Consider the following 115,307-nt stretch of genomic DNA (forward strand, 5'->3'; position numbering starts at 1 on the left):
GAGTGAACATAGGCTAGCATTCCCGTGGAACACTTTCCACACCTTGTAGAGTCCATGCCCCGAGGAATATTGGGAATACTCAGTATATGTTGAAAATGTGTGAAATTGTTTGAGTAATAATTTTTACATTTTATTGTATCTCCATTGTGAATTCATGCAACATATATGCTATATAATTTGACCACATCAGTGCATTTGTTACGATAACAATCCATATAAAGTATAGGTAATTTATTAAATTTGAGGTAGGCCTAAGTGTGAAGGTGAAACCATTGTTGAAATGCTATAAAAGCCTGAGATAATGGGAATTTTAATGAGAGATGGCTGATGTTGCTCTGTCGGAAGATTTGGCATGCGCTGCATTATACAGAGAGTGAGATTTTCGAGAAAGGTGGGACATTGTCTGCAGAAAGTACAGATTGGCTCATCAGATAACGTTTCCCAAAACCAATCATATACTATTTTTGTGAGGATTGAAGACCTAGTTTAAAAAGGCAAATGCATGCCATTACAGTGCACGTCTTAGTGCTATCCTCTCTCAGGTTTCTGTCAATGGACACTTTTCAGCAGGAGCTTGCCGATCTGCATCTCATAGCACTTGATTATCCAATATTTTGGATGCAGTCATCAGCAAAATGAACAGTAACACAATTTCCATACACCATCACGCAACAGGTTGAACTTGAGGGGTTTTTCCTTTGCCATGATGCCATCAATTTGTTCCCAAATACGAACGGAGCAATAGACAGCACCAACCACATTGCCATAAAATAACCATCCCAAAACGATTTCAACTATGTGAACAGAAAAGGCTTCCACTCCTTATGTGCAGGTGATACTGTAGTTTGTGATGCTTAAAATACGCTGCTGAATGTGGTTTCAAGGTGGCCTGGTGGAATGCACAACTTGTTCACTTTGCAGAACAGCAATGTTGGCCTATACAGGCCGGAGCTGTTGAGGATGAATGGCTTATTGGTCAGTGTTGCCTACTCATCTGTAGTATATTTTCCATTGCTAAAGCAATTTGAATTGTCCTAATGGTCCTCTTTGTAGCTATGTTTATTTAATTTTTTTTACTGGGCAAGCCAAAACAGAGCGAGCCAGATAAAATGTTTTGGTTCTACTCAATCTCTGACACTAGCACCTTTTTCAGTCTCGGGAAAGTATTTTTTTCTTAGCTTTTTTTGGTTGATCCGTTGTATTTTATGGTACGGCGTTATATATTCCCCACAGGTTAAAGGGATAATATATACCATATATGGTTAATTAGGGGTGTTTTGAAATGCAAACAGAAAAGGTTGAGCACGAGCTCTGAGGCTGAGCACAATTGGTTGGATATTTATCAGTGGTTGTCTCCCAACGGGCACACAATGTCATTTTGACGTCTTATTAAGCAATAAGGCCAGAGGAGGTGCGCAGAGTGCCTGGACACAGCCCTTAGCTGTGGTATATTGGCCATATATCACAAACCCCTGAGGAGCCTTATTGCTATTATAAACTGGTTACCAACAGGCCGGAGACTGCATGTATTGTAGCTGGGGATTTTAACAAAGCTAACCTGAGAACAAGACTTTCTAAATTCTATCAGCATATCTAATGCGCGACATGAGCTGGTAGTATTCTGGATCATTGCTACTCTAACTTCCGCAATGCATAAAAAGCCCTCCCCCGCCCTGCCTTTGGCAAATATGACCATGACTTCATTTTGTTGCTTATAGACAGAAACTAAAACAGGAAACGCTCGTGCTCAGGTCTATCCAACGCTGGTCTGACCAATCGGATTCCACGCTTCAAGGTTGCTTCGATCACGTGGACTGGGATATGTTCGTTGAGCGAGTTCATTAGCAAGTGCATCGGAGATGTCATACCTGTAACTATTAAAACCTTTCCTAACCAAAAACCGTGGATTGATGGCAGCATTCGCGCAAAACTGAAAGTGCGAACCACCGCTTTTAATCATGGCAAGGCGACTGGAAACATTACAGATTACAAACCGTGCAGCTATTCCCTCCACAAGGCAATCAAACAAGCAAAGCGTAAAAAGTAAAAGCCTGTTTTCGCTTTGTCATTATGGGGTATTGTGTGTAGATTGCTGAGGATTATTGTTATGTAATCCATTTTAAAATAAGACTAAAGTAACAAAATGTGACCCGATTCAGGAAAAATCTAGGCATATGTTGCAAGGCATGACTTCACAGGAGAGCCATTTGAACGTTAACGCATTTAGAATTTTTTTATTTTGTTTTCTTTTTGGCAGAAATGCCTTCTCGAACATGTGAACTTTCATGTGCCTTTTAATATCAAACTTGTATGTCATCTGTAAATACGAATAAAATTGTTAAATTATGAGCCTAGTTGGTTTAGCCAGAGAAAAGGACAGCAACCTTATCGCTAGCCATGATTGGCTAAGACTATGAGTGGGCTGGACATGCCTAGAAAAGAGTTTGGATTGGTGTGCCATATAGCACGCATCTGTCTTTTGGAGCTGGTCAGTATGTCGAATGCAGCTTTTTTTAATGTATCGTGTAGTCAAACTGCCATAAACCTAATGTCAAGTTAAAGTGTACTGTTAGCTAGCTAACGTTATATGTATGCTCTCCACTTTCTGGAGAACCGAGTTTTGAAGTCAGTGGAATTCGAGTATGATAGCTAAGGAGATGGAGAAAACACCTGTCTGGATTACATCTTCAAACTAAGGGCAACCATGCATGGCTTCAGACAGGAGACGTGTCCAAACATATATATGGGTAAGAGTCTAGCTAGCTACATTTTCAGACATTACACGTTTCTAATTTTGACAGAAAGTGGTTTCATTTCAAGTGTACTGTTAGCTAGCTAACGTTAGCTGGCTGGGTTGATAGCTAACGTAATGTGTATGATCTTAATCTTCACATTACATTTACATTTACATTTAAGTCATTTAGCAGACGCTCTTATCCAGAGCGACTTACAAATTGGTGCATTCACCTTATGATATCCAGTGGAACAACCACTTTACAATAGTGCATCTAACTCTTTTAAGGGGGGGGGGGGGGGTAGAAGGATTACTTTATCCTATCCTAGGTATTCCTTAAAGAGGTGGGGTTTCAGGTGTCTCCGGAAGGTGGTGATTGACTCCGCTGACCTGGCGTCGTGAGGGAGTTTGTTCCACCATTGGAGTGCTAGAGCAGCGAACAGTTTTGACTGGGCTGAGCGGGAACTGTACTTCCTCAGAGGTAGGGAGGCGAGCAGGCCAGAGGTGGATGAACGCAGTGCCCTTGTTTGGGTGTAGGGCCTGATCAGAGCCTGAAGGTACGGAGGTGCCGTTCCCCTCACAGCTCCGTAGGCAAGCACCATGGTCTTGTAGCGGATGCGAGCTTCAACTGGAAGCCAGTGGAGAGAGCGGAGGAGCGGGGTGACGTGAGAGAACTTGGGAAAGTTGAACACCAGACGGGCTGCGGCGTTCTGGATGAGTTGTAGGGGTTTAATGGCACAGGCAGGGAGCCCAGCCAACAGCGAGTTGCAGTAATCCAGACGGGAGATGACAAGTGCCTGGATTAGGACCTGCGCCGCTTCCTGCGTGAGGCAGGGTCGTACTCTGCGAATGTTGTAGAGCATGAACCTACAGGAACGGGTCACCGCCTTGATGTTAGTTGAGAACGACAGGGTGTTGTCCAGGATCACGCCAAGGTTCTTAGCACTCTGGGAGGAGGACACAATGGAGTTGTCAACCATGATGGCGAGATCATGGAACGGGCAGTCCTTCCCCGGGAGGAAGAGCAGCTCCGTCTTGCCGAGGTTCAGCTTGAGGTGGTGATCCGTCATCCACACTGATATGTCTGCCAGACATGCAGAGATGCGATTCACCACCTGGTTATCAGAGGGGGGAAAGGAGAAGATTAATTGTGTGTCGTCTGCATAGCAATGATAGGAGAGACCATGTGAGGATATGACAGAGCCAAGTGACTTGGTGTATAGCGAGAATAGGAGAGGGCCTAGAACAGAGCCCTGGGGGACACCAGTGGTGAGAGCACGTGGTGCGGAGACAGATTCTCGCCACGCCACCTGGTAGGAGCGACCTGTCAGGTAGGACGCAATCCAAGCGTGGGCCGCGCCGGAGATGCCCAGCTCGGAGAGGGTGGAGAGGAGGATCTGATGGTTCACAGTATCAAAGACAGCCGATAGGTCTAGAAGGATGAGAGCAGAGGAGAGTGAGTTAGCTTTAGCAGTGCGGAGCGCCTCCGTGACACAGAGAAGAGCAGTCTCAGTTGAATGACTAGTCTTGAAACCTGACTGATTTGGATCAAGAAGGTCATTCTGAGAGAGATAGCAGGAGAGCTGGCCAAGGACGGCACGTTCAAGAGTTTTGGAGAGAAAAGAAAGAAGGGATACTGGTCTGTAGTTGTTGACATCGGAGGGATCGAGTGTAGGTTTTTTCAGAAGGGGTGCAACTCTCGCTCTCTTGAAGACGGAAGGGACGTAGCCAGCGGTCAAGGATGAGTTGATGAGCGAGATGAGGTAAGGGAGAAGGTCTCTGGAAATGGTCTGGAGAAGAGAGGAGGGGATAGGGTCAAGCGGGCAGGTTGTTGGGCGGCCGGCCGTCACAAGACGCGAGATTTCATCTGGAGAGAGAGGGGAGAAAGAGGTCAAAGCACAGGGTAGGGCAGTGTGAGCAGAACCAGCGGTGTCGTTTGACTTCGCAAACGAGGATCGGATGTCGTCGACCTTCTTTTCAAAATGGTTGACGAAGTCATCAGCAGAGAGGGAGGAGGGGGGAGGAGGATTCAGGAGGGAGGAGAAGGTGGCAAAGAGCTTCCTAGGGTTAGAGGCAGATGCTTGGAATTTAGAGTGGTAGAAATTGGCTTTAGCAGCAGAGACAGAAGAGGAGAATGTAGAGAGGAGGGAGTGAAAGGATGCCAGGTCCGCAGGGAGGCGAGTTTTCCTCCATTTCCGCTCGGCTGCCCGGAGCCCTGTTCTGTGAGCTCGCAATGAGTCATCGAGCCACGGAGCAGGAGGGGAGGACCGAGCCGGCCTGGAGGATAGGGGACATAGAGAGTCAAATGATGCAGAAAGGGAGGAGAGGAGGGTTGAGGAGGCAGAATCAGGAGATAGGTTGGAGAAGGTTTGAGCAGAGGGAAGAGATGATAGGATGGAAGAGGAGAGAGTAGCGGGGGAGAGAGAGCGAAGGTTGGGACGGCGCGATACCATCCGAGTAGGGGCAGTGTGGGAAGTGTTGGATGAGAGCGAGAGGGAAAAGGATACAAGGTAGTGGTCGGAGACTTGGAGGGGAGTTGCAATGAGATTAGTGGAAGAACAGCATCTAGTAAAGATGAGGTCAAGCGTATTGCCTGCCTTGTGAGTAGGGGGGGAAGGTGAGAGGGTGAGGTCAAAAGAGGAGAGGAGTGGAAAGAAGGAGGCAAAGAGGAATGAGTCAAAGGTAGACATGGGGAGGTTAAAGTCACCCAGAACTGTGAGAGGTGAGCCATCCTCAGGAAAGGAACTTATCAGGGCGTCAAGCTCATTGATGAACTCTCCAAGGGAACCTGGAGGGCGATAAATGATAAGGATGTTAAGCTTGAAAGGGCTGGTAACTGTGACAGCATGGAATTCAAAGGAGGCGATAGACAGATGGGTCAGGGGAGAAAGAGAGAATGTCCACTTGGGAGAGATGAGGATCCCAGTGCCACCACCCCGCTGACCAGAAGCTCTCGGGGTGTGCGAGAACACGTGGGCAGACGAGGAGAGAGCAGTAGGAGTAGCAGTGTTATCAGTGGTAATCCATGTTTCCGTCAGTGCCAAGAAGTCGAGGGACTGGAGGGAAGCATAGGCTGAGATGAACTCTGCCTTGTTGGCCGCAGATCGGCAGTTCCAGAGGCTGCCTGAGACCTGGAACTCCACGTGGGTCGTGCGCGCTGGGACCACCAGGTTAGAGTAGCAGCGGCCACGCGGTGTGAAGCGTTTGTATGGTCTGTGCAGAGAGGAGAGAACAGGGATAGACAGACACATAGTTGACAGGCTACAGAAGAGGCTACGCTAATGCAAAGGAGATTGGAATGACAAGTGGACTACACGTCTCGAATGTTCAGGAAGTTAAGCTTACGTTGCAAAAAATCTTATTGACTAAAATGATATAGTACTGCTGGCTGGTGAAATAGGCTAGCTAGCAGTGGCTGCGTTGTTGACTTTGTTTGAAAGTGTAGCTGGCTAGGTAACCTCTAACTGGCTAGGTAACCTCGACAATTACTCTAGACTACACAATTATCTTGGATACAAAGACGGCTATGTAGCCAGCTAAGATCAAACAAATCAAACTGTTGTACTGTAATGAAATGAAATGTTATACTACCTGTGGAGCAAAGCGGAATGCAACTACTCGTATCTCATAAACATTTGTTTGACTAGTTATAGCCATTGAATCTGGTTGGCTAGCTACCTGCAGATTCTTGCAGGGTAGTAACGTCATGAGTTGGGATTATGGTCCATTGTTTAGCTAGCTAGATAGCTACATGTCTTAACAAAAGAGTCCACTATGCAAGTGTAACCGATATGAAATGGCTAGCTAGTTAGCAGGGTGTGCGCTAATAGCATTTCAATCGATGACGTCACTCGCTCTGAGACCTTGAAGTAGTTGTTCCCCTTGCAAAGGGCCGCGATGGGTAACGATGCTTCGTGGGTGTCAGTTGTTGATGTGTGCAGAGGGTCCCTGGTTCAAGCCCAGGTAGGGGCGAGGAGAGGGACGGAAGCTATACTGTTACATTTCAATAGAATGTCACTGCAACTGTTGAGACGTACTAGCTGGTTATGGCTATCTAACGTGTAGTGTGCCAGATCGCAGAATAATTGTTGCATTTTTAAACGCTCAACACCTGTTGAATATGTCCGGTGTCAGTAAATGTCAGTTACAAAGCGTAATTAAATTGTTGCCAGCAGCACAGTTAGTTACCAACATGAACACAGCCTGAACCAGCTCTGCTAGGGTGAGTAAAATGGTCAGAGTGGGGTGTTCCCTCATTTGTCTGGAAGTAGCTAGCCAATGTTAGCCAGTTAAGTTGGGTGCCTGACTGTCGTTGTGAGGTCAGAGCTTTCGGATCAACCCTTCTTATTGGCCAGAGCGTTCAGGGTGCGGACAATCAGACAGCAAAGTTGCAGTCACCAACGCTCTGGATAACATTACAGCCTAACCAGCTCTGCTAGGGCGAGTAATGTTCAGTGAGCTGTTCTGTCTCTCAGATGTCTGGAAGTAGCTGGCATGTTAGTACAGAACGCTCGGATCAACCCTTAAAGAGATGGGTGGGGCTAAGGCTTAAGAGGGTGTGAACAATGTTGAATGGGTGTGGACTGTGAGAGCAAAATTGCAAGATTGTTATAATACTTTTATTGCGTCAAATGGTTGTTTTATGCAACATAGGGTGTGAACAATGTTGAATGGGTGTGGACTGTGAGAGCAAAATTGCAAGATTGTTATAATACTTTTATTGCGTCAAATGGTTGTTTTATGCAACAAAAAAGCAAACTCATTGATATATATGCTGCAATAACTATTCTGTGTGGTTGCCAGTACAAGCAATATTACTCTCAGTACATGTCGCAAGTGTACCTCAGTTTATTTTTTGTTTTTATTGCTACTATGGTGTGTTTCGTGTGTATGCTTTGAAAGTAAATGTGTATATCTACATGTTACATCTTGGTGGGTTGGGGAGAAAAGATAAGCCATTCTAGTTAAATTTGTCTTTTGTTTCTGTTAGTCTTTAGTGACACGGATAGAAGTACAGTCTGCTGTCATTCTGATCTAAGAATATTACTCCTGCTTATTATGAAGAAAAAATACATCTGTTTAACTTTGTAAACTAGAGGTGTGTTTAGAATTATTTTTGTTGTATTAATGCTATTTAATCTCTCCTCAGACTAATATTATTCTGTTTGTCCTGTGGGTACCTTTGCCACTGTTCCACCCCTTGTGTATTGCGCTGTCATGGTGTATTTGTTTGTTCTTATAACTCTATTGTGTCTGTGTGAACTGAAAGTGGGCCTCTGTGAGAACACTGACAGGAGATTTACAATGTCTTTGGGGATATCGCATTCCAGAGCATGAGTTAATGTTTCTGTTCTATATGGTACCAGGGAGAGATGACTCCAGGGTCAGACTCTGGTCTTTACACAATGAGATACTGTCTGCTGTGAATTATAAGTATATTTCATACAAATCTTAACCTTGTGACCCATTCCATACATCTGTTGGTTGTCATGAACATCCAGGAGGATGTACTTTGCTATAAAGGGCTGTGGCTCAAATCCGCTCGTTGAGTTCTCAGTGATCACCTCCAGGGGTGATTACCGACCAGCTCCATTACTGCAGTAATTAAATAATAAAGTTTGATTGTTTTGAAGAAATCTAAAAAGTCTCTCCTTTTTGATTACAATAATTCCACCACAAGACAAAGGGCTCTCCAAAAGTTGTACCAACAACTATTGTTCAACTTTCAAAGCATAATTACTTTCCCATTGTTCCCTCAAATGCAGTGTATGATATACCATTTTGTAGCTCTGAGTCTCTATTTTTATCCAATGTAAAAAAATAAAAAATAAATCACATTTTGCTACAAATCCAGGTTGGGAGTCACAAATGTGGAAAAAGTAAAGGGGTCTGGCTTTCTGTAAATAAAAAAAAATACAAGAAAATGGTTCCATCTGGTTTCCTTAATATAAGAAATGTGAAATGATTTATGCTTTTACTTTTGATATATTTTAAACCAAATACTTTTAGACTTTTTCTCAAGTAGAATTTTACTGGGTGTCTTTTACTTGAGTAATTTTCTATTAAGGTATCTTTACTTTTACTCAAGTATGACAGTTGGGTACTTTTTCCACCACTGACACTGTGGCATCCAAACCCGGACCAGTCTAGGCCTTCAGGACAATTTGGTGAACACGTTGTGGAGCGCCAATGTTGAATGTGGTGTGGCATTTCTGTACCTGGTTTGAGAGCCATTTGTGCAAACAGTTTTACGGTTTTCAGTCAGTGCTCGATGCAGGCCGAGTGGCATCCACATTGATAGTGTATTTAGCCACCATCTTGGAATGCCATGACCAAGGCCAAGAGGGACCCAAGGGTGGCCATTCATTGCTCTCCAAATTTATGGAGTTCGACGTCTGTGTCCAGCGATGGCCTGCTCGGTGCCGAACTGAAACGGTAACGTGGTGCTGTCAGCGCTTGCTTAGCCCCTAGAGTCAATGAAGTTAAAGTACCTATCCATGAAGGGGGCATTCCTGTTGGCTGTTACCTACACTAAGAGGGTGAGTGAACTCCATGCTTTTTCAGTGAGCACCTTATGTTTTTCCGAATTGGTCCAGACAAGAGGAGTGTCACCCTCGTCTTAACTAGAGGTCGACCGATTATGATTTTTCAACACCGATACAGATTATTGGAGGACAAAAAAAGTCGATACCGATTAATTGGCCGATTTATATAAAAAAATGTTTATATATATATATATATATATATATATATATATATATATATATATATATCATACACACACACACATTTTTGTAATAATGACAATTGCAACAATACTGAATGAACAATGAACACTTTTATTTTAACTTAATATAATACATAAATACACACACACACAGCTCTGAAGTGACAATGATACTGAAGAGTCTGCTTAGGAGACAAATACTCTCAACTGTTTGAATAAAAATAGAGTTTAAGTTACCTGTGATGAATGTTGAAAACAAAAACTGTTTCTATATGCAGGAAATCCTATAATGGGCATGGGAAGAATTGACGACCAAAGTGCGAGTCATAATTGCCATGACACCTTCTAGCAAAATCTGAAAAGCGGGTTCCTTCATTTATTCCATAGGATATTTTTAGATTCACTTAAAATAAGGTCTGTGTTTCGTGTAGGCTTACACCACCTTGCCAATTTTATAACTGTGTAGATATCCATAGGACAAGGTAACTGATCAATATTGGCTAAATATAAGCGAAGATCATTTTTTTTGTAGAGTGGATTTATGAAAATATGTTGACAAACGTTACCTTATCCTAGTGAGATTTACACGGGTATCAAAACATCGAGGCGGTTTAAGCCTGCACGAAACACAGACCTTATTTGAAGTAGATCAAGACATTCTCTATGGAAGACATGCACTGTAAAATAACAAAGAAACCCCTTTCAAGTTCAGCCGCAAGTTATTACAGGAATTATAACGCGTTGACTATTTCTCTCTAAACCATATACCTTTGACTAATCCGGAAACTATCACCTCGAAAACAAAACGTTTATTCCGTTCCGTATTTTATCTAACGGGTGGCATCCATGAGTCTAAATATTCCTGTTACATTGCACAACCTTCAATGTTATGTATAATTACGTCAAATTCGGACAAATTAGTTCGCAAAGAGCCATGGGGCCCAAACTGTTGCATATGCCCTGACTCTGCGTGCAATTGACGCAAGAGAAATGACACAATTTCACCTGGTTAATATTGCCTGCTAACCTGAATTTCTTTTAGCTAAATATGCAGGTTTAAAAATATATACTTGTGTATTGATTTTAAGAAAGGCATTGATGTTTATGGTTAAGTACACATTGGAGCAATGACAGTCATTGATTGATTGTTTTTTATAAGATAAGTTTAACGCTAGCTAGCAATTTACCTTAGCTTACTGCATTCGCGGCACAGGCAGGCTCCTCGTGGAGTGCAATGTAATCAGTGTTAGAGCATTGGACTAGTTAACTGTAAGGTTGCAAGATTGGATCCCCCGAGCTGACAAGGCTAAAAATCTGTCCTAGGCCGTCATTGAAAATAAGAATGTGTTCTTAACTGACTTGCCTAGATAAATAAAGATTAAATAAAGGTGTAAACATTTCTTTTTGAAATCGGCCATTCCGATTAATTGGTCGACCTCTAGTCTTAACCCCTCATTCTTGCCGAAGGTCCTTTTTGACAGACATGTGAACCGGCCCTTACATTTGTCTGTATATGCTCCTCCCATGGCTGCGGGTGAGCTGGGTGTTTTTTCCCCAAGTGTGCTCTGCCCGGGTCAGGGCCTTGGACACTTACATTACTCAGACACAGGCAATACGACAGTCTGATCGGCTATTTGTTTGCTATGGTGAGAGACTTCTGGGCCAGAGCCTATTGATAAAAAAGACTCTCACATTGGATTGTGGACACTATTACTATAGCATATCGGCTGGCCAGCCGGCCTCTGCCGTCTGATGTAGTGACGCATTCTACTAGAGGAGTAGCCTCAGCCAGTTGGGCATCGTCTATCACCTTTTTCTATGTACTATCGAGTTATTGTTGCCCGAACTAATGAGGTCAGAATTGCTGTGCTGGGTGTTGCCTCCGTCTCCCTGAGTGGGGACGGAGGGACATAGCAACTATGACTGCCCTGAGCTCAGCCCTACTGCATTATGCTTTCCTTCAGGAAGTATTTAGACCCCACTTTTCCAAAATGTTGTTACGTTACAACCTTTATACTAAAATTGATTAGAATAAATATGTTCCTCAGCAATCTACACACAATATCCCATAATGACGAAGCGAAAACAAGTTTTTAGAACAGAAATATCGTATTTACAGAAGTATTCAGACCCTTTGCTATGAGACTCAAAATTGAGGTCAGTCTAAAAGACTGACCCTATAGAGGGGATTTAAAATTTTAATCAAACACTTACCGAGAGGAACAAGGGTTGTCTCCTCAAAGTTTTCTACGACAGGAACATTGTGCTCGAGGGTTGTATCTTCAAAGTTGCAGAGCCTGTCCTGGAAACTGCTGTGGAACAGGTTGCTTCTCTGGGTAAGTGTGTTATGTTTTGTAATGAAATGTGTTCATATTTTATCTACACATCTAGCAATTTCCCATGCAGGTAAAGGGAACAAAATATTATATGAAAGTAATAGTTAAATACCTGCACACTGTTGTAATATTGTCACGCCTACTCCCACTCCCATCCTACTAACCACTGTCCTGGCAAACCACACTAAGCACACCTGGGAACCATCATTGCGCACACCTGTCCCCATTGTTACGCACACCTGGACTTCATCAACACCCTGATTACTCTCTCTTTATTTAGCCCTCAGTAGCCTCAGTCTTCAGTCAGTATTGGTTTTGTTTACGTTCAGTACGCTACTCCTGTTTTGATTATCTTCATGTTTCTTATTATTAAACTCACCTTCTGCACCTGCTTCCTGACTCCATATACGTTACAGAATACTGCCTCACAAGATATGGAAGCAGCAGAAGGATTTCTCCCAGATGGTCGACGAACAGGAACACCTACTCCGTCAACACCACGACCAGCTGCCTCAACTTGGTACGGTAATGGATAAGGTCCACCGCGTTCTCCACCACCTCTCCAACTAGTGGAGGATCCTCTACCACGAGCCGTCCCAGCGAGCCAGTCCCCCATGCCCTATTGTCCTGCCTGGACAAATATGATGGGACTCCATCGAAATTCCGTGGCTTCCTACTCCAGTGCACTCTCTATTTCGCCCATCAGACAGGAGTCCCCACCACGAGAGAGGTCCAAGGTTGCCACGGTCATTTCCCGACTGACCGGACGGGATTTGGAGTGGGCTACGGCTATCTGGGAGAGGAGGAGCTGGGTTCCTATGAGAGGTTCATGGCTCTGTTCAGGGCGGTCTTCTTTGAGAGCGCCGGCACCCCCTCTTTCGCCTTCCTCCTTTGGCTGTCCTGAAACAGAGCCTGAACCCATGGAGGTAGGGGCCACACACCTCCCTGCGGCAGAGCGTCGTCGTCGGAGACAGCTGGGGTTCTGTTCCTATTGTGGTCAGGAGGGGCACATGCTTCAGCGAAGTCCGGTGCATTCCAACCCGGAGTCCACGAGGGCAGAGGGGTGGCCCCGTGATCATCCGTCTCCCGGGTTATGTATGAGTATTCCATCATCACTTTCCGCCAAACCCTTTTTGGTTTCCATTTCACTGGCTGGCTGTCCCTCGTGTTGTCTCTACAGCTCTAGTGGACTCTGGCGCCACAGGAATTTAATCGACAAGGCCCTCAACTCCTTCCATCGCCTCTCCTCAAGGGTGGTCCCCGTAAGTTTGTGTGGGGTCCTGCAGGTGACAAGGCCTTCCGTAAACTAAAGGGCCGTTTCACCTCCGCCCCGTTGCTGAAACACCCAGATTCTACACTGCCCTTCGTGGATGAGGTGGACGCTTCAGAAGTGGGTGTGGGGGCTGTCCCAACGTCAAGGTAACCCACAGAAATTTTACCCATGTGCATACTACTGTCGTGTAAAGTCATACACAGGGACACTCAAAGTCAATCTTGTATTAATCATTGTTTGTCATCACGCTGGAGCGGTTCCAACCAACTTAATGCACCATATGTACACATGTCGATCAGAAACTCTAACGGGGCAGTCCCGTTAGTTCCCTTATATACTAACAAGTTATATTTGCATGATCTAGCTTATTCATCATTCATAATTAAAGTTTGCTTCACTCATGTGACGACCAATACTGGGTCATGTATGTGACAGACCAGTACCTCACAAGGTTTCTTCTCTCTAAACTGTGTCGTGGAATTACAACATTATGTTAATTAATCACATTACTTTTATATTAGAATGTATCCCTATATTAGTACATTCACACTGTCTGTTATATCTAATAGGCAACAGAATAGTGTTCATAGAACTCTGTGTCTGTGTGAATTGAAAGGAGCCGCTGAGATTTTAACACTGACAGTAGATTTACGATGCTTGGTGATAAGACACCATTCCATTCCATGATTGGTGTCTGTGTGCCTGTCTGTCGGTGCCAGGGAGACCTAATCTCCTTTTCCTCTCCCATATGGCAGATGAACACTGAACTTAATCATTTGAGGGAATGACCTAGTGTCTGTTATATTAGTATTTCTGTGTAAATGACCAAGAGACAGAAACCTGTTGCGATGTAATGTTGATGTCTGTTTCATGAGAGCACAATATACCTTTGTATAAATTCTCTCATCTGTGATTTGTCATGAACATCCAGGAGGATGGACTTTGCAATAAAATGCCGCTAATCAAGAGAATTTATGTGTGCACCCAAAACTCTGACAATAGAAACTTAATTTGTGTACAGCCTCCTAAAACCAAAATAAAAAGACCCCACACAATGAATGAGTATTAACCAATAACAAATATTATTTAACAGGTGGGTTGTGTGTGGCTGCTGGCGTGTATATAGTGAAAATTGTAAGGTAAAAACAAACAAAATGACCATGCCTTACTTAATTTTGGAGCTCCCTTAACAGCTGGATCCGGGTACCTTTAGCTGCTCTCCCAAGGCACTTGGCTTAAAAATCCTTTCAAAGGGAGAGATACATAATCATTGATAAACATGAAAAAAAAACTTGGTAGCGGACATTCCATCAGTCGTATATAGAAATATACTTCAGACACATCAGATGATAGTGTTGCGTCAAGCTGAATAGGCACCTTCTAAAGTAAACAATCCCAGAGACCCTCTCTTGTAATCATTGTCATTTTGACCTGTTGCATTGACATACAATTCTGTTCAAACTGTCCGAGGGACATAAACTTAGTCAAAATATAAAACCTGTTGAGCAAATCTACTAGGACCTTCAAAGTCAGTGCTGACTTATCAGCTCAATATTCGGTATTAAAAACATTTACTTGGATCTACTTAAATTCTGGACACAGTTCCAAATAATGGAAACAGATTATTGTTTTCGATGACATTACCTCCTTACTTAAATCCTTGGTGCTATCCAAACTATGGAATTGAGTAATACATTTAAAAAAAAGTCTTATTGAATTATTCATACCTCTGTCCCAAATTTCCCCACTGATTGAGTTCAGTGTGTACTGGTGGTTATCTATTGTTCCACAGGAAGCTTTTCTAACCCAAACAACAGATGACAAACACGAGAGCAGTGGACCAAGCTTTGAAGAGTGAGCGGCCTCTAATTTAATATCAATCTTCTTCTAATTACTAAGATATTGCATTATTCGAATGCTATGTGAAAACCAATTACTATTCACTTTGTTAATTTCACTCGTCTCCATATCTGTTTCCTTCAACCAGGATTCCCTTCTTTACAACCTTCTCAATCTACTACTACTAATACACATGGATCACTCTCAAACAGCATTCTGCTTTTCCCCCATTGCAAGGTTTAAAACAAAACAAACATGATAACTTTCTCCATATTGGAAGGCATTGTTTTCATTTTAGTATACCTTCAAAAAGTTACTCTATATTCTTATTAACAATCTCTGTTGGATTCTCACTTTCTACTTCAATACTCATTAAATGTCTATTATCCTGCTTTGGAGGGATCAATATGTATTCACTGTAGATGTCATGGTGCTCTGTCCATAGTAAGTCTACCTAGCAAGTTAAACGGTTGAGTAGATGAATAAAGAAAATCATTGGTTCTATTTAGCAGGGTATGGGGGTTATTTAAAAATGTATTAACATGGTGGAAGAAATCTCATAAGTGTTTATAGTTTTATTGGTTAGGGGTAAGTCAAGTCCAATACAATGCTTTAACCTTATCTTTCTCAAATGATCCATAAAGGTGACAACTCTGACCATTCCTCAGAATACTTTTTACACCATTTACATACATCTACGTGTGGGTGTGCAAGTTGTATATTATAATTTTTTAAATTGTTACTTCATCAGATCATCATAATAACCCATTATACTCAATATTATGTTATTTTATCTCTAGTAACCCATTACACATGTGTGTTACATCACACATTTTTCCTTTAGACTAGTGTTCTTTTCATACAGGGGTTTAGATATTTACACTAGTTCTTTTTAACAGCATATTCAGGAATAATACTTCTTTCATGTCTTCATACAGAATCCCTGTATAACGTTATAAATCTTTCGGTTTTCACATCTACACCGCAGCAACAATCACAACGTAGCTGCACGAGAGGTACACATATCATGTTCTCAAGGAAATATCAGTGTCCGGGGGCATCAATGAACTTCATTGTTCAGCCCTTTCCCATCTCAGCTGTTACCCTCAATGGCTTCTCCTGTCAGTGCTCACTACCTGTGGATCGATGGGCGGTGGTGGACAGAAACCCTAGATAACGTTATAGATCTAAAAACTAAGCTCATAGAACTGTCTGGGGTATCCATTCTTTCACCCACTCAGTAATCCTCTTTCACACCGGAGCTAGTCTCCTGACAGCTCTCATTCACTCAGTAATTTATAGCTAAATTTCAATCTTATTATCAAATTTTCAATAAGCCATATTTCAATGTTATCCAAATTTCAATCAGTTTAATATCCAAATTTCAATCCTAATAGTACTAATTTCAAAAAATGTATTGTCCACATTTCAATCAGATTATTATCCATATTTCCATCTTGTTATCCAAATTTCAATCAGCTTAATATGTCATATCACACAACTTTCACATCCACATTCACTTAGTACTATTCCCAAACACACTTGGTAATCTAACTTATTACCCATATGCATCTTCAACGATTCTCTTGTTACTTGCTATGCTCCATATGTATCTCCTGTACATATTTAATAACACCACATATTCAAAAACACTGTTATTTGTAGTGGCTGCAGACCACGTAGACATTTCTTATGAATGCCTACAGACAGTGGTCAGCGGGGCTTTCCATGGTACCGTTACGCCCTCGCTCTAGTCTTCTCATAAAATTTGTGAATAGCCTTCTCTCTATAAGATTATGGGTACATTTTTAGGTGTTACTCGCCTTGATTTTATTTTTTATCATTTTTGATAATTTTTTTTTAATACAGATTCAAACAAAATTGACTTACTGACATCAGTTGCCGTCTCTCAATTGTTCGCAGATTATGTGTCTCCTTCTGGGCAGCTCACAGTAAGGGTCTGGTCTGGGTGGGTCTCGTCGTCTTTTGGTCAGACAGAAATTTCCCTCACGCTTCATAAAATGCGCCACCAGTTTTTCTCGCAGACCTCCACTGGAAAGCTCCGCAGGCATAATCAATCATCCTGTTCGTTGACACCAAATTGTTGTGGAAATTCTTCCACAGGGACACTCAAAGTCAATCTTGTATGAATCATTGATTATTATCAGTGCACTGTAGAGGTTCTAACCAACTCAGTGCACCATATGTACACATGTTGATCAGAAGCTCTAACGGGGCAGTCCCGTTAGTCCCCTTATATACTAACAAGTTATATTTGCATGATTCATATTATTCTTAATTCATAATTAATGTTTGCTTCATGCATGTGACAGACCAATATCTCACAAGGATTCTCTCTAAGCTGAGACCTTGAAACTGAGATATCCCTTTCTCTAAACAAGGTTTTGGGCGTACTGCCAAATTGCAGATACTGATAATGAGGATTCGTTAAATCAGTCACTTGCATAAACAGAGAAATGGGTTTTTAGAAAAGCACAAACATAGAACACAGAAATGTATTAATAGAAAAGCACCAACATAACATTTTCCATCACACTACTCAAACTGTCTCCTGCAGAGAGGAACTATGACGTCTGCAACTGGGAGCTCTTGGCTGTGAAGTTGGCATTAGAGGAGTGGAGACACTGACTGGAGGGTGCCAAGGACTCATTTCTCATCCTCACCAACCATCGGAACCTGCAGTACATACGGACAGCGAGGCGGCTGAACCCGCTTCAAGCAAGGTGGGCCCTTTTCTTCATTAAATTTGAGTTCACCTTGTAATATCACCCAGGTTCAAAGAACATCAAAGCTGATACCCTGTCACGTCTCTATGATTCAGGAGAGGTTCCTGTTCTGAGTGCACCCATCATTCCACCCTCCCGAGTTGTTGCCACCATGCTTTGGGACATATATGTGGACATACGCCAGGCTCTGGAGAGAGAACCCACACCTGCTACCTGTCCTCTAGAGCGCACCTACATTCCCACGGGGATAAGGGATCAGCTGTTGACCTGGGCGCACACATCTCTCGACGCTGGACACCCAGGTATCACCTGCACTATTCAATCTGGTACTGGTGGCCCGACTTGGCACAGGACATCACTCGCTATGTCAACTCCTGCTCCGTATGGGCCCAAACTAAATCTCCCTGGCACGCTCCAGCAGGGAAACTCCTTCCCCTCCCCGTGCCTCAGCGTCCTTGGCCTGTCCATTCATTTCGTCACTGATTTCCCCTCTTCTGATGCTTTCACTACTATTATGGTTGTTGTGGACAGATTCTCTAAATCCTGCTGTTTTTATCCTTCTCTCTGGTCTTCCTATCGCTCTCCGGGTCACTGAGGCACTGTTCCAGCAGGTCTTCCGGAGGAAGGTCATAGTGTCCCCAAATTCACGTCACGGGTATGAAAAGCCTTCAAGGAGAAGCTGGGGGTCACGGTCAGCCTCACTTCCGTGTACCGGCGTCAGTCCAACGGGCAGGTGGATAGGATGAACCAGGAGCCGGGGAGGTTCCTTAGGTCCTGGCAGTGACTCTTGCAGGGGGAGTTGGCCCGGTTCCTTCCCTGGGCGGAGTACGACCAGAATTCACTGCGTCACTCCTCCACCGGGCTGACCCTCTTACAGCCTGCCCTGGCTCTGTGGACCCAGAGCCAGACCGACGCTCCTGCTGTGGACGAGTGATTCAGGCGTGCAGAGGAGGTTTGGAACTATGCCCATGTGAGGCTCCAGCGCGCCGTCAGAAGGAAGCTGAGCCCCCGGTTTGTGGGGCCCTTCAAGGTCCTTCTGAGAGTCAGCGAGGTAACCTATAGATTACAACTCCCCACTAAGTACCGAATCTTACCCTCTTTTCATGTTTCCCTTCTCAGGCCGGTGGTTCCTGGTCCCCTGGCTGGGGCCGTCCCCTGAACACCCCTCCACCTGCCCTGGACATTGATGGGAGCCCCGCCTATGCTGTCAGGTCCCTTCTGGACTCCCAACGTCGTGGGGGTCGGCTCCAGTACCTGGTGGACTGGGAGGGGTACGGTCCAGAGGAGCACTGTTGGGTCCCGGTGGACGAGATACTGGATCCCATCATCATCCAGGATGTCTTCCGGACCGGCCCACTCCGAGCCGCACGTCAGGAGGGGGGTACTGTCATGCCTACTCCTGCTCTGGCGCTCAGCGGTCTACTAACCACCGGTCCTGGCAACCCACATTGCGCGCACACCTGCTCCACATTGTTATGCATACCTGGACTTCATCATAACCCTGATTACTCTCCCTTATTTTCCTCCCCTATTGGTAGTTACAGTCAGGACTCGTGAGAGGTGACGGTCGAGAGCCATGCTTCATCCGAAACACGACGCTGCCAAGCCGCACTGCTTCTTGACACGCTGCTCGCTTAACCTGGAAGCCAGCCGCACCAATGTTTCGGAGGAAACACCGTACAACTAGCGACCGTGTCAGCGTGCATGCGCCCAGGTCTGTAGTGGCACCACTAGCACTGTGATGCAGTGCCTTAGACCGCTGCGCCACTCAGGAGGCCCCAGTCTTCAGGCAGTATTGGTTTTGTTAACGTTCAGTACGCTACTCCTGTTTTGATTATCTTCATGTTTCTTATTATTAAACTCACCTTCTGCACCTGCTTCCTGACTCCCTGCGTATACGTTACAAATATCCTCTTCGATATCTCTCTTGTAGTGGAGATAAATGACGATAAAAACTTTGAGCAAGCCCTCCCTCTTGGTGAGTATTTAATTTATAACCCTTAAAGCAGGGCTTCCCAAATGTTTTTACTCATGGTCCCACTTCCAGCATTGGGGAACATCCCGCACAGACAAGATTTGCTTAGAATTCTGTGGCACTATTTTATAGTATGAAGAATACAATTGAACATAGCTGAATAAAATAAAGTATATTTTCTCCAAATGAATACCGAAGGAGTGCGCACATGCGGCTATGAGAAACAGTTATTTATGCAACTTTAGTTGTGATACAAACATTGAGCTATATATTAATACATTCTAAGGCTGCATGATGTACCTCTAATGATGATTTTTTTTTAAATATGCATGAAAGGCATGAGCTCTGCATTGTTTCTTGTGCAGGCTGCACACACTTCATCAGTCTCTCATTCACAATTTGACAAGCACTTGATAATATTCTCAACAGGCCTTGAATTCCCTGGCGGCTTCCCCCTTGTGTGGCCATAATGCCCCCTAAAAAACCCATGGCTTTTGCAGCCAAAGTGGCTGTTGTGCCCATGGGCTGAATATAATAATTAGAATTCCCTTCTCACAGCAGCCTTGCTCCGAAGCACCTCTCACTCACATGGCTCTCTCAGATGTCTCAATTCTTATTAGCCAATGCCCTTCATGTGATCAGGTCCTTCTCACAGGCATCTCATCTCGACTGCAGTAGGCTACAAGTGAATACAGACACATTGGGGATGCAACAGCGTGCGTCCTTCATCGAATTCCGAGGAGCATTTTGAAGATGTTAGGCCTACTCATCTTATGTGGACAGTTCTAACAAACAGCAAAAGCACTAGCCTATGTCAATCTAATATCCCCCATAGTACAAAAGTTGACCTATTCTATTGATCAACTTGTCCTTCTGTGCAAGAACATATTCTGGGACAGTTGCGGGATGTGATAGATCCCAAATTAATACCACTCGCATCAAACCTAAAAGCAATTAGGCTGATGCAACAGATCAGAACGTTTAGCTTAAAATGTTGATAAACTATTAGGCTATTTCTTCACATAAGCGCAGCAATGCGCACACGGCAGTAGGCTATAAGAGCGAATGTTCCAAAATGCAATCAATTAGCTGTTCTCAAAAGTGACCGCAAATGTGACTATAATAAAGCATTACATGCATAAAGGTGCTTTTTTTTTTTCATCCCCAAACTTGAAACTCATGTGCCGCCTATGTATGCCAGTTAAGCTCTACATCGATTGTAAAGCGGCTTAATTTAAGTTATTTGGGACACTTTTTAGTTGTGATCCAAACCTTATCAGAACATATAGGCCTATGGGCTAGATGACGTGAGGTGTGCAACTATGATTTCAAAAAGTTGCAAAAAAGGCGTGTGCTGTTTCTTGCGTTACTGCACATCATTCACAAGTGATAGGCTAATATTCTCACCCATCATTTAATCTTGTCTTTACATATAATAAATAATATATGAGTGAAATTAGTTTTGATTTAGAATGGCCCATTATCATGCACATGTCTCGGGGCAGTGAAAAGAATACATGTCATCTATGCACTTGATTAGCTAATGGAGGACGTTTTTCAGGTCGCCCAAAAAGTTATATATTGCAGCTTTAATGTAAAATAGAACTTCTAGAAATGTTACATGGTTACATTGCAAGAACATTCTGAGAAAATTGCTGGACTGAGTCCCATCCTATGCTCCAGAAAATGTTTACATTTCTTGTTGGATTTTTTGATCACAATGTTCACTCCAATTGTTCTGTATTAATGTACATTGAAATTCTCAGTCAGCATGTGTTACATTGTATTAGGCTTCTGTACACGTTTTCACCCTGTCCTGTTTATAATTGTATTGTGCTTGTATACCCGAGGTCACAAATAAATATCCTTTGAGAGAAATAAGGTTATTAGAAACAATCCCTGAATGCAATACCTTTTTGTTAACCTAAAAGTCTATACTATATCTGCACCATTGACAGATTTGTTCAAAAACAATAACCATCACCTAATACAGTATTCCATAATGAAGAACTCACAGATGACAGAGCAACTGAGGTTTCTAACAGGTCTATGAGCTAAGCCAGTAATGGTGGTATAGCTCAGGGGCACACAGCGGCATCAAATTGATCATCTGTATTTTTGTTTAATTCACAAATGATCATGAACACAAACTCCAAAGCTAATCATTTCAACAAATGAAATGTACTCAATGTTCAGGTTGCTATGAAATTTTATTACACATCAATATCATAACTGTTAATGTGATCTACCCTGAACACTTCGCAAGATGTTAACCTTGAAGTTGAAACAGCAGTTTGTAAGATTTCCAGTTATTTCATCTAATGAAACACTACACATCACACATTGTGGCTTTAAAACAAAACAACTTTTCCATTTGCAAGTTAGTGTGCATTAATCAATTTATCCATTCCCATAGTTTTGCCCCATTTCCTCTCCCTCCAACTTCTCACTCATCTTTGGATTTCTGCTCCTTGCGGGCCCGAGAGGCCATGACTTTGAAGAAGAGGGCGGGCCACAGGGTGCGAATGTAGATGGCCAGAGTGGGCAGGGGCCCAGCCAAAAGGACCTCTTTACTCCTGTGATGGACAGCCTTCAGGACCACTTGGGCCACATCTTTCGGTTCCTGCCCCAAAGCTGTCGTCTTATCCAGGACTTCACCAGAGTAGAAAGGAGAGAAATAAATAGATGACTAATGTAATTACAGAGGGGAGGGGAAAGGCAGAGAATGAGAGAGAAAGAGAGTGGCCAGTTAATTCCTCTCCATTACCTCCATATTTGGAGCCATCCCCCGTGACAGCGTTAAGAGACAGGTTGGTTCTGATGTAGCCAGGGCTGACCACTGTCACCTGGATATTGTAGCGCTCCATCTCAGCCCTCAGACAGTCAAAGTAAGCCTGGGTGGCGTGTTTGGATGCCGCATCTGCTCAAAACACATTGTTTTGATTCCTTTACTAGTACAGATATCACTGATACCCGTTTCACCTTCACTGATACCCGTTTCACCTTCCTTTGGAAATGTGCTGTATTATAGTTTGTAGATTTGTTGTGATATACATTTTCCAAAAGATGTTATATATGTTATTTCATGGATAATTATTTAACCTGTTATAGGGTTGGCATCACTATCACTACATTACTCACAAGCTGATCTGTAGGGGATAGCAATCTTCCCCTGGACACTGCTAATGACCACTACGTGTCCACTGTGCCGGCGAACCATGGAGGGCAGGAGGGCTACAGTTGGAGAGAGAGAGGGATGGAGAGAAAGGGAGAAAACAAAAAAAGTTGAGAGAAAAATCAAGAGACTACATGAGCTCAAGACATGAATGTCATTTGACCACAGAGAGAGTACATTTGGAAATCGGGTGATCATAACCTTTACCTTGAGTTAGAGCTATGGGCCCAAAGTAGTTGGTGTCCATGACGTCCCTCTGTACGGAGATGTGTGTCTCCAGGATGTTGCCGCGGTGACTGATGCCGGCGTTGTTGATGAGGACGTCCACGTGGCCGTAGCAACTCAGGATCTCCTTTGCAGCCATGGCAACCATCTCCGCTGTGTCGGACAGGTCAAAGATCACCATACAGGGGGTGTACGTCTGCCGGTGATGTCATAAGAATTCAAGACATGTCATAAGAATTCAAGGGGTGCATCTCAATAGTCAAATTTGACTCTCCCCCGTCTCCTTTCCTTCATCTGACATGATGTAAAAAAGCTGAACTGGTGAAGGCAAATTTCTAGTATCCAACTAATCGCTCTCCCTTATCTTATGTTTTCAGATCAGCCCAGTGGAGGAAGAGGAGATGAGAAGTGAGTAAGTGTGTGTCTCTATACCTGCTGCTGACTGTCTGCTGCGGTGGCTATGAGCTCCTGAACTACGTCCTGTAGCCTGGCTCCGTCCCGGCCACACAGAACCAGCCTTGCTTTGGCAGCATGGAACACCCGAGCACACTCTGCAACACAACACACACACACTATTTTAAAGGTATAGTTCACTTTGAACTAGTACCTAGAACCTTTGAGTATGTTTTTTATTTTATTTTTGTGATTCTGTCTCTGTCTATATTGTGTATGCTGCGAAATTGCCTCATTGAGGACATAAAGTTTTCTAATCCAAAATAACACTCACCTCTCCCCAGGCCAGAGCTGGCTCCAGTGATGACCACTACAGTGTCCTGGATGGTAGCCCCCTGTTGGAGCCTCTGGAGCAGCCGGTAGAGCAGCACCAGCCCCAGCCCCAGCCCACCCAGGACCAGCGGCACCACTCCGCCCATTACACGCTCCATGGCTGGGATGATAGTGTCGGGTGGTCCGGTCCAAATCAGTTTACCCTGCCTGGACAACACACAACCACTTCTCTTCAGGATTTCCAAGCTGCTTCCCAAATAGCACCCTATTTTCTATATAGTGCACTACTTTTGATAGGAATCTGGTCAAAAGTAGTGAACCGTGTAGAAAATAGCATCATTTCAGAGGCAAGTTAGAGGCTGCCAACTTGTGAGGATCAGCAGAAATCATTGCCCACCAAATGATAATACCGTAAAACTTTTCTTTAATAGCGCAGGCGTTTATTTGCTTAAATCACTGAACACAACAGGCGCTAAGTAGAGACCGACTTCTATTTGAGCCAGGCGTCTATTTCCTTAATGAACACATCTTTTGCATTGTTTAACTCCAGCATTCACTTTCAGCATTTTAATCAATTTCTAAATGTCCTGCACTAATGTGTTATGTACACACTGTGTCATTTCTTTTGTTTTCGTACACTTTAGTAAAAAATACAAAAAAAAAAACTTTCCTTGACAGAATAAGGCCAATAATAGTACATTATGAAACGCTGTGATAAGGCCGTGACCTCAGATTTCCCTTCAAAATAAAAGTCCCACAATGAAGGTGGTAAAGAATTATACAAATGGTCGAAATTCTTACCATTTTATGAGGAAATGTAAGCGGACTTAGGATTTTGTTTAACAATATGAAAAAAGAAATGAAGTTAATCGCCTTTGTAGCGCAAATAATAATATAGCATTGACATTGTTAACAGCATTAAAAGTAATGATTACTAGATAGTTATGGTAACAGTAATAAATGTTATTTTTTATAATACTTCTATTAATAATAATAGTAATAACAATATTAATAATAATATTATAATAATCAAATTTAGAAAACACTTGTTAATTAGCCCATTGGTATTGCACGATGTTCAGCACATTTTTCATATTGGACATACATATTGTGTCACAGTAAAGGGGGGGAGGTCCATTGTACTCAGGAGCACCTCTATTTACTAAGAGAGTTTTCATCTGTATTTTTCATAGTGTTTTTACCATCACAAACCAATGCTGGCACTAATACCACTCAACAAGCTGTATAGGGCCATAAGCAAACAAGATAATGCTCATCCAGGGGTGGTGCTCCTAGTGACCGGTGATTTTAATTCAGGAAAATTGAAATTCGTTTAACCTCATTTCTACCAGCATGTCACCTGTGCAACTAGAGGGATAAAAACTCTAGATCATCTTTACTACACACACAGAGACTCATACAATGCCCTCCATTTGGCAAATCAGACCATAACTCTATCCTCCTGATTCCTGCTTACAAGCAAAAACTCAAAACAAGAAATATCAGTAACGCGCTCAATATGGAAGTGGTCCGATGAAGCGTTTTGCGAATGAAGCGATTGAATCCCGGAACATATTCCAGTCTGTGCTCACAAAATGTTTTGTGAGCACAGACTGGAATATGTTCCGGGATTCATTCGATTGCATTAAGGAGTTTACCACATCAGTCACCGGCTTCATTGATAAATGCATCGACAACGTTGTCCCCACAGTGACCATACGTACATATCCCAACCAAAATCCACGGATTACAGACAACATCCATACTGAGCTAAAGGCTAGAATTGCTGCTTTCAAGGGGCAGGACAGTAATCCGGACGCTTAAAAAAAAATCCCGATACGCCCTCGGACGAACCACCAAACAGGCATAGCATTAATATAGGACTAAGATGTGGCAGGGAGTGCAAACTATCATAGATTACAAAGGGAAACCCAGCCGAGAGCTAAATGCCTTCTATGTTCGCTTCGAGGCAAGCAACACTGAACCACACGTGAGAGCACCAGCTGTTCCAGACGACTGTATTATCACGCTCTCCGTAGCCGATGTGAGTATGACCTTAACATTCACAAGGCCGCAAGGCCAGATGTATTACCAGGACGCGCATTCAGAGCATGGGCTGATCAGCTGGCAAGTGTCTTCACTTACATTTTTAACCTCTCTCTCTGACCCAGTCTGTAATACATACATTACCAGTCAAAAGTTTGGACACACCTACTCATTCCAGGTTTTTTCTTTATTTTTACATTGTAGAATAACAGTGAAGACAACTATGAAATAACACACATGGAATCACGTAATAACCAAAAAAGTATTTAATATTTGAAATTCTTCAAAACAATGCAATGGTGGAATTGCTGCAAATAAACCACTACTGAAGGACACCAATAATAATAAGAGACTAGCTTGAGCCAAGAAACACGAGCAATAGACATTAGACTGGTGGAAAACTGTCCTTTGAGATTTTTGGTTCAAACCACTGTGTCTTTGTGAGACACAGAGTAGGTGAACAGATGATCTCTGCATGTGTGGTTCTCACCGTGAAGCATGGAGGAGGTGGTGTAGGGGTGCTTTGCTGGTGATGCTGTCATTGATTTATTTAAAATTCTAGGCACACTTAACAGGCATAGCTACCACAGCATTCTGCAGCGATATGCCATCCCATCTGGTTTGCGCTTAGTGGGACTATCATTTGTTTTTCAACAGGATAATGACCCAACACACCTCCAGGCTGTGTAAGGGCTATTTGACGAAAGAGAGTGATGGATGGCTGTATTAGATGACCTGGCCTCCACAATCCCTCAACCTCAAACCAATTGAGATGGTTTGGAATGAGTTGGACCGCAGAGTGAATAAAAAACAGCCAACAAGTGCTCAGCATAGGTGGGAACTCCTTCAAGAATGTTGGAAAAGTATTCCAGGTGAAGCTGGTTGAGAGAATGCCAATAGTGTGCAAAGCTGTCATCAAGGCAAAGGGTGGATACTTTGAAGAATTAAAATAACACTTTTTTGTTACATTATTCCATGTGTCATTTCATAGTTTTGATGTCTTCACTATTATTCTACAATGTAGAAAATAGTAAAAATAAAGAAAAACCCTTGAATGAGTAGTTGTGTCCAAACTTTTGACTGGTACTGTACATGTGTAAAGCAAACCACCATAGTCCCTAAGAATGCCGTATTCATCGACCTGGCTAAGGCTTTCAACTCTGTCAATCACAACATTCTTATTGGCAGACTCAACAGCCTTGGTTTCTCAAATGATTGCCTCACTTGGTTCACCAACTACTTCTCCGATAGAGTTCAGTATGTCAAATCGGAGGGCCTGTTGTCCAGACCTCTGGCAGTCTTTATGGGGGTGCCACAGGGTTCAATTCTCGGGCCGACTCTCTTCTCTGTATACATCAATGATGTCGCTCTCGCTGCTGGTGATTCTTTGATCCACCTCTATGCAGACGACACCATTCTGTATACCTCTGGCCCTTTGTTGGACACTGTGTAAACTAACCTCCAGATGAGCTTCAATGCCATAAAACTCTCCTTCCGTGGCCTCCAACTGCTCTTAAATGCAAGTAAAACTAAATGCATGCTCTTCAACCGATCGCTGCCCGCACCTGCCTGCCCGTCCAGCATCACTACTCTGGGGGGTTCTGACTTAGAATATGTGGACAACTACAAATACCTAGGTGTCTGGTTAGACTGTAAACTCTCCTTCCAGACTCACATTAAACATCTCCAATCCAAAATTAAATCTAGAATCAGCTTCCTATTTCGCAACAAAGCATCCTTCACTCATGCTGCCAAACATACCCTCGTAAAACTGACCATCCTACCGATCCTCGACTTCGGCGATGTCATTTACAAAATAGCCCCAACACTCTACTCAACAAATTGGATGCAGTCTATCACAGTGCCATCTGTTTTGTCACCAAAGCCCCATATACTACCCACCACTGCGACCTGTATGATCTCGTTGGCTGAACCTCGCTTCATTCTCGTCGCCAAACCCACTGGCTCCAGGTCTTCTATAAATCTCTGCTAGGTAAAGCCTTCCATGACTGGAACGAACTGCAAAAATCTCTGAAGCTGGAGACTCTTACCTCCCTTACTAGCTTTAAGCACTAGCTGTCAGAGCAGCTCACAGATCACTGCACCTGTACATAGCTCATCTGTAAATAGCCCATCCAATCTACCTCATCCCCATACTGTATTTATTTATTTAATCTTGCTCCTTTGCACCCCAGTATCTCAACTTGCACATTATTTTTCTGCACATCCTACCATTCCAGTGTTTAATTGCTATATTGTAATTACTTTGCCACCATGTCCTATTTATTGCCTTAGCTCTCTTATCCTACCTCATTTGCACATGCTGCATATAGATTTTTCTACTGTATTATTGATTGTATGTTTGTTTATTCCATGTGTAGCTCTGTGTTGTTGTATGTGTCAAACTGCTTTGCTTTATCTTGGCCAGGTCGCAGTTGCAAATGAGAACTTGTTCTCAACTAGCCTACCTGGTTAAATAAAGGTGAAATAAAAATAAAATGCCAAGGTAACCTGTTTAAATTACTTCCACCCTATAGCACTCACATCTGTAGCCATGAAACACTTTGAAAGGCTGGTCATGGCTCACATTAAAACCATCACCCCAAAAACCCTGGACCCACTCTAATTCACATACTGCCCCAACAGATCCACAGATGACGCAATCTCCATTGCACTCCACACTACCCTTTTCCACCTAGACAAAAGGAACACCTACGTGAGAATGCCGTTCATTGACTACCGCTCAGCGTTCAACACCATAGTGCCATCCAAGCTTATCACTAAGCTAAAGACCCAGGGACTGAACACCTCCCAATGTAATTGAATCCTAGACTTCCTGATGTGGCACCCCCAGGTGGTGAGGGTAGGCAACAACACATCTGCCACGCTGACCCTCAAACGGTTTTATATTTTATTGAACCTTTATTTAACTAGGCAAGCCAGTTAAGAACAAATTCTTATTTACAATGACGGCCTACCCCGGCCAAACCCTAACCCGGGCAATGCTGAGCCAATTGTCCGCCACTCTATGGGACTCAATCACGGCCGGTTGTGATACAGCCTGGAATCGAACCAGGGTCTGTAATGATGCCTCTAGCACTGAGATGCAGTGGCTTAGACCGCTGCGCCACTTGGGTGCATGCTCAGTCCCCTCCTGCACTCCCTGTTAACCCATGAGTTTGTGACGCGACGGTGGTAGGTCTGATCACCGAAGACGATGAAACAGCCTATAGGGGGAGGTCAGAGACTTGCCATTGTGGTGCCAGGACAACAACCTCAACGTGGGCAAGACAAAGGAGATTGAGGACTACAGGAAATGGAGGGCCGAACACACCCCCATTCACATTGACGGGGCTGTAGTAGAGCGGGTCGAGAGCGTCAAGTTCCTTGATGTCCACATCACTCAGGAACAATCATGGTCCACACACACCAACAGTCATGAAGAGAGCACAACAATGCCTCTTCCCCTCAGCAGGCTGAAAAGATTTGGCATTGACCCTTATAATTAAAATGTTATTCAACTGCACCATTGAGAGCATCTTGACAGGCTCCATCACCGTCTGGTATGGCAACTGCTCGGCGTCCATATGCAAGGTGCTACAGAGGGTAGTGCGTACAGCCCAGTACATCACTGGGGCCGAACTTACTGCCATCCAGGACCTCTATACCAGGCGGTGTCAGAGGAAGGCCCTGATAATTGTCAGACTCCAGCCACCAGACTTTTTTCTCTGCTACTGCACGGCAAGCGGTACCGGAGCACCAAGTCTGTGACCAAAAGGCACCTGAACAGCTTCTACCCCCAAGCCATAAAACTGCTGAAAAGTTAATCAAATGGCTACCCGGACAATTTACACTGACCCCCTTTATTATTTATTTTAATTGTTTTGGATTGACTCCCTTGCACTGGCTCTATTCACACTCACTAGACTCTACCCTCACACAGACACATTTTACATACGCTGCTGCTACCCTCTTTGTTATCCTGATTGCCTTGTCACTTTTACCCCTACTCACATGTACATACCTCAACTACCCCGTGCTCCTGCACATTGACTCGGTACTGGTACTCCTTGCATGTAGCCTTGTTATGGTTTTTATTGTGTTACCATTTCCTTTTTATTTAGAAAATATTTGTCCTACTTTTTAACTCTGCACTGTTGGGAATGCGCTTGTAAATAAGCATTTCACTGTAAAGTCTACACCTTTTGTATTTGGCACATGTGACCAATACAAATTTGATTGATTTCCAAATACACAGAGTTTACACCCCAAGGAGTGTCATTGCTCATCTGCAGCCCTTAAAGAGGGGCCAATCAGCTTAAATCCAATAGTTTTTTAAATATTGGGGACACACAATTTTCTGTAAATTGTGTCATGGTAAAAAGGGGGTCCATTCTATTCAGATGGGCTAATGGGACAATTTGGAGCAGTGGCAGTCGGTGCAGTTTAAGATGAGTTTGAGTTTATTTTTACAGAGACAGTGCACATTAATCAACGTTTCAGTAAAAGTGCCGGTTTTAGCCAGCCGGCAAATTTTCAACCGCAGTCCCTGGGCAGGTTATTAAAAACAATAACAATACAGACAATTAATGAGCAGTGAGCACATGCAGAGCAACATAGGACAAGCAAGACGTTGCATGCAGACAGAGCAACGTAGCACAAAAAGCAACAAGACAAAACCCATAAAAGCAATAAAGTGTCTTCATGTTTTTTTGTGAAAGTGTGATAGGTGGTGCAGTTGTGTGTTTCTGATGGCAGGGTATTCCAAACATGGGAAGCTCTCACAGAGAAAGCAGATTGACTAAAGGTGCTTTTCCTTAAGGGAACTACAGTCACCTCTCATGGCAGACCTTGTGGATCTGCTGCCATATGTTTCGGTTTCCTGTTTAACAAAAGTACTGAAGTGGAGGGGGAGCCAGGCCATTTAGGATCTTGAATACAAGACATGCGTCGGTGTATTGCACAAGATTTTTCCAACTCAGGAGCTCATGCTTTCTGAGGATGTAACAGTGATGATGGCTATTGGGCTTCCTATCAAGCCTTTGAGAGCTTGTTTGCAGACAGACTGAATGTGTTTTAATGTTGTACAGCAAGCTTAGGCCCAACTAGTCAAGCAGTATGTTAAGTATCATAGATTTGAAGTACATTTTTGCTACTTCTGTAGTCAAACAATTTCGTATAAATCGGAAATTAGCTAGGTTGAATTTGGTTAGTTGAGGGAGGACACTTTTTTAACGAGCATGGCCTTATTTCTATTACAGTATATTGGATGACTGTCATTCATTTTCCATCCCCTCAGCTCAATGTAACATCGATAGGTTTAGGCTACTACATGATTGTAAAATTTTCCCTATACCCATCATGAGGTTGCTACAACCTAGCCTATGAATGAAAGTTTATAACATAGCATGGCCTTGTTATGGGTTGAGAGAAATTTAAGTAATCAAGGTGACAGACAGTGACACATTCAATACCGCCTTGCAAACTCTTGCCTGCAATACCGCCTTGCACACTCTTGCCTGCATCTAGCTGATCTAGGGTGTAATCATTAGTCCCAACATTTGCAAACAAAAGTTTATTGGACAAATTCAGGTATGTTTATCCCCGTTTAAGAAACATTTCAACAACAGAATCGTTGGAATAAAAACCCCCGATCACATGCTAACACAGTTCACTTTCATAGCAGCCACATGCAAACAGCATGATCACATCTACGCGCTCTCATAACACCTTTTCCCTTCGCCTGTGGACTTCAGTGCACAATACATCAGCTGTCTGTGACCATGCAAAAAAAAAAACTTTCCAAGCCAAACGTTCATAAGCACTACACAGCCTACATCATTGTCACCATATTAGCGAACGTCATAGTCAACATAGCTACTAGAACTAACGTGTTAGTAAACCCGCTACAATCATACAGTGTACAGTCAGCAAGCAGTTACACCAGTGGGCCTCCTGTGGCAATAAATTAATAAAACCAAAAGATTACCTTGACATTGAAGAGTTCCAGTGTTGGATAGCCATAGCCAGCTAGCTAACATAGCATCCCTCTCTGTTTGAGTTAGCTAAACTAGGTAGCTGCACAAGTGAAAGTGCAAAAAATACAACAAATAGCTAGTTCTCTCTTCATTTTTAAGAATTTAATTTGTTCAAAACTGTTCAACTATTGTCTTTCGCTCTCTTTGAGTCAACTACTCACCACATTGTATGCACTGTAGTGCTAGCTAGCTGTAGCTTATGCGTTCAGTACTAGATTAATCATCTCAACCTTTGATTGGGTGGACAACATGCCAGTTATACTGCAAGAGCTCTGACAGTTTGGAGGACATCCTCCAGAGGTTGTCTTAATTCCTGTGTATGTCCATGGAAGGGGGTGAGAACCATTAGCCTCCTAGGTTTTGCATTTAAGTCAATGTACCCAGAGGAGGACAGAAACGAGCTGTCCTCCGGCTACACCATGGTGCTACACTAACTAGAGTGCTGTTGAGGCTACTGTAGAACTTCATTGCAAACAGTGGGTTTTAATCAATTATTTGGTTAAATATATTTATTATAGTTTTATCCGAAGAGGATAACTTTATTGTTTCACTATTTTTATGACATTCACTGAGGAAATCCACTGATTCGGAGTACAATGCATTTCTCATCCCAGGGTTGAGGTTCTCTTTCAGCCGGCTCCGCAATGTTTTAGGGCGTTTTCACATATTACATTTTTTACCCTGGTTCGGTTTCCTGGAGTATTTATTTGAATTCTACACAAAACGTTTTGATTTCACAACATCTAAAAAGTTTCTGGGTGTGATTAGTAAAACACACACACTATCATGTTAGGGAGCTAGCTTGTTTACACGGGCAAAAAAGTTCCACGCGACTCACGCTGCCGTGTCACAATACCTGATAATCTGAATATTTTTTTCTCCATTTTACCAGGTAAATTGACTGAGAATACATTCTCATTTACAGCAACGACCTGTGGAATAGTTACCGGGAATGGATGAGCCAATTGTACATTGGGGATCTTGCACCCGCTACTCACGCAGGTCCAAGATTCTTTCCAGCCTGTGTTCGTATGCGTTACGCACATGCTTTATAGCGCGGATCGACACTAATGCAGCTAGCTGTAAGTAAGCGGATCTGCTGGCTAAATACAAAGAAACACACAACAGTAACAGCTGCTGCTATGTTCCGACCGTATACAATGACACACAGTTTGGTCTTCTAGTTAGTTTACTTTGCTACAAGGCAGAACCCTCACATTAAATACAGAATAATCAGTCACTAGCTACACCAGGTGCTAAATCATAAAAAATATTCCACAACCAAGTCTTCTTACTAAAATATGAGCCTAGCTAGTACTGCAGCTACTGACAGATGGCTAATAAACTCAACATGACTAACCAAAGTGCCGCAAATATCTTATGTAGCTATGCCGAATGACTTTACACACCTGACACCTGTCCGTCTGAATCGTCGTCAACATAAAGGTTTGATCATAATATTTGATAGTAATCTTTGTTTAAATCTGAACACCGACAATAGAAAGTAACCCGGAAGCAGCTAGGAAAGTTTAATTCCAGCCAATCAGTTGTATGTGACGTTGGAAGGATTTCTGCCAATCACGTGTAGGCTGTCAATCAGTGCGCATTATTGCTAACCCGGGGTATTCCGTTTTTTAACCAGTGGAAACAGGTTGTATTCCTTTAGTTTACAATAGTTTCAACTCAACACATTATATTTATATGTCACAGCCACGCCAACGCGTCACCAAAGATTATGGATATACTGACAAGATACATGTCTCTCCGCCTTAACAATGGTATTCGTTGTCCACGATGCAGATCAGCTAAACACAGCGGGCTGTCTAGCAACCTTCTATCCTCTCTTTGGATTGGTGGACACATCTCATTATTGTAATCCTGTTTTGAATATCCGATTAGGGTTGTTGACGTCAACTGACTGTATGCTATAGCCTCATGTCATGAATATGCGTAGTCATCTCAGACAACTCTTGAGAAAAAACACTTTATATCGGAGTTGCCGGGAAGTCACGTTTCCTACTTATATTAGTACACTCGTAACAACTTAAGCATTACGAAACTTCTGTTTCATCAAATAAACGTCACGTAGGAAATAAGCCATTGTTTTGTTGACCAAATTCGACACTCATTGACCTCCATAGAAAAACTCATTGCTTGGTGTGCAAAACGACGAAAATACGCCACCTGGTGGAGGCAGATAGATTTTCCACCGACTTGGGACTTTTCTCTGGTATCAACATTCTCAACTGATGTCGACTCTCAAATGCATATCAAGATGATCCAAAGATAGAGCTGGAGGTAATAAGCTAGCACAATTACTAGAAAAAAACATTGTACATTTTCTAAGTATGCACATTGTACAGTTTCTAAGTATGCACATTTGTGGCCTGCTGGAGGTCATTTTGCAGGGCGCTGGCAGTGCACCTCCTTGCACAAAGGCGGAGGTAGCGGTCCTGCTGCTGGGTTGTTGCCCTCCTATGGCCTCCTCCACGTCTCCTGATGTACTGGCCTGTCTCCTGGTAGCGCCTCCATGCTCTGGACACTACGCTGACAGACACAGCAAACCTTTTTGCCACAGCTCGCATTGATGTGCCATCCTGGACGAACTGCACTACCTGAGCCACTTGTGTGGGTTGTAGACGCCGTCTCATGCTACCACTAGAGTGAGAGCACCGCCAGCATTAAAAGTGACAAAAACATCAGCCAGGAAACATAGGAACTGAGAAGTGGTCTGTGATCACCACCTGCAGAATCACTCCTTTTTTGGGGGTGTCTTGCTAATTGCCTATAATTTCCACCTTTTGTCTATTCCATTTGCACAACAGCATGTGAAATTTATTGTCAATCAGTGTTGCTTCCTAAGTGGACAGTTTGATTTCACAGAAGTGTGATTGACTTGGAGTTACATTGTGTTGTTTAAGTGTTCCCTTTATTTTTTTGAGCAGTGTATAAACAAAAATGTAACTATGAATGATCATTTTCTTGTAACCTGACTAAGTCATGTGTACATGAGGTTGTCATATTCTATTTTACATAGCAAACAACCTGATTTAAAATTTAAAAAACACCACAAGAAGACTACTGGCAACATTTGGGACTTAGGAACATCTTCCGAATACATGCTGACTCCAATGCTTCCCACAGTTGGCTGGATGTCCTTTAGGTGGTGGATCATTCTTGATACACGTGGGAAACCCCACCAGCATTGCAGTTCTTGACACAAACAGGTGTGCCAGGATCCTACTACCATAACCCGTTCAAAGGCACTTAAATATTCTGTCTTGCCCATTCAGCAATCAATGGCTCACAATCCATGTCTCAATTGTCACAAGGCTTAAACAACATCCTTTAACCTGTCTCCTCCGCTTCATCTACACTGATTGAAGTGGATTTAACATATGACAACAATAAGGGATTATAGCTTTCACCTGGTTAGTCTGTCATGGAACGAGCAGGAGTTCTTAATATTTGGTACACTCAGTGTATTTTTCCCTTACATACACAACCCACTCCTACACTCAGAAAGTCCCCATTAAGTGTCTAACAATCCCACAAAGCGCTCCACCTGGACAGTCTTTTTGCCCATAACTGCATGTGTGTAAAGGATAAGACAGACCAACACAATGTTGGCGGTTCAACATGTAGAATAGTTGGGAAATGAACAGAAAGGAAATAGGACTTGCTGCGCATGGCCGATGTTCGTGTTGGTCTGTTTTGTCCTTAACTTTGACTGGTGAAGGATGACCAAACAAGTATGTTTAAAGGTCTTGACTTTGGAACAAAAACTGCGTAAACCTAGAAAGACAAATCTGAAAACAAAGGTAATGCTATTGCCTTTGTGATTCAAGACATGGTGTAACATTTGTTTAATGAAAAAGAAAATACAGAAAGAGGTTTGAAATATCCTAATGTTTAATGAAAGGGTGACATACTGATCAGCAAGAAAGGGGTACAGTAAAACTACAAGGAATAGACATGTTGGTAATACTTAAGCCTGTCCGTTTCAACTGCAACACAATTCAGTCTATTTATTTTTACTTAGCTACCCTTGTGCCCTAACTTAGTGTATTGAGAGGGGTACTGGGATGGGGAAGAGGCGCAAGGGTACCCATATGGATAAGTGCACTGGTGATGTCACTTACAAGTAAAGAAAATAAGGGAAAAATAATTCCTTCTAGTTTGAACTATATCCCTCTGATCCATCAAACAGCCCAAAAGTAAGCGCCCGCGCAGGTGGGGGGGGGGGGGTGGTTAGGGGCAAACCCTCGATTCAGCACATGGCTTCCACTTGGCGGATTCTTTCTTTTCCCGTTATTTTTTTTCTTTTCTTTTATTTTTTTAACCCTCTTCAGAGTATGCTCATACCACGTAGAGTTCGTAGATCTTCTTGGCGCAGTAGGCCAGGGCGGCCAGCGCTATCGTGTTGTGGAGTCTCTTTCTGTGGATGTCGTCCCTGCGCACCAGCACCACTGGCGTGGAGGAGGTGAGTGTGTGCAGGGGCAGCCGCGAGAGTTTTTGGCTGTCGTACTCCACCTGGTACTTGCAGCAGGGATCGAACTGCCAGGAGATTCCGTAGAGGGCGGAGCAGGCCACGCTGAGGGCACCAGCGGGCAGTGCCACGTAGCGCGAGTACTCAGGTGGCAGCGAGAGCGGCGTCAGGAGGCAGGCGGTGCCCGACAGGACGGCCGTCTTGTGCAGGCAGTTGCCCACAGCGATCCAGCGGGCCGTCTCGTCGCCAATGCGCGTGGGCTCGATCACAATGTACTTGTACTGGGCCTCCAGTGCCTGCTCCAGCTCGTACTCAAACTGGTCCTGCGCATTCTCCCCGTTGTAGATCTCGTGAACGATGTAGCAGTCCGTTGCCGCCATTACTCCCCTGTGTACAGAGAGATGAGATAATGAGGGAGAGAGAGGGGATTAGAAATAGTAAGTAGATGGAAAAGGAAGAGAATCACAATTTTAAATTCCCAATTATTTTCCAAGCTTCATAGCAATTGTGCAGCTTCGGGGCCTAAGGCAAGTGGTTGCACCAGTTTTTAATGATGATGTACAGATGAATACCACTTGTTATTTTTTTACATATAGTCCATGTCCTTGATATCAGATTAGTGCATAACACCTGTTTTTTCAGCCCACTGTATGGTAAAAACAAGACACTTTTGTGGAACTTTGACATGTGTTGCCTGTGCATGTTTGACATAAATAAGAGCTGTTGAAACAAAGGGAAAGTAGGGTATTTTCTCATGTTTAGAATTATCAGAGTTCACTGTCAAGTTGCCTGTTAGTAATAAGCTATGGTCGACAAGTCAGTTAAGAACAAATTCTTATTTACAATGATGGCCTACCCTGGCCAATTGTGCGCCGCCCTATGGGACTCTCAATCACGGCCGGATGTGATACAGCCTGGATACGAACCAGGGACTGTTGTGAAACCAGGGAACGTTAACGTAGCTATGGACAATATAAACAATATGCAGGAGAAAACCAAATGTAGCTATATCAAGTGGAAATAACTTACGTGTAAAACTCGAATCTCTCACTTTGTAAACATTATTCCACGCGTAAGAGCGCTAGCTAGCTCCCCAACAAGATTAACACGACATGCTAAATAAGGCTGCGTTCGTAAATTCACCCTGGCTGAACTCACTCTGAGTCAGACACTCCAGAGCGAATTTACGAACGCACCCGTCAAGTAGCTAACTGTTAGCTAGCTAACGTAAATAAAACTCTAGGTTAGCAAGCATGTTGATCATTCACAACTGTTTCAACAATTCCAGTAACATCTATATTAGCTACGTATAACATGGGAGCTGCTGCTGAATTGGACGCAGCTTTGCATAACGTCAGGTCATAACGTTCCATTTGTCAACTCCACCGCTATTTGGAAGCTAGCTGCTCTGAAAACTAGCTAGTACATAAATTACAAGCGGCGAGTAAAACGTTAGTTTTGTGTTATACGACCGATATGTTTGATATGTGCAAGTATATCTACTTTATAACGTTACGGCATGTTTTCACACTATTTTAGTTGGGATGGCTAACCTATCCAGAACTTGACTTTGAAGCTTTGATGAACAGGCTAGCGAAGTTAGCGACGATAGCAAACATGCTAATCAAAACATCACATGAGCAATTATGGAGGAAGGAATTCAGGAGTGACAGCTGCATTTAGCTTTTAAAGGCCATATGTTGGAATAGTGAGCGTATAGGTATCATAAATTAGACCTTGTACACAAAAATAGTCGTGATACGGCAATGATTGAGTCTAACTGACCTCTCCCTGTTGACTGGGACACCGCGCCTCCTTCCCAACGACGCCATCTTGGAGAACCAATACAAGACTGCTGTCGACGCAGTGCAAGCTAGGAGGTGTAGTGCATGTTATACTTGTAATACACTGCGAGGACGACTTAATGTACTTTGTCGTACTACATTTCCCATAATTAATTGAATGCATGTAGGACGTACCACTTTTTATTTTGTAAATGTAGAGGTCAGTTTAATTTACTACTAGTACATTTTGACGTAATCTGTAATCCAAAATGTGCTCAAAACAAATGCGGAAAATGCTGCCTACACAAATCATGTTTGTTTTGTAACAGTTGAGAAATGACCAATCACAAGCAAGGACAACACTATGGGACTCAAGAGTAGGACAAACCATTCTATAGCCAGGTTGCGCAGCAGGTAAATTGTTCCACTTGCTATTATGGGCTACACTAACGCTTCAATGCAACGGACTGTCACACTGAAGTGGGGGTGATATTTTCCTGCCCCAGGTTGCTATACTTACTCATATTGTGTCCTGTCCTATCCAAGTTTCTCTAGTGAGTTGATATCAACACTACACTGGGAAGTGTGTTGTAAACCTGTACCAAGCCAGTGCAAACCACGGTAACATGTGCAATCCATTAGCCTGCTCCCTGCCTCCCTCGCCAATAGATTAATTGCATACAGTGCACCTTTAAAATGTTATCACCTTGGTATTCTGCAGCTCAGAGGTGAAGTATACTAGGAAACTACTTTAAAATGTATAAGGCACTTCTAAATGATTGTAAATCAATGTTTCAATGGTTAGTCAAATAAGGTATTATTTAATTTAAAACAAGAGACATGGAAAATAATCAGACTGTCTGCAGACTTTATACCCATCTCTGTCAGACAGTAGGCATACAGAGCCATCCTCTGAAGACTGTGTCATCAGTTGTACTGCCTTTCTGACCAGTATGCATCCAGTCACCTAGCAACTAGTACATCTCACCTAGGTCAAAGCCAGAGAGAATCCCTACTGTAGTTTAAGATACTCAGCAAATAAAAAATACAACCTGTTACTTGATATTGGAATTTTGTTTTGTTTTCTTAAGCCATGCTTGTAAACTGTATAGAGAAACTGTCACAAGATTTAAACTGTAGTAGAACAGCCCTGAATTAGTGCTTTTACAGACAGTAGAAGATTACCCCCACTGTCAATGAAGGTTCTATGGCAATGTCTCATGTCAGAGAGCACAGCAGCGTTCTGTACAGTAACATTAAAGGTGAAGGGTAGGCCTACTGAAGAGTGGTTGTCCTGATGAACATGGGGGCAGCATAGCAGGAATAGAGGGAAGCGCCTCACTAGCCCATGACAGGATGACTGCATGTAGGGGATATAGCCCACAAGTTGATGGTCTAAAGTAAACCAGGTGTGGTCCACCCTCCTGGAGAGCTATTGGATGTGCACACTATTGTGCCAACCCTGCTCTAACACACCTGATTCAGGTAATCAAGGTCCTGATGAACAACTGTTTGTCTTGATGGTTTCGACGAGAGGACAAACATCCTGAATGATCAAGATTGCATTCCACTCCAGAAAGCTGTTCCTTTCCTCTTGCCGTTGTTCACTCCTCTTCAAAGTACCAGCCAAGACAAGATAGGTGAAAGCAATACGGCCAAAGCGTGATGAGACATTGCTTCTTACAGTACAAAAACAGGAATCCTGCATACAGTCTTGCCACTGTATATACAATAAGACAGCAAGACTCTACAACATTCCTTTTTTTTTTTTTTTTACACACAAACACACTGATGTCCATGCCCATTGGAGGACAGGCCACGAGTAATGTCAATGGCACTCGGACAGTTCCTCTACCACCCCTCTCCAACAGGGAGTCTTTATGTCCGTAGAGATAGGGATAGCTATAGTATGGTTTCCCTCTCCCTTACCAGCCCAAAAAACAGAGCACAAAGTCCTCCAAACTGAAAGCATGAGGCCATGCTTTCTACCTCAGTCTCTCTCCCTCTCCACTCCTCTCTGTCATGGGGTCACATGGGGTGGATGTGCTCCAGGTATTGAGGTTGGGGATTCTCTTTGACATATTTCTGGATGTACCAGCAGGTCAGGTGAGCCTTCAGATCCTCTTCCACCACAAAATCCATGGCCGCCTGCAATCAACAGAACATTTCCATTTAATTTAGGAGTTGTTTTGTAGCTTGAGTTTACAAAGTAATTGTCTTTGTCACTCTGGTTTTATTTTAATACATGCAGTAATCAGAGACTGCAGATGAAAGGTGAGACACTTGCTCTATTATATTTTATTTGATATAAAGATTTAAAAATAGTAACATTCCAGTCTACACAGATCTTCAAACAAACCATGTTTTAATTTCCTTCTTCCTCTTATCTCTACCATAACTGTTCCCTTGATATTACCCACCAGCGCTCTGAGCTGAGCTCATCTGGCAAAGCACTGCCTAGACTAAATAAACAGGACAATGCTTGGATTTCCTGAATTACAAGCAACATTCATATTGTCATGCAGCTGTTATAAAGAGAACTAGATGGGAAAGAGAGTCCAAACTGTCCATTGAAAGCAGTTTCAACTGCCAGTTTAGGAAACTATATTTACTATCTCTTACTGGGTTAAAGAGGTACAAAGACTTCTCTTCATACACAGTGAGCTGCACAGGTCCAGATTGCAAGAAGGTCCTCCTGCAGAATTGTTGTGATATAGCAAATGATGGGTAACATTATGAGTTGTTTCTGGACAAGGCCATGGGCTCAAATGCCTAACTACTAATACTGAGACCTATGGACTCCCATTGCTTATCTGAAAGGCACAGATTAATGTTAAAAAGATCTAGGGACATAATAGAAGTGAGGGTGTAGTGTCTTTTGGCATTGGGCCATGGTTCCATTCCATATTGTCAGACAGTCGAACCTTGGCCAGGTGCTTGGCAATGCCTCTCCCTCTGTAGGCGTCTGGAACCTCCGTATGTTGCAGGTCCACAGTCTTCTTCCCGACATACTCGTACAAGAGGACCGCACGGTCATGAGAGCCTGGAAACAAAGAGAAAGGGGTTTAAATGTAACCTAGTTTATAGTTTAAATGTAACCTTTATTTAACTAGGCAAGTCAGTTAAGAACAAATTCTTATTCACAATGACGCCCTACCAGGGAACAGTGGGTTCATAACTGCCTTGTTCAGGGGAAGAACGACAGCTTGGGGATTCGATCCAGCAACCTTTTGGTTACTGGCCCAACGCACTAGGCTACCTGCCGCTCCGAATTTAAAAGGGTGCAATTATATGCTAAATAACTAGAGCTACACCCTGGGCGACGATTAAAACACAGTATGATTCTCCATCAGACCTCAATTAAAGATCTATCAAAGATGGGGATGCGGGCAGATAAATGAGGAATTGGGTTTTTAGAGAAAGTCAAGCAGATTCTCTCAAATAAGTATTTTTTTGAGCGAATGTGCATGCGCAAACTAACTGAGAAGAACAACATGTTAGTTGCGTGACAGCAAGAGCATTCAATTCAACCGCTCAATGCCAGGAAGTTAACAATTATCCCAGTTGGCTAACGCTACAAATCCTTGGCTATGCCAGTTGAGTTCTAGCTAGTAGCTTTTTGTCCGTTTGTTTACAACAACGACCATTAGGAAAAAGTACGTTCCTTATCTAAATTACAGTTCGACTGCAATGAGGTAAGACTCTTTTGCGCTATGAAAAAGTTGGTTAGCTAACTAGCTTAACCACACTCTTTGGTAAATAGTTGATAAAAGGGAAACCACGTACGATTTCGCGTAGCTAACGTTACATTACCATTTAGTCGTATGGTAAACTGTCGCTTCTTTTTATCGTGTTCTACTGTTATCGGAGTGTTGATTTCGGGGACATTCATCTGTGTAGCCTGGGCCATGGTCTTTCGTCGTCCTTTCGCCAAAACGTATTTGATTGAGGTGAAATGGATCTCAAAGCGATTAAATCATAGCAACCTCAAACTCAGAAGAATCAATATCCAGCAAAACACTCCATCCTCCTCCTAGGAAGTCTACTGTAGATCACATGGTCGGAGCGGACCAATGATTGCTGCGATTCTTGATTTGAGAATGGCCGTGTTCCAGACCGCCTACATTGTAGTTGAGTTGCGCATTATCAGTTTATCTTGTCATCAATTATCAATTAATGTATCACATATTCATGGGGTTCATTCGATCAAGGTTAAACACTTGGCTTACTTCAACATTTGCAGAGATCTGACAAACACACACATGAGAAGTGCTTACCAAGAAAAACTTCAGTAAGGACTAATTCGAGGCTGAAAGGAAATGGAGCAGATATGAAACAGACAATCATAATATGTCATAAATATCAAATTCCCTTTTTGTTTCAAAACCAACTTTATAAGAGTTTTTATAAATAGGTTATATTTGACTCAAAATTCCATGATGTACAGTAAGGCATTGTTGGCAGAATAGATGGATGCAGTTCAATGCATTACTTGCTAGGCCCAAAATATTGCTATCAGGTTGTAAATCGCAGCTCGTACATTGTTTGCTGCCACCACCCATTCGGGATGCAGTGTTTCAGTTTCAATGAATAAATATTTTGAACAAAAACGGACAACTCTAACTAAGGCTGGGAGTATCAGTACAATCAAAAAAGCAAGGGCAATGATCACAAGTCAGTCATAATGTGGCTAATAGGCTAGCATACGTGTCAAACACAAGGCCCGCCGTCCGAATTAGACACACATAAGTGAGTATAAATGAGTCAACAGTTGAGTCTTCTACTTTATGAAATTACAGCCTGATGCACTTGTATAGTTAATTCAACTTCAACTGCGCTGCTTTCGTGTGTCCTGTTTACAGCGCTGCAGTGGAGGGAAAGTGTACAGACACATGCCACAGTCCTAGCTAGGCTACTAAAATGTTGCAGCCTGCCATCGGTTTTTAAAGCTCGACAATGAATAACAAAAAACAAAACCTGCAACAAAACACCATTCAAAAGAGAAACATGTAGGCATGTTACAGCAACATTTGAGCAGTAGCCTAGGTTGGCTACTCAACTACAATACATTTTGAGTGCACCATACAGCAACGATGCATTCAACCGCACCAATGATCCATGCAGTGCAAAAAAATGAAAAACATGTTTTAAGTTGAAATGTTACAACAACCTATAGCTACTTTTTAGTTATTTGGAGTTATTAAATAGTTTTTAATTTGGGTCACAGCATATCATGCACATCTGCAAGCATAGCAGCAAATGCTGGGCAAATATTTTTTTAGCTATTTCGTTTTAATATGTTAAATTGCTATATACAGCATCCTACATACAAGTGGACATTATAAAGGGTCATATTTTTTCTAATAAAACAATGGCCAGTGGGTCGCAGTTGCACTCCCTGCTGGGAGGAATGGATGAGTGACCGACTTTTCCCCCTCATATAGTTTTTTTGTTGGGTGACAGTTAGAGATGCTGCAGGTGTTATTTGGTTAGCTAGCAAGAAATGTGAATCGCAGTTAACATATCTTTTAGTTGTCAATCAAATGTGTTTATAATTCTAACCTAAAGGAGAGACTGTATTCTTCAAAACAACTTTATTATAAGATTTGCAAAAATGAAGCAATCAACCGTCACTAAGAATAGTCAGAGTTCAAAAGCTCAATGAACAGAGCTAACTTTCGCCTTTTATAGAAAGTACATATTTTTATCTGACAATTAGCAGATGTGCAGAAACAGGCCCTGGGAACAGAGTTGTAAAAAGTAATTTAGCTCATCTGTGTAGACCAAGAAAGCTGATATCGCCACCACTCTCTGTTCCTCCCTGCACTTCCCACTGAGCTAAATTCCTGCCGATCGAAAACACAGGACTGTGGTCGCGCCCAAGCAGGTCATAAATCCTAACGCTCAGATTTATGACTAAGTCTTACAAGACAAGCCTGTGTACAATTATACAGTATAGAATTGTCAAGACTTTCCCTCTCGGGTGAGGATCATAGGCACCAGATCAGCCCCCCCCCCCCTCCCACCAGAGTTTAGAAATGTAAGTTAAAAATCCCTTTGTTACCACAGAGACTTTGCAGTACTGTGACATAAAAACGTTGGACATTTCTAACGTATATAATGTGGTAAATGGTTCGTGGGGCTCAAAACAATAATCATGTCAAATAAGTTGTTGTTGTGCGATATCATTAAGGATGGTATAACCAAATAACGGTAACTCTACAAATGTAGACGTTCCAGTTATCAGATTTACATCGAAATGTTGTGGAACTGATCTGATTAAATATGAAACTATTTGTGAGAAAATTAAATGTGACCGTAGCCTTCTAAATGAGAGAATTGTCTTTCATGTAAAGTTTTACCCAGTCAGTAACCACGCACACGTGAGCACAGACATTATGACAAAAGGAGGGAATGCTCTTTTTCCCCAAGTGTTTAAAATGACTCGCTGAAGAATTTACATTAGACCAAATAGGCAGACGGTAAGCCGGACGTCACGAATCGTTAGACAATAGAGATCAGAAAAACGTGGAGCGGTGGCTGCACGTTGAAATGGTAGGAATTTAAATCTCTAGAGACCAGACAGCATGAAGCGTTGGCTACACGGCTGAGAAATGATTTAAAACTAAAGACCAGTATGATGCAAATATTTCAGAATTTAAAAAATTGGTGGATCAAATCCAGTTTTCCTGCATTATATTAATAGAATAGACAATCACTGAAGAAAATAAAGATCAATATGTTTATTTTAAAACAATAGTATTTAATGAGACAATTATTTCAGATTATCGACCCAACCACGTAAGGGTTCTAGCTACATAAATTATGATGAATGCTTTTTGCAGGTGATCAGATATTTAGGTAGGGCCTGGTGACCATTGAAAATGACAAAGGTGGCTAGACCTTCTTCAACGCTGTCATACAGGGTGAGAGGGTCTCTGCCAAAGGGAGGTGGCACAATAAGATCTGGAGAGACAGCCGTTGAATTCCCAGTCAGCACCTTTGCCTCAATGAAGTACATGTACTCTCTTCATCAGCGAAGCTCTTCAGCCACAACTTCTCTGCTCCAGACACACTGCTACTGAAGTAGATGCCCTTTCCAAGCTTTTGTTCTATAGATGAAAGTAACATTTTATTACAGCATGTAAGAGAAAATGGACTCCATTACAATACAAAACCCTTTTGTAACGGTTGTGTTATGTATCTTTTACACACCAGGGATAGGCATGTGCTTTGACTCAAAAGGCCTAATTGAAAGTTTAAAACCTGCATATTATGATTTCTGAAGTAATTATTACTTGACAACTATCTTGGAGCTATTCTTTAGTGTCTACAGATGGGTGAATACATATAATTCATAGAATGAATGTCATTAGAACTAATAGAATGTTATTCAATGTATTTTTCTGGCTTCTGCCTTACCATCAGGTGGTGCGAACTCCTTCTGGAAACCCACTCTGCTGAGCAGGTCACAGAATTATGCTGGCAGGTGCTGGTATATCCGCTGAGGAGAGGTAGACACCTGCAACTTCTTAAGGTTATCAAAGATTATATATTTTAATGTTAAATCTGTTGTTTCTTGTGTTGACACTCACCCTGACAATTAGAAACCCAGAAAAATGGAATTGTATTTCTCTATGTTCCAAACTGTTGTTGTTTACAGGCTTCTTTGGGGAACTGGTGGGATATTTCAGGCCCATTAAATTCTCCAGTTCTTTTGCAAAACCCTATTGGACTTTGCAGCACATGGCTTCCACCTCTAACACAACAGCTCATACAACTCTAGAAGCCCCCTGGATGGTGATGCTGGCACAGCCATCTTTTAAGGTCTCCTTGATGGAAACCTTCCACTTGGTCTGAAAGGACAGCAACTCATCAAACTCTGTCTGGCCAAAGCACTGGATGAAATTGTTGTGAATGGTGAAGCTATCAGAGGACATTATAAAAGTGAGCCAAAATGTGGCCTTCCTCAACGTGTCACAGTGGGCACTGCTGAGCTCGATATGCGGTGTTGCGCCTCCCCTTGGAGACTCATACTGATCAGTTGCATGGCCAAATCCTTGCAGACGAGACATGAAAGCATAAGTCTGTTAAAAATCTAAAATGCTGCATGAGCTGGTTTACTAACTGTAGATAAAAAAAAATACTGTATGTTGTATCAATATAATGTTGTATCACATGAAAGAACATTGTACCATACTGTATGTTGTATAATGTGTTGTATCAACCACTTAGCCTACTTCTTTTGACTGGGAGCTCACCATGAGAGGGGGCACTGTTGGAGGAGCTAGGATATTTCATTGCGTCTTGGTGAGATTTTAGTTGATCTTCAAAAGCCTGTGGAAAAGAGCATAATCATGAATTGTAGCATAATGTTAGTCTCAAAGTGTGACGACATGATTGCAAAGAGCAGAACTTTTGTAGTTTGTTACATCACCTGAAATGTATCATTGTCAGATGGATAAACGACAACATAGATATCCATCCTCATCTCTTGGAGGTTCTGGGCAGCCGCCACCACAGCACCGGCAATGATCTTGGCAACCTCCTGTTTATGGAATCCTAGCTGCCCTGTACCAATAGCAGGGAGAGACTGACCTTCGTCCACTTGTCGCTGCCATTCTTAAACATCCTAACACCACATTGTAGAGGATCTGGAAAACACAAAACGGGAGAGAGCAGTTCAGTAGTTATCTGACAAAAAAAATGAAATATGCCTACATATAAACTTTATCATACCTTATCAGCTGAATATTCATTTCTTTCTGCACACACATTGTGGTACACAGAGGAACAGTTTAGTTTACATCCTTTCGTTTCAATAATATCTCCATTTAAAACATGTGAATAATGTGCTTTTACTATTTCCTTTTGCATTTCGCTGCCTGCCTTCTGTGATATAGCTTTTGAGATTTCCCCGACGGCTAACTTGAGATCTTGTTGTGTTGTATTCACAATGACGTCGACCTGTATAGTGAAAGAATGAGTAAATTAGTAATAGTGCCCTCTCTTCACAGCAGTTGACACATTTAATAATTTTATGAATAAACATTACTGTATAGAATTCTTAGAAGTTAAATATTTTGTGTCGTCATACATTTATTTCAGGAGAGGACATAATTTCGAATGTCTTTCCTTCTCTTCTTCAATGTGCCCCTTTTTAATGTTCAGACTTACATTCCCAAACTGAACCGTGGGTGTTAAGGGTTTGGTGGAGCCTTTCCCATAGTTTGTAACATCTTGTCTGTATGGAGCCTGTCTCTGAGCCACCGCTGCTTGACTGTGTGAACCCGAGAACCACAGAATCTGACTGTATGCTCTCTCCATCTCCCTGACTGTTAGTTCATCGTGATTGACCAGGCGAACCTCTAAAGGAGCTCCGGCGTAATATTGATCATGGTACATTTTCAGGGTTTGAACAATGACATCTGCACAGATAGGCAAGGGAAAGTTGAACAGGCCAGAACTTATGGCCGGAATGGCGACAGACTGCAGCTTCTCTTGCTCTACCATCTTTAGAACGCTTTTAACAGTCTTTGAGAGTTCTGGCATGGCATCAGCAACTTGATATTGCATTGGTTTGTATGGAAGGCATGGACCCAAAGCATGAATGATCTTCTTGCATGGTAAGCGTCCAGGTCTGACAACAATGGCATTTCCCGTTAACAACTTTCCGTAAAGCTTTCTGTACTCCCCCATGACTGAGGTTCACATTGGCTGCGTTGACCACAGCATCAACTTTATGAGTGGTGAGGTCATCTTTTCATACCGATACTTTGAGGCCCTTTGACAGCTGGGTAGAAAACCTTTCCTCACCTGGCTTCTTGAATTTCCCTGCACCGATACCCACATCATGGAGCACGGCAGTGCATCCAAACTTGCTATGCAGAACATTAGTCAGAGCTGGTCCACATTGGCTCAGGATGCTCACCAACTCCTCCTCCAGAAGGATATTCTCTATCTTGGCCAGGACTCACACAGCGCAGGGAATCCAATGTTGATCTGAGGAATAAGGAGAACTTTTGAGTGTAAGATAATGTTACATGACGTAACAATACTCTCGCGCTAGCTTGCAACTCAACGTCTTATAGGAACGAGCTCACCGGCCAAGCACACGCACTGTCGTGGTTGCAAGGTCTGATCCAGTGTTGCCAACTTAGCGACATTGTTGCTATATTTAGCGAGTACTTAGACCCCTTTAGCGACACATATTTAAAAAATCGACTAGCGACAAATCTAGTGTCTTTTTCTGGTGTTATTGGAGACTTTTGGAGACTCTGACGTGAAAGCACGTATCGTTCTTACTCTTCTCAATGAGCAGCGGGTGCTGCCGTGGGCCCCGTCCCAAAGCACTCACAGGCGGCCCAGTCCTCGCGCAGCAGTCCCTCCCAGCTGCAGTCAGAGCAGGAGATGTTCACCCCTCCACGTCCAGACTGCAAATGAATCGCGCATGCGGGAAGCCGGCGCTGGCTGATCCCACCCTGGCTAACATTCAGGGCGGGATATAAATGTAAAATGTTCTTTGTCTAAAATAAATCACTGCACAAAAATAAATCACTGCTTTTGACTCACACAGCCTCAGGCACTTACTCACCTTGTCCACTGTGTGTGTGCCTCTCTGTGACATAAGCTAAACATCTAGCTGGCTTGCTCATCATGTCTCAGTCTAAACTGTACACTCAAAAATACAGAAAGGAGTGGGAATCAAACCCTGAATTCAAAGGCTGGTTGAAGCCGTTTATTGGAGATGATACATGGGCATACTGCCGGTATTGTAAGGCTGATTTCTACGCCAAACTTAGCGATGTAAAAAAACACATGACAACTCAAAAACATCCTCAAAAGGCAAAGCCTATAACAGTTCCACCCAAAACAAGCTGAAAAATTGACTCTGTAAAAAAGGCTGAGACCAGTCACCATGGCATTAGCTATCGCTGAACACTGTTCCATGATGGCATGTGATCACATTGGAGAAGCATGTAGAGCTGCTTTCTCAGACTCCACTGGTGCTACCCACTTCAAAATGCACAGGACAAAGTGCACAGAAATGATTAATGGTTTTCTAGCACCATACTTTCTGAAAAAGATGGTCGCAGATGTGGGTGACCAGAGTTTCAGCTTCCTCCTCGATGAGTCCACAGATGTAAGTGTTTCTAAGTACCTGGGGGTTGTGATAAGGTACTTTAGTGACACCAAGCAGACAATTGTATCAACATTTCTGGGGCTTGTTGAGTTGGAGGGAGGAGATGCCAAATCTATATTGCGTGCTGTTGTGGCTTTCCTCGAGAAGTGTTGTCTTAAAAAGAGAAAATTCTGGAGATAGGGACTGACAATGCCTCTGTTATGACGGGGATTAACAATGGGGTCCATAAAGTGCTGAAGGAGGAGTATGGCCTCAAATATCTGGTTCTTATTCGCTGTGTGTGCCACTCTCATGCTTCCAATGACACCATCCCCCGTAGTATGGAGTACTTGGTACGAGAAACATATAACTGGTTTTCAGTGTCTCTAAAGCGCAGGGAGGCCTATAAGGCCATATATGAGACCATCAACTGTGGGGAGAAACCTTTACAGATAACCAAGGTGCGCCATGTGCCACACGCTGGCTCTCCATTGAACCTGCGGTTTCACGCATTTTGGACCAGTGGGAGGAGCTTAGGTTGCATTTCGCAATCACCAAGTCCAGTGAACACTGCTACATGGCTGAGGTTTTATACTCCATGTACAGTGATCCTCAAAACATTGTATCACGAGCGTGCTCGTGCGGCAGAGTCGATACCCGCGCTTATAAACCCAGGGTCGTTACAATATTTTATCAATTACATTTACTTTTGATAGATGTCAGGTTTGCAGATCTAGCTGTTTTCGCTGGAACAACATTGTGACCTTGATACTAGGTTATAATCAAAACTGAAAGTAAACTGACATGACTTACCTGGTTAAACAAAGTTACAGTAGTCAATAATATCGCTCACAAGTTCACAATAATATTACATTTGGATCAGATCCTTGTACCGCTCGTTCAATCGATAGCTGAATTTAAACAACTAAAAATGATAATAATTTCGACTGCATTAATAGTTTTTTCTTATGTCGTCCACAAGATTGAATTCATGAACTGAGACCGTGTGGGGGTTTATATACGTCATTGGCTGCAACAGGATATGTTTGATAGCTGTTTTCAAAGTAACAGCTGTGTGACTATCTGACCATCGCTACAGCGAGCTAGCTTTCGCCAGGTTCTTTATAAATAAGGGCCACCAACAAGTAACGTTAGTTAGCTGCCTTCGATGCTTGGTGGCTTTACTGACAGACAAGACAGGAAGCTTATATTAAAAGCCACCAAGCATCGAACCAAAGCTAACGTTAGCTAGTTATCATACCAATCCAAACAGGTGTGTGTGTGTTGTGCCTACAGTACTGTACAAGGATCGTTCAAGACTATCTAGCCCCAGTGTCACGTTCCTGACCTATTTATGTTAGTTTTTGTGTGTTAGTTGGTCAGGACGTGAGGTTGGGTGGGCATTCTATGTTATCTGTTTCTATGTTGGTTTTGGTTTGCCTGGTATGGCTCTTGATTAGAGGCAGGTGGTTTGCGTTTGCCTCTGATTAAGAGTCATATTTAGGTAGGGCATTCTCACTGTTTGTTTGTGGGTGATTGTCTCCTATGTCTGTATGTATGTTCGTACCACATGGGACTGTAGCGTTTGTTTGTTTCGTTTCGTTTCGATGTCGTCCGTTTCCTGTACGTAAGTTTATGTTTAGTTATGTAAGTTTATGTTCAGGTTTCGTTCAACGTCGTTTTCTTGTTTTGTAGTTTGAAAGTGTTTTGTTTCGTTTCGTGTTGCCATCATCGTTGTTAAATAAAGATGGCTTATTTCCTAAAGCCTGCGTTTTGGTCTGAGGATCCTTCTCTCCTCACCTCATCCGAGGATGAGGAGAGCGTCATCCGTTACAGAATCACCCACCAAGCTAAGACCAAGCGGCAAAGGGAAACTAAACGGAGTAAAGGACAGGAGAGAAACAAGGATTTCTGGACTTGGGAGGAAATATTGGACGGGAGAGGTCCATGGGCACAGCAGGGAGAATATCGCCGTCCCAAAGCTGAGCTGGAGGCACGGAGGAGAGCAGAGGCTACCGGGGAGAGGAACCGGAGCTATGAGGGAACGCGTCTGGCACGGAAGCCGAAAAAGCCCGTAAGTAATTCCCAAAAATTTCTTGGGGGGGGGGCTAGGAGATAGTGGGCCAAGGGCAGGTAGGAGACCTGCGCCCACTTCCCAGGCTTACCGTGGAGAGCGGGAGTACGGGCAGGCGCCGTGTTACGCAGTAGAGCGCACGGTGTCTCCTGTACGAGTGCATAGCCCAGTGCGGGTTATTCCACCTCCCCGCACTGGGAGGGCTAGATTGGGTATTGAGCCAGGTGTCATGAGGCCGGCTCAACGCGTCTGGTCTCCAGTGCGTCTCCTCGGGCCGGCATACATGGCACCGGCCTTACGCATGGTTTCTCCGGTTCGCCTACATAGGCCGGTGCGGGTTATTCCACCTCCCCGCACTGGTCGGGCAACCGGGAGCATTCAACCAGGTAAGGTCGGGCAGGCTCAATGCTCAAGAGAGCCAGTACGCCTCCACGGTCCGGTATTTCCGGCACCACCTCCCCGCCCCAGCCTAGTACCTACAGTGTATACACTACGCACTAGGCTACCAGTGCGTATCCTGAGCCCTGTTCCTCCTCCACGCACTCTCCCTGTAGTGCGTGTATCTAGGCCGGTGCCTCCAGTTCCGGCCCCACGCACTAAGCTACCAGTGCGTCTCCAGAGCCCTGTACACACTGTATATTCTCCCCCTACTAATCCTGATGTGCTTGTCCTCAGCCCGGCGTCACCAGTGCCGGTACCACGCATCAGGGATAGAGTAGGCTTTGAGAATACAGTGTGCCCTGTCCCTGCTCCCCGCACTAGTAGGAAGGTGCTTGTCATTAGCACGGTGCCTCCAGTTCTGGCACCACGCACCAGGTCTACAGTGCGCCATATCCGGCCAGAGCCATCCGTCTCCCCAGCGCCATCTGAGCCATCCGTCTCCCCAGCGCCATCTGAGCCATCCGTCTCCCCAGCGCCATCTGAGCCATCCGTCTCCCCAGCGCCATCTGAGCCATCCGTCTCCCCAGCGCCGTCTGAGCCATCCGTCTGCCAGGAGCCTGCAAAGCCGCCCGTCTGCCATGAGCCTGCAAAGCCGCCCGTCTGCCATGAGCCTACAGAGCCGTCAGCCAGACAGGAGCCGCTAGAGCCATCAGCCAGACAGGAGCCGCTAGAGCCGTCAGCCAGACAGGATCTGCCAGAGCCGCCAACCAGACAGGATCTGCCAGAGCCGCCAACCAGACAGGATCTGCCAGAGCCGCCAACCAGACAGGATCTGCCAGAGCCGCCAACCAGACAGGATCTGCCAGAGCCGCCAACCAGACAGGATCTGCCAGAGCCGCCAGCGAGCCATGAGCAGCCAGAGCCGTCAGAGCGCCATGAGCAGCCAGAGCCTCCAGAGCGCCATGAGCAGCCAGAGCCGTCAGAGCGCCATGAGCAGCCAGAGCCGTCAGAGCGCCATGAGCGTCGAGAGCCGTCAGCCTGCCATGAGCGTCGAGAGCCGTCAGCCTGCCATGAGCGTCGAGAGACGTCAGCCTGCCATGAGCGTCGAGAGCCGTCAGCCTGCCATGAGCGTCGAGAGCCGTCAACCAGCCATGAGCATCGAGATTCGTCAGTCAGCCATGAGCTGTCCTTCAGCCTGAAAAGGCTGGATACCCAGAACTGCCCATCAGTCCAGAGCTGTCTCTCTGTCCGGAGCTGCCTTTCAGTCCGGAGTTGCCCCTCTATCCTAATCTCCCTCTCTATCTTCATCTATCTCTATACTCTTATCTATCCCTCTTTCTTGATTTATCTCTCTGTCCCGGTGTTGTCCCTATTAGATATGTTGTTAAGGGAATTTTGTGGGGGTCAAAAGAGGGTGGACATTCTTGGAGGGAGGAAGTTAGGATGGATTATGGTGGGGTGGGAACCGCGCCCCGAGCCTGAACCACCACCGTGGTTAGATGCCCACCCAGACCCTCCCCTAGACTTTGTGCTGGTGCGTCCGGAGTTCGCACCTTGTGGGGGGGGTACTGTCACGTTCCTGACCTATTTATGTTAGTTTTTGTGTGTTAGTTGGTCAGGACGTGAGGTTGGGTGGGCATTCTATGTTATCTGTTTCTATGTTGGTTTTGGTTTGCCTGGTATGGCTCTTGATTAGAGGCAGGTGGTTTGCGTTTGCCTCTGATTAAGAGTCATATTTAGGTAGGGCATTCTCACTGTTTGTTTGTGGGTGATTGTCTCCTATGTCTGTATGTATGTTCGTACCACATGGGACTGTAGCGTTTGTTTGTTTCGTTTCGTTTCGATGTCGTCCGTTTCCTGTACGTAAGTTTATGTTTAGTTATGTAAGTTTATGTTCAGGTTTCGTTCAACGTCGTTTTCTTGTTTTGTAGTTTGAAAGTGTTTTGTTTCGTTTCGTGTTGCCATCATCGTTGTTAAATAAAGATGGCTTATTTCCTAAAGCCTGCGTTTTGGTCTGAGGATCCTTCTCTCCTCACCTCATCCGAGGATGAGGAGAGCGTCATCCGTTACACCCAGCTAACACAGCTTGACATACCAACTTTTGACCATCAGGTGAGTACAGTATGAATTAATTATCAACAATTATCTATATGGTGTCGGTAGCTAGCTATAGGTCAAGGGTGTCAAACTCCTTCCATGGAGTGCCTGTTCCATGTATCATGAGCTGAAATAAAATATCCCAGAAATGTTCCATATGCACAACAAGCTAATTTATCTAAAATGTTGTGCACAAATTTGTTTACATCCCTCTTAGTCAGCATTTCTCCTTCGCCAAGATAATTCATCCACCTGACAGGTGTGGTTTATCAAGAAGCTGATTAAACAGCATGGTCATTACACAGGTGCACCTTGTGCTAAGGACAATAAAAGGCCACTCTAAAATGTGCAGTTTTGTTACACAACACAATGCCACAGATGTTTCAAGTTTTGAGGGAGCATGCAATTGGCATGCTGAATGCAGGAATGTCTACCAGAGCTGTTGCCAGAAAATGTAATGTTAATTCCTCTACCATAAGCCGCCTCCAATGTTGTTTTAGAGAATTTGGCAGTATGTTCAACTGGCCACACATCCGCAGACCATGTGTAACCACGCCAGCCCAGGACCTCCACATCCGGACTTCTTCACCTGCGGTATTGTCTCAGACCAGCCACCTGAACAGCTGATGAAACTGTGGGTTTGCATAACTGAAGAATTTCTGCACAAACTGTCAGTAACTGTCTCAGAGAAGCTCATCTATGTGCTCGTCGTCCTCACCAGGGTCTTGACCTGACTGCAGTTCGGCGACCTGACTTCAGTGAGCAACTGCTCTCCTTCGATGGCCACTGACATGCTGGAGAAGTGTGCCCTTCACAGATGAATCCCGGTTTCAACTGTACCGGGCAGATGGCAGAGTGTGTGTATGGCGTTGTGTGGGCGAGTGGTTTGCTGATGCCAACGTTGTGAACAGAGTGCCCATGGTGGCGGTAGGGATATGGTATGGGCAGGCATAAGCTACGGACAACGAACACAATTGCATTTTATCGATGGCAATTTGAATGCACAGAGATACCGTGACGAGATCCTGAGGCCCATTGGCGTGCCATTCATTCGCCGCCATCACCTCATGTGCATGATAATGTACACAGTTCCTGGAAGCTGAAAATGTCCCAGTTCTTCCATGGCCTGCATACTCACCAGCCATGTCATCCATTGAGCATGTTTGGGATGCTCTGGATCGACGTGTACGACAGCGTGTTCCAGTTCCCGCCAATATCCAGCAACTTTGCACAGCCATCGAAGAGGAGTGGGACAACAGGCCACAATCAACAGCCTGATCAACTCAATGCGAAGGTGATGTGCTGCATGAGGTAAATGGTGGTCTCACCAGATACTGAATGGTTTTCTGATCCTCGTCCTTACTTTTTTCTGTGACCAACAGATGCATACCTGTATTCCCAGTCATGTGGAATCCATAGATTAGGGCCTAATGAATTTATTTCAATTGACTGATTTCCTTGTATGAACTGTAACTCAGTAAAATCTTTTAAATTGTTGCATATTGCGTTTTTTAATCTTTGTTCAGTGTACAATACATTTTGAGGGAGCCGTACAGCAATGCTGCATTCAACCGCACAGGTGATCCATGCAGTGCAGAAAAATGAAAAACACGTTTTAAGTTTAAATGTTACAACAACCTATAGCTACGTTTTTGTTATTTGGAGTTAGTAATAGGGTTGCAAAGGGTCGTAAAATTTCCAGAATTTTCCAGAAATTTTTCCATCAGAAGTTAAGCCCTGGAATTTGGGGAATTCTGCTTAAATTCATCAGAAAAGTTAGCTTATAACAGTTATAACACAACTTTTTTTGTGGGATACACAAGGCAATTCTAGGTCTTGTGGCATATTTTGGTTAAACTATCCCCAATTCAATGGAATTGCAACCAGGTTAGTTTTTGCTACAAAGTGGGTTTTAGCTTGCTTGAGCCTGCTAACTGAGGAGTGTTAAGTCACCTGTTTCCATACATGTTTCATTTTAAAACATTTACCTTACAAAGGAGTTGTTTAATCTAACTGCTTAACTATTTATCTGTACATGGAATTGTATTTGTTTTTTTTGCTCATTTATTTCTAATCTTTACAGGAAAATGCCACGGGCACTATCTGATGTGTGGAGACATTTCACTGTAGCTAATGTGGAAGGAAAAGCTGTGCACATGTGCAAATACTGTGCCAAATCATATGTGAAGAATGCAACAAAGATGCAGATTCATCTGGCCAAGTGCATATAGTTCCCCCAGCACCCACAACAAGCAACCTCTGACAAAAGTCCCTCTACTTCTATTCAAGGTGAAAATGATGAATCAGACACCTTATCGATAGCAACAGCTCGTGGTTCTCCAGCAATCAGAAGTTTTTTGGACTCAATGGAGGAACGTAGTCAGAGAAATACTGATGAATGTCTTGCTCGAGCTGTGTATGCAACTGGTTCACCTCTGATGCTCACAGGCAATGTGTATTGGAAGAGATTTCTGAATGTTCTTTGCCCAGCATACACCCCTTCAACCAGACATGCTTTATCTACTCATTTGCTGGATGCAGAGTTCAACAGAGTTCAAGTGAAGGTCAAGCAAATTACAGAGAAAGCAGACTGTACTGCAATCATCTCTGATGGGTGGTCGAATGTTCGTGGGCAAGGAATAATTAACTGCATCATCTCCACCCCTCAACCAGTATTCTACAAGAGCACAGACACAAGGGTCAACAGACACACCGGTCTCTACATTGCAGATGAGCTGAAGGCAGTCATCAATGACCTTGGACCACAGAAGGTATTTGCACTGGTGACAGACAGTGCTGCGAAAAGGAAGGATGCTTGGTCTAAAGTGGAGGAGTCTTACCCTCACATCACACCCATTGTCTGTGCTGCTCATGCATTGAATCTGCTCCTCAAGGACATCATGGCACTGAAAACAATGGATACACTCTACAAGAGAGCCAAGCGTTAGGTATGTGAAGGGTCATCAAGTTATAACTGCAATCTATCTCACCAAGCAAAGTGAGAAGAATAACAGCACCACATTGAAGCTGCCCAGCAACAACCGTTGGGGTGGTGTTGTCATCATGTTTGACATTCTCCTGGAGGGGAAGGAGTCTCTGTGATACGGCCATTTCTTGGAGTCTGCCGATATGGACAGCCCCATCAAGAGGATCCTCCTGGATTATGTATTTTGGGAGAGAGTGGTAAGCAGCTTGAAACTCCTGAAACCTATAGCAGTAGCCATTGCACGGATTGAGGTAGACAATGCCATCCTGTCTGATGTTCAGACTCTGCTCGCAGATGTAAGAGATGAAATCCGTACTGGCCTGCCCACTTCACTGTTGCTCTAAGCAGAGGAAACTGCAGTTCTGAAATACATCAAAAAGCGTAAAGACTTCTGCCTGAAGTCCATACATGCCGCAGCGTACATTTTAGACCTCAAGTATGCTGGCAAGAGCATTCTGTCTGGTGCAGAGATCAACAAGGTCCATGGTGTCATCACTACCGTGTCTTGCCACCTTGGCCTGGATGAGGGCAAGGTCATTGGCAGTCTGGCGAAGTACACTTCCAAGCAAGGGCTTTGGGATGGAGATGCAATATGGCAGTCATGCCAACACATCTCATCAGCCACCTGGTGGAAGGAACTTTGTGGATCTGAGGCTCTTTCCCCTGTTGCCTCCATCCTCCAAATCCCACCAACATCAGCCACCTCAGAGCGCAACTGGTCCTTGTTTGGGAACACACACACCAAAGCACGCAACAGGCTGACCAATACAATGGTTGAAAAATTGGTGGCCATCCAGGCAAATTTGAGGCTTTTTGAGCCTGACAAAGAGCCATCCTCAACAAGGTTGTAAAGTGACAGTGAAGATGAGGCCTCAGAGTCTAATGTTCAAGAGGTGGACATAGGTCCAGGGAGAAGGCATGTAAGCCTGAGAGGAAGACAACCAAATCTTTCCTTTCTAGACTATCATTTTACAGATGCATGTTGAAACCGTTTTGGGGAGATGTGATGGATCTTTAGGGATCATTCAATATTCCCTTTTGTTGTTCAGTGAAATCATCCCATGTGAAGAGTCAACTCATTTAATTAATGTTCAATTCGTAACAAATTGTATTTATTTTTTTACACTGGAAGGATTTAATCATTTGCAATTATGTCTACTTATTATAAGGTAAAAGGTTTATGTTTCTGTCTCCATATGATATGGTAAATATATCCAATGCAAAAAACATCTACATTTATAAATGGTATTAATATTCATTTGCATATATTTCCTATATATTCCCACGGGAAGTTTCCACCTCTGAATATTCCCCAAAATGTACAACCCTAGTTATTAAATACTTGTCACGTTCTGACCTTAGTTCCTTTTTTATGTTTTTATTTTAGTTGGTCAGGGCATGAGTTGGGGTGGGCATTCTATGTTGTTTTTCTATGTTTTGTTCTGTTGTTATATTTCTATGTGTTTGGCCTAGTATGGTTCTCAATCAGAGGCAGGTGTCAGTCGTTGTCTCTGATTGGGAGCCATATTTAGGTAGCCTGTTTTCTATTGTGTTTTGTGGGTGGTTGTTTCCTGTGTTAGTACCATACGGGACTGTTTCGGTTGTTTGTTTGTACTTTTGTTATTTTGTTCAGTGTTCTGTTGATTTATTAAATATCTCATTATGGACACTTACCACGCTGCACATTGGTCCGATCCTTGCTACTCCTCCTCAGACGAAGAGGAAATCTGTTACATTACTTTTTGATTACTGTCCCAGCATATTATGCACATCTGCAGGCATAGCAGCAAAGGCTGGACAAATATGATTTATCTATTGTTGGCGCCCCCCCTTGGGTTGTGCCGTGGCGGAGATCTTTGTGGGCTATACTCGGCCTTGTCTCAGGATGGTAAGTTGGTGGTTGAAGATATCCCTCTATTGGTGTGGGGGCTGTGCTTTGGCAAAGTGGGTGGGGTTATAGCATTCCTGTTTGGCCCTGTCCGGGGGTATCATTGGATGGGGCCACAGTGTCTCCTGACCCCTCCTGTCTCAGCCTCCAGTATTTATGCTGCAGTAGTTTATGTGTCGGGGGGCTAGGGTCAGTTTGTTATATCTGGAGTACTGTCTTATTCGGTGTCCTGTGTGAATTTAAGTATGCTCTCTCTAATTCTCTCTTTCTCTCTCTCGGAGGACCTGAGGCCTAGGACCATGCCCCAGGACTACCTGGCATGATGACTCCTTGCTGTCCCCAGTCCAACTGGCCGTGCTGCTGCTCCAGTTTCAACTGTTCTGCCTGCGGCTATGGAACCCTGACCTGTTCACCGGACGTGCTACCTGTCCCAGACCTGCTGTTTTCAACTCTCTAGAGACAGCAGGAGCGGTAGAGATACTCTTAATGATCGGCTATGAAAAGCCAACTGACATTTACTCCGGAGGTGCTGACTTGCTGCACCCTCGACAACTACTGTGATTATTATTATTTGACCATGCTGGTCATTTATGAACATTTGAACATCTTGGCCATGTTCTGTTATCTCCACCCGGCACAGCCAGAAGAGGACTGACTACCCCTCATAGCCTGGTTCCTCTCTAGGTTTCTTCCTAGGTTTTGTCCTTTCTAGGGAGTTTTTCCTAGCCACCGTGCTTCTACACCTGTATTGCTTGCTGTTTGGGGTTTTAGGCTGGGTTTCTGTACAGCACTTTGAGATATCAGCTGATGTAAGAAGGGTTATATAAATACATTTGATTTGTTTTGATATGTTAAAATGCTATATACAGCATCCAATGTACATAAGTGGGCATTATAAAGGGGTCTATTTATCAAGTAAAACAATGGCCAGTTTAGATCGGAGTTGCAATTTGTTTGGTAAAAAGAAATAGGCTATGTCTGGCCTGCAAATTTGTTGTTTTTTGTAATATGGCCCGTGCATTGATTGAGTTTGACACCCCTGGGCTAGCGTTGTAGCTTGCTATTTATTTAACAAGCTAAAAACATGGAGCCTAACTTTAGCTAGCTAAACATCTGGGAGGATGTCATGTCATTTTTCGGTGGCTACAGCAAGAGATGTATGTGCTATTTGGTTAGCTAGGAAGAAATGTGAATCGCTTTGCTTGCTAGCTAGGTATGCTGAACTTGAACAACTTTGTCCACAGTTGTCAATCAAATGTATTTGGCATCGATCAAAAGGGCGGGCAGGCAAGTTCCCATTCAGTTGTCAAAACATGGTTTGAGACAAGCCTGCATTGGCAGGCAAGCTGCAGAAGAACGAGCAGGCTACTATAAAAAGTGAGGAGGGTTTATCTAGTTTTCCCTAGATTTGAGCTCACTCTGGCTAGCATTAGTTGATCTTGCTGTTGTTTATGTGCATATATTGTAATGACCTGACTAGATCATAAAGGAACAATTGTCCAGACAGAGGATGGAGTTTACGAATTTACGGTTTATTAACCCAACTTCACACTGGCTACTTTTTTGGCCGCAGCCCACGCCAAATAAATGAAGGATACCCTATAAACCAACCGTGACCTTCTCTTGTGAAGGCCAGACGTAAGAGAGAGAACAATGGCTAAACCTGGTCTTAACTTCCAATGCTCCGTCCCCCTGCCCAACCCCCCTCCACGCCACTCCGCCAACCACCAGGATGACCGGAATCAGTACATTCCGGGCATTCCCGTGATTGGCAGATAGCAGGTTGATTGGCATGTCGGAACCCGCGAACACTGGGTACTGGTAAGTACAACACAACCAACTGATAGCCTAACACATGTCTGTGCGGGTCGCTACAATATACACAACTGAGGGAGAGATGGACTACCTTTTCATGATTGTTTGATCAATAGGACTGTGATGTTCCCAAGTGTAAGAGGATTCGTGGTATTTACATATTTGCAGAAATTCATTCAGGTGTATTTTGTGGCTTTTGGCGAAAGCGTTCTAATGACCTAAAGTTGCGCTGTTGCTACGGCCTGTAAACACACAGTCCAGTTCAAAGTGAACGATGGCAGGCCCGTGTGGCAAATGGCTTATTTGCATATAGGCCTACTTTAGCTCGGATTGGCTGTGGCGCACCGATCTGCTATACTCCGGTTCTGAACAAGACAGATATTTTGATTCGTTTTTATTCACTACAGTGTCTATTAATTGTCCAAACACATGGCCGCTTTCCCACTCTATATTGCCACAGAATTTTCACAAATGCCAAACATTCTATGAATTCATGAAAACGTGAAAATTACCATGCTCACAAAAAATAAAGGTGTAATATTCTTCCTGTGGGTGTATATGAACAGCTTTGAATTATAAATTATGATTGCCGAATCACGTGATGTCGCGCATAACTATAAAGTTCAACTCCACATTTAATTATAAATGCCTACTTCTTGCAAAATATTTGTTTTCAACCATGTTTTTTTGCTGGACAAGGATTGTCCTGACTTTCAAGAATGCCTGATTTGAGTGTTATAAATCTGTCATTCTCATTTGAAAGCCAGTAGCGGTGCGTGGGTAAAATCACTGGGGAAGCCAATCCAGGAGAAAAAGCCACATTACAACCTGTTTAGTGATAACTGCGTTGTGTGCTCTATAACCTGTTAGTTCATATGCCTTGCCACAGTGATACAATAGACCTAGTGATACCATATGCCTTGCCACAGTGATACAATAGACCTAAGACCGAGACAATAAGAAGACACAATAGTAGAATAAATTAAACCACACCTTTTTTTCATCACGAAACCGGAGAGCAACATCTGTCTGGTGAAGTCCACAAAGCATTTTGCATGTAACAAACTGTTACATGACCTACAGCATGGTTTCCGACATTTTTGGACAACTAAACAACCATTGATTTAGAAACACAGCGAGTTACCACAAGTCGAAAAGAAAACAGGAGCTGCCTCCACTATTCCAGCACCATTTCAACTGCAACATTTCAACATCATTAAATCACCTATGCTTAGTTTAATATAGTGACAACTAAACGATACAAAAAACGATTTAGTCCAATCAACGTAAGCTAAATATGATGTGGCTGTCCATGGTACTAATTTATTGTGTGTGCGTGTGATGCAAGTCGAAAAAAACATGTTGACTCACCCTACTTGTAGAGATACAATGACATCGATTCACTTTCTTGTTGCGGAAATGGTCTTTGACTCTGTCACACAGTACACACTTTTAGTTTTAGTTTTCCTAGGCTACCTGACTAAAATGATTGTTGCCCATGAAACGAAGTTAGGCTGGTGAGCAATGTGTCAGGCCAGCTAGTTAACTTTAGCCTACTACATCTCCTGTATCTACATATTGAACTTCTTTCCTCTCAGGCCAGGGGCACAATACAATATACGTATTCATGGTTGGATCAGAAACACCGTTATAATCATTGGCCAGTAAGGAGAATTAAGTCAAAAGTCAAAATCCCTTACTCCATCCATGGCTAATTTAGGAAAGGAACGATTTTAGCTAGCTAGCCACCGGAGGACGAGAGGCAAATGTAAATTATGTTCTGCTTTTGATGTGAATGGTGTGAAACCAAGTCCACGTTTTTTTGGGTGCGCCAGGTCCATTCACAGTTGATCTTAGTCAGTTTAGCTCAGCGCTGATTGGCTATTATTTGTTTTTTAAATCAAAGGAGTACAAATGCACGCTGGCTTTCCTTGCATTCAATGCTACGGGTGGCAACAATGTAATACTCTTTTTGACCAGACAACATCAAATAGATGTTGGCAATTGTCCCAGCGTCGTCCGGGTTAGAACGGGGTAGGCCGTCATTGTAAATAAGAAATTGTTCTTAACGGACTTGCCTAGTTAAATAAAGGTTAAATATATACATAACATTTAAAAAAAAAGATTGTTATGGGTGTAAGATGGCACAGTGATGCCATCTGTTGGTAAATGTTCATTATTGCAAGTGTAACGGATGTGAAATGGCTAGCTAGTTAGCGGGTACGCGCTAGTAGCATTTCAATCAGTTACGTCACTTGCTCTGAGACATTAAGTAGGGTTGCCCCTTGCTCTGCAAGGGCCGCGGCTTTTGTGGAGCGATGGGTAACGACGCTTCGTGGGTGTCAGTTGTTGATGTGTGCAGAGGTTCCCTGGTTCGCGCCCGTGTCGGGGCGAGGGGACAACGTAAAAGTTATTCTGTTACACAACTCCAGTGTTTTTACCGGTGTGCTTGAGATACCTGGAGGTATTGCAATGTACTGAACATTGGTACTGGTTACTCGCATCAATGCCTCTGTCTCGTCATTTAACATTCAAACATGGTGTCAGAGTCGGATAACTAACCATGCTTTCCGCAGATTAGAGTCACCTGTTCTGGTTTACCAAAAAAATGCTTATTTGAGTAAAACTTTGCCAGAATTAACCTTAGCTAGAGTGAGTTTGCTAGCTAGCTTCAGTGTTGTTAGCACCGGTTAGACATGGCAGCGAACATTCCCCCTCCCGCCGTTATGAAGCTCAGCGGAGATTGGAGCACGAACTGGGATACGTTTAGAGGTGAATGGGAGGACTAGCCACGGGACTTCTGGAAAAGGACGATGAGGTAGTGGCTGCCACTTTGAGGACTATAATGGGAACAGAATGTCGACACGTATACAAACACAACCTGAACCTAACAGCAGCTCAGCAAGGTAACGCAACAGCTATTCTTGATGCTCCTGAACATTACTTTAAGTCAGCAAAAAACATTATCTACGAGCGTTATGTTTTCGGTTGTTGCAAACAGGGGGACGGGGAGTCCATTGACAGCTTTGTCACTAGGCTAAGGGGAAAGGCAGCTACATGTGACTATGGTGCTTTAAGAGATGAACTGATCAGAGATAAGATAGTGCTTGCATAACTAATGAGGGCACCCGCAGACGTTTGCTGAGAGAACGTGACCTGACGCTGGTCTTGGCAGTGGAGACATGTCGTGCAGCAGAGCTTACTGATATACTGATAAGGTCCATGAAGCTAGAAAGGCAACATATGTACAATGTCAATGCTACATTCAGGCAGCCAGTAAAGAAATTCCCCTTTGCCACAGCTAATGCTAATACTACAGCCAACTCTGCAGTAGACAACCCCAATACGTGCCGATATTGTGGCATTTCTCATGGACGGGGAAAAGAACACTGCCCAGCCTATGGAAAAATATGCAAATCCTGTGGTACAGCTAATCACTTCGCAAGGGTCTGCATGAAAAGCAAGAGAAAGGAGGGTAAAGTGCACTCCATTGAAGCAAACACAGATGAAGGGAACAACAGCACAGAGGATGTAAATGCTAGGGTAATTTTAGATAATGGACCTCAATTCTCCGGATTTGAGTTCTGAAAATTTACTGCAGAATGGGAATTCGAGCACGTCACCTCATCACCACGACACCCAAAAGCTAATGGGAAGGCGGAGTCGACATTCAAAATCGCAAAGAACCTCTGCAAAAAAGCTCTGCGAGAGGGCAAGGATGCCTGGAAAGCATTCCTGCAGTGGCGCAATACCCCGACAGAAGGCATGGAAGCAGCCCGGCCCAGCGCCTCATGGCACGGCGCTTAAAAGCAGCTCTGATAGTAGCCAGCACTCCTGGAGCCATGTGTGGTGACAGACGTGCTGGTGACGTTACGTCACAGAAGACAGGTCTCCAAGTTCACCTACGACAAATCAGCAAAAGACTTACCTGAGCTCAGGGTGGGTGAAACGGTGCAAATGAAGACACTACCAGGGGAGCGGACGGGCCTCTGGAGACTCGGATCCTGTGTACAGAAAGTGGCACCACGCTCCTACTTGGTTGAAGTGAATGGATCACTGTACCAGGGTTGACCTTCGGATTGTTGAGCCAGCGCCTACTCAGAACCCTGATGGTCATAGGGGTCGCATGACAAAAGACGGAACCCCAGCAAGTCACATGGGGCCTGAGGCACAGGGCGAAGAGCCAGGGGATCACAGGTCGGCCGCTCCCTCGCCCATCAGTACTCACCTTAGACGGTCAGGTGACACGCCTGTGTGGGAATCCGCAGTCCTCGCAGACAAGCCCCCTGTCTTTTCACGCTGCGGGCGTCTGTCCCAGCCACCAAAAACACTTCATCTGTAGGTTTCCCATTAGGGATTGTTGACAGACAGAGATAAAAGCGAAGAGAGTATCAAAATGTGTTTAGTTGTTACTTGAACAGTTTAGTTTTTTTTTCTTCATGTTTGTAATTATTACTAGATTTGTTTTGTTAGGGAATTGACAGCTCCTGTCCTATTTTATAAAAGGGAAGATGTTATGGATTTAAGATGGCACAGTGATGCTATCTGTTGGTAAATGTTAATTACTGCAACTCCAGTGTTTTTACAATGTACTGAACAAGACTGGTTACTCACATCAATGCCTCTGTCTTGTCATTTAACATTCAAACGAAGATGGGCTACACATACTGAGAAATAGGGGCACTATTTCTCTTGCTCTGATGTTTTCTCTAGTGAAATACATCCAGCCTCTTGTGAATTGAAAGACAGTTATGAAACACAAAAACACGAAAGATACATAAAAATAAAAATAAAATGTTTTGCTTGGTACATTTTTGGGGGAAGCCTGGTTTCTCTTGGCATCCATGAATACAAGCCACTGTTGAAAGCAAGTCTAAAAAGCGGTATATCTGTCCTATGTGTGCTATTTATATGCTTCCGTTCTTAAGTTTTGTTTTTGCGTATTTTACGTTCAAACAGCTGAAAGTACAATATTTTTGGTTAAGGAAAATATATTTCACAGCGGTTTAGATGGTACAATGATTCTATACTTGCTTGTTTTGTCACAGACTGAAATGAGGCAAACTATTCGAATTTTAGCAACCAGGAAATGGCGTAGCGATTTCTGCATAGTGCAACTTTGAAGGAAACTAGTGAAAGTTATCAGAAAGAAGACGCCTCCTTTTGTATTCAAAGAAATAGGCTTAAAAAACAACACTAATAATTTGAAGTATGCACACTGTAAGAAAGTGTTCATACACTTTGCAAGTGTAGGCCTATTCCTTTCAATAATAAAGCAATTTTCCAGACGGCAATGCACAGGATAAAATATAGTGATGGGCGATACCGATCAAGTTGCAATGACATATAACATGGTTTCACCAGAATCAAAAGCGAAACTAAACTGATAACCCCGCTACCGCATCCACAGTGAATATATGTGTTCGTCATTTGAAGTTGTTCTGGAAGGATGGCAGAAGCCTACGCATTTTCCCTGCTTGTTGAGTTGGAGGGGAATCCCAATATTCCTAAACTGAAAAACAAGTTGGTAAAATATTTCCAAAGTAAAAAGTCTAACGGTGGTGATTGTCTTGTGGAATACGAAGATGGACAAGAAGCAGTTGTGCGGTTCAAAACGGAGGAGGGTAAGTGATATATCAATTGCAAATGCTTGTTTTAAACGGCCTGTATCACCTATTGGTTAGACATGACATTCAACCAATGTTGTTAGGGAAATTCGACATGTACTTGTGCCTACCCTGCCCATCATATGATTAACTCAAAATAATGTTTACAACCACAAATAATAACGGTAGCGATCCAGTGTTTATAAACGTGGATATCGAATTTTACATAGCATTATTTTGTGGCACTGTCGATGACACGCAGGGCTACGTGCCAGATGTTTGAGGGATCAAATCAAATGTCTGTGTTTCTGTGCCAATGCACCACACATCCAATAAGCAAAGCATACCGACTTCTGGCATTTCAATATCACAGGTTGGTGGCACCTTAATTGGGGAGATGGGTTCATGGTAATGGCTGTAGGGGAATCGATGGAATGGTATCAAACACATTAACTCCGTTCCAGCCATTATTATGAGCCGTCCTCGCCTCAGCAGCCTCCACTGTTCAATATTGTAATGACCTGACTAGATCATAAAGGAACAATTGTCCAGACAGAGGATGGAGTTTACGAATTGACGGTTTATTAACCCAACTTTACACAGGCTACTGTTTGGCCGTAGCCCATGCCAAATAAATTAAAGATACCCCACAAGCCAACCGTGAACTTCTCTTGTGAAGCCCAGACATAAGAGAAAGAACAACGGCTAAACCTGGTCTTAACTTCCAATGCTCCATCCCCCTGCCCAGCCCCCCTCCACGCCACTCCGCCAACCACCAGGATGCCTGGCATCAGAACATTCTAGGCATTCCCGTGATTGGCAGATGGCAGGTTGATTGGCATGTCGGATCCCACTTCTGACACCAATGTAATGAAACAGGCAGGGAGCAGGTCTCAAACCCTCGACCTTCTAGCCCGAGGTCCGGCGCTCTATCGACTGTGCAGCAAAAGCATGCTCGTGTGGCAGAGTCGATTTCCGTGCTTATAAACCCAGGGTCATTACACTATCATGGTTTGCGTTTCATTTTCAACACCACAATGAAATAGACCAGGGTCCCCCAACTGGCTGCGGTGGTTTTATTCGCCCCCCATGTTTTCTGAGCCCCAAAAAATAATATATATTTATTTTTTATTTACATTTTCATTGTTAGACAAAAAAATGTAACACCAGGAAATCAGCTACAATGGATTTTAATATGGGGAATCTTTTCCCAAGTACCTCCACGAATAATAGAGACACGTGATCATATACAAATGTAAACAAGATTTGAAATTATTATGTTTTAGACAAATATTATTTCTGTTTGGGCATCTTGTGGTCAATTTGTTGGGTAAACAAGAACTCTAAACAAGATCAATAGTGGAGCTTTTCATGTCTTCACTGTTCTTTTTTGCTCAATGACGCACCTGGCGTCTCCGTTGCCTATCAGCTATTCATTTTTGTTATGTGGATTTATATTGAAAATTGGAGCAGCTTTGCATGATTTTATGTGTGGTATGATTGCTAGTTAGCCTATTGCAGATCTGGACAAACGATCCACCTACCACTATTGTCACTATGAATGGTGTATAGCGGGCAGGATAGACAGACTGGTAGACTATATTGACCTGTGGTATAGTTACAGTTGGCGTGCGAAAAAGCGTAGTGCATATGGCAAAGGGCTGGGTGGTATACCGTATTTTACTATATACAGGTATTGATGCACGGACCGGTTTAGGTTTTTACTTTACCTTCTATTAACGCTATTTGAATGTTTGGTTTGTTAAATGTGATACGCCGTGTATAACGTCCATTTGTGTAGTTTACTCCGCAATTTGAGTCATCCCTCCGCTTTCTATCTCTCTCCACGCCAATTTCCACACAGACCTAGTCCCACCCTGTCACTCAAGGAGCGCATTTGTTGTTGCTTGACAACGACACTTTCGTTAAGTCTCCATAGTCAATGCAGCACATGCAATAATGTTGATGACAACAATGTTGTTTCCAATTTGATCATAATATACATCCACAAGCGTTCTAGAATTACAATATTAGTTTGTGTTTCTTACATTTGCAAACAGCTAGTTTGTATTTTCTTAGCAAGGTAAGCTAAATTGTGTTAGCCACTAATGCTAATCGCTAGTTAGCTGGCTAACTAGCTAAGTTAATAAAAGTACTGAGTCAGAGCAAACGTAGCTAGCTAATACAGCTTGATACCAGTGATGGTGGAGGCCTAAATCAGCATGTTGTTTGTGCAACAGTATCTTCTAAATCAAAGAGGAATAGGCGAAGCATGAATATGTTGGCTATATGAATAAAGATTTCATTTAGCCAAAGATTATACAGAACATCAATTTGGTTCCTCAACCCTGTCACAATAACTCTAACATGACGTTTTCATTCCTTGTCATGTCAAACAACACACTATTGAATGTGCCCACTATTATTTATATTCTAAATATAGAATTATAATAAACATTCTATTTCCATGATTCCAAAAGTTCACCCAAGTGTTTTGATCTAAATCGCAATTGCAACATTTGGTTAAAAATAAGGTATTTTTGCCCATATCTTGGCAGTGTGGAAATGATCTTAAATGAGTGCAGGAAATGCAGAAATTGATGGAAATGCAGGAAATTATTTTAGGGTGAAGTTGAATTGAACAGTATAAAACAATCAGAGTGGAGAAAGACCCATTGAAATAATTTAGAATATATGTGTTGCCACCCTATGATCATGCACTACTCATAAAGTAAATTTAGAACTTTTATTAATCAAAAACATAAAATACTGTCAAATTTGAAAAATACCATATGATATGATATTTTAGCAATATCGCCCAGCCCTATAAGGGAAGTACCATAACACTTTGATATAGGGGAGGTGCATGCAAGCAGATTAGGAAATCTGGTTAGGATGGAAGAAATTACAGTTGAAGTTGGAAGTTTACATACACCTTAGCCAAATACATTTAAACTCAGTTTTTCACAATTCCTGACATTTAATCCTTGTAAAAAATCCCTATTTTAGGTCAGTTAGGATCACCATTTTATTTTAAGGATGTGAAATGTCAGAATAATAGTACAGAGAATGATTTATTTCAGCTTTTATTTATTTCATCACATTCCCAGTGGGTCAGAAGTTTACATACACTCAACTAGTATTTGGTAGCATTGCCTTTAAATTGTTTAACTTGGGTCAAATGTTTTGGGTAGCCTTCCACAAGCTTCCCACAATAAGTTGGGTGAATTTTGGCCCTTTCCTTCTGACAGAGCTGGTGTAACTGAGTCAGGCCTGTAGGCCTCCTTGCTCGCACACGCTTTTTCAGTTCTGCCCACAAATTTTCTATGGGATTGAAGTCAGTGCTTTGTGATGGCCACTCCCAATACCTTAACTTTGTTGTCCTTAAGCCATTTTGCCACAACTTTGGAAATATGCTTGGGGCCATTGTCCATTTGGAAGACCCATTTGCGACCAAGCTTTAACTTCCTGACTGATGTCTTGAGATGTTGCTTCAATATAGCCACATAGTTTTCCTCCCTCATGATGCCATCTATTTTGTGAAGTGCACCAGTCCCTCCTGCAGCAAAGCACCCCCACAACATGATGCTGCCACCCCCGTTTTTCACGGTTGGGATGTTGTTCTTCGGCTTGCAAGCCTCCCCCTTTTTCCTCCAAACATAACGATGGTCATTATGGCAAAACAGTTCTGTTTTTGTTTCATCAGACCAGAGGACATTTTTACAAAAAGTATGATCTTTGTCCCCATGTGCAGTTGCAAACCGTAGTCTGGCTTTTTTATGGCGGTTTTGGAGCAGTGGCTTTTTCCTTGCTGAGCGGCCTTTCAGGTTATGTTAATATAGGACTCGTTTTACTGTGGATATAGATAGTTTTGTACCCGTTTCCTACAGCATCTTCACAAGGTCCTTTGCTGTTGTTCTGGGATTGATTTGCACCAAAGTACGTTCATCTCTAGGAGACAGAACGCATCTCCATCCTGAGCGGTATGACTGCTGCGTGGTCCCATGATGTCTATACTTGCGTACTATTGTTTGTACAGATGAACGTGGCACCTTCAGGCCTTTGGAAATTGCTCCCAAGGATGAACCAGACTTGTGGAGGTCTACAATTTCTTTTCTGAGGTCTTGGCTGATTTCTTTTTATTTTCCCATGATGTCAAGCAAAGAGGCACTGAGTTTGAAGGTAGGCCTTGAAATACATCCACAGGTACATCTCCAATTGACTCAAATTATGTCAATTAGCCTATCAGTGAAATAATCTGTCTGTAAACAATTGTTGGAAAAATGACTTGTTTCATGCACACAGTAGATGTCCTAACCGATTTGCCAAAACTATAGTTTGTTAAAAGGAAATTTGTGGAGTGGTTGAAAAACGAGTTTTAACCTCTACAGAGTACCTAACCCGGATCCGGGAGCACCCCCCACCCCCCCCCCCCACACTGATTAGCATCGCTAGCATAGCGTCACAATTAAATAGTAGCATCTAAATATCATTAAATCACAAGTCCAAGACACCCAATGAAAGACACAGATCTTGTGAATAAAACCACCATTTCAGATTTTTTAAATGTTTTACAGGGAAGACACAATATGTAAATCTATTAGCTAAACACGTTAGCAAAAGACACCATTTTCTTACTCCAACAGTTTCTTACTCCATCAGGTGCTATCACCAATTCGGCTAAACTAAGATATTGATAGCCACTAACCAACAAACAAATTCATAAGATGACAGTCTGATAACATATTTATGGTATAGCATAGTTTTTTTTTTTTAAATGTGCATTTTTCAGGTATAAATCACAGTTCTACATTGCAGCTGCAATCTGATATAGTGCTGATGCAGCTAGAACAATTACAGAGACCAACGTTATATAACTAATTACTTGTCTTAAAACATTTCAGAAAAAATACACAGCGTACAGATATTGAAAGCCCAACATCTGGTGAATCCAAACAATATTTCAGATTTATTAAATGTTTTATAGCGAAAACAAAATGTAGCGCTAAATTAGCATAACCAGGCCAGCCAGAACCAGCTGGGCGCGCCCGACCAGTTCACATGCACGACAGATATATGAAATAACATCGTAAATTGGGTCTTACTATTGCTGATCTTTCATCAGAATGTTGATCAAGGTGTCCTTAGTCCTGATGAGTCGTTCAATCCATTCACAATGGCAACTTTCCCTCTTCATTTAGCCTGGGTACTGGTCGACTGGCACGGTCCCTGTCCAAAGTTAAAAAACTCACAGAACGGAACACGGCAAAACTCCCGAAAAAATTCAAATAATCTGATTAAACTATATTGAAAAAACATACATTACGATGATATGGTCACATGTATCAAACAAACTTCGAGACGGAGATAGTTTTCATCCGTAACGTCAGCATAACAAAAGACAATTGCACCTCTAAAACGCGCGTTTCAGAAAACCGGAAGTTGTCGGTCACGCTAAAGAAATAGGTCTTATTTCACGTCAGTACAAGATAAACAAAAAATTTCTCCTCTGACGTCTTCCTGACACCCAGAGGAAGTCGAATGAAGTGTGTTTCGGGTCATAGGTGGCGTGACCATATATAGGCAGAGCGTTGAAGCGAGCATACACATCTTGCAATCTTCTTCTGGCTCAGGGAAAGTGCTGTCAAATGACCTGTGTTTCACTCAGAGACAAAATTGAAACGGATTTAGAAACCATAGCTTGTTTTCTATCCAATGGTATATGGTTATATGCATATAGTAACAGCAATAATTGAATAAGAGGCAGTTTAATCTGTAGAGGCAATTATGCTAATGCGAAAACAGCACCCCCTGTATTCTCAAGAAGTTTTAATGACTCCGACCTAGTGTATGTAAACTTCCGACTTCAACTGTATATAGTAAAACCTGCAAAAGGGCAAATGTAAACAAGGCAAAAAACACGGTACCCTCCCCTGTGTCCAATAAAATAAAATAAAAAACACACAACCCTCCCCAAAGCAAAGAAAAAGTTTGACAACCTTCCCCTATTCTGGACTCCCTCCCCAGTAAATTATGAACTGTCCCTTACATTGTTATTACATTGTTATTCATGGCTGAATGTGTTTTGAACATTGCATCATTAGTAGCGGTTCTTTTCTGTCCCATGCACAGTCAGGCATAGAGTTCTTGAGAAGCAGGAGCACGAGATCAGGTTGGATCGAGGTGTGCTGAAACTGACCATTGGTCTGCCATCAGATGATGTCCCAAGGAGTGCACAGGTCAGTAGTTTCCTGATTGTGAACCATAGGCTATTCCTCTCTCTTACAGCCAGATTGTGCAGATGCACTACCAGTTTCCTATTTTTACCAACTGAGTCTTTGTTCTGAATTTTCAAAGTTTTAAGTGACAATTTTATAGCCAATCATGTGACTATGTTGGCCAATCTCAATGCTGTATTAAATACATAACACAATATTTTTTTATATTTAGGAAACACAGTCTCCTATCACCTCAGGCAAGTATCAAACATTTCATTTTTGGAAAAACATCTATAGTGTTTGGCAGCTAACAAGGCAGGCAATATTAAACACTCATATTGGGCTCCCGAGTGGCGCAACGGTCTAAAGGCACTGCATCTCAGTGCTGAAGGCATCACTACAGACACCCTCGTTCGAATCCAAGCTGTATCACAATCGGCCGTGATTGGGAGTACCATAGAGCGGCGCACAATTGGCCCAGCGTCGTCCGGGTTTGGCCGGTGTAGGCTGTCACTGTAAATAGGAATTTGTTCTTAACTCACTGGTCTAGTTAAATAAAGGTTAAATAAAAAAAAATATATATTAAACTATTCAACATGCCATTCTATGCAAACGTTTGTGTTATTAAAAGAAATTGTGGTATTATAAGACATGACATATACATGTCTTTGAACGGGGTATGGTATTAGGTACCAGGGGTACTGGTTTGTGTCAAGAACTTCTGGGTTTCTCATGCTCAACAGTTTCCCATGTGTATCAAGAATGGTCCACAACCTTAAGGACATCAGCCAACTTGACACAACTGTGGGAAGCATTGGAGTCAACATGGGCCAGCATCCCTGTGGAACGCTTTCGACACCTTGTATAGTCCATTCCCCGACGAATTGAGGCTGTTCTGAGAGCAAGGCGGGGGTGTATTCTTTACATGTTTTATACACTCAGTGTATGTTCTTACATGCTTACATGTTATAAAGCATAACACCTGCAGGCTTTAAGTAAATTGTTACCCACAATTCAGCAGGTTATAGGGAGCCAATTGACAGCCAGCTCATGGCGTCAGCTAAGAGGAAGGCAGAGGTTGATGCTCCTCAGCAGGAATTACTAGGCTTCAAAAAGCCAGCTGTTGGTTAGTAGGCTAAAATCATATCTCAGCATTTCTCAAGTGGTGCAGGGTTGTGGGGGATTCCTATTGGTTTGTGTCTGAAGACCTGATTTAAAAATATATACATTGGGGAGAACAAGTATTTGATACACTGCCGATTTTGCAGGTTTTCCTACTTACAAAGCATGTAGAGGTCTGTAATTTTATCATAATTTTATCACATTGTATGACTTTTAAGTAATTAATTTGCATTTTATTGCATGACATAAGTATTTGATCACCTACCAACCAGTAAGAATTCCGGCTCTCACAGACCTGTTCGTTTTTCTTTAAGAAACCCTGTTCTCCACTCATTACCTGTATTAACTGCACCTGTTTGAACTCGTTACCTGTATAAAAGACACCTGTCCACACACTCAATCAAACAGACTCCAACCTCTCCACAATGGCCAAGACCAGAGAGCTGTGTAAGGACATCAGGGATAAAATTGTAGACCTGCACAAGGCTGGGATGGGCTACAGGACAATAGGCAAGCAGCTTGGTGAGAAGGCAACAACTGTTGGTGCAATTATTAGAAAATGGAAGAAGTTCAAGATGACGGTCAATCATCCTTGGTCTGGGGCTCCATGCAAGATCTCACCTCGTGGGGCATCAATGATCATGAGGAAGGTGAGGGATCAGCCCAGAACTACACGGCAGGACCTGGTCAATGACCTGAACAGAGCTGGGACCACAGTCTCAAAGAAAACCATTAGTAACACACTACGCCGTCATGGATTAAAATCCTGCAGCGCACGCAAGGTCCCCCTGCTCAAGCCAGCGCATGTCCAGGCCCGTCTGAAGTTTGCCAATGACCATCTGGATGATCCAGAGGAGGAATGGGAGAAGGTCATGTGGTCTGATGAGACAAAAATAGAGCTTTTGGTCTAAACTCCACTCGCCGTGTTTGGAGGAAGAAGAAGGATGAGTACAACCCCAAGAACAACATCCCAACCGTGAAGCATGGAGTTGGAAACATCATTCTTTGGGGATGCTTTTCTGCAAAGGGGACAGGACATCTGCACTGTATTGAGGGGAGGATGGATGGGGCCATGTATCGCGAGATCTTGGCCAACAACCTCCTTCCCTCAGTAAGAGCATTGGGTAAGAGCATTGGGCTGGGTCTTCCAGCATGACAACGACCCGAAACACACAGCCAGGGCAACTAAGGAGTGGCTCCGTAAGAAGCATCTCAAGGTCCTGGAGTGGCCCAGCCAGTCTCCAGACCTGAACCCAATAGAAAATCTTTGGAGGGAGCTGAAAGTCCGTATTGCCCAGCAACAGCCCCGAAACCTGAAGGATCTGGAGAAGGTCTGTATGGAGGAGTGGGCCAAAATCCCTGCTGCAGTGTGTGCAAACCTGGTCAAGAGCTACAGGAAACGTATGATCTCTGTAATTGCAAACAAAGGTTTTTGTACCAAATATTAAGTTCTGCTTTTCTGATGTATCAAATACTTATGTCATGCAATAAAATGCAAATTAATTACTTAAAAATCATACAATGTGATTTTCTGGATTTTTGTTTTAGATTCCGTCTCTCACAGTTGAAGTGTACCTATGATAAAAATTACAGACCTCTACATGCTTTGTAAGTAGGAAAACCTGCAAAATCGGCAGTGTTTCAAATACTTGTTCTCCCCACTGTATATATTAGTTTTTTTATTGGGCTGTTCGCAATAACATTTGAAAAGGTTAAATGGGTCGCAGTACAACGTTTTGGGAACCACTAGTGTATGTGAAAGGAATGTTTTCTAGAATTATATATAATGTTTAACTATACGACACAAAAGTTTGCATTCTATATCATGGTTAAGTTAACATACTATAACTGATTTGGCTAAGCAGTGGTTAATAATACATTTATAAAGTTGTATTACAGTTGTTGTTGTAGAATTCAACAAAGTAGTTGTAGTTACCTCCAAAAATACATGGTCTTATCATTCTCAGCTGCTACTGATTCAAAAGACTTACCAAAGAGCGGGGATGGAGATGGACACACTCCCCTTACTGAGCCACAGACAGAGATGGAGATTGAACCGATGGAAGTCGAGGACAAGCTGGTGTCCACCTCAGCCGTGTTGGGGAACATTGAGGAGAGCATGAACAAGGAGTTCCTGGAGATGCTGATAGAGAACATCCTGAGTGCGTATAACACCTCTGGTTCTGACTCTCCTACTGCAACACAAACATTCAGTGTGGAGATCCTGACACCTGTCCTAGACACTGGCCTGGCTGTTGTGACTTTCCAAAATGGAAAAGGTAAACAATAAGAATGATTAGTTTTTTTTCCACCTTAAAGATAGAATTATGACATTGCCATGAGCAGCACTGCAGATATTGCGATGAGGGCTATGCAAGACTTTGCTCTCACACATTCACACAGATTATGTGCGCATGCGCACAGGTTCACATCACACTGCTACAAGGTGGACGCTACGGGACTTAAACAGCTGAGAAGTTTTGCCTCGCTCTTCAACCCAATACTGCTGTTTACTTTGTGCATTTACGTAATCTCGCTGAGTCTACCTTTAATAGAATTTACTTCTTGTAATTTTCCTAAATGACTAAAATGTAAATACCATTTTGAGAGGTATGGAATTTTATTCCTTTTACATACAACACGTCATCAAAGACACCAACTATTTACTGAATGTTATGACTTAGTATCTCTTGAAAGCAAGGCCATATCTCATCAGCATACTCTACTACTTATCTTATTTGTCAGAGACTGAGAACTTCATCACCAGCTGCACCAGCAACAGGATGTTCAGACAGAAACAACTATCTGTTAAACTCCTGGAACTCACCACAAAAGTGAAAGTTGAAAACATAAATCCAAATGTTAGTTCAGACCACCTCCAACTGTTATTTGGAAAAGGGGGCGAGGAGGTGGAAGACGCTGAAATGAATGAAGAGGACCAATCAGCAATCCTCACCTTTCAAGATCCTAAAGGTAAAAACAGTACTAAGAGAAAGCGGAATGATTTTTCCATAGGGTGCAGGAGCAAAAAAAATGTATGCCTTATTTAGGTATGTTTCTACTAATAATGATTTACTATTTGTTACTCAACTTGTCTATAATTAGATAGGCTATATGCAGTTTCTCTTCGGTCATACCTTGTTGCCCTAGAAGACTAACTGAATCGGTACCTACAAGAATACATTTATAGATAGAATTAATGCATCAATACTCTAGTTGACATCGGTAAAGTAGTTGTCTCTCTTCATATTGTCAGATTTTATGTAAGTCAAAATCGCTTAAAATATCATGTTTACAGGCACATGTGCATTCAGATGGTGAAAAAAATTGCTCATATTTCTCCCTCTTGTTCCTAAGACAAAATTATCAATTGGTGTATAATTTTACTGCAGTAAATACTTAATTCTCCAATAGTTAATTTTATATTTGGCTATATGTGAGAAGTTAGGTCTACAGTCAGTGTCCAGTTTTCAATGACTATACCATTAACACATCAAAGGTGCGTTAGAGCAGGGTGGCTGCCTCTCCTGCCACCCCCCTACTTCTACCGTCCTTGGTACTACATAGTTATGTTATATATGTTATGACAAAATTATATTTCATAATGTATGAGGAATAATCCAATATTTTGTGTTTTTTATTAGCTGTTCACAGAGTCCTAGAGAAACCACATTACATCGAGAAGCAGCCTCTCAAGGCTTTCCCCTTCTATGATTCTCTGGGAACGGCCTTGTACGGCAAAGACAGACCCACATTGAAACTCCCTTCTGCCTTCACCGAAAACATCAACCAGGCAATTTGGAGATACCTCTGTGACAACCAGGAAGCTGCAGAGACCATCCACAAGGAAATGACCAAAAACTTCTGCAATGTAGACTTCCAACAACCTACCATCAAGTTAAGCCCACTGCCATCTCTACTCAAACAGAAGGGTGTGAAACCCAAGCACTTACAACAATGGAAGGACACCACCAAAGTTGCTTTAATCCAAGCCTTGTCTAACTTTAAATCATTGGAGCTCCAGGTTCAGGGCACTGCATGGGAAGAGTCTGAAGGGGAGATCCTCAAGGCGGTGTCTGGGGAGGCCGTGATGTTAGTCCGGGAAGAGACCAGAGGTGTTCTGGCAGTGGTAGGATTGGTAGAAGATGTGGACCGGCTCAGGCAGACGCTGGATGGGATCATGGACAGGATATCTAGAAGAATCAAGAGGGAGAAGGCGAGCATAACAGAGGAGTTCCCTCTGGTTCCATCAATCTACCAGGTACTGTTGCATGGCGGCCTGCTGGACAAGATTGTTGGTGAATTCCCAGACTTGAAGCTGACGTATAATCAAGAGAGCCAGAGTGTGACCATCTATGGGTTGTTGCAAGAGGTGTTGTGTGCTAACAGAAAGCTTGCAGGTGAAGTAGTAGCCCTGAAACAAAAGCTGGTGGAATTGGATGACTACGTCCTTGAGTTCCTGCAGGAAGAAAACCAGGAAAAGCTATCCAGTTCCCTTCTCACCTTACAGAGCATCAATGCAGCACTAAAAATAGAGAGAAAAGGAGTGCAGCTTCTGGCAGTCTCTGAGGAGGCCCTGTGCGAAGCAGAACATCAACTGCATACGCTTTTGATTTCTCAATACATAGATGTAGAAGACTCCGATCTCCTGAGGATGTCCGAGTGGAAGGATATTGCCAACCGTTTGGAGGAAGCTTCAAACACTCCTTTCAGGAAAGTTATGGTCCAGACATCAGGTGCCTATTCAGGACAACAAGTGGTAGTGTCTGGCTACAAGGAAAAGGTTCTCTTAGTCCGGAATGAATTGGATGATTTCTTACACCAAAATGCTCATGTTGACGAAACTATCGAAGTTAAGCCTGAGGCTATTGGTAAATTCATCCAGGAACAACACAGGGATGCTTGGTCTGATAAAGTCAGAGATAGTGGAGTTAAAGTTTCTTTCAAGGATGAGGCTATTTACCTGAGTGGCACCAGAGTTCACGTAACAGATTGCAAGGAATTATTCGAAAACTTGGTATCCTCCACATTCTTTGACGCCTTGAAAATCTCCAAGCCTGGAGCAAAGAAGTTCTTCCAGGACAATGAGCCCATGTATGTTGACACAGTGATGAATCAGACAGGCTGTGTGGTCCAGCTGATTGAAGAAGAGTATGATGCCAATGGCGGACAAGGCATAAAGCTAGCAGGAGGAGGAATGAAACCTACCTACCAGCTTCAAACACCTGATGGGGTGGAGATAGCCGTTTGCAAAGCAGACATGTGCAAATATTCTGCAGACGCTGTTGTCAATGCCGCCGCCCTGGACCTGAAGCACAATGGCGGTCTTGCAGGAGCTCTTCTGGATACTGTTGGCCCTCAACTGCAGGATGAGTGCAACCAGATCATCAAGAACAAGGGTCAGCTCAAGCCAGGGGACAGTGTCATCACTAGTGCAGGAGGGAAGCTCCGCTGCAAGCACATCATTCATGCAGTGGGACCCAGGTTTGACCAGGCAAACCCCCAGAAGGCCATGGGACAGTTGAGGAGGGCGGTGAAAGGGAGTCTGGATCTAGCAGAGACCCACAACTGCCTGTATGTGGCTCTTCCTGCTATTAGCTCCGGGAATCTAGGTTTTCCTCTGACCCTGTGTGCAGACACCATCGTCAAAGCAGTTAAAGAATACTGTGACGACAAGTTTGGGTACAATACTCTGAAGAAGATCCATCTGGTGAACAATGATGACAAGACAGTCCAGGCTATGGAGGCAGCGGTGCTGAAGGTGTTTGGGAGCCATGGGACTAGTCATCCACGAGAGAATCGACCCACCATAGCTACACACAGACAGCCTGGTAATCGGGTTCAACGCACAAGTGGTTCAAGTGTGCAGACAAAAGAGGGGCTAGCTATTACCCTGACGAAAGGGAATATCCAAGATGCTGTGGTAAATTGTTTCCAATGTTACTTTGGCTCACTTTGATTGTATACATTTCAATAGTCTTAGTTAAAAATGTCTTCGATTTCATGACGATAAAATCAGAAGAGCCAATAGTTTTGTGTAGTCAGACATGAACCCTTTTGGTGTTGAGGTACCATATACAAGTTGTCATTGAATGACAATCCAGTTTATAATCAGTTACATGCAACTTGAAGATTTTCATAGATCTGTTTCAAGTTTATTTGCCATGTGTAAACAAATACATTGCACGTTTAACTCTTAAATTATCTTACTGTTACAGACAGAAGTTGTGGTCAACACCGTGGGTGAGGACCTAGCACTTAACCATGGTGCAGTCTCCAAGGCCATCCTCACCGCTGCTGGCCCCCAACTTCAGACTCTGGTAAACCAACAGGGCACAGCCGGAAGGGCTGGGGAAGTCATTGTCACCACTGGCTGCAACCTGAAGAGCAAGCGGGTGTTTCATACCATCGCCCCTCACTGGGACAATGGACAAGGAGCACCACAGAAGGTAAATTATGTTGTTCCTTATCTAAGGATATATAGTTTCATTTTTTGTGTATTTGTACTGTATTTGTTGTGTACATTGCGTTCAGAAAATATTCAGACCACTTCCCTTTTCCACATTTTGTTACGTTAGTCTTATTCTAAAATTGCTGAAATATATTTTTTCCCTCATCAACCTACACACAGTACCCTATAAAGACAAAGAGTAAACAGGTTTTTATATATATATATTTTTTTACAAATGTATAAAAAAATAGAAAACAGAATATTATTTACATAAGTATTTAGACCCCAGGTGCATCCTGTTTCCATTGATCATCCTTGAGATGTTTCTACAACATGATTGGAGTTCACCTGTGTTCAATTAAATTAATTGTACATGATTTGGAAAGGCACACATCTGTCTATGTTAGGTCCCACAGTTGACAGTACATGTCAAAGCAAAAAGCCATGAGGTTGAAGGAATTGCCCTTAGAGCTCCGAGACAGGATTGTGTCGAGGCACATATCTGGGGAAGGTTACCAAAACATTTCCGCAGCATTGGAGGTCCCCAAGAACACAGTGGCCTCAATCATTCTTAAATGGAAGAAGTTTGGAACCACCAAGACTCGTTCTAGAGCTGGCCGCCCGACCAAACTGAGCAATCGGGGGAGAAGCACCTTGGTCACGGAGGTGACCAAGAACCCGATGGTCACTCTGACAGAGCTCCAAAATTCCTCTGTGGAGATGGGAGAACCTTAAAGAAGGACAACCATCTCTGCGGACACTCAACCACTCAGGCCTTTATGATAGACTGGCCTGACGGAAGCCACTCCTCAGTAAAAGGCACATGACAGCCCGCTTGGAGTTTGCCAAAAGGCATTTAAAGTGCTTTCAGACCATGGGAAACGAGATTCTCTGGTCTGATGAAATTAAGATTGAACTCTTTGGCCTGAATGCCAAGCGTCGCATCTGGAAGAAACCTGGTACCATCGCTGTGGTGAAGCATGGTGGTGGCAGCATCATGCTGTGGGGATGTTTTTCAGTGGCATGGACCTGTAGACTAGTCAGGATCGAGGGAAAGATGAACGGAGCAAAGTACAGAGAGATCATTGATGAAAACATGCTCCAGAGCACTCAGGACCTCAGACTGAGGCGAAGGTTCACCTTCCAACAGGACAACGACCCTAAGCTCACTGGCAAGACAATGCAGGAGTGGCTTGGGGACAAGTCTCTGAATGTCCTTGAGTGGCCCAGCCAGAGCCCGGACTTGAACCCGATCGAACATCTCTGGAGAGACCTGAAAATAGCTGTGCAGCAACGCTCCCCATCCAACCTAACAGAGCTTGAGAGGATCTGCAGAGAAGAATGGGAGAACCTCCCTAAATGAAGGTGTGCCAAGTTTGTAGCGTTATACCCAAAAATACTTGAGGCTGTAATCACTGCCAAAGGTGCTTCAACAAAGTACTAAGTAAAGGGTCTGAATACTTATGTAAATGTGATTAGTTTTTTTATTTTCAATACATTTGCAACCATTTACATAAACCTGTTTTTGTTTTGTAATTATGGGGTATTGTGTGTAGATTGACGAGTGAAAGAATAAGGCTGTAACGTAACACAATGTTGAGAAGTTAGTGGGTCTGAATACTTTATAAATGCACTATATATAAAATATCTATAAAAGGTAAGTAATGTAATGTCCGACACTTGATGAAATTACATATCCCTAGGTAGGATGTACTAGGTCAGGGCTCTCCAACCCTGTTCCTGGAGAGCTACTGTCCTGTAGGTTTTCACTCTGACCCCAGTTGTATCTAACCTGATTCAGCTCCTCAACCAGGTAATTTTAGCAGGTGTGCTAGATAAGGGTTGGAGTGAAAACCTACAGGTTGGTAGCTCTTCAGGAACAGGAGTTGGAGAGCCCTGTACTACGTAGTATTAAACCACGTCTTACTGATGTCTAACTGAAATGTACCTAGATATTGAGCGGGATCGTGAAAGAGTGCTTGAGTGAGGCAGAGCATCAGGGACTCATCTCGATCACCTTCCCTGCCATCGGCACGGGAAACCTGGGCTTCCCCAAAGACCTGGTGGCCTCTCTGATGCTGGAAGAAGTCCTCAAGTTTAGCAGTAAGAAGAACCCCAAGCACCTGAAGGAGGTGGTCTTCATCCTCCACCCAGGTGATGCATCGACGATCCAGGTAAGGAAAAGAGTATAGTAGTCGATAATATAGTCGATAAAACTACTGTCAAATGTAAAACCCTTTTCTGCTTCAAGGTGCAATTTGTTTTCCTCTTTTAATTGCTTCTAACTTTGCTCACAGGCTTTCACTGATGAATTTAACAAAGGTTTCACAACCCAGTCGGGAACGTCAAGGGGCTCAGCAGCATCCAGTCAACAGAGTAAAGGTGTGTTAATAATAATATATTCCATTTAAATATGTTCATAATATATGCCATTTAAATATATGCCATTTATATATGCCAATATATGCCAAATATATGCCACTTTTATCCAAAGCGACTTGTGGGCATGCATTTTACGAATGGGTAGTCCTGGAAATTGAACCCACTATCTTGCTGTTGCAAACGCCATGCTCTACCAACTGAGCTATAGAGGACTACGAGATTCATATATGTATATTTTGACAAATTATGGTTTCCTAAGGTAAGATGTGATATAAACCAGTACATTTCTTGGGTTCGAACCGGTTCATAACTTTATTTTCCTGGTCGGAACAGTGGAATGAAACCCCAAAAATTGTGTTTTTGTTCAGAACAAAACGATTGGAAATCATTTTGGTTCCAACTCCTGGGAAAGGAAACAAGCACTCATTAAGATCACATTAAGAACACACTTAACAAGATAGAAGATAGAGTTCTGTTGATGCTGAAAACAGAATATATGTTTTAAATAACGTTCTTTGAACATTACTAATGTTTTCTTGTGGTTTTTATGGTAAGTTTTCTAAATGTTCTGAGAACATGACTACAAAGAACCATGAGGAAACCTGCAGAAAACGTAATGTTAAAGTACTGAAATTCCCACAGAAGAACGTTGTTTCTTATTGTTCTCTGATCAATTTGAGAACATTACTTTAAATAGAACGAGGAAACCTATATGAAACGTTATGGAATGGTTGTATGCAAAATAACCATAGGACAACCACACTCTCACCAAGCTCTCAGAAACATATGGTTCTCCAAATTTGATGTGCTAGATGGGTAGTCCCATGCTCTTCACCCCATGAGGAGTAATGACCGATCTTCACCCTGTTATTGTCAAGCCTGTTAGAGGCCCAAGGGTAACTTGTCACGTCCTGACCATAGAAAGCCTGTATTTTCTATGATAGAGTAGGTCAGGGCGTGACTAGGGGGTGTTTAGTCTAGTTTATTATTTCTATGTGGGGTTCTAGGTTTATTTTTCTATGTTGGTGTTTGTGTAAGATTCCCAATTAGAGGCAGCTGGTAATCGTTGTCTCTAATTGGGGATCATACTTAAGTTGCATTTTTTCCACCTGTGGGTTATGGGATATTGTTTATGTTTAGTTGCCTGTTCGCACTACATTGTCATCACGGTTCGGTTATTGTAACGTGCTGACCAGAGTTCTTATGTGTTGTACTTGTTTTAGTGTTGTTCAGGACGTGAGCTGGGTGGGAATTCTATGTTGTGTGTCTAGTTTGTCTGTTTCTGTGTTCAGCCTAATATGGTTCTCAATCAGAGGCAGCTGTCAATCGTTGTCCCTGATTGAGAATCATATATAGGTGGCTTGTTTTGTGTTGGGGTTTTGTGGGTGATTGTTTCCTGTCTCTGTATTTTGTCTGCACCAGATAGGGCTGGCTCGGTTTTCACATTTGTGATTTTGTTATTTGTATTAGTGTTACCGTTTATTCGTCTAATTTAAACATGTTGAACACTAGCCGTGCTGCATTTTGGTCCTCTCCTTCACCTATGTAAGAAAACCGTGACAGTTATTCTTTATTTTGTTTTGTATTAGCTTAAGTTTCACTTTCATTAAAATATGTGGAACTCGAAGTGGTCCGACCATCATTACAAACAGCATGACAACTTTATCAGTTTGATATTATATGTGAGTTTATCTGTACAAGGGATACTTGATCAATGAGACAATGTTGGATTTATCGCAAACATGTTTTTAAACAATAGTTAGGGAGTTAAATAATTGTCCGTAACAGGGTTGACAGACAGTGTGGTACACGTGCAGATAAAATGCTCCTAGTTCATAGGATTTTAATGCCTGAAATGGGGGGGTTCCATAGGCTAAACATATCCCCCATGCAAATTAATGTTGAAAGAAGAGATATTTAAAAGTTCATTGCTTAAAAATGTGCATGTCCAAAAGGCATCCATTTTGTGGATCGACCGAGGTCCCTTATGTAATTAGCTTGACTTTTCTTCCCTCTTTACTAGGCCCCTTCTCTAAAATCACTTCAAACTCAGGGATGCACGAGACGAAGATGGGAGGGGTGCTTATACAGGTCATCACAGGAGACATCACTAAGGAGACCACTGATGTCATCGTCAACTCCTCCAATAACACCTTCAGTCTCCAGACAGGTAAATCTAACCTTACTTCTGTCTCATTTCACTGGTGTTGACCTGTTTTTCTGTACATTACACAATTGTTAACATAGCAAATAATAGGTACTAACTAACTTTACATTACAGAACATTATGGCTACGCTGTATTTGATAACTATAAAGCTCCTTGTACACCATTTTTATAGCCCTTCTGTTCATCTTATACTTCCTTCTCCAGGGGTATCTAAGGCCATTCTCGATGCGGCTGGTCAGATTGTAGTAGCGGAATGCCAACAACTCGGTAAGAACCTATATATCTGAAAGAGTATATGATCAAAAAAGAAGACTATTTGAACAAGCCTCGGCTCGGCAAACTGTCTGTGCTCTTCCTCTCTGTCGCCGAACCTTCCTCTCTGTCTCCCTCTACAGTGCCTTGCAAAATTATTCAGTCCAAATTGGTGAAGTGAAATGAAAAAAATTTATGTTTCAAAAAATTCAAAACAATATAAAATGGAAAAGTGGTGCGTGCATATGTATTCAAGCCATTTGCTATGAAGCCCCTAAATAAGATCTGGTGCAACCAATTACCTTCAGAAGTCACTTAGTTAGATTGCACTTTATTTAAGTGTCACGTGATCTCAGTGTATATATATATATATACACCTGTTCTGAAAGGCCCCAGAGTCTACAACCACCAAGCAAACGGCACCATGAAGACCAAGGAGCTCTCCAAACAGGTCAGTGGAGAAGAACAGATCAGGGTTGGGTTATAAAAAAATATCTGAAACTTTGAACATCCCATGGAGCAGCGTTAAATCCATTATTAAAAAATAGAAAGAATATGGCACCACAACAAACCTGCCAAGAGAGGGCCTCTCACCAAAACGCAAGGAGGGCATTAATCAGAGAGGAAACAAAGAGATCAAAGATAACCCTGAAGGAGCTGCAAATTCCACAGCGGAGATTGGGGTATCTATCCATAGGATCACTAAGCCGTACACTCCACAGAGCTGGGATTTACGGAAGAGTGGCCTGACAAAAGCCATTGATTTAAAGAAAAAAAATAAGCAAACACATTTGGTGTTTGCCAAAAGGCATGTGGGAGACTCCCTAAACAAATGGAAGAAGGTACTCTGGTCAGATGAGACTAAAATTTAGCTTTTTGGCCATCAAGGAAAACACTATCTGGCGCAAACCCAACACCTCTCATCACCCCAAGAACAACATCCCCACAGTGAAGCATGATGGTGGCAGCATCATGCTGTGGGGATGTTTTTCATCGGCAGGGACTGGGAAACTGGTCAGAATTTAAGGAATGTTGGATGGCACTAAATACAGGGAAATTCTTGAGGGAAACCTGTTTCAGTCAACCAGAGATTTAGACTGGGATGGAGGTTCACCTTCCAGCAGGACAATGACCCTAAGCATACTGCTAAAGCAACACTCCAGTGGTTTAAGGGGAAACATGTAAATGTCTTGGAATGGCCTAGTCAAAGCCCAGACCTCAATCCAATTGAGAATCTGTGGTATGACTTAAAGATTGCTGTATACCAGCAGAACCCATCCAACTTGAAGGAGCTGGAGCAGTTTTGCCTTAAAGAATGGGCAAAAATCCCAGTGGCTAGATGTGCCAAGCTTATAGAAACATACAGTTGAAGTCGGAAGTTTACATACACTTAGGATGGAGTCATTAACTTGTTTTTCAACCACTCCACAAATTTCTTGTTAACAAACTATAGTTTTGGCAAGTTGGTTAGGAGATTTTTCCAACAATTGTTGTTGGAAGTCATTTTTCCAACAATTGTTTACAGACAGATTATTTCACTTATAATTCACTATCACAATTCCAGTGGGTCAGAAGTTTACATACACTAAGTTGACTGTGCCTTTAAACAGCTTGGAATATTCCAGAAAATTGTCATTGCTTTAGAAGCTTCTGATAGGTTAATTGACATCATTTGAGTCAATTGGAGGTGTACCAGTGCCTCTTTGCTTGACATCATGGGAAATATATCTATATCCACAGTAAAACGAGTCCTATATCGACATAACCTGAAAGGCCGCTCGGCAAGGAAGAAGCCACTGCTCCAAAACCGCCATAAAAAAGCCAGACTACAGTTTGCAACTGTACAAAGATCGTACCTTTTGGAGAAATGTCTTCTGGTCTGATGAAACAAAAATAGAACTGTTTGGCCATAATGACCATCGTTATGTTTGGAGGAAAAAGGGGGAGGCTTGCAAGCAGAAGAACACCATCCCAACCGTCAAGCACGGGGGTGGCAGCATCATGTTGTGGGGGTGCTTTGCTGCAGGAGGGACTGGTGCACTTCACAAAATAGATGGCATCATGAGGGAGGAAAATTGTGCATATATTGAAGCAACATCTCAAGACAACAGTCAGGAAGTTAAAGCTTGGTTGCAAATAGGTCTTCCAAATGGACAATGACCCCAAGCATACTTCCAAAGCCCTGACCTCAATCCTATAGAAAATTTGTGGGCAGTATTGAAAAAGCGTGTGCGAGCAAGGAGACCTCCAAACCTGACTCAGTTACACCAGCTCTGTCAGGAGGAATGGGCCAAAATTCACCCAACTTATTGTGGAAGGCTACCCAAAACGTTTGACCCAAGTTAAACAATTTAAAGACAATCCTACCAAATACTAATTGAGTGTATGTACACTTCTGACCAACTGGGAATGTGATGAAAGAAATAAAAGCTGAAATAAGTCATTCTCTCTATTATTCTGACATTTCACATTCTTAAAATAAAGTGGTGATCCTAACTGACCTAAAACAGCCATATTTTTACTAGGATTAAATGTCAGGGATTGTGAAACTGAGCTTAAATGTATTTGGCTAAGGTGAATGTAAACTTCCGACTTCAACTGTACATACCTGTCTCCCTAGCCTCTGCTTCCTACTGTCCTGTCATGAAAATATAAAAAATACGTCATGGATTTTTAAAATGTATTTGAACCTACAAACTTGCCTCAAGATATGTTCCTTGTCCTGGTATACAATCAGGAAACTCTCCCTTAGAAATGTTCTGAATCTCTAAATTCCAAGTACATATGGCACTGCTCTGCCTACTAAATCAATGTACAGTAAAACAATTAATGTATACAATATATATTTCCAGGAGCCCAGCCTAACAATGGAGTGATACTTACCCAGCCGGGCAACATGCGGTGTAAGAAGATCATCCACATGGTTGGTCAGACGGACCCAAAGAAGATCCAGGAGTCGGTCAAAGGAGCACTGCAAATGTGTGCACAGAATAACCTCACATCCATCTCCTTCCCTGCTATCGGCACAGGTGAGTTACAAAACAGAACAGTAATGAATACTCAGGTACAAGGTTTAGATAGCTGGCACTACCAAATTTCTACATTTCACCTTGCTCTCTCCTACTCTCTATTTCTGGGAATTGTCCAACTGGGATTTTGGGAAAAACCTGGGAATTTGGGGAAAGTTACTGGAATTGTGCAACCCTAGTGAGAATCCATAGGATTGAAGGAACATGACTTGACCCACTTGAATACTAGCTGTTTGCTAAGTGCTTTGTTTTTTAAAACTTTGCCCTCCATTAGACAGTAAAAGTTAACAGGCATATTCATATTCATAAACTCTTTGTTTCATTCCTGGGCAATGTCTTTCAGCAATATAATATACATGTTGAACTTCATATCCACACTTGCTAGGTGTGGCAACTAGCCTGTTCTCTCATTGAAGGTCAGGGCAATGTACAGGCGGGCCAGGTGGCTGACGCCATGTTGGATGCTGTTGTGGAGGTGGTGGGTCAGAAGTCCCAAAACACACTGCAGCTGGTCAGGATGGTCATCTTCCAGCCTGCCATGCTCACAGAGTTCCACAAATCTATGGTGAAGAAAGAGGACACAGACGTTGACACTCAAAAGAAGGGGAGCATCTGGGGAAAACTTAAATGTAAGGGCTACCTTATTATGTTGATAAAGAAATGAAAGGCCAGCACAAGGTATAATGCTGCTCCCCAGTGCTTTCTTCCTGCACCGGGAGAAAGCATTGTGGAGCACCGTTATATGTTAGTGTGTTGGCCTTTCTTTACCCCCTAATATTTACTGCCACATAGACCTAAACAAATTTAACTGTAGCACTAGCTCCCATTGACTAATACCCTAAGATTGCATCTAAATAATGTACTGTGTCCAATATTGGTACAGCATTGTTAACCTGGGGTAAAGCTGACATGCCACAAAAGGATAAGGATTTTGTCATCGAGGGCCAGCCAGCAGATCCAGCTTTCTTCCATATCTGCGGTGGATCTCAGGCCAGAGTGGACCAAGCCAAGCGTTGGATCAAGGACCTGATCCTGAAGGAGCAAGTCAGCAACAGCATCACCGATGACGCCATCCTCAACTTGTCTGACTCTGACCGTAAGTGCATCCACGAAATGCAGACCACCATGGGAGTGAGTGTGAGGATAGAATACAATTCTTCCAGGGAGGAAGCTATGCTCACGGTCGAGGGCCTTAGCAAGGATGTCCTCAATGCAGTCAACGAGATCCAGGAGATGCTGAGGAAGGCCAGGGACAAAGAGACCTTCAACAGGAACGTGGAAGTGGCCAGCAACATGGTGGAGTGGCAGTATCAGCAGCAGCCAGGGGGGCAGTACCAGAGCTTTGACCCCATCCCCAACTTCCATCTGGAGCAGGCGCTGGAGAGGAAGTTGCCCCACATAGCGGTCTCTTTCCAGGGGCAGATGTACAAGGTCACCCTGCCTGACGGGCCTGCTACAGATACCCATAACAACAGCCTCAAAATTAGACGCATCGACAAGTTTGCAGGTACTCTTCCCTTTGGTATTTACAATGCATATGTGTATTCCATACAGCGTGAACTCTTACAATTTTAACCGTACTTACCAAGTGGATAAGTTAAGTTCCTCATGTATTAGATACAATTTGTCTGTTGTCCACAAATGTGCTTTACATACAGAAAATGCACTGTTTAGAAATCCCCAACAAGAAGATTAACATGGCATAGACACAGAATCATATATATATATATATATATATATATATATATATATATATAAACAATTAATGAAGATGCCAGCTTAAGGACATTAACTTTGTATTCTGTGCTCCCTCCAGCTCAACCCATTGACAGTCTCCCTCAGCATTGGGATGCCATGCCAGCAAACACGTCATGCCATTCCTGCCTCATTCAGCCAGGAAGCCCAGAGCACAATGAAGTCTTAAACTTGTTCCAAGCCACCTGCGGCAACATTGTTTTAAAGGTACCTATTGTTCCTAAAGCTACATCCATTGTAGTTATTGTTATGTCTTGGGATATGCTGGGTGTTATTAGCATGGGTGAGGGATGATTTGTTCACTTTCACTCATCTGTTGGTCTCGTGAGATCACAGGATGTGCCATAGGGGTGTGACATTTAAACAAATTTGGGATCGTTAATGTTTAGAAAAAATTCCTAAGCGAAAACCTTTAATTTCATTTTTTACCAAGTTAAAATCACAAGACTACCACTAACAGGTCCTGATCATCATCATAAAGGCGAATAAAAATATTAAACAAATAACTAATGCAACAATGTTGTAAGTCGGAGGAGATATGCATCTGGCAAATTATTTGCCACGGCTCTAAAGCGTTCTGAACGTCGTCGTTGATAACAGTTTGAAAAATGGTGAAGACTGAAGCTGGGAAGTGACAGCAGCGAAATCTGTATGGCAATACTTTGAGAAGTTAAATGAGAAGGGGATGAAATGCAAAATTTGCGAGGTGGAATTGAGCTACATTGGCTGTACAGGTGCAGTGCTGAAGGGGAGGCACCGTGAGACCCAACCCAGTGCTGGCAGCAGTGCGAGAAGGGACGGAGTGAGAAAATCAGTGCTGATTAGAGAAATGATTGCAGTTGATATGCAGCCATTGTCAATGGTAGAGGATGTCGGTGGCAATACCCTAATGGCATATCTAGAACCAGACTACAAGATGCCATGTCGAAAAACCGTGACGGCCCTGATGTAGAAATTGTACAATGAATGCTCTGCAAGAACAAATCGTGAGCTTTCAATCACCATACGTGGCGTTAACAGATTGTTGAACGTCTATGAACATGCTGTCATGCATCACTATGACGAGTTATCACATTGATGAGAAATGGGACATGAAGTCTAATGTACTGACAACTGAGAACATGGAGGAGAGGCACACAACAGAGAACCTAAAACGGCATTAAAACCATTGTTGCTGAGTGGGTGAGGGACAGCAGTAAGGAGTGCCGTCTGGTAGAGGCCAATACTGCGGTAGATTGAAGTGCATTACCTCCTAGTAGCGGTTATACACAGGACCATATCTGAATTGTTAATTCACGTCATGTTATGATAAAAAAAACATTTCAATGAGAAATTGCAATTTAAACGTTAAGAATTGTTTGATTTGTCACATCCTTCATCTGCCATATGAAATGGTTTGTTTATTATAGGCTTTGATTGTTAGTATTTGGTTAGGCACTTGGAATAACAATAAAGCACCAAACAGTACTGCTAGTCTTCCTGGTAGCCAGCTATTAAAAAATATATATATATTTTAGCCCACAAAGGCGAAGAATCATCTAAAAACTAAGGTTTATGGAATGTACGAAAGACACATTTTAGAGTCTATTAATGGCAGATTAATAATTATTTTTCCCTGATTTATTTCAGATTGAGAGGATCCAGAACCCAAGCCTGTGGAGGAACCTCCAGATCAAGAAGGATGAAATGGAGCTCAGGAATGGTCATAAGAACAACGAGAAGAGGCTCTTCCATGGAATGTGCCACACAACCATCAATCACATCAACCACCATGGCTTCAATCGGAGCTATGCTGGGAAAAATGGTAAGATACACATACTGGGCTTGTGCCGATCTGACCATACTCGTATTCGTATCTTTAAATTGACAGTAGCTAGTCAGATCAGCTGATACTCGTGGTCGAAAAAATTGAAGTGTTTTAAATTGCATAAATAGAGGTTGGCAATATACCTTATCATGTACCTGTGCTTTTATAGACCAGGAAAGCTGCATATCAGAAGCAGCAGATGTGTGTGTTCTTAACTTGCAGCAGGCATTCTGAGTGCACATCAGCGGTCTATCTTTTTTTCCTACCCTCGCTCCGCTTGTTACATATTATGCACAGTGAAACATCCTCGCCATTTGATTGACCATAGTAGCAACAGACAGTAGCTGCTTGGTGCTTCCGGGATAAGAAGGCGGTTATTAAGGAGCGTGGTTTGGCGGGTCATGTTTCGGAGGATGCGTGACTCGACCTTCGCCTCTCCCGAGCCCGTTGGGGAGTTGCAGCGATGAGACAAGATCGTAATTGAAATTGGGAGAAAAATTATTTTGAAACATACTTGGATCATAATCGTATCAGGAAAATTACTCTTATTTGTTTCGTTTGAGTGCTCGGCACACCCCTAATACATACCAATGAACAAGTAGCCTGGTCGCAGATCTGTTTGTGCTGTCTTGCCTACTCCTATGGTCATTGGTAAAAGCCACATGTAAACATTGTCATTCTCATATACTCAGTCTTGTCTCTGCAATAGTCTAAAATCTAAACTATAATTTTTTTCAGCTGCAATGTATGGAAAAGGCACATATTTTGCAGTTGCTGCCAGCTACTCTGCCAGTAACACATACTCAAGACCAGATCCACAAGGACAGAAGTATGTTTTTCTCTGCCGAGTTCTGACTGGAGATTTCACAACAGGACGACAGGGGATGATAGTGCCTCCAGCTAAAAACACTACATCTGCTCAACTCTACGACAGCGTGACAGACAACCCATTAGGGCCATCCATGTTCGTTGTATTCAACGACATTCAGGCATATCCCGAGTACTTGATCACTTTCCGCTAGACCACAGAGATAAAAGCAATGCAAAGAACACTCGTTCTTTTTATCTGCCGTGTAAAGTTTTCAGGAGCTTTTCTACGATCTGTTTTATAAATTGTCTTTTATAATGTTTCTTAAACTGAAAATGATTGTTACTTTTGCATGAAAAAGTGTAACTATTACAGGTTGGTTGTATAAGTTTGCCAAATGACTGTCATTTTATAATCTACAATTGATGTTTTTTTTTTTTTTTTACAATCTCAATGGCCACTGTGCTTTGTGCAGGTTGTACATAGGGGTTGGGACTTCCTGTGAATGTACATCCTTGTTCACTGTCTCATTGGACGAACAACTGAAAAAAGACAAAGTACTCTGCATGGCTTGTTTTGGATTGTAGTTCAGTGTTGCCAAGTTGATTGTAAACTATGGTCAACGTCTGATAAGCACATACATTTATATGACGTGAGTTAATGGATAGAGAATAAGGCTCTATGAAAGTCCCTGCCTTGTGCTGAGAAATCATGTGACACCAAATGTGATATTACGTGGATGTGTATGTTTATGAAATGGCCTTTCAATCAGTTTGCTTTTGTGCAGGAAAGTAAAAATAATGAATATATTTTCCAGCTATCAGATTCAGATATATATATGCTGAACAGAAATGTAAACGCTACAAGTAGTTTTTCATGAGCTGAAATAATAAAAAAATCTGACATTTCCCAGATGCACAAGAAGCTTATTTCTCAAATGTTGTGCACAAACTTCTTTACATCCCTGTTAGTGAGCATTTCTCCTTTGCCAAGATACTTTTGTGTATATATAGTGTATGTGGACACCCCTTCAAATTAGTGGATTCAGCTATTTCAGCTACACCCTTTGCTGACAGGTGTATAAAATCGAGCACACAGCTATGCAATCTCCATAGAGAAACATTGGCAGTAGAATTGCCTTACTGAAGAGCTCAGTGACTTTCAACGTGGCACCGTCATAGGATGCCACCTTTCCAACAAGTGAGTTCGTCAGTGCTGTTATTGTGAAGTGGAAACGTCTAGGACAGTGGTTCTTAACCTTGTTGGAGGTACTGAACCCCACCAGTTTCATATGCACATTCACCAAACCCTTCTTAATTGGAAAAATAAAATTATGATTTTTTCGAATTCAAAACATAGGTAAATATTTTACTGGTGCACAAAATGAACCGTGCATCAACATCAACACCGTGTGTTCAAAGAACAAAATCATCAACATGATTTTCACACAAAAACATAATAAATATTTACTGCAAATCAGTGTGACTTCTGCTGTTGCCTTTCAGAGACCAGTTCAGAAATGCGCGGCTTCACCTTGGCAAGTCTCATGTCATTTTCGCAACAAAGTCTGTTGCTTTTCTTCGTTTTTATGTCCAGCATCCTCAAAGGATTGCTCGCAAAGATATGTTGTAACAAACGGTATGAAAATCTCCAGAGCTTTCTTAGCAATAACAGGGTACGTTACCATTTGTTGACACCAAAACGTTGAAAGCGTTGTTCTGTAGAGTTGCTGTTGAACCTGGCTCTGCGGCATTTCAATGATTTCATTGAGGTATTCATCATTGACATCTGTTGTCTCAACACTAAACGTGAACGGCTGTCTCACCCATGCTGGATATGACTCTCTTGTAGGGAAGTATCCGTCGAGAGACTTTGCAAGCTCATCTAAGTGCGTGGCAATTGCTTGCTTCAGTTCCGCGGGTACAGAAATGTCTCCGATTCCAGATACATCTTCGATCTTACTTACACAGTTGTCCAGCAGGGGAAAGTTTGCGAAGTTATCGTTCTCTGTTCGTCGTTTCCATAACGGTAGCTTTTTTTGAAAGCCTTCAGGTTTTCCTCCGCTTCGATGATGTTGACTCCACCGCCCTGCATCTTTTGATTGAGATGATTGAGAGCTGTGAAGATATCAGCCATGTACGCTAAAATGAGAATGAACTCAGAATTTTTTAAGCAATCTGCATGACAATGTTGGTGCTCTTGCAAAAACAGGGCTAATTCTACACATTCACGGCAAAAACACGATTCAGCACCTGTTCCCGGGATAACCACCGAACGTTAGAATGGTACAGAAGTACCTCGAATTCAGAGCCCATTTCTTTACACAGCTCACTGAAGATGCGGTGCCTCAGAGCACTAGTTCGCACATAGTTCACGCATTCCACTACAATTTTTAATACTTCTGCCAGTTTTGGAGGCAAGGTTTTTGTTGCCAACGCATGCCTGTGCAGAATACAATGCGTAACAACGATGTGTGGTGCATCGGCTTTCACTAGCGCACCAAAACCAGACTTTCTTCCCAGCATGACTGGAGCTCCGTCCGAACAAACTGCAGAAACCATATCCCACGAAAGATTGTTGTCTTTGACGAAGTCATCCACAAGTTTCTTCACATCGGCTGCCTTAGTTGTTGTTGTAAGAGGCTTACAAAATAAAAAATCTTCCTTTATCATGTCGTCTTTCACATAGCGCACGAATACAGCAAGCTGGCTTAGATTGGAAACGTCTGTGGTGTCATTTGAAAGAGGAATTTGGGATAACTTAACTTCAGCCTCTTTTCCCAGCATGATATTCGCCATCTTCAACACAGCTGGTTTTATGAGTGTTTCACCAATAGTGTGTGGTTTGCCCTGCTTTGCGATCAGGTAAGCAACTTCGTACGATGCTGTGAGGATCGGTTTGTTGATGGGTACAAAGCCGAGAACAGGCAGAGTAGCCTTTTCATCGAATCTGGCTCTCTTCACCTTGAATTCAGCGAGCGTTGTGTTCTTGTATTTTCCATCTCCATGCATGCAGCTTAAGGAAGTGTTCTCTTAGTTTTGCCGGTGCTAGACTAGAATTGCTCAACTTGGCATTGCAAATCATGCAGTTAGGACGCTGACTCCCATCACGTTCCGTTATACATGTGAATCCATATTGTACATATTCGTCCGACCACTTTATTTTTTTGCTCGACATAGTAAGTATGAAGGGATTAAAATATTAAGAAAGAAATCACAAGACGTACCATCACAACAGTCACAAGTCGACTACTGAGCGCACCAAATTCCCTGCAGCACAGATAGGCCAAGCGATGTAGCGTGATCACCTGCAGCCAATGATGGCCAAGCGGGGCGTGTCATCACGAATCATATGAGTCGGATGTGTGTCTTGACCTCCGCCGAACCCCTGAGACTGACTCACCGAACCCCTGGGGTTCGATCGAACCCAGGTTAAGAACCACTGGTCTAGGAGTAACAACGGCTGTAATGTATAGAATTCACAGGCTTGTATGCGAAGCAGTAATTGTTACAAAACATCTCCTGCCATGTCACTGAGTCGTGAAACAGTGTTGTTTGATGAAGTCATTGTCTGTATAGTTTTTTGGGCCTTTTCCCCCAGCATTGTCCCAGCCATATCCGCGGCAGCAGGAAGAATTAAGTCCTCCACAATAGAATGGGGCTTGCCTGTCCTAGCCACTCGGTAGCTCGCCATATAAGACTCTTCTAGCCCCTTCTTATTAATGGTATCTGTTGCTTTTATACATGTCGTACTACTCGAAAGTCGTCTTAATTCTCGATAAAAAAACTCCCGTCGCTTATTTTTCAAATTTGCATGTTTTGTTTCTAAATGTCTGCGCAAGAGTGAAGGTTTCATCGAGTTCTGAGAGAGTACTTTTGCACATATAACACACTGTGGCTGAGGAAAGGCACTACTCCAATATAAGTGAACCCCCAAATGAATGTAGTTCTCATCATAGTTGCGCCTTTTCGATGGTCCAACGTCCCTATGTTGTTCGGTGTTTTCCCGGGTAAGGGGGCAGTAGCTCTTCGGCTGCATCAGATTCACAACTGTTAGTGTCCATGCTAGCTGGGCTAACAACAAATGTAGAATTACTGACGCTAGAATTGGATGTGCTCGTGGAAGCAGAACAGCTTGTGTTGTCGACAGGTGCAGATGTAGTACTGCAGGTAGTAGCAATTGAATTTGTCGATGATTAGAATACATGTAGAGCAAGTGGAAAAAAACAAAACTACTTGGCGTCATGTTGGACGCAGCTTTATCATGGTCAGAACACATAGATAATATTGTTATTAAGATGGGTAAGGGAATTGCTGTTAGAAGAAAATGTTCAGAGTATGTAACATCTAGCAGTCGGAATCAGGTGATTCAATCCCTGGTCCTATCACACAGAGTACTGTCCGGTTATATAGTCATCTGCAGCAAAGAAAGATATAAAAAAGCTCAATGACTCAAAACAGGGCTGCCAGATTATCTCTTCATTGCTCTAACCAAATTAATATTATTAAAATGCATCGATCTCTCATGACTTCACGTTAAAAACAAATTATTATCTAGTCTTCTGACTTTATTTAGGAATGTTATATTTTTCGAAAAACCACAGTACTTTTTTGTCCAATTAGTATATACTAGCAACACGCATAACCACCAAACCAGACAGGCAAATTCAGAGCAGCTAAAACAACTCAAACCAAGGACAAATCGCCTACAGTTTTATATAGAGCTATAGCTGAATGGAATTTTTTACCAATCCATTATACTCAGACAAAGTAAATCCACCTTCAAGAAAAAAATAAGAGAACAACTAATGTGATAGACCGTACGACTGGACAGCAAATAGAAAGTATCAACTGAATGTTAAATGTGTTTCCTGTCAGGTATTTAAATTATCTGTATTGTCTACTTGTTGAATGTTTGAAGTCTTGATAGTGGTTGTTTGTAATTTCTTGTTAATTGGTGTTGGACCCCAGGAAGATTAGCTAGCGTTATGGCGTCAGCTAATGGGAATCGTAATATAAATTACAAAAAATTACTACCAGTAGAGCTGGTATGCGTCTCTAGATGCGGGCCTTACTTTTTAAAAAACGTTTTTGAGGAAATGAAATGAGCAGTAGCTACGTTTGGCTATATACGGACCGTTAGTGGAATTCCCGCGAGAGATTAACGATTAATTTGATTGGATGTTAATTATTTGACAAAGCTACCTGTATTTGGCATTGTGTTATTTCGTTGAACACTAGATGGTTTAATTTTATTTTTGGCAATGAAACAAGGCTAGCCCTGTTGGAAAATATAAATGGACTGTTTGAAAATGTGAAGACATTTTAAATGTGAATCACATTTTTATTTGCAGTACCCCTGACGGCATTGCGTGTACCCCAGTTTGGGAATACCTGTTTTAGACGATTCTGTGCTCCCAACTTTGTGGCAACAGGTTGGGGAAGGCCCTTTCCTATTTCATCATGACAATGCCCCTGTGCACAAAGCGAGGTTCATACAGAAATGGTTTGTTTTGATCGGTGTGGAAAAACCTGACTGGCCTGCACAGAGCCCTGACCTCAACCCTCAACCTCAAAGCAATTTCCCGCAGCAATGTTCCAACATCTAGTGGAAAGCCTTCCCAGGGGAGTGGAGGCTGTTATAGCAGCAAAGGGGGGACTAACTCCTATTTAATGCCCATGATTTTGGAATGAGATATTCGACGAACAGTTGTCCACATTTCGCCATGTAGTGTAATGTAGTGGCATATCAAGAACCTGATTTAAACAGCATGATCAGTACACAGGTGCATCTTGTGCTTGGGACAATAAGGCCACTTTAAAATTTTCAGTTTTGTCACACAACACAATGCCACAAATGTATCAAGTTTTGAGGGAGTGTGCAACTGGCATACTGACTGCAGGAATGTCCACCAGAGCTGTTGCTAGAGAATTGAATGTTAATTTCTACATCCATTTAAATTTTCTGGCAACAGCTCTTCTCTGATTGCTCCATTTGGCCGGGCGATCACCTCTAGGAAGAGTCCTGGTGGTTCCTAACTTCTTCCATTTAAGAATGATGGAGGCCACTGTATTCAATGCAGAAACATTTTGGTACCCTTCCCCAGATCTGTGCCTCGACACAGTCCTGTCTCGGAGCTCTACGAACAATTCCTTTGACATCATGGCTTGTTTTTTGCTCTGACATGCACCAACAAATGTGGGACCTTATATAGACAGGTGTGTGCCTTTTTGAAATCTTGTATAATCAATTGAATGTACAAGATTGGGGAAGGCCCTTGTAACTCTACTTCATTGGTGGACTCCAATGAAGTTGTAAACATCTCAAAGATGATCAATGGAAACAGGATGCACATGAGCTCAATTTCGAGTCTCATATTAAAGGGTCTGAATACTTATGTAAATAAGGTTTCTGTTTTTTATTTTGAATACATTTTCAAACATTTCTAAAACCTGTTTACGCTTAGTCAATATGGCGTATCGTGTGTAGATTGATAAGGAAAACAGTTAATTTAATCAATTTTAGAATTATAGAAATAACAAAATGTGGGGGAAAATGAAGGGGTCTGAATACTTTCCAAATGCACTGACCAAATGCACAATAGGAGTTAGTCCCCCCTTTGCTGTACTCATAAACTTATACCCGGTACAGCCAGAGGGGGCAGTCTGGTTTCAGTTTGTTCCTTCTGAGCCCTACTCTTAAACTTATACCCGGTACAGCCAGAGGGGGCAGTCTGGTTTCAGTTTGTTCCTTCTGAGCCCTAGGGATTTTTTCCTTTCCGTTGTGCTTCTTCTTGCTCTTTCAGGTCTAGGCCAGTTTACTCTAAAGCACTTTGTGACAACTGTTGATGTAAAAATGGCTTTATAAATACATTTTATTCATTTACTATTATTATTAGGTGGTATTGACCAATTTCAATGACTTGATATTCAACCCTCTTTCTGTCCCGTTTACACAGTTCTAGAATATGAGGTGAGTGTATAGCTAATGTAATTGAATATCCTATTTCTGCACATTTCAGCATGATGACGGATAACAAATCTCAATTCTAACTGAAAACACAAAACATACAATACCAGTCAGAGGTTTGGACACACCTACTCATTCAAGGGTTTTTCTTTATTTTTACTATTTTCTACATTGTAGACTAATGAGTGAAGACATCAAAACTATGAAATAACACATATGGAATCATGTAGTAACCAAAAAAGCGTTAAACAAATCAAAATATATTTTATATTGTGGCCTGCTGGAGGTCATTTTGCAGGGCTCTGGCCGTGCACCTCCTTGCACAAAGGCGGAGGTAGCGGTCCTGCTGCTGGGTTGTTGCCCTCCTCCTACGGCCTCCTCCACGTCTCCTGATGTACTGGCCTGTCTCCTGGTAGCGCCTCCATGCTCTGGACACTACGCTGACAGACACAACAAACCTTTTTGCCACAGCTCGCATTGATGTGCCATCCTGGATGAACTGCACTACCTGAGCCACTTGTGTGGGTTGTAGACTCCGTCTCATGCTACCACTATAGTGAAAGCACCGCCAGCATTCAAAAGTGACCAAAACATCAGCCAGGAAGCATAGGAACTGAGAAGTGGTCTGTGGTCACCACCTGCAGAATCACTCCTTTATTGGGGGTGTCTTGCTAATTGCCTATAATTTCCACCTTTTGTCTATTCCATTTGCACAACAGCATGTGACATTTATTGTCAATCAATGTTGCTTCCTAAGTGGACAGTTTGATTTCACAGAAGTGTGATTGACTTGGAGTTACATTGTGTTGTTTAAGTGTTCCCTTTATTTTTTTGAGCAGTGTATTTTGATTTGTTTAACACTACTACATGATTCCATGTGTTATTTTATAGTTTTGATGTCTTCACTATTTTTCTACAATGTAGAAAATGCTAAAAATAAAGAACAACCCTTGAATGAGTAGGTGTGTCCACACTTTTGACTGGTACTGTACCTTTAGCTACACAGGATGGAAAAGTTGAAATTTAAAGTTGTGGTAATACTTTAAGGCATACAGGTACATTACATTATGATGTGTGCAGTGGCTGGAATGGAATAAATATATGTGTTTGATCGTTCCATTGAATCCATCCAGCCATTACAATTAGCCCGTCCTCCTATAGCTTCTTTTGAGCTGGTAGAAAATCTGCCACATAACAAAACATAACATATTATAAGTTCATGTACAGTTGAAGTCGGAAGTTTACATACACCTTAGCCAAATACATTTAAACTCAGATTTTCACAATTTCTGACATTTAATCCTAGTAAAAATTCCCTGTCTTAGGTCAGTTAGGATCACCACTTTATTTTAAGAATGTGAAATGTCAGAATAATAGTAGAGAGAATGATTTATTTCAGCTTTTATTTCTTTCATCACATTCCCAGTGGGTCAGAAGTTTACATACACTCAATTAGTATATGGTAGCATTGCCTTTAAATTGTTTAACTTGTGTCAAACATTTTGGGTAACCTTCCACAAGCTTCCCACAATAAGTTGGGTGAATTTTGTCCCATTCCTCCTGACAGAGCTGGTGTAACTGAGTTAGGTTTGTAGGCCTCCTTGCTCGCACACGCTTTTTCAGTTCTGCCCACAAATGTTTTATAGGATTGAGGTCAGGGCTTTGTGATGGCCACTCCAATACCTTAACTTTGTTGTCCTTAAGCCATTTTGCCACAACTTTGGAAGTATGCTTGGGGTCATTGTCCATTTGGAAGACCCATTTGCGTCCAAACTTTAACTTCCTGACTGATGTCTTGAGATGTTGCTTCAATATATCCACATAATTTTCCTCCCTCATGATGCCATTTATTTGTTGGAGTGCACCAGTCCCTCCTGCATCAAAGCACCCCCACAACCTGATGCTGCCACCCCCGTGCTTCACGGTTGGGATGTTGTTCTTCGGCTTGCAAGCATCCCTCTTTTTCCTCCAAACTTAACAATGGTCATTATGGCCAAACAGTTCTATTTTTGTCTCATCAGACCAGAGAACATTTCTCCAAAAAGTATGATCTTTGTCTCCAACCGTAGTCTGGCTTTTTTATGGCGGTTTTGGAGCAGTGGCTTCCTTGCTGAGCGGCCTTTCAGGTTATGTTGATATAAGACTTGTTTTATACCCGTTTCCTCCAGCATCTTCACAAGGTCCTTTGCTGTTGTTCTGGGGTTGATTTGCACCAATGTACGTTCATCTCTAGGAGACAGAATGCATCTCCATCCTGAGAAGTATGACTGCTGCGTGGTCCCATGGTGTTTATACTTGCGTACTATTGTTTGTACAGATGGACGTGGTACCCTCAGGCGTTTGGAAATTGCTCCCAACGATGATCCAGACTTGTGGAGGTCTACAATTGTTTTTCTGAGGTCTTGGCAGATTTTTTTTGTCTTATGATGTCAAGCAAAGAGGCACTGAGTTTGAAGGTATGCCTTGAAATACATCCACAGGTACACCTCCAATTGACAAAAATTACGTCAATTAGCCTATCAGAAGTTTCTAAAGCAATGACATCATTTTCTGGAATTTTGCAAGCTGTTTAAAGGCACAGTCAACTTAGTGTATGTAAACTTCCGACTTCAACTGTACATACTTTTTAACAAGTAATAAATTGGTTCATGTTATCAGTGAAAAGCATGCAGTATCATCCTCTAAATATTTTTTCTGCTGGTGAGAAGCCAAGACTCACAGCATAGCCGACATCGTGGCTATACTGAAGTATAATTACAAGCATTTCATAAGTGTCAAAGGCTTTTATCGACAATTACATGAAGTTGATGCAAGGAGTCAATATTTGCAGTGTTGACCCTACTTTTTCAAGACCTCTGCAATCCGCCCTGGCATGCTGTCTTCTGGGCCACATACTGACTGATGGCAGCCCATTCTTGCATAATCAATGCTTGGAGTTTGTCAGAATTTGTAGGTTTTTGTATTAATATTAATATTTGTGTCATTCTCAAAACTTTTGGCCACGACTTTATACTGGACTCTCTAAATGTACAGTAGCCCTTATCCAGCTATCCAGTTAGCTAAACACACATTTTTTTTATTTGACATTTTTTAAACTAGGCAAGTCAGTTAAAACCTCTCTAGGCTAGTTGGGACGGTAGCGTCCCACCTGACCAACATCCAGTGAAAAGTGCAGGGCGCCAAATTCAAACTACAGAATTGTAAATATTTAACATTCTTGAAAATACACATGCAATATATCAAAATAAAGCTTAACTTCTTGTTAATCCAGCCGCGGTGTCAGATTTCAAAAAGGCGAAAGCAAACCGTGCGATTATCTGAGGACAGCACCCCACCATACAAATGCATTACAATCATTTTCAACCAGGCAGGTGGCGAAACAAAAGTCCGAAATATTTATATAATTCATGCCTTACCTTTGAAGATCTTCTTCTGTTGGCACTCCATTATGTCCCAGAAACATCCCAAATGGTCCTTTTGTTTGATAAACTCCTTTTTTATATCCCCAAAATGTCCATTTTATTTGGCGCGTTTGATTCAGAAAAACACCGGTTCCAACTCGCCCAACATGACTAGAAATGATCTAATAAGTTACCTGTAAACTTTGTCCAAACATTTCAAACAACTTTCCTAATCCATCCTTAGGTATCCTAAAATGTAAATAATCGATAAAATTTAAGACGGAATATACTGTGTTCAATAGCGGATAAAATCAAAGTGGAGCGAGCTACAGGTCGCACGCCCCAAACAAAAGAGTCCACTTGGCTTGACTCTCATTCTGAATAGCCGTACATCTTAATTTCTCAAAGGAAAAACATCAACCAATTTCTAAAGACATCTAGTAGAAGCCATAGGAACTGCAACCAGGTGCCTCATAAATCTAGTTTACCATAGAAAACCAATTGAAAACACAGTGAACTCAAACATTTATTTTCCTGGATGGTTTGTCCTCGGGGTTTCGCCTGCCAAATAAGTTATTTTATACTCACAGACATAATTTTAACAGTTTTAGAAACGTTAGTGTTTTCTATCCAAATCTACCAATTATATGCATATCCTAGCTTCTGGGCCTGAGTAGCAGGCAGTTTACTCTGGGCACGCTTTTCATCCGGACGTCAAAATACCGCCCCTTATCCCAACAAAGTTTAAGAACAAATTCTTGTTTTCAGTGACGGCCAAGGAACACTGGGTTAACGGCCTTGTTCAGGGGCAGAACGACAGATTTTTACCTTGTCAGCTCGGAGATTCGCTCTTGCAACCTTTCGGTTACTAGTCCAACGCTCTTTAAAAAATATATATTGTAATGACCTGACTAGATCATAAAGAAACAATTGTCCAGACAGAGGGTTGAGTTTACGAATTGACGGTTTATTTACCCAACTTTACACAGGCTACTGTTTGGCCGTAGCCCAAGCCAAATAAATGAAAGATACCCCACAAGGCAAACGTAACCTTCTCTTGTGAATGCCAAACGTAAGAGAGAGAACAATGGCTAAACCTGGTCTTAACTTCCAATGCTCCATCCCCCTGCCCAACCCCCCTCCACGCCACTCCGCCAACCACCAGGATGCCCGGCATCAGAACATTCCAGGCATCCCTGTGATTGGCAGATAGCAGGTTGATTGGCATGTCGGACCCCGCGAACACTGGTGAGTACAACACAACCCAAGAATAGCCTACCACATAACACACCGCTGTCTGTGCGGGTCGCTACAATAAATATTTCACCATTATTTAACCAGGTAAGCTAGTTGAGAACAAGTTCTCATTTACAACTGTGACCTGGCCAAGATAAAGCAAAGCAGTGCGACACAAACAACAACATAGAGTTACACATGGAATAAACAAGCGTACAGTCAATAACACAATAGGAAAAAAATAAAGTCTATTTACAGTGTGTGCAAATGGCGTGAGTAGGAAAGGCAATAAATAGGCCATAGTAGTGAAGTAATTACAGTTTAGCAAATTAACACTGGAGTGATAGATGAGCAGATGATGATGTGCAAGTAGAAATATTGGTGTGCAAAAGAGCAGAAAAGTAAATAAAAACAATATGGGGATGGGGTAGGTAGATTGGGTGGGCTATTTACAGATGGGCTATGTACAGCTGCAGCGATCTGTTAGCTGCTCAGATAGCTGATGTTTGAAGTTAGTGAGGGAAATATATGTCCAGCTTCAGCAATTTTTGCAATTTGTTCCAGTCATTGGCAGCAGAGAACTGGAAGGGAAGGCGGCCAAAGGAGGTGTTGGCTTTGGGGATGACCAGTGAGATACACCTGCTGGAGCGCGTGCTACGGATGGGTGTTGTTATCATGACCAGTGAGCTGAGATAAGGCGGAGCTTTACCTAGCATAGACTTATAGATGATCTGGAGCCAGTGGGTCTGGCGACGAATATATAGAGCCAGCCGACTAGAGCATACAGGTCGCAGTGGTGGGTGGTATATGGGACTTTGGTGACAAAACGGATGGCACTGTGATAGACTGCATCCAGTTTGCTGAGTAGAGGATTGGAAGCTATTTTGTAAATGACATCGCCAAAGTAGAGGATCAGTAGGATAGTCAGTTTTACGAGGGTATGTTTGGCGGCGTGAGTGAAGGAGGCTTTGTTGCAAAATAGGAAGCCGATTCTAGATTTAATTTTGGAGTGGAGATGTTTAATATGAGTCCCTGTGCCCAAGAACATTAAGGAAACCTGCCTAAATGACTACCGACCCGTAGCACTCACGTCTGTAGCCATGAAGTGCTTTGAAAGGCTGGTCATGGCTCACATCAACACCATCACCCCAGAAACCCTGGACCGACTCCAATTTGCATACCGCCCTAAAAGATCCACAGATGATGCAATCTATATTGCACTCCGCACTGCCCCTTCTCAGTGTTCCTCTGTCCAGCGTCTGTGTTCTTTTGCCCATCTTAATCTCAACTTTTTATTGGCCAGTCTGAGATATGGCTTTTTCTTTGCAACTCTGTATAGAAGGCCAGCATCCCGGAGTCGCCTCTTAACTGTTGAAGTGGAGACTGGTGTTTTGCGGGTACTATTTAATGAAGCTGCCAGTTGAGGACTTCCGAGGCGTCTGTTTCTCAAACTAGACACCCTAATGTACTTGTGCTTTTGCTCAGTTGTGGCCCGGGGCCTCCCACTCCTCTTTTTATTCTGGTTAGAGACAGTTTGCGCTGCTCTGTGAAGGGAGTAGTACACAGCGTTGTACGAAATCTTCAGTTTCTTGGCAATTTCTCGCATGAAATAGCCTTAATTTCTCAGAACAAGAATATAGTGACCAGTTTCAGAAGAAAGTTCTTTGTTTCTGGCCATTTTGAGCCTGTAATAGAACCCACAAATTCTGATGCTCCAGATACTCAACTAGCTTAAAGAAGGCCAACTTTATTGCTCCTTTGATCAGGAAAACAGTTTTCAGCTGTGCTAACATAATTGCAAAAGGGTTTTCTAATGATCAATTAGCCTTTTAAAATGATAAACTTGGATTAGCTAACACAACGTGCCATTGGAACACAGGAGTGATGGTTGCTGATAATGGGCCTCTGTACGGCTATGTAGATATTCCATAACAAATCAGCTGTTTCCAGCTACAATAGTCATTTACAACATTGAGTGTCTAATAGCATTCCAACCACGAGGACACTACAGTTAAAGTCAGAAGTTTACATACACTTAGGTTGGAGTCATTAAAACTTGTTTTTCAACCATTCCACAAATTTCTTGTTAAAACTATAGTTTTGGCAATTCGGTTAGGACATCTACTTTGTGCATGACACAAATAATTTTTTCAACTATTGTTTACAGACAGATTATTATTATTATTATACTTCACTATCACAATTCCAGTGGCTCAGAAGTTTACATACACTAAGTTGACTGTGCCTTTAAACAGCTTAGAAAATTCCAGAAAATGATGTCATTGCTTTGGAAGCTTCTGATAGGCTAATTGACATCATTTGAGTCAATTGGAGGTGTACCTGTGGATGTATTTCAAGGCATACCTTCAAACTCAGTGCCTCTTTGCTTGACATCATGGGAAAATAAAAATCATCCAAGATCTCAGAAAATAAATTGTAGACCTCCACAAGTCTGGTTCATCCGTAGGAGCAATTTCCAAATGCCTGAAGGTACCACGTTCATCTGTACAAACAATAGTATGCAAGCATAAACACCATGGGACCATGCAGCCATCATACCGCTCAGGAAGGAGACGAGTTCTATCTCCAAGAGATGAATGTACTTTGGTGCGAAAAGTGCAAATCAATCCCAGAACAACAGCAAAGGACCTTGTGAAGATGCTGGAGGAAATAGGTACAAAAGTGTCTATATCCACAGTAAAACAAGTCCTATATCAACATAACCTGAAAGGCTGCTCAGCAAAGAAGAAGCCACTGCTCCAAAACCGCCATAAAAATGCCAGACTACGGTTTGTAACTGCACATGGGGACAAAGATCGTACTTTTTGGAGAAATGTCCTCTGGTCTGATGAAAGAAAAATAGAACTGTTTGGCCATAATGACCATGTCACAACTTCCGCCGAAGTTGGTGCCTCTGTTCGGGCGGCGTTTGGTGGTCGACGTCACCGGCTTTCTTGCCTCCACCGATCTACATTTATTTTTCCATTTGTTTTGTCTGTATTGTACACACCTGGTTCCCATTACGTTTTAATTATTTCCCTATTTAACCCTCTGGAGCCATCGTGGTTTTGTGCGTGTTTACTGTTGTAAGTTGTCTCGTTCATGTGATTCTGGATTTTCGTTCTCCTTGTTTTGAAGATTATTTTTGAGTAAAGTTACTATTATTACTCATCTCTGTGTCCTGCGCCTGACTCCGCCTTACCCACATCACCTAGACTCTGACAGATAATTTTTAAGTTTGGAGGAAAAAGGGGGATGCTTGCAAGCCGAAGAACAACATCCCATCCGTGAAGCAAGGGGGTGGCAGCATCATGTTGTGGGGGTGCTTTTCTGCAGGAGGGACTGGTGCACTCCAAAAAATAGATGGCATTATGAGAGAGGAAAATTATGTGGATATATTGAAGCAACATCTCAAGACATCAGTCAGGAAGTTAAAGCTTGGTCGCAAATGGATCTTCCAAATGGACAAAGACTCCAAGCATACTTCCAAAGTTGTGGCAAAATGGCTTAAGGACAACAAAGTTAAGGTATTGGAGTGGCCATCACAAAGCCCTGACCTCAATCCTATAGAACATTTGTGGGCAGAACTGAAAAAGCGTGTACGAGCAAGGAGGCCTACAAACCTGACTTAGTTACACCAGCTCTGTCAGGAGGAATGGGACAAAATTCACCCAACTTATTGTGGGAAGTTTGTGGAAGGCTACCCAAAACCTTTGACCCAAGTTAAACACTTTAAAGGCAATGCTACCATATACTAATTGAGTGTATGTAAACTTCTGACCCACTGGGAATGTGAATGAAAGAAATAAAAGCTGAAATAAATCATTCTCTCTACTATTATTCTGACATTTCACATTCTTAAAATAAAGTGGTGATCCTAACTGACCTAAGACAGGGAATTTTTACTAGAATTAAATGTCAGGGGTTGCGAAAAACTGAGTTTAAATGTGTTTGGATAAGGTGTATGTAAACTTCCGACTTCAACTGCATATAATTTGACTGCAGGAAAGGGCCACGGTCACCCTGTTAAGTAAACTGAACTCTCGTTTTAATATGCTAAAACTATTCCTTTTTAAATATATTTTTCAAAAGAACCATAGAAAATAGTAAAATCATAGATTAAATGCAGGTGAGCTGGTTCTACTTTTGAGTAGTCCGAGCATAACATGTCAACCCTACTACCCATAGATACAGGCTGGAAATGTTTTAACAATTTCCAGTTTTTTTGTGAAGCTTGCATTGATTTGCCACTGTTACAAAGGAATTTATGGCTGATTTAAGAATAAATTGTCAGCCCTGTTACTTTATGTGTCATCTAATAGGCACTTACTTCTCAAAGGCACCGAGTTGGTGAAACAACCCATGTAATCCAGTAAAGAAAACGAGTAGACGGCTAGTATTATGCAAAGAAAAATGTTGTTTATATATACAGTTTATATAAGAGGAACCACATGGACTTGGATGCAATACTGTACATGGCTGCATAGATGGCTTTAGCTGTTATGTTTGGTTACTAAAGACAATTCTAAAATATAGTTTCACCAGGTCATCTAACTCAGGCACTTCAACAGTGGCGTACACATGAAAGGGGAGGCAGGGAGGCATGCAATTAGCCAGATCCCCTACTTTAATCTTGAAATATAACTAACACTTTATCTAAAACACAAAATAAAATAAAAAATGTTGACTTTGTTCTCCAAAATAAATGTCTAGTTTTTTCTATTCTCAAAATGTTACTTTGTTCTCAAAAATATATTTAAAGCTTATTAAAAATATATTTCAACTTTATTGAAGCTTAATTTAGACTATTTAAAAAAATAATGTGTCTATATTCTCAAAATATTGTCACTTTATTCACTACATTTTGACTTTGTTCTTAAATTCCAATATTTATTTAACATTTATTTATACAGGTTTATCTAATTGAAATCTGCTTTGCAAGAGATATTCATTGTTCTAGATGGCAATAACATAAGCACATTTTCGTTTTCTGTTGCAAAACGCTAAAAAAAGTTTTTGGTTTGCTCACCCTAATTAAGATGACCCAGCTGTGTCCGGAGCTGTAAGCAGCAGGTTCACAAAGGGAGACCGACACACTGTTTTCCACCGTAGGAGTTGGGGACCATGGACCATTGGGGTTTCCAATCCAGACAGGTAGTGAGACATGTTATGTTTGAATATCCACTCTAGAAAACGTTCTGAATGGTGCAGATAGAGATAAAATGAATCCAAAAATCAAATCTGTTCAATCTACATAATAATATTTATATCTGAAAATGTTATATACTCCTGAACCGGCCATCGGGTGTGTATGTGTGTGTGTGTGACAGCCTGAGGCCCCTATTTCTAAGGTGTGTGTGCGACAGCCCTCACTTGTGGACCCCACTTCTAAGTTGTGTGTGCAACAGCCCCCACTTGTGACCCCCACTTCTAAGTTGTGTGTGCGCCAGTACGTGGCCCCTACTTCTAAAGTGTGTGTATGCACGACTATCTCTGAGCTGCAGGTGTCTGCCTGTGCCTCGTCGATTTGATTAGACTGATGAATAATAATGTATGAATAATGCATGGTTCTGTGAGCCGACAGGGAGCCTTTCATTATGCTAAACAGACACAACATCTATTCATTCCTAAAACAGAGCGTCTGCTTCTCAAATGGCAGCCTATTCTCTATATAGTGCACTACTTCTGTCTCTGTGCGTGCGACAGGCTGTGGCTCCCATATCTAACGTGCGCGTCTGTTTGTCTGGTGTGTGTTTATGTAAAGGTGTGTGTCAAAATTGGTGTACTATATAGGGAATAGAGTGCCATATGGGACGCACACAGAGTGTTCAAGTGGATCCCCCTAAAACATCATCAAACAAAGTGAGATTGTCCAAACAGGACACAGATGTTCCAGGCTCTACGCTCCATGGCAGGGTGCTTGCTGATGGCTTTAGCCCGGGAGAGAGAGGCCTTGTTTAGAAAAAACGTGCCAGATGTGGATAGGTTACCATTCAGCAACCCACTCTCCAGAGACATCATGGTCATGTCCATTTAAATTTGAATTTGATCTATTTGTAAGATGAAAAGATCATGTTTATTTTTTATTTTTTTACATGAACCAGGTTTCCATCCAACCTTTTTATACGAGTAAAGTACATGTAAAAAATATATACAAAATTCACCACAGGCCTGATGGAAAAAGCAAATTTCTCGGTAACCTTTCCAAATGCCGACAAAACAAAATACGCTAAAGACAAGGTGGGATATTTTTGTCTGTAAAATGTATTATGCTGGAAATGGTGGTGAAAACGCTTTTATATTCAAATATTGATTTAATAACCATCATATCGAAGTAAACTTGGAGTCACGCGATGATATGTTGTGTGGTCCTCCCACTACGACTCGAGAAAGCATGCATTTAGGCTACAGATGAAATAAGTTATGATTAACCTCACATGGTGGTGAACGTGCACGGTGATGAAATATCGAGGGTCTTATTCTGGTGACATAATGATCGAAGCTTGGCTGCCGTTTGACAAATAAAAATAATCATGCTCTTTTGTCCATAATAATCTTATCATTTAGGCTAGCCTACTGTATCTGCGAGCTGTTGGCTAGAGTGCAGGTACCAAGATCAGAGAGGACACATTTTGTTATATACTGCAATTGTTTTTGTGACAAAACCATCAGTAGAGTTGAAAATGCGATGGAAAACCATTAGTCTTGTATTTTTTATTTGGTACATGGGAATTTAACCACCAAAGTTATTTTTATGTGCGCTACATCATCACGCACATCATTTTTTTACCCATTTTTTCTCCCCAATTTCGTGGTATCCAATTGGTAGTTACAGTCTTGTCTCATCCCTACAACTCCCATACGGACTCGGGAGAGGCGAAGGTCGAGAGCCGTGCGTCCTCCGAAACACAACCCAACCAAGCCGCACTGCTTCTTGACACAATGCCCACTTACCCCGGGAAGCCAGCCACACCAATGTGTTAGAGGAAACACAGTACACCTGGCGACCGGCCCACCACAGGAGTCGCTAGTGCGCGATGGGACAAGGACATCCCTGCCGGCCAAACCCTCATGACGCTGGGCCAAGTGTGCGCCGCCCCACGGGTCTCCCGGTCGCAGCCAGCTGGACTCGAATCCAGAATCTCCAGTGGCACTGCACCACTCGGGAGGCCCCGTACAACAAGCCAATTTGACGGAAACACATCTCTGGTGGGATTTCTTTTATATTTGCATGAAAATCTGTTGCCAATTGGATTGAAACCTAGCAAAGAATTAATTTGTAGATATTGAATTTTGACATCAAAATCAAATCAAATTTTATTTGCCACATACACATGGTTAGCAGATGTTAATGCGAGTGTAGCGAAATGCTTGTGCTTCTAGTTCTGACAATGCAGTAATAACCAACGAGTAATCTAACCCAACAATTCCACAACTACTACCTTATACACACAAGTGTAAAGGGATAAAGAATATGTACATAAAGATATATGAATAAGTGATGGTATAGGCAAGATGCAGTAGATGGTATCGAGTACAGTATATACATATGAGATGAGTAATGTAGGGTATGTAAACATAAAAGTGGCATAGTTTAAAGTGGCTAGTGATACGTGTATTACATAAAGATGGCAAGATGCAGTAGATGATATAGAGTACAGTATATACATATACAGTATATTAAGTGGCATTGTTTAAAGTGGCTAGTGATACATTTATGATCAATTCCCATCAATTTCCATTATTAAAGTGAGCTGGAGTTGAGTCAGTATGTTGGCAGCAGCCACTCCATGTTAGTGGTGGCTGTTTAACAGTCTGATGGCCTTGAGATAGAAGCTGTTTTTTAGTCTCTCGGTCCCTGCTTTGATGAACCTGTACTGACCTCGCCTTCTGGATGATAGCGGGGTGAACAGGCAGTGGCTCGGGTGGTTGTTGTCCTTGATGATCTTTATGGCCTTCCTGTGACATCGGGTGGTGTAGGTGTCCTAGAGGGCAGGTAGTTTGCCCCCAGTGATGCGTTGTGCAGACCTCACTACCCTCTGGAGAGCCTTCCGGTTATGGGTTGAGCAGTTGCCGTACCAGGCGGTGATACAGCCCGACAGGATGCGCTCGATTGTGCATCTGTAGAAGTTTGTGAGTGCTTTTGGTGACAAGTCGAATTTCTTCAGCCTCCTGAGGTTGAAGGGGAGCTGCTGCGACTTCTTCACCACGCTGTCTGTGTGGGTGGAACAACTCAGTTTGTCAGTGATGTGTACGCCGAGGAACTTACTACCCTCTCCATTACTGTCCCGTCGATGTGGATAGGGGGATGCTCCCTCTGCTGTTTCCTGAAGTCCACAATCATCTCCTTTGTTTTGTTGACGTTGAGTGTGAGGTTATTTTCCTGACACCACACTCCGAGGGCCCTCACCTCCTCCCTGTAGGCCGTCTTGTCGTTGTTGGTAATCAAGCCTACCACTGTAGTGTCGTCCGCAAACTTGATGATTGAGTTGGAGGCGTGCATGGCCACACAGTCGTGGGTGAACAGGGAGTACAGGAGAGGGCTCAGAACGCCCCCTTGTGGGGCCCTATTGTTGAGGATCAGCGGGGTGGAGATGTTGTTACCTACCCTCACCACCTGGGGGGCGGCCCGTCAGGAAGTCCAGTACCAAGTTGCACAGGGCGGGGTCGAGACCCAGGGTCTCGAGCTTGATGACGAGTTTGGAGGGTACTATGGTGTTAAATGCTGAGCTGTAGTCGATGAACAGCATTCTCACATAGGTATTCCTCTTGTCCAGATGGGTTAGGGCAGTGTGCAGTGTGGTTGCGATTGCGTCGTCTGTGGACCTATTGGGGCGGTAAGCAAATTGGAGTGGGTCTAGGGTGTCAGGTAGGGTGGAGGTGATATGGTCCTTGACTAGTCTCTCAAAGCACTTCATGATGACGGAAGTGAGTGCTACGGGGCGGTAGTCGTTTAGCTCAGTTACCTTAGCTTTCTTGGGAACAGGAACAATGGTGGCCCTCTTGAAGCATGTGGGAACAGCAGACTGGGATAAGGATTGATTGAATATGTCCGTAAACACACCAGCCAGCTGGTCTGCGCATGCTCTGAGGACGCGGCTGGGGATGCCGTCTGGGCCTGCAGCCTTGCGAGGGTTAACACATTTTTACATTTTTTTTTACATTTAAGTCATTTAGCAGACGCTCTTATCCAGAGCGACTTACAAATTGGTGCATTCACCTTATGACATCCAGTGGAACAGCCACTTTACAATAGTGCATCTAAATCTTTTAAGGGGGGGGGGGGGGGGCAGAAGGATTGCTTTATCCTATCCTAGGTATTCCTTGAAGAGGTGGGGTTTCAGGTGTCTCCGGAAGGTGGTGATTGACTCCGCTGTCCTGGCGTCGTGAGGGAGTTTGTTCCACCATTGGGGTGCCAGAGCAGCGAACAGTTTTGACTGGGCTGAGCGGGAACTGTACTTCCTCAGTGGTAGGGAGGCGAGCAGGCCAGAGGTGGATGAACGCAGTGCCCTTGTTTGGGTGTAGGGCCTGATCAGAGCCTGAAGGTACTGAGGTGCCGTTCCCCTCACAGCTCCGTAGGCAAGCACCATGGTCTTGTAGCGGATGCGAGCTTCAACTGGAAGCCAGTGGAGAGAGCGGAGGAGCGGGGTGACGTGAGAGAACTTGGGAAGGTTGAACACCAGACGGGCTGCGGCGTTCTGGATGAGTTGTAGGGGTTTAATGGCACAGGCAGGGAGCCCAGCCAACAGCGAGTTGCAGTAATCCAGACGGGAGATGACAAGTGCCTGGATTAGGACCTGCGCCGCTTCCTGTGTGAGGCAGGGTCGTACTCTGCGGATGTTGTAGAGCATGAACCTACAGGAACGGGCCACCGCCTTGATGTTAGTTGAGAACGACAGGGTGTTGTCCAGGATCACGCCAAGGTTCTTAGCGCTCTGGGAGGAGGACACAATGGAGTTGTCAACCGTGATGGCGAGATCATGGAACGGGCAGTCCTTCCCCGGGAGGAAGAGCAGCTCCGTCTTGCCGAGGTTCAGCTTGAGGTGGTGATCCGTCATCCACACTGATATGTCTGCCAGACATGCAGAGATGCGATTCGCCACCTGGTCATCAGAAGGGGGAAAGGAGAAGATTAATTGTGTGTCGTCTGCATAGCAATGATAGGAGAGACCATGTGAGGTTATGACAGAGCCAAGTGACTTGGTGTATAGCGAGAATAGGAGAGGGCCTAGAACAGAGCCCTGGGGGACACCAGTGGTGAGAGCGCGTGGTGAGGAGACAGATTCTCGCCACGCCACCTGGTAGGAGCGACCTGTCAGGTAGGACGCAATCCAAGCGTGGGTCGCGCCGGAGATGCCCAACTCGGAGAGGGTGGAGAGGAGGATCTGATGGTTCACAGTATCGAAGGCAGCCGATAGGTCTAGAAGGATGAGAGCAGAGGAGAGAGAGTTAGCTTTAGCAGTGCGGAGCGCCTCCGTGATACAGAGAAGAGCAGTCTCAGTTGAGTGACTAGTCTTGAAACCTGACTGATTTGGATCAAGAAGGTCATTCTGAGAGAGATAGCAGGAGAGCTGGCCAAGGACGGCACGTTCAAGAGTTTTGGAGAGAAAAGAAAGAAGGGATACTGGTCTGTAGTTGTTGATATCGGAGGGATCGAGTGTAGGTTTTTTCAGAAGGGGTGCAACTCTCGCTCTCTTGAAGACGGAAGGGACGTAGCCAGCGGTCAAGGATGAGTTGATGAGCGAGGTGAGGTAAGGGAGAAGGTCTCCGGAAATGGTCTGGAGAAGAGAGGAGGGGATAGGGTCAAGCGGGCAGGTTGTTGGGCGGCCGGCCGTCACAAGACGCGAGATTTCATCTGGAGAGAGAGGGGAGAAAGAGGTCAGAGCACAGGGTAGGGCAGTGTGATCAGAACCAGCGGTGTCGTTTGACTTAGCAAACGAGGATCGGATGTCGTCGACCTTCTTTTCGAAATGGTTGACGAAGTCGTCTGCAGAGAGGGAGGAGGGGGGGGAGGGGGAGGAGGATTCAGGAGGGAGGAGAAGGTGGCAAAGAGCTTCCTATTGTTAGAGGCAGATGCTTGGAATTTAGAGTGGTAGAAAGTGGCTTTAGCAGCAGAGACAGAAGAGGAAAATGTAGAGAGGAGGGAGTGAAAGGATGCCAGGTCCGCAGGGAGGCGAGTTTTCCTCCATTTCCGCTCGGCTGCCCGGAGCCCTGTTTACACGTTTAAATATTTTACTCACGTCGGCTGCAGTGAAGGAGAGTCCGCAGGTTTTGGTAGCGTGCCGTGTCAGTGGCACTGTATTGTCCTCAAAGCGAGCAAAGAACTTATTTAGTCTGTCTGGGAGCAAGACATCCTGGTCCGCGACGGGGCTGTTTTTCTTTTTGTAATCCGTGATTGACTGTAGACCCTGCCACATACCTCTTGTGTCTGAGCCGTTGAATTGCAACTCTACTTTGTCTCTATACTGACGCTTAGCTTGTTTGATTGCCTTGCGGAGGGAATAGCTACACTGTTTGTATTCGGTCATGTTTCCGGTCACCGTGCCCTGGTCAAAAGCAGTGGTTCGCATGAATGCTGCCATCAATCCACAGTTTCTGGTTTGGGAATGTTTTTATAGTTGCTGTG

At 42.9% G+C, this 115,307-nt stretch overlaps 4 protein-coding genes and 1 pseudogene across 7 annotated transcripts; 1 reads left to right on the top strand and 4 right to left on the bottom strand.

Annotated features, from left to right (window-relative positions):
* Positions 1–21,822: 21,822 nt before the first annotated feature.
* On the bottom strand, positions 21,823–33,613 carry dhrs7b (dehydrogenase/reductase (SDR family) member 7B). 2 transcript variants are annotated; one of them, XM_055881929.1, is made up of 7 exons: positions 33,591–33,613; positions 23,759–23,964; positions 23,464–23,582; positions 23,014–23,227; positions 22,773–22,865; positions 22,399–22,551; positions 21,823–22,283 (listed from the first exon to the last, which is right to left on the bottom strand). In XM_055881929.1, the coding sequence occupies exons 2-7, from the start codon at positions 23,913–23,915 to the stop codon at positions 22,078–22,080; spliced, it is 942 nt and encodes a 313-aa protein (XP_055737904.1). In that variant the 5' UTR covers positions 23,916–23,964; positions 33,591–33,613; the 3' UTR covers positions 21,823–22,077. The 2 variants fall into 2 exon arrangements, with proteins under 2 accessions (XP_055737904.1, XP_055737896.1); XM_055881921.1 differs by lacking the exon at positions 33,591–33,613 and adding an exon at positions 33,251–33,356.
* Positions 33,614–35,731: 2,118 nt separating this feature from the next.
* On the bottom strand, positions 35,732–38,223 carry tmem11 (transmembrane protein 11). The gene is made up of 2 exons (XM_055881942.1): positions 38,116–38,223; positions 35,732–36,717 (listed from the first exon to the last, which is right to left on the bottom strand). Exons 1-2 carry the CDS (start codon positions 38,160–38,162, stop codon positions 36,201–36,203), a joined length of 564 nt encoding a protein of 187 aa, XP_055737917.1. The 5' UTR covers positions 38,163–38,223; the 3' UTR covers positions 35,732–36,200.
* A 76-nt stretch (positions 38,224–38,299) lies between these two features.
* On the bottom strand, positions 38,300–42,696 carry natd1 (protein NATD1). 2 transcript variants are annotated; one of them, XM_055881968.1, is made up of 3 exons: positions 41,901–42,696; positions 41,039–41,157; positions 38,300–40,262 (listed from the first exon to the last, which is right to left on the bottom strand). In XM_055881968.1, exons 1-3 carry the CDS (start codon positions 42,022–42,024, stop codon positions 40,143–40,145), a joined length of 363 nt encoding a protein of 120 aa, XP_055737943.1. In that variant the 5' UTR covers positions 42,025–42,696; the 3' UTR covers positions 38,300–40,142. The 2 variants fall into 2 exon arrangements, with proteins under 2 accessions (XP_055737943.1, XP_055737953.1); XM_055881978.1 differs by having other exon boundaries at positions 41,928–42,182.
* A 4,065-nt stretch (positions 42,697–46,761) lies between these two features.
* On the bottom strand, positions 46,762–48,280 carry LOC129867195 (O-acetyl-ADP-ribose deacetylase-like; annotated as a pseudogene).
* Positions 48,281–65,840: 17,560 nt separating this feature from the next.
* On the top strand, positions 65,841–92,983 carry LOC129823175 (protein mono-ADP-ribosyltransferase PARP14-like). 2 transcript variants are annotated; one of them, XM_055881992.1, is made up of 17 exons: positions 65,841–66,101; positions 72,216–72,322; positions 72,534–72,558; positions 75,391–75,702; positions 76,169–76,396; positions 77,068–79,346; positions 79,642–79,872; positions 81,827–82,048; positions 82,172–82,256; positions 84,280–84,426; positions 84,629–84,691; positions 87,529–87,705; positions 88,122–88,334; positions 88,589–89,212; positions 89,522–89,667; positions 91,090–91,264; positions 92,006–92,983. In XM_055881992.1, the coding sequence occupies exons 1-17, from the start codon at positions 65,927–65,929 to the stop codon at positions 92,287–92,289; spliced, it is 5,493 nt and encodes a 1,830-aa protein (XP_055737967.1). In that variant the 5' UTR covers positions 65,841–65,926; the 3' UTR covers positions 92,290–92,983. The 2 variants fall into 2 exon arrangements, with proteins under 2 accessions (XP_055737967.1, XP_055737975.1); XM_055882000.1 differs by lacking the exons at positions 65,841–66,101; positions 72,216–72,322; positions 72,534–72,558 and adding an exon at positions 72,582–73,427.
* The last annotated feature ends 22,324 nt before the right edge of the window (positions 92,984–115,307 follow it).

The sequence above is a fragment of the Salvelinus fontinalis genome, chromosome 2 (genome assembly GCF_029448725.1).
Source record: "Salvelinus fontinalis isolate EN_2023a chromosome 2, ASM2944872v1, whole genome shotgun sequence".
Classification (NCBI taxonomy): Eukaryota; Metazoa; Chordata; class Actinopteri; order Salmoniformes; family Salmonidae; genus Salvelinus; species Salvelinus fontinalis.

Excerpts from the sequence above, each read along its gene's own strand:
- dhrs7b (XM_055881929.1), bottom strand. The coding sequence starts at position 23,915 with ATGGAGCGTGTAATGGGCGGAGTGGTGCCGCTGGTCCTGGGTGGGCTG. Across the intron at positions 23,228-23,463 it reads CAGCAGACAGTCAGCAGCAG|ACGTACACCCCCTGTATGGT; the intron begins GTATAGAGACAC and ends CATCACCGGCAG. Across the intron at positions 22,552-22,772 it reads TATCCCCTACAGATCAGCTT|ATGCGGCATCCAAACACGCC; the intron begins GTGAGTAATGTA and ends TGTTTTGAGCAG.
- tmem11 (XM_055881942.1), bottom strand. The coding sequence starts at position 38,162 with ATGGCGTCGTTGGGAAGGAGGCGCGGTGTCCCAGTCAACAGGGAGAG. Across the intron at positions 36,718-38,115 it reads GTCCCAGTCAACAGGGAGAG|GGGAGTAATGGCGGCAACGG; the intron begins GTCAGTTAGACT and ends CTCTGTACACAG.
- natd1 (XM_055881968.1), bottom strand. The coding sequence starts at position 42,024 with ATGGCCCAGGCTACACAGATGAATGTCCCCGAAATCAACACTCCGATA. Across the intron at positions 41,158-41,900 it reads AACGTTAGCTACGCGAAATC|GCTCTCATGACCGTGCGGTC; the intron begins GTACGTGGTTTC and ends CTTTGTTTCCAG. Across the intron at positions 40,263-41,038 it reads TTGCCAAGCACCTGGCCAAG|GCGGCCATGGATTTTGTGGT; the intron begins GTTCGACTGTCT and ends TGTTGATTGCAG.
- LOC129823175 (XM_055881992.1), top strand. The coding sequence starts at position 65,927 with ATGGCAGAAGCCTACGCATTTTCCCTGCTTGTTGAGTTGGAGGGGAAT. Across the intron at positions 82,049-82,171 it reads GTGATGCATCGACGATCCAG|GCTTTCACTGATGAATTTAA; the intron begins GTAAGGAAAAGA and ends CTTTGCTCACAG. Across the intron at positions 82,257-84,279 it reads ATCCAGTCAACAGAGTAAAG|GCCCCTTCTCTAAAATCACT; the intron begins GTGTGTTAATAA and ends CCTCTTTACTAG.